The 144,179-nt window shown below is 35.0% G+C and overlaps 1 protein-coding gene and 1 long non-coding RNA gene across 3 annotated transcripts; one reads left to right on the top strand and one right to left on the bottom strand.

Annotated features, from left to right (window-relative positions):
• The first annotated feature begins 26,777 nt into the window (after positions 1-26,777).
• LOC143257930 (uncharacterized) lies at positions 26,778-29,098 on the top strand. The gene is made up of 3 exons (XR_013032031.1): positions 26,778-26,851; positions 26,996-27,112; positions 28,769-29,098. It is a non-coding gene; the product is annotated as an uncharacterized LOC143257930 (long non-coding RNA).
• Positions 29,099-62,005: 32,907 nt separating this feature from the next.
• LOC143255009 (uncharacterized) lies at positions 62,006-140,391 on the bottom strand. Of its 2 annotated transcripts, none has more exons than XR_013030409.1 (2): positions 107,072-107,575; positions 62,006-71,061 (listed from the first exon to the last, which is right to left on the bottom strand). XR_013030409.1 is itself a non-coding variant. In XM_076509995.1 (2 exons), exons 1-2 carry the CDS (start codon positions 140,066-140,068, stop codon positions 70,952-70,954), a joined length of 927 nt encoding a protein of 308 aa, XP_076366110.1. In that variant the 5' UTR covers positions 140,069-140,391; the 3' UTR covers positions 62,006-70,951. The 2 variants fall into 2 exon arrangements, 1 of the variants encoding a protein (XP_076366110.1); XM_076509995.1 differs by lacking the exon at positions 107,072-107,575 and adding an exon at positions 139,252-140,391.
• Between the last annotated feature and the right edge of the window lie 3,788 nt (positions 140,392-144,179).

Genomic DNA, 144,179 nt, shown 5'->3' with positions numbered 1-144,179 from the left:
AAATATAAAACAGAAAGTACACGTTGACAACAAAAAGAGATGAATAAACCAACTGAATCAAAAGCCCTGTCCCAATTGGTGAAGGCTGAAAAGAGAAATATCACAAACAGAATAGTTGCCAATGGAAAAAGAGAGAGGAACAAGCACTACAGATTGCAGTTGTATGAGTAATGAAACATTGAAGATGACATACAGGACACAGTCTTTATGGATCAGACATATTATAAAGATGACTAATGGAAAGAAGGTATATGAGTTATTCTCAGTAGAACACCTGTTGAGGTGTGGATCCTGACCAATGACTGAAGACCCTGAAAAAGATTCTATGCAAGAGCCCACTAATTGTAAAAAGCCCATTGATGAGCTCACATATGATCCTGAATAAAGGGGATTGTGGCAACCACAAAAACACACAGCCCCAAAAGCGATAGCATGTCAGGAGTTCCAATATGATTAACCAGCCCATCTGAGTTATTTCCTGGAGTAGCTGAAATGTACAATGGGTAGACTCCTGTTCACAATGAGATAACAGTTACAAGTCATCCATATCATAATGAAAATCATCCAAAGAGTTTGGCAATAATGAGAAAAATCTCAAAATATTCAAATAAAATAATAAACATTGGGCCCAAACTAAGCTTCAACGGGAGTTTTTAAAACTCATAACTTATCCATTGTTGGACAAAACCAAAGATGTGGTGATATCTTCAGAGCTATTGGAATATGTAAGAAAGCATTCATGACATCCATTTTGATCATCCACATACCTTGAATAAAAATCCACTTGAGGGTGAGAAACAGTTCCATGATGAGACAAGGGAGAATGAGAAATTGAGTGAGGTGAAATAAATACATAACAGGTTGCCAGTCTTCAGTTTTCTTAGGGACAACAAACAGCTTAGAATAAAAACTGAGAAGTTCAATGGCCTGTCAATGATGGGATCCTGTGGCCGAAAGAAGAAAATGGGTTCTGTGACAAAGGAAGTGGAGAAAGAGATTGTATTAAAAGTTATTCTGATAGAATTAAGAAAACCCACTCATCTGTAGCAAAAAACACTAAAGAGGAACAAATTCTCACAATCAAGATCCTACAAAACCAGAATTCACTAGGTAGTCACCAACACTGTTGGCATTGTGCCAATTTACATGAAAGAAAATGAAATACAGAACTCCTGTATGAAAGAACAGGTAAGCACTGAGGAATACTAAAAAGGAAGTAGGTGCTTTGAGGTTTTATCTGTTACAAACAATTTACCAAGGAAGAAATGGTAGAGGATTCCTCACGTGATTTGAGTGCATCAGGAGCATGGTTGATACCTACCACTAAAGAGAGGGGGCAACGTAATTTTCTGAGATAAGTGGGAGGCAAAATAACCTAGGAGAAGGCGATACTGAGATCCACAAGATTCTGACAACAAAAAAATGTGTGTAAGTAAGTCAAGAAATGATGATAAACCTTCAAGATTATGGTGCATAGCCTGGGATAGATGATGTATTGTAGATAAACACCACAGAATGAAATGAGGTTTAGACAAATGTGTGGAAACTGGGTATGGGTAAAACATTGCAGGAAGTCATAGTGTGCCCCTAAATTGACTAAATAAACTACAGCTGCTAAGAACAAGTTTTGATGATATATCAAAGCAAACTGATTGGCAGCCTGCGAGAGAAAAAGAGATACTGGGACTCTCAACCAGTTGGGAAGTAAGATGCTCCATAAGATATCTGATATCCAGAAAAGATGGGAAGACTAAATAAGAACTATCATGCAAAAAGAAAGACAAGGTTCTATGAAATCAAGTAAATGAATGACACATCACAAACATGAAAAATTATGTCTAAACAAGTTTTTAAGGCCGAGCTAATTCTACAGATGGAACACATGAAACACAGCACAATCTGAATTAAGTGAAAAGCTATCAAAATCTTAGTTAAACTAAACAGAGTTAACATGTTCTCGGGGAATTAAGGAAAGTTCAGGAGTATGTGCCTGACCTATATTGTAACCAATATCTTAGCAAATTATCACAGATAAACCCAACCACAATTGATCCAACGTGTCACCAACGAAAAAGTGTTTTGTGAGAGGTATGATACTCAAAGATGTAAAATTAACCTTAAAATTTGTAGAAAATAATATATAGAACACATTGTTTGATAGATGAATACAAACATGTGAGAAAATAAAATGCATTAAAACAATAAAGATTGGATAGAGGATTTAAAGACATAAGCTGCTTAATCCAAAATGATTAATACAAAAGACCACTTCAGAAGAATAACTATTTAAATTATAATTAGGAACCATGCTAAAGAAAAATTTCAAACTTAATAAACCATGCTGAAATAGAAATGACAGCAGTAGAACTGAATATTAATCATATGTGGAATGTAACAAAATGTGTGTCATTTTCATTGGTGGAAGGTTTTCATGTGGTAATTTTTATCTCTACTATGTTACCACTGAGTACAAATTTACCTTTAAATGATGTTATCATTCTTTTGAAAAAAGCTCTTGAGGTACATGTTACTTTTAAACTTACATTTTACCAATTTGTTTTATCATGGTATATTTTTCTTAGGGATCCCCCCATTGAAACAATACTTAACTTTTTCATAATTTCCTCACATCATTTTCTTTCTCTATGATGAAGTTTTATAAAACAACAATTAGTACACCACACAAACTTGTGTTTGTCAACAAAGATTACTTGTTACGATTGCTGTATATAACATTCAACATTGCACTATTATATTTATGAAAAAAGTTAAATCTCTTACTTGGCCAAAGGATCAATTTCTCATGTTTTTATTATAAATAACATATCTTGTATTATTCTTTGTTGTTGGTACAACATAAATCCATTTAATAACTATAAAAATTAAAAACGTCTACACAAATAACTGACATTCCAATCATCAACAAATAATTCTACAGAAAATCAATGTAAGTGGGTTCAAATGAAAGTGTTTTTGTTTTTTTATGCTCTATTGTTTAATTGCCTAAGGTATTCTCAATACAAGTACTACATATCGCTAATAATTCCTGAAAGAGTAACTGACATAACACAAGAACTATCGATACTATAAATACTGCATAGTAGAAGATAAGGTTGCTTAAGTTACGTAAATATGTCTCTCCTTCAGGGCAACCTTGGTTGCACCTTTTTTTCTGACAACAGAAAGCAGATTGAAAGATGTTAAGTAATCAGATCTGTAATTTTCATGAAATGGTGAATAAATCATGTCTCATACACATACCAATGATAAAGATACACTTTGCAAAAATATGTAGAACAAACAACTGAATTGAATCAATGTAAATATCCAGTAACTGTGAAAATCAACACAAGAGATTGCTTCATTAATTACAATTCCACATCATGTTTAAAGTGATATTATAGCTGTCTGCACAAATATAAGAAGCTGATGTTTGGAGTAGCATGATTTGGTTAGTCTGAAATACATTACAGTTAACATTACCGCCATGCCACATATAAAAAGTAGATATAACCTTGAGTGGTAATGTGTTTCCCATCCACTGAGAATGAATAAAAATAATCTGGCTTATATCATAAATGTTATAACAAAGTGCAGCAACAACCTAAATGACTACTAACAAGTACATACTGTTCTTAACAAAAAAAAATTGAAGAGGTTGGTTGGTTGATTTAGTGTTTTATGGCATAAAGCAGCTGGGCTATTTGTGCCAAACATCTGGTAAAAAGGTAAAAATAAATGAATTGTAGTAAAATACAAAAAAGCAAATGAAGGTAAAACAAAACAGCATTGAAAAACAGAAAAAGCATAAAACCAATGTTGACACCAAGTCTACAATGTTAAAAGAGAAAGCAGAGTAAGAGAAGTTGTAAAGGACTTTCTCTAGCATAATGGTAATGATCATAACCCGTCAGGAACACTAACAGGAAAGTACAAGAACCACCATCAGTCACCTAAAGTTGGCCTTTCCAGTCCTGGTCCCGAGTTATATGTCATTATGACCAGTATCAAAAAGTAAAGTAATAAAAGTGTTAAAACACAAGCAGCAAAACTGTAATAACAACCGCCAGGACAACTAACGGATAGTTCAAACAGCAGCGTTAGTCACCTGAAGTTGGCCTTTCCAGTCCTGGTGTGGAGTTATTTAATGTTATGGCCATTTTCCAATTTCAAATTGAACTAGAGAGATTGACTCTTAAAGGGAGCCACAATTAAAAAGGTGTAATGAATAAATATCGAACACTTAAATGACACAATAAAGATTAATGGCCATTAAAAAACTAAAAACTTTATCAAGGTGGACAGAGTCACCGTCATCAATAACACTGTCTAATGTAACAGACAAACCTTGGGACAGAACATGTTTAAAATAGTGCCATCGTTGAGAGTCATAAAGAAAGTAAAATGTGGTGTATTATAGTGATTTGAGTGTTACACAAACTACACACTGGTGAAACAGTTTTAGATAAAAGAAAACAATGAGTTAATAAACTGTGACCAATGCATAGTCAAGTTACAACAACTTCTTCCTTCTGAACCTTACAGAAGTTAGACAGCCAAAGTCCAATATCGGGTTTTATTTAGAAAATCTTGTTGTCATGTTGCTTACTCCAAGTTGACTACAAGCTGGCACGGAGACAAGGCTTGAATACAAGGCCATAGTCCATGTACGCAATAGGCACAGTGGTGATAGTGCCAGAGCAGATAGATTTAGTTGCCGTGTCTGCAAGCTAATTCCTGCAAATACCAACGTGGCCTGGTATCCAGAAAAACTGGATAGAATTCAATGAGAAATGGGCCAGTCAGTTTTGAATATCAGCAAAAACAGGGTGTGAGCCAACGTGAAGCAATTCCAGGGCCAGGAGAGAACTAATAGAGTCAATATAAATAGTGCAGTTGGAGTACTGCTTAGCTTCAATATGATCTAGGGCAAGAGATATGGCATACAGTTCAGCAGTGAACACAGAAGCTGTAGAGGGGATTCTGCACGCATCCACCGAACCGCAACAAACCATGGCAGAGCCCACAGAGTTACCTGATTTGGAACCATCTGTATAAATTGGAATTGGAAGATTGTTCGAAAGATGTTCACTAAATAAAAGAAGGTACTTCCAATCGGGAGTATCTGCCTTTCTCAGATAACTTAAATAATGATCAAACTTGAGGTCTGTAATAAGCCATGGTGGGATGGGCTGACCAGTGGATTCTGCACTGTTATCCAAGAACAGACCCAATTCATCCAATTGTGCTTGGATGCGAAGGCCAAAAGGAGCAATGGCAGATTGTCTGTTCAGAAAAGTATGGCCCACTGAGGAAGCAAAACACATCCCCAGGTGGGATGCTTTGGTAAGGAACAAAGTTTTGAAGAAAAGAGTAAAAAACAGTTGCAAACGGCAAAGATGCAGAGAAGGTTCATGACATTCTAAGTATAAGCTTTAAACTGGGGAGGTGCAGAAAGCCCCAATGCATAGTCGAAGTCCTTGATGATGAATGGAGTCCAGCATTTTTAAGGCCAAGGGTCTGGCAGATCCATAGACCATTGATCCATAGTCGAGTTTCGATTGAATAAGAGCACGATATTCTTTAACATAAAACATCGGTCCGCTCCCCAACTGGTGGTAGTGAGGACATGGAGGATGTTCAGTGCTCTTGTGCAATTAACCCATATTTGATTTAAGTGTGGTATAAAGGTCAGCTCACAGTAATAGATAAGCCCCAAAAACTTGGTCTCAGGTTCCACTGGCAGCAAAACTTCACCAATACGGAGTTCAGAATCAGGGTGAATATCCCGTTGGTGGCAAAAGTGCATGCAAACGGTTTCAGAGAGAGTGAAATTAAAGCCGTTTGTAGTGGTACACTTCAGTACATGATTGAGGGCAGTTTGTAGTTGCCACTCAATATATCTCATGCTCAACGACTGACACAAGATGTGAAAGTCGTCAACATGGAGCCTGTTTGCAACAGTGAGAGGAAGTTGTTCAGTGATGACATTAATCTTTAAACTGAAAAGTGTGACACTCAAAACACAGCCCTGAAAGACTCCAAGTTCCTGTACAAAAGAACGGGAGAGTGTCAAACCCACACAACTTGGAATCTTCTGTCCACGAAAAATTTTTTAATAAACATTGGTAAATAGCCACGTAACCCATATGTATGGAGGTCTCGCAAAACGCCATGCCTCCATGTTGTGTCATAAGCCTTCTCAATGTCAAAGAATATTGATACAATATGTTGGCGTTTGAGAAAGGCTTCTCTGATGATGTTTCAAGATGAATTAGGTGGTCTGTGGTGAAGTGCTGTCGTTGGAACCCACATGGGATTGGCGAGAGGAGGTTGTTTGATTCGAGGAACTAAACAAGATGAGCATTAACCATCCTCTCTAAGGTCTTACAAAGACAGCTCGTCAAAGCAATTAGATGGTAGTTTGAAGGAATCTTGTGATTTTTTCCCAGGCTTAGAGAAAGGTAAGATAATAGCCTGGCACCAGGCATTAGAAAAAACATTCTCCTGCCAGATCTGGTTGAAAACAATTGGAAGAATATCAAGAGAAGCAGAAGAGACATAGCGCAGCATGTTATTGTGTACATCATCAGGTCCAACAGATGTACTGCCAGACTGATGAAGGGCCATTTTCAGTTCTACCAGTGTAAAGGGACATTTATAGTCAAAGAGACAGTCAGTTCGAAGGAAAGAGGTGAAAGCTCTGCCCGAGTCTTCATGGCCAAGAAGGTGGAGGAACAAGCAGAAGTGCTAGATACCTGGCAAAAACTTTCACCTGGAGTATCAGTAATGCTCCAGACATCAACTACCTCTTGGCCATCAGAGAGTAAGATCAAGAGGGGGACAAAATTGTAGTGCCCACTGACCTTTCGAGCCCTGTCCCATATGACCTTGGAACTGGTTGTAGAAGATATGCTAGTTGTGAACTTAATCCAAGATTCCTTCTGGTTTTGACGTCTCACCCACCTTGCATGTGCACAGGACCGTTGGAAAGCGATGCAGTTGGAAAGTGTGGGATATCTACGAAAAGTATCCCAGGCCCATTTTTAAGCCTTCTGTGCCATGTGGTTGGCAGGATTCCACCACGGATGAGGACATGGAGGAAAACATGTCAAGGTTTTAGGAATACACTGAGCAGCTACTTGTATAATACAGTCAGTTACTGCTGCCACACAGTCGTCTATTGATGGCTGACTGACAATGGCAGGATCAAGTTCTGCGAGAGCAGTGAAAGTGGATCAGTCTGCCTGATCCAGCTTCCACCGGGGCACACGGGTAGGGTTGCATCGACCATGGCCACTCTCTCTAAAAAGTATAGGAAAATGACACTGCCAAGTGGATTATTATCAACCATCCATGAAAAATGGGAGAATAATGAAGAGATGCAAACCAAGAGATCAATAGCGGTAAAGGACTGACTAGGTGCGTGAAAATAAGTGGAAGAACTAGTATTGAAAAGAAAAAGACTGTGATCAGAGAGCATATACTCTACAGAGCAACCCCTCCTATCAGTAACAGCACTTCCCTAGAGTGGATGGTGTCCAGTAAAGTCCTCCAGGATTAGAAAGGGAAACAGCAACTGTTCAAGGAGAGCATCAAGGTCTGACTGATCATATGTCTCTCCAGGGAACAAGTAGAGAGAACAAACAGTGATGGTATGACACAAGGAAACACGGATGGCTATAGCCTCCAATGGTGTGTTGAGTGACAAAGACAGGGTGGGGAATTGAAGAGGAATCCTTTTGAAAAATTAAAACATTTTCATCAAATATCACTTTGCACTACATTTAATTTGTTGTAGCATTTAATGATGATTAGAGTTAACTGTTCTAGTTTCTAAAGCTTTACACTTGGCAAAAACTACGTGACATTTTGACAATATGAGGTAGTTAATTGCTGTGGTGAGGAAGACAATTGTTTTGATAGAAGTTCATAAAAATTGACCTTTACACCTCAGATAAATAACAAGGAATATATTTTTATTTTCATCAACATATCACCTTCATGGATTCACCAGAGTTAATATATACAATTATTTTGACATTAGAATATTTATTAAATTATAAAAGTGCTTGTAATGCTCTATTTCTCCAATCTGTCATAATGTGTCTCACAATGTATAACTTATTATTTATGTTTCCTTATTGTAACAATATTATAGTTGGTTTAAAACTGTAGAAAATTATGTGTGGTAGCTGTTAAAGGAGATAAAAGGAAATGTTGAAGATAGAACTACCAAAAAGTTAACTTCAGACATGTATATACTTTAATATATGTACTTTTGTTGCTACAGTATTTCAGGCAATGACCTTTTTCATTTATCGCTTCCTAAATAATAAATTGGTACACAATAACACAAAATCAAATGCTATTTGACAATATAATGAATAAATGTGTATAACAAAGCTTACTAACATCTGTAACAAGAGGAAATTGTGTATGCATATATGTAAACACACACACACACACACACACCGCCCCCTGTATTAATATATACGCATGTAAACACACACACCACTCTCTGCATTCATGTGCATGTTAACATACACACTGCTACCTGTATTTATATATAAGTAAACACACACAACAATTCCTGTATTTATACATTTGTAAACACACACACTGCTCCCTGTATTTATATATTTGTAAACACACACACTGCTCCCTGTATTTATATATTTGTGAACACACACACACTGCTCCCTGTATTTACATATTTGTGAACACACACACACTGCTCCCTGTATTTACATATTTGTGAACACACACACACTGCTCCCTGTATTTACATATTTGTGAACACACACACTGCTCCCTGTATTTATATATATGAAACACACACACCAATTCCTGTATTTATATATATGTAAACACACACACTGCTACCAGTGTTTATATGTATGTAAACACACACACTGCTACCAGTGTTTATACATTTGTAAACACACACACTGCTCCCTGTATTTATATATTTGTAAACACACACACTGCTCCCAGTATTTATACATTTGTGAACACACACACCACTCTCTGCATTCATGTGCATGTTAACATACACACTGCTACCTGTATTTATATATAAGTAAACACACACAACAATTCCTGTATTTATATGCATGTAAACACACACAACAATTCCTGTATTTATACATTTGTAAACACACACACTGCTCCCTGTATTTATATATTTGTAAACACACACACTGCTCCCTGTATTTATATATTTGTGAACACACACACACTGCTCCCTGTATTTACATATTTGTGAACACACACACACTGCTCCCTGTATTTACATATTTGTGAACACACACACTGCTCCCTGTATTTATATATATGAAACACACACACCAATTCCTGTATTTATATATATGTAAACACACACACTGCTACCAGTGTTTATATGTATGTAAACACACACACTGCTACCAGTGTTTATACATTTGTAAACACACACACTGCTCCCTGTATTTATATATTTGTAAACACACACACTGCTCCCTGTATTTATATATTTGTAAACACACACACTGCTCCCAGTATTTATACATTTGTGAACACACACACTGCTCCGTGTATTTATACATTTGTAAACACACACACTGCTCCCTGTATTTATATATTTGTAAACACACACACTGCTCCCTGTATTTATATATTTGTAAACACACACACTGCTCCCTGTATTTATATATTTGTAAACACACACACTGCTCCCTGTATTTATATATTTGTAAACACACACACTGCTCCCTGTATTTATACATTTGTAAACACACACACTGCTCCCTGTATTTATACATTTGTAAATACACACACTGCTCCCTGTATTTATATTTATGCATTGATAATTTTTTTTAAATTTCACTTCCCTAAGTCTTACTACAAACTGCTATTTGAGATTTGTTGTAACTTCAAACATTTTGGTAGGAAATTGGGGAATACATGGGTACAAGTGATCACTGCTGTATTAAGTTTGATGTTTTTCCTACATATTGAAATCATAAATTACAATATTTTGATTCTAAATTTTAAAAACCAAATTCTTAAGGGAAGCAACAAGAATTATCTGTTGTGAATTGGGCAGCTGTGTTTTGCTGAGACACAAAGCAAATGTGGAAAATCTTTAAAGAAAAAATTTTCAATATTCAAGGGAAACATTTTTCTTACAGAAAGAATTGGGTAACAGCAAAGAAAACAATGTTGGCTCACAAACAGTATTGGAAATAAAATTAATGAGAAACATAATAAATTGAAAATTAGCTAATGTAACTCCTCTTTTCAACAGGGCTGATGAAAATTGTCCCAATACTTATAGACCCATTAGCCTTACATCAGTTGTGGAACATATTTTGAAGAGTCTGATAACAAAAAAACTTTGAAAAGATATTAAACCAAGTTTAGAATTTTATTAGATAACTGTCATGGTTTCACTGATGGAAAACCTTGCCTTATGAAATCTTTTGACATTCTTTCAAAAGGTTACTATTCATGTTAATGAGAGCAAGAGTAGATCTGGAAGAAAGGATTGTCACAAATGCAGTTCAACCAAACTAGATTAATGTCACAAATGAGGTACCTCAGGGTTCAAGTCTTAGAACCTTTGCTCTTTTATTTGCATCCATGACACAGATGAAGGAATGGTCAATAAATTACTTAAATGTGCAGATTACATTAAGACATAGAGTGTTACTACCTGTGAAGAGAATGCTACTGATTTACAGAAAGATTTATATCATTCAGTGAATTGGATAAATAAATGGCAGATGGGATTTAATTATAATAAATGCAAAATAATGCCACTGGGTTATCATAATCTGAATAATAATTTGGATGGGAATAATCAAAACAGTATCATGAAAAATAGGGATCTTGAAGTAATAGCTGATCAGTCTCATAAGCTATCCAAGCATTGTGCTATTGCTGGTGGTTGGGCAAATACATTTTAGGTTATATCCAAAGGGATTTTCAATACGAGTCTAAAGCAGTTATAATTTCATTGTGTGATTCATTGGTTATGTCACATTTAGAGTATTGTGTTTAGTCTTGGTATCCTTACCTTTAGAAGGGCTTTGAATTGTTTGAAGGTGTTCAAAGTTGGGATACTAGAATGGTGTGTGGGATGGAGGAGTTGTCACATGAGGAGTGGCTGAAATCTCTCATACTGCTTTCTCTTGAGAAAAGAAGAATTGAAGGAAGGGTGTGATATGATTGAGGTGTTGAAGATTGTAAAGGGAATTGATGATGTTGATGCATCATCGTCCATACTTAGCGGTGAGAATAGTAGGGCTAAGGGACTCGAGTATAAACACTGGCAGAGTAGAAGTCACCTTCAGCTAAGATAACTTTATTTTTCTAACAAGACAGTTGGCCTTTGGAGTGAGTGGTATTTGGATGTTGTGCAGTAGAAAATTTAAACTAGTCTAACAGAAAGCTTGATAAGTATATGAATGATAAATATTGGCTTTAAGATTTAAAAAAAATTATTAATATTTATAGTTTAAATTAGAGGATGAACCAATAGATCCCATACTGTTCCAAAACGTTATATATTATGTCCAGTGCTTCAGACTGCAGTCTAATTCCAGAAGATTTAATGCGTTTCTTATGCAACAATAACACTTTTGCAATAATGTAGCTTCTAACTCACCTTTATTGTTAGTATTACATGCTTCACTACGGTACTGAGAGTATGACCATACAACATAGAAGAATATGGTATTGGGAAAACTAACTTCTAAAAAGTTGTATTCTAATACCTAACTTTGTTTTTGTTTCGATGGTCCCGGTTTGATTCTATTTCGGTTCATCTCTCCATTTGATTACACACATATCTTTATACTGATGTTTATGCGTTAATGGTCGACGTTGTGTTTATTTCTGCAATATACTAGACTATGACCAACAAGGTATAGCAAAAATATAATTTATCTTTCTAAGAGTAACTTCATCCTGAATTAAGTTGTTGAGTTGGCTACATCACTCGGCAAATTAGAGTTTTGTCTCTTGCAAGGAAAAATTCTAAACGACCAAGAAAGTTTGGCAACAATAAAGTAAAACATTTAAACTCACCATTTACACTAAAGTTATTTGGTTTATGACAACCTAAAGCTGTAAATCTCCTTCCGAACATCCTAAACTTTCGACGTCAATCAGAATACTATGGACTACGAAAACTTCTGCACCACATAGTGGTTAGATTTTGTAAAACGCTATATTTACATGTTTTTAAATTATAAATAAGCATCAATAAAAGATTATGAAAAATAACAAAACTCTTTATTGTTTTGTTTGTTGGTAAGTACGGAACAACACAATAGCCTATCTGTGTACTGCCTACCACGAGTATCAAAACCGATTTTGAAAGTTATAAGCTCCCAGAATTTCCTCTTAGCCGCTGGGAAAATAACTTTTGAACGACGATTGTGTGCAGCAATGGTAAGAAATGAGCTTTAATGAAGGTTCCTGAAATAAATTAGAGCCATGTTTGTGATTTCAGTAAAATACTAACAAGCAAATAAACAAGCAAAACCTTTAATTTTATTTATGTACAGTTTTATAAATTATTATGGAAAAGTGAGTAAAACACAAGTGGCAAGTGACTGACTACTCTCCTTTCAATGTGTGGAAATGTCCCACACCAGAGCACAGTCATGGGTTGATAGTTTGCACTGTTGTTGACTATCATTTAACAGTCATAAACTTCGGTACTGGTGGCCCAACTACTTCTACATCTAGTGTATTGTATACACACAATATTCCCGTGCTTCACTTCTGAAAACCACTTCATATGATAGTTTGAGACAAATTTTCATGTTTTTGTATGAACTGTATGGAAACTCCGAACAAAGTAAGTGAAAGTTATGCTGTTAAAAACAGAATAATTCAAGATAGAAAGAATAAACTCTTCAAAAGAATAACTACAGACATGGTCTTTACATGAAATACGACAATCCAGGTAGAATTTTGTTAATGATTCAACTGTTTCTTTGTTGTTTTTTCAATTTCGCGCAAAGCTACTCGAGGGCTATCTGTGCTCAGTGTCAAAGTTGGCTTCAACAACAACCCCACTGATCAACAACAGTTCATGGCTACATACAGGGTGGCCCGTAAGTCCCTACCCATCCATATGTTATTATGTTATATTCAATTCCGCATGTGTAACAAATTTGTTGTTTTTTTTTCAGAGAAATATAGCCGATGTAAGCCCATGTTGAGGAAAATGCCTCACAGAACATGGCGTCGCCAATATTATGCAGCGAGAATGAGGGCCAAAACATAGATACACTGGATACATAAGATATATGGATGGGTAGGGACTTACGGGCCACCCTGTACAAAAGACTACTTTTGCATTACAGTATAATAGCAGACTTGGATAATTATACCCTCAACAACATAAACAATTTTACTGTGTTACTTGATGTTGATGTTGAAGCTGATGCTCTCACTGTCACTGCATCTTCAGATATTCCAGTCATCAAAAAATATGACCTACTTTATTAAAAGTCAGTCATAAATGGGCATGATTACGCTTAAGTACCAAATTTAATAAACTGTATTTTTACAAGGAGATATCAGTGTCCTATATTGCAGAGTATGTATGGTCAAAGTTTGTATGGTCAGCAAAAAAACTTGAAAGTTTGTGTTGTGTGTACACATTGTCTAATGAAGAAAGAAAAGCTTTTGTACTTATAAAGGACAGAGAGGCTTGAAAAAGGTATCTTCAAGTGTTGTAAATATATGTAAGGAAACTGAAGAACATGTTCATCATTTATTAAAGTCTGCATGTGATAACCTTTCATAACCAAATTGTATTTTGTCTCGGATTTCATCTGGTGTACTCACCAATCATTCAAATGTGAATCTGTTTCTAACACTTAATGACTGCATGTTTGATACTGTTGTTATCAACAACCATTCATATCTCTGGTAAAAGTTATTTCTGAATTCTTTGTTAAGATTATATTACACTCTTTATGGAAAGTTCAATGATAAACTAACAGGACGAAACATAATTTGAGAATTGTCAGAATTTATTCTGTTTGAGCACCAGTAACAATACTTTTAATCTTGAGATACATACTGTAAGGGTTTGCATTAATAAAAGTCATTTTTAGACCCATACTATATGTGTTTAAAATCAATACAGTTAATCTTAAGCCAAGTGATGAAGACCAACTGATCATTATTAAATATTTCAATTTGTTAACAATTTCTGTCTTCTTATAAAACACATTTGTATTACTATCTTATAATAATAATTTAAATTTTAACTTATGGACATGGATCTTTTCAAAGATTATAATAGAAACAAAAGCACTGTCTCATTATCAAATCATTTCCCACATTCATTAAGCTAAAGTAAATTAACGTTTATACACGAATTCAGAACACAAATATGCACCCTGTTACAGCCCCAAAACAAGTAAAAAATGCTTGCTTTCATTCGTGCCCGGCATGGCCGAGCGCGTAAGGCGTGCGACTCGTAATCCGAGGGTCGCGGGTTCGCGCCCGCGTCGCGCTAAACATGCTCGCCCTCCCAGCCGTGGGGGTGTATAATGTGACGGTCAATCCCACTATTCGTTGGTAAAAGAGTAGCCCAAGAGTTGGCGGTGGGTGGTGATGACTAGCTGCCTTCCCTCTAGTCTTACACTGCTAAATTAGGGACGGCTAGCACAGATAGCCCTCGAGTAGCTTTGTGCGAAATTCCAAAACAAACAAACAAGCTTTCATTCGTGCCGATAGTGATATGTTCTGTGGACTTTTACTGCTGGAAACTGGATTTTGATAGACAGAGTGAGCAAAGTACAGTTTGTGTAGCTATGTACATAATGACTAAGCAACAACTTTCTTTCACAAATAGACCCGGCATGGCCTAGCGCGTAAGGCGTGCGACTCGTAATCCGAGGGTCGCGGGTTCGCGCCCGCTTCGCGCTAAATATGCTCGCCCTCCCAGCCGTGGGGGTGTATAATGTGACGGTCAATCCCACTATTCGTTGGTAAAGAGTAGCCCCAGAGTTGGCGGTGGGTGGTGATGACTAGTTGCTTTCCCTCTAGTCTTACACTGCTAAATTAGGGACGGCTAGCACAGATAGCCCTCGAGTAGCTTTGTGCGAAATTCCCAAACAAACAAAAATATTTCACAAAGTGAACATTTATCTTAGTTAAGACCCACTTCATTATATCATAAAAAACAAACTTTATTCACCTAACTTGTAAAATTTGGTGTTTTAAACTAAAAGGTCACCAAATTATTATTAACGACCATTGAAGTTTGTATAAAAGTTGAATTACACATTTAATTTAGAAATAAACACATGCACACACAAAATTTCAATGATTCATTTGTAATACTAAATTATTTATTATGGTAATGAACACTCTTTCAGTTGATTTAGGCTTCGATAAGATATAATTAAAACTGTTTCCATACAAAATAAATCTACAGTGTTCATACACTAAAGTAATGTTAAATTTCAACAACAATAAAAAGAACAATGTAGTAAAAACAAAATATGATGCATTATTCTGTAGCATTTTGTTTTATGATGATGGCATATTTTCTCCAACTGATGGTATGCAGCAGGCAATCCATATATATAGATAAGTGGCACATGAGCACATGAAAATATCAGCAAGAAGCAGATATAAGCTCATAATCCACCTGATTAAGTTGTATTTAACTCCACGTTTAGAACAACCACACACCTCATACTTTAGGAATATTTAAAGTTCTCAACTCCAGAACTACAGATTATGAACACATTATTTTTGAAAAAGCCTCTCCATTTTTAATGGTTTCTAAACATTAAATAATACAAACTCCTCCATGTTTTAATTAATATAATGAATTCCAGGTTTTCAGTGTTTTACTTTATTTTACTTGAAATGGGTGGTAATGTTAAATTAAGTAAGTTTTGAGACACATGCCTTTGTACACATGTGTAGTTCCAAATGTTTACAAGAATATTTCCTTTTAGCAAATATTAATTTATAATACGACAATGCATCAATATTCAAATAGATGGTGATGTAAAATTATGTAAGTTTTGAGACATTTTTCAACATGATCTGAATATTTTAGTTTGCTTGTGATAAAGTTTCCTTTTAATATAGATTCATTGACAACACATTACCCTTGTAGTTTCATGAAAACAAGGATGTGTTGGTATTTGTTAGTTTAAACTAGTGTTAAAGTGATAGTCTATTTTTCAAAAAACCAACAAGTAAGGAACTTGTAATTGTTTCTAGGTATTATAAGTTATAACACACAAATGGCAAACACCAAATAAATATAGAAATTGTTCTATATTTTCTTTCTACCTAAACTTTAAATTTTGAAACTTTGGTTATTAGGAAAACAAGTTAACTATGGATGTTTCTTATTTTTCACATTCCCCTTTCATCTATTGTGACTGAAAATTAAGAGGTGTGTAAGAAACAAAATTACAATCTAGGTATATCTTTTACACACCTCAGATTTTAAGCCACAAGGAACAAAATGTTTAATATAAATGTTTAACTTACAATATTTCAGTGGCCTACAAAATTTAAATTACTGAATTACATATGTATATAATCTTTCATCAAAACTTTGACTCTCATCAGTTTGACTGGAATATACATCCATGCTTTTCTTTTATTTATTTAAATAGTTGCTGTTATATTTTTATTTTATGCTGTTGTTCTTTATGTCTTCATTTTTACTTCAATATTAAATATTCAAATTTTTAAATATTAATAAAAAGTAAGCTCTTTTTCATTTGTGTAAATCATTGAGTATTGTTTAATCTTGAATTGATTATTTTGTGGTAAACTTATGATATGCAATGAAGTAAAACCAATTGCATCACATAGCTATGTATTGTACTGTTATAACTTGACAAAGAAACCAGGTTTTATGTATGCTTATTAGCAAAACTACAATCATATGCCAAATGACCTGCCAGTACACTTTGTTGAAATAAATTATTATAGATCATTTGAAGGTGTATAAACAAGAATTATTTCTGGTTGAAATGTATAATCAATACGAGGAAGAAAGGAAGTTTCACGGCAAAAAGAAAATAATGTCACTCTCAAACTGTATTTATGACTGTTGGCTTTAGATATTTGGAAATTATAAAATAAATTGTGTATTGCGGTGAATTTTACATTTTTTAACACCAGTAACTTGAAAAAACATTTTATTAGAAACTATTAATATTGGAACTAAGCATCAAATGTATATAAAATGAACAGATTTGTAGCAATGAAAATTCTCTCAGAGTAGGTGTTGCCAACCAGTATCACAGCCAAAGAATAAGAGTAAACAAAAGTTCAACCTTTTCATTATTTGAATGTCTCCACTTTTCTTTTTTTGTAAATGTTTAGGTTTTAAAATTTATAAAATAGTTGAATTAGAAACAAGATCATAGAATCTGGAGAAAAAATAAAACAAAATTGATTAATAAATCTAATGGAATCTTCCTGTGGATAAAATTTCAGCAACTTCAAGATATTTATTTGCCTTGCTTTATAAACAAAAATGGTTCTACATTAATATTGCTCATAAACGTTATCATTGTTTGACAATACCCAGACTCTTAAAAGCTATTTTTTTACTTGAATACACAGTTGTATGCTTCACCTAAAATGTTTTCCAGCAACTATAGGGTAAAGCTGTAATAAAGATAAAAACAAGGCTTTGAATAATATTCATACATATAGATGTATTGAAAATATTGATGAACAATGGCAGCAAAAATCAATATTTGACCAGTGTGTTTATAGCAACAAATAATAGTGTAATATATTAGGTATAGAAGTTTATCAAGTTCAAAATTTTATAAATGAACCCACAACTTTAAATAATAACATAGCTTTGCTACAACTACATATGGTCTTAAATTGTTACAATGCATTATCCTATCATTTCTGTTTGCTTTTATAAACTGACTCCATCTGTTTTGTCTGTAACTAAATTTTTCTTAAATGTTTGAGTTTTATAAATTTTTATGTCTAATATTTTACCATCTTCAATATAGCTTGCTGAGAAATGATTAGCTATGTTACAGTGTTTACTACATTCAGCTTTTTATACACACATGAATTTGTTCATCATTACAAGGAATTGAGAACAAAGCTTGTAAGGCTTCTTTATTTTGTCACAAATGAGTTTCTCCGACCTTATTTTGAGCATTGTTTGTTTAAATTTGCTGTAAGTTCACAGTTCTTGCTGTAGATTATGGGATTAATTATTTTTGCAATGGAATTTGGAACAATTTAGACATTATTTGTGTGGGCTTCCCAAATGTTTGTACATACTGATATCATGGTTATCAAGGGTCAGGAATCCAGTGACAGTACATGAAGTAGACAGTTTGTGTATTTTGTACATAAGGTATGTTACCTCTGTAAAGGTAATGAAAGTGACAGTATTGGTTAAATTGTTTAATACTTATGTATTTTTTATATTATCAGAATTATTTAGTCACCAATTTACACTTCTTATTCAGGCATTGTATCATACTGTAACAAATGGAAAGCCAGACATTAAAGAAAAACAATAATATGTTTACAGTCTTCCAAGATTTCCAAGACAAGTGTTTAGAAGTGATGTAGATAAATAATACACAGCCTCTGAACTGTGAAAGATATGGTATAAATTATTATTTTGCTAGGCTATTTTGTTTTACTTTTAATCTATTATCCTAATGAAACACAACAAAAATAATATCAGTAAATATAAAAATTCACTGTTATGCATCGCTGTTCATCTGATGTGTAAGTTTTAACAATTCTGGTAATTTTACAGCTACCACAAATGTATCTGCATACGACTCATGAGCGCATTCAGATGGATAGGGTGTCTATGGGTTTGAACACGCTTTTAATTTTAAATGCTGACTTAAATCCTAAATGTAGTGTAATTTGTGGGTAACATATCTTGATTGTATCCATATTTGGGTTTGAAACTTTCTTTGCTCATAAAAAAGCGATAAATATTAGCATATATATCGATACGTGTTATTTTTCTATAGGTTGTATTTTACTTGCTCAAAATTTTGGGCCCCCTAGCGGTACAGCGGTATGTCTGCTCATTTACAACGCTACAAATATATTTTCAATACAGCTGGTATGGGTGTTAAAACTTCAGTTAAAATAAACTACAGGACAACGTTTCGACCTTCGTAGTTCATCTTCAGGTTAATTCTTTAACACTTTTTTACTTCAAGTGGGTTTATCGTCATCATGAACGCTGCAAACCAGGTTTCGTAATCGTGGTGGGCAAAGCACAGATAACCCATTGTGTAGTTTTGTGCTTAACTTCAAACAAACAAACAAAACTGTTTGTGTGATTTGGAAATTTATTCTCACGAGTGCTTTAACACAAGTTTGCAACTTTCAAAACTTATGTTTCTGCTTTCAACTATAATTTGTAAAGACCCGGCATAAACAGGTGGTAAAGGCACTCGACCCCTAATCCGAGGGTCACAGGTACGAATCCCCATCACACCAAACGTGCTCGCCCTCCCAGCCGTGGGGGCGTTATAATGTGACGATCAATCCTACTATTCGTTGGTAAAAGAGTGGCCCAAGAATTGGCGGTGGGTGGTGATGACTAGCTGCCTTCCCTCTAGTCTTACACTGCTAAATGAGGAACGACTAGCGCAAATAGCTCTCGTGTAGCTTGGCGCGAATTTCAAAACAAACCAATACTTTGCAAATTAAATAAAAAGGTAATGTTTCGTTCTCGCGAGCTTCGTCAGATCGTACAGTTTTTAACAAAGGCGCATGTGTATAATTTTAAGAACTGCATGCATAGTGTGTGAAATGTCGGCGATTGTTCATCTTTCGTTTAATATATTTTGGTCGGCTTTAACTATATGCCTTTAAACTATTCTTTCGTAACAGCTTCGTTTTGAATTAAATTTTCGAAGTTGTAAATTGTAATATATTGTCACAACTTCAGTGTGGAGCTATATATTGTTGTTATTGCCATTAAAATAGAAAAATAGAACTGTCTTTCTTCAAACAACAATTATCTATCTGATATTGTAGGCACGCCATGTTACTGAGGGTAAAGCCTTAGAAACTAAAAAATTAGCTATAATCATCGATGTAGAATATAAACGGTGCGTTAAAAAGTTTATTAGGTAATCTGTTTTAAGAAAATGTTTTCGCTTTTGATAAGATCTGACAAGTTTTTCATCAAGATCAATGTTGATGGTTGCTATAGGAATTGGTGGTGGTGTTGTTTGTCATATTTCCAACATTAACAAGTTTGTGTAAGTGATGAGTTTCATTTTAAACCATTGGTTTGGTTAGTTCATGTAAAAAGTATTTGATTGCGAAAAAATGTGAAATTAAAGCAACAAAGATTATATTGTCTCTCTTTATTGAATTTAATCCGTAATTCGGAAGTAATATCTTTAAATTTGTTTTGCAATAAATAATTATTGAGACATACCTTTGGTGTTAATTTGCATAATTCGCAATTACTCATTTACGGTTTCCTTACACTAATGTTATTGCAGTTGGTCCTACGGATGTTTGTAAAGATATGCATGTCTATTGTTGGTATGTATACTAAAATAATAAGTTATTCAACTTGTTACGAACACATTACAAATCTGACATCCTTGAATCGTTTTATTTTGTCAGTTATCCTGAGAGCTGCAAAATCAATGCTTGGTCGTGGACACCCTTTCCGAGTTCTCAAGACACATTAAGATCATCACTGGGGCGTTCATGACATTCATATGTCTTGATTTATTTGTTTTCATACTTGAGGAATTAAAGGTGAGATTTTATTTCAAATCGCCTAATGTAGGAATTTTACTGATAATCCTTTAGTCAATTGAAGAAAACTTTGATTTTAACATGATTACATGATTTGTTTATTGGTGGTTATCGCATAAATTAAATGTCAGGGTAACCTGTTTAAAATTTATATATTTATAGTGATTAAGTTAATTTATGCTTGCCAAGCATTTTTTTTGTCTAGAAGTACACAGTAATGCAGTGAAATATATAGGTGTGCTGGACAAAGTATCTAATTTGTTAGTGGTAGTAAATTTAGCAATAAATGAACAGTACGCTTATGTCAAAATAGTGTATAGTTTTATGTACAAAAATAATTTAAACTGTACATCATGGTTGTATTTTAAATCCTACACTGTAGAGTTCTCTTTTTGTTGTCAAGAAACAACTTTAGAATCTAGGTGAAAAGCTCAACTATCTTTCATTATTTTTAATTTAAACAATAACAGTGTATAACTCTTATTTGGTTTACCTTTATGGTTCCTTTTATCATAACAGTATCTTAACTTTTGATACACGTCTTTTGTTTTTGCGAAAGGCAGGTTCAGCGGTCATAGAAAACAATTTGACGATACAAGTTATTATCTCAAAATGGAAGAAAATTGTTAATCTCCCTTTAACATATAAACCGTTTGGCCATTCGTTCCTACGACGTTTAACTTTACTTTTTCTAACCTTTCTCTGAACGAAATTATCTTTCAGTTTACTAACTTTTACTTTTTGCTCTCTTCCCGTTCACTCGCTTGGTTGCAGCCTTTTTATAACTCTCTCTCACTAGGCCGTTAACATTTAGATCAGTAACTCACAAACAATTTCCAATGATCGCCTGCTTTTAATTCTGATTATGAAAAAAAAATCGCACAAAATAAATAAATGAATACTACTTATACCAAACTGCCTTTTATATCTGAAAATGATGCAAGAACAAACCAACAGCACAGAACAATACAGGAATTATTATTTATGTTAAAAAAAATGAAAGATGGATTTTTTGGCCTAACTAGGAGATTTAATGTTATTCACATCATTTATGGTGTAATTTGGAACGTTTTATATAGCAGTCGAAACATATAATTAGGCCCAGCATGGTCAAATGGTTAGGGCACTCATCTCGTAATATAATGAAAGTCGCGGTTTCCAATCCCCGTCACACCAAACATTCTTTCCCTTTCAACTGCAGGTGCGTTACAATGTGACGGTCAATCCCACTATTCGTTGGTAAAGGAGTGGACCAAGAGTAAATGGTGGATTGTGATGATTAGTTGCTTTCCCTCTGGTCTTGCACTGCTAAATTAGGGACGGCTAGCGCAGATGACCTGGGTGTAACGTTGCACGAAACTCAAAAAACAAATAATATAATTTATCTTTGTTGACAAACACTTTTTTTTATATTTGTTTTTTATATTCACTGTTCTTCTATAGGGTCCGGCATGGCCAAGCGCGTTAAGGCGTGCGACTCGTAATCTAAGGGTCGCGGGTTCGCATCCGCGTCGCGCCAAACATGCTCGCCCTCCCAGCCGTGGGGGCGTTATAATATGACGGTTAATCCCACTATTCGTTGGTAAAAGAGTAGCCCAAGAGTTGGCGGTGGGTGGTGATGACTAGCTGCCTTCCCTCTAGTCTTACACTGCTAAATTAGGGACGGCTAGCACAGATAGCCCTCGAGTAGCTTTGTGCGAAGTTCAAAACAAACAAACCCTTTGAGCCCTCTATATGCGAACGTTTTTATAACGCTTGCCACAATAATTCCGCACCACCCCCTATTGAAATCAAAGTTTCCAATATGTCTTTCGTGCATCATCTCTCCACCAATAGCACATCTGAGTAGAAAAATAATCGCAAACAGATAAATAACAAAATTAAATCCCACAGAAGAAAAGTTGGTAAATGAGGATGATGTCATGGTGTACAACTGTAACCAACATCCACGTGTGGGTAGGTTGAGGATCAAATGTTAATGATGTATCTACATTTTAAGCCATGAAATCAGTGTGGAAATGACTGCTTCTAGAGCATGACACAGGAGTGGCATTGACCCATAGATCTGGGATTATGTCATCTGATATCCAAGGGAAGCCCAATCCATCGCATGAAATCAACTCCTGCGACCACGAGAGTGGTACAAAACATTTAAAGGTTAGAAATACCACCATCACAAGAGAAAACAAGATAATGTCCAGAACAGAGGTAGAAACAATTCCCATGTACCCTCTGTTACCCACAGCACAGAAAAAAGAATTGTGGGAGAACGCTGGACAACTAGAAACCAGTATGAGGACTTACGTTGATTGTTTTACTTTAAAACGAGTTCACAATGTACTGACATTTGTGCAAGGGCAGGGTAATGGTATCCAATTGAAAGAGCTATCTGTACTGAGACATCTCACTCTGTTGTATGTGTCTAACGGTAGAGGATGGTTCACCTTCTAGACCAGCAGAAAACCACCAGCCTATTCTGAAATGAATGGTTTTAGTCATCTATGCGGAACCCATCCAGCAGGACACCCTCATGGTTAAACACTTCAGTGGCTTGAAAGAGGAAGAGGAGGTAGAGGTCATTAGTGTGTGTGTATGGATTGCAAACCTCGAGATATTTTAATGGGTGATCATGAGACCCTATTTTCAAAAGCAGACTATTCACTTTTATTCAATCATGGTATAGCAGGTATTGGCAGCCATCCCCTTCTGCTTAACACAGGCTGTTCATAGGTGATACGGTCCTGGATTGGCCTATTTATAAAGGATATATCACGAAGTCATAGACCCTGTAGTAATCTTATGAAACATCCCATATAAAAGGTTAGCGTGCGAAGCCATGAATATAGCATGTGAATTAACATGGCATACAATGTGGATTTGTGTATAAGAATACTTGCTCAGGCATCACTTGTTATGGAGTGGGATTCAATAGAAGTAATTTGAATCAAAGGCCCCAGAAAGAAAAGAAAGCAATAATAAAAACCTAATTAGTGTAATACCCACACTGATGTCTAAAGTACAGACACTGGTGGCAGGTGATACTCCAAGGATGCAGAAACCACGACGTGATAGACATGAGAGATGAATGTACAACTCTGCTAAATGTCAAATGATATGAAAAGCAAAGGGAAAGGAAACGTGACATTATTGGAAAGAAGAAACACAGGACAACGTACATTTGACAGGGGAACAGAGGAATAAGGTAACTGGATTTAACAATGAACCAAATTTGTAAGGGTAAAGGAAGAAAGATCTTTAAAAGAAGGGAATTGCCAAAAGATAAATAGATAGGTATTGAAACTCGTGAACATGCCATGCAGGCAATAACAATAAAGACAACATATCACACAGAGACGTCTGCCTGGATCAGGAGACAGTAGAGATGAAGTTGGTTAGTTGGCTATCTGCATCACACAGCTGGTGAAAAATTAAAAATAAAAGTTACTAAAATATAAAAGGAATCATCTTGGAAAAAAACATATGCCAATTTTCGAATTAAAAACTTAAATGGAATTAAAATGGCAAATGACCCGTAAAGATTTTAAAAAACAACTGAGACGGACAGTGTCACTATCGCTAATAACGTTGTCCAACGTAAAGGATGAACCCATAGTAAAAATGTTTAAAATGATGTTGTAATTCACAGTCGTAATGACGGCATGACACTAAAATGTGAGCTACATGTGACTTGAATGTCACACAGATCACATTTTGGTGTATCAGTCCCAGATAAAAGAAAACGATTGGATAAAAACCGTGACCAATGTGTCGACTAGCCAGGCAACCTCCTCCTTTCAATACACATGGAAGCAAGAACAGAAGGTTTGATCTGGAAATGTTTGTTATCATGTTGCTTATTCCAAGTCGACTGTAAATCGTGGCATAATTGAACCTTGAATACAGGACCATATTTCATGTATAAGTCAGGCATGACTGATATCACCAGATCAGATAGACTTAGCTGTGATGCCAACGAGTTCATTCCCGTAGATATAGATGTGGCCTGGTATTCAGAAAAACTGGATAGAAGTAGATGATGGTGAGTATGATTAGCCAACTCTTGCTTGGAATGAGTGCAAAAATGGCAGTCGCCAAGAAACAAATGAAAACACACAACTCCAATGTATAAGATACAGAGAGAGGGCTTCTAACATGCAACGAAAGATGTATGGTGCAAAAGCCAAACCCAAAGGTAGAGTGTGAAACTGTATATTACCCTACGATAGAAAAATAAAAATATGGGTTATAACACTCTGATGTAGGATTTTAAAGAAAAACCTTAGAGGTGCCCAACTTAATCATCCAAATCTGAAGAGAGAAATCTCACTAAAATTTCAGCTAAGATTCCATGATGAAGCATGAACATGTTTTTAACACTAGACAAGCCCATGGTCATTTTGAAGGCCACAAACTAGCGGGAGAAGACGCCTTAAACATCACGAGAAAGATGCAATAACCTCGTGTGCAAAAAGATCATTGCACCACCTCTGAAAGACGTTAGCATAGAATGAGATCCTGAGGAGAACAAAAGGAAGCAGGTACAATGAATAGGGATGAGGAGTAAGAAAGGGATGTTGAAACCTTCAGACAATACCCTGACAAACTTCTACTTGATCTGAACTCATCAGGTGAGCATTAGAACTGTTTGTTGACTAATCATGCGACTTCATGACAAACGATAAGTATGGCACCAGAGGAAGAAGGAACAGACCAAGACTAGGAAGGGGATGGTTGGAGGACAGGAATCGGTGCTATTTTTGGCTCTGTCTCAAAGAAATGGGTCACCAAATGATAAACGATGCATTATTGTTGGACTGAAGCAACCTTCATCTCCAAAGACTCAAAAATTATGTCACACATGCAAGATCTTACAAACTGTGCCACATGAAGGTCTCATAGATAAGAAGTATGCAGATGGATCCACAAGCATGATCCAAGTGATCCTAACAACAAAGACACCACGTTTGCAGGGCCAGAGCCGAACACAACAGGCAGGCCAATGTGGAAATAAGGAATGAGAGAACTTTTCCAAAAAACTCCTTCATATTCCAGTGAAGACTTCAGACAAGAGATAGATCATTGAGATGTATTGCAACAAAGTCATCACAGTATGAGAAAGACAGGAGTAGTGAATACCTGGTAGATAAATGGGAGATTTGTGATTTACCACTCCAACCCCTGAACAGGCAGAAGTAAACGTAACAATTTTTTGGTCCAGATGTAAACAATCTATCCAACCTTAAGGGAGAGAGAAGGAAATGATCTATCGCGCGTAAGGGATGAGACATGTTAATGCCATCACCGAACTGAAATGAGAAATACTCAACACAAACCCGATTATGGGTGAAAAGTAAATGAGGTAAGGTGGCAAAACTGTATAAAAGGTAAAGACTGGGACCATAAGAGATAGAATGAAGAGACAAGACATCACATGAGAAATAAATTCCAAGAAACAGATGAAAGTTGATCAGAAATCTCTGGAAGTGTGTGAGAAGGCATGGGAAACTCGGTTGGGGTGAGGAGAAATGATCAAAATCCCTTTCAGACAAATGTTGTCCCATATAATGCTCAATTTTCCTATGAATGAATGCAAGTAAATAGCCTGCTGGGTCACTTGCACCTGTGGCCTGAAGTAAGGCATCATTTGAATGAGAAGTATCTGAAGTAGTAACGTTAACTGAGAAATTCAGGCTTGAGATCGAACAAACAAGTGAAATATTAAAACAGGAGTAAATAACTTCTTTCAAACTCAAAGTGGAAATTTCTTGAAATAAATTGTAAGTTACACTGGTGTAAACCACTCCAACCAAAACTTGAAGAAAAATAAAAATGTCTAAACCTCAGCATCACAAAAAAGTGACTTTTCGGTAGAGACACATAAGAGGGAGCTAGATTCGTCACGTGACGATGGTGTATTCCTATTGGTGAAAAGATGACGCTTTATGATTTGCATGGAAGATATGTTGAAATCTTTGATTCCAATAGGTGGGTGCAAAATGGTTGTGGCATACGTTATTAAAAAATCGCATATAGAGGGTAGCACAAAATGGGAAAACTTAATCTTGTAAGGAAAGTTCCTTATTACAACACTGGAATAAGTTTGAGATTTATAGGGAGTGTTTTACAGTATTTTCTCTATTGAACAACGTGATATTAATGTTTATGGAAGATAAAAACTTTTATTTAAACAGTGTGTGCTTTCTTATAGGAAAGCCACTGTGGGATGTATGCTGATTCTGCCGAGGAAGATCGAACTGCGGATTTTAATGCTACAGAATCAAAAACCTACATTTTTTTCGTCAGGAATGATTTAGTTATAAACATCGTAAGAAATATCCAGTCTGTTTTCTTGTGATATCAATAATGTTACAAAAGTATTAATATTCACTTTGTCTCTTTCACCTGTGTAGCGCAAAGGCATATTTTGTAATGATTTATGTTTCAAGTTAAAATGTGTAACCCCAAGATGATTCATAACTTTAATGGTGTAATTTAGAGGATTGAATACAAGTTTTTGTTTATTTTTCACAGTTTTGTGGTTATATAATTGATAAGCTTCTCTTTGTTTTCAACACTGGTGTCTGAGCATTGAATTTACTCACAGTTGCTCTTTTAATATATATCATTGAGCTAGAATTATTACTTCATAGTTGTAATATTAATGACTGCATTTCTTTACCATTGTGCAAAAAATATTGTAAAAGATGTTTATGTGAAAGATCCTAAGCACAAACATACCAAGAAAAAAAATTCGTTATGTGGAAGTTTAAAAATAATATGTACCTCAGCAGCTTTATTTCGTTTAAACTTAAAGAAAAGTATGGTAAATTGAATAGGGTAATTACACTTATTAATATTTGAATTCAGGTTTGAAGCTCTGTATTTGTGTTGGACAGAAGTGTGAGTCCAAGGTATGAACCCTTGAAATTTTGTAGAAGGTTGCAAAAGAATGATATTGTAATTTAAAGCTAAATTTGTACTCAGTAATAAAATATTCGTAATAAAACTGTATTTTTGGAACACAGTACTAATCTATAATTAATTAGCAGGTATTATTTTACCTTAACTATATCACTTCATAAATCAGTTACTTATTTTTCTAAACCTATGTGTTGACATGTTTTTAAAATTCTTCTTGTTGGTTCATTAATTTTTAAAACTTTTCTGTTGAATGATTACATGACGTTAAGTTGATTATTTTGTAAATTTCACATTACAAATCCTTACTATCTTCTTCAAATTACTTTATTTAGCAAGACACAAAGTTCTGTATCATTATCCTGCTAAAATTCAAAGCAATGGTTTATTAATGTCAGGCTACTCAAGTATGGCAAATTCTTCATAATTCTCCCAACTTTGACAATATTTCACTTTTGTCTTCTGTATAAGAATAAAAAAAAACTCTAGGGATGTAAACATGTTAATATGCATAAGAAATATAAAGGTCCAAACTGAATGTTATGAGTGGATTTATTTTCTTATTATAATGACTTAATTATTAAAAACTGCAAATGTATATATATCATTTTTCACTGCAATTACTTTTTTCATAACATTATTACACTATATGTGATGCAATGTATAAATACGATTTAACTTTGAAAATATTCAATTGTTTAACATTAGAAACACCTTGCTATTTTCTGATATATCAAGGAAAAATTAGTTACAAATGGGTATTGTAATTCATCTCATCCAAATACAGCTAGTACATTTTATATCAACAAAACTTTGCATTAAAAAAATAACTAGCCCCAATAAAAATAGTAGCATAGTTCAGAAAGTGTTATAAATTGTTGGATATTTCGATATAAAAGGGTAAATTGGGAAACTCCGTAAAAAGTCATCATTACCATGTGAACTTTTAATGTTATATACATATATTTCATTATATATACATATTTTTTTTAGTATCAGAATTATTTTAAGCAGTTACGTTAAGTGATTGAATTATTAATTAAGTTACATCCTTTTTTTTCAGATATATCTCCTCATTACAACAAATGGGAAACCAGAGATCAAAATTCGTTTGTCTCCGCTCTTTAGAGACTTTCTGGAAGTAAATGCAGATAAACAATACACTGCTCCTTAACTTTTAAGGTATGTTATAGATTACTATTATTTTACTGAGATATTTTCTTCTTCATTGAACCTAACATCCTTATGAAACACAATAAAAAACAATAGCAGTAATTGTGAAGTTCATTGTTATGTTTGTCTGTTCATTTAACAGTATGAGAACTTTAATTTAAGATATCGCCTCATAATTAACTATTGTTTATTTTGTAATATCCATAAATTCCATTCAGTATCAGCTTTTACTAGTGAAAAAATAGAATAATATTTGTCTTCGTGGCCAATGTAATTATTTTCACTTGTAAAATGTTTAGCTAAATTTAAATCCATTCATTCCAATTTACTTTAGTTGATTTGTGACTGGGAGAAGTGTTTCAACTGAATAGTAATGTTCCTATGATAAAATTTCTGACATTATAGAACTCGGTTTTGTTGGAGATCGTTTTTAGATACTTTAAATTTTGATGCATTCACTTTTTGATAGAAACACTTGTTTTTACTATAATTTGTACAGTTTATCTAAGAGGTAGTTCTCTCTATATGTTAAGAAAAAAAAAGATTCCAGTGAAAAATAATATTAATAACTTTTTGTATTTACATGTATAACTTTAATGAGATGTAATTTATTGTATAATAATAAGAGTTACTTTTCTGTTTGTTGTATTTGCATAACTTTTTGCAATAGCAAAGGGGCCTGGCATGGCCTAGCGCGTAAGGCGTGCGACTTGTAATCCGAGGGTCGCGGGTTCGTGCCCGCGTCGCGCCAAACATGCTCGCCCTCTCAGCTGTGGGGGCGTTATAATGTTACGGTCAATCCCACTATTCGTTGGTAAAAGAGTAGCCCAAGAGTTGGCGGTGAGTGGTGATGACTAGCTGTCTTCCCTCTAGTCTTACACTGCTAAATTAGGGACGGCTAGCACAGATAGCCCTCGAGTAGCTTTGTGCGAAATTTCAAAACAAACAATAGCAAATGCTTTCAATTCAAAAATAAATAAATGACATTTTTATGCTTTGTAAATAAAAATAATAATAATAAAAACTGTGTTAGTGGGTTATGTAAATCCTTATAAAAGAAATCATTTATGCATATCTGTACACATTTTAACATGATAAAGAATATAACATAATTCCACATTTTTGAGTACTTTCTCAGATGCATGAGTGAGAGAAAAATAAACAAATCTACTAAAAATGTGAAACAAATATTTATTTTTCAAAATGTAAATAAAAAATTAAATATTTTTTAAATAATTCATGGAGAAATTTATTTCTTTAATGGTTTGAGAAAAGGAATTAGAAGAACCTTGTTGATTTTGTTTTTCTTCTTTTGTGTGATCTTTATACCTGCTTAGAGTTCAACTTATATTCCAAAGTAAGGAAAATACTATGGTATATTGTAAATATTTATACAACTGGGAATGGTTCAAGAAGTTATAGAAAGAATTGTGGCACTGCTGATATGTAATGAATTTTATTTTATTTTTATGATAAAGTGTATGTAACATTTTTATCAGTAGAAAGAAAATTCAAAGCTGAAGACATCTGCTTATAGAGAAATGGTTGAAAATAAATTTTTATAGATTCTTACACAGTTCTTGTTGGATTTACAAACTTATAAAACTTAAACTGTTTCTTCTATCACGTGTTAAAAATGTCATCAATGTTCAGAATGGTTTAATCGTATTTTAGCCTAACTTGTTGCCCTTTTTTATGGAAATCGTGTTGGTAAAAATTTGTAGTTTAACATATGGAATTATTTACTCTTAATTTGTCAGCATGTCATTAGAGTGCTCTACACTGTAAGAATACATTAAACTTATAATATACAGACACTAATTTAATAAAATGAGTATAATGTAGAAAAAGCATATTTTCTGAACAAATATCAGAAAAAACATATCTATGTTTCTATGTGTTTAATGTATATATATATATATATGTTTTGCAAATGTCCCACCTGTTATGTATATTTGTAGATTCTGTAATATAAGTATCAAAATTGTGTGAATTGTGTATATAATAAATTTGTATTGAAAAAGACAATTGTGTGTATCGGTTTTGTTGGTAAATATAAATTTGATACACATTGATACTCAATTAACTCCAAATTCAAATAACAATTTCTGACTATTTGAAACCGTGATACATAACATAATAAATCGGAGAGTCGTCTGTGATAAAGTGTAATACGCAGTATAATAAAACACATAATCAAAACTCGTTACTATGTTAAAAATTAAATATACTCATACACATGTTCAAATGACTTGCAAGAAGCAGTTTACAAAGCCAGCATCGCTCTAGCAAAAGTAGGTTAACAGAGTGTGTTCACCAGATTTCTCCATGAGCAGCAACATACTATAAGCCAACAAAGGAAAATAAAACATGTCATTAAAGAATAATACCACGAACAAAGTGAAACAAGTTAAGAAATATTTTATATTTCACTGAATATTTGTAACATTTATGAAGTTCAAGCACACAGCAATTTTCCATAATTCAGCTATGCAGGATTTGAAAATAATACTGATGTATTTCTGTCATATAAGGAGATTTGTGAATCGGACAGAAAAGAAAAAAAACGTACTTAGATCAAATTATTATTTCGTTCAACACAATGAACATTTTTTTTTGTAATTACGTTTGTACCCAAAAATACAAAAAATCTAAAGAAAAGGGTCAAAATTGGTGTAAAATATGCATCATCATTTGTTATGATTTTTTAATGAAATTATATCTTTTAGTCTCATGAACTGTATTGTTATTGTTCTTGTATGTATTGTATTTTAAACATCTCATTCCAACGACCAGTAGTAATCGGCCATCATGATGATCTTCCACCTTCCCCGACAACTATTCTCTACTTCTTAATGTCTTAATGAAGCAGTCAAATTGCATTTCCATTGCCTTAGTCACTCTGATCTGGCTCTCCCAGCGAGCGTCAAAGTAAATATTTAGCTCAATTGATTTGTCAGCCGGATATGTCTTTTTGGTATTTGATTCACTTGGCAGGTACATATGAACTACTGAGAAAGACATAGCTCGTTTCCAATGCTGAGTAAAAATCAGCTACAGGAATGACTGATTTCACTTCATCCACAATGACCAAGTTCATCTTACGGGAAAGATAACGTTCGTATAGAGCCTGAGACATGATCTCTTTTATTCTTTGCTAAACACCACTTCACTTACCCTGAGCTGTAAAATTTCGTGCATCAATTACACTTTATATTAGCTTCTGCTGGATATATGCATATGAACTTTCGGCTGTCTTGAAACCAATAGCTTCTGTCAAGATATTTCAATGCCAAATCCTTTCCGTCTCACAAATCAGGCAAGTATACTCTGCACACTGAGCTGAAGGTTTAATCAGCTATAAAGCACCGATGAGGTTTTCTTTTTTAAATCTTGAACTACCTTTTATTTTCTACCAAAATCACTAGTCATCATTAACAGTTTAATCGAACTTTAACTTTCTCTAGACCTTTAATCTAATAACTTCGGTTGACCTCGCTGTGTATCTAGAATTTCGACTGGTTTGCCGAGATTTATCACTCGCTGGAAGAGCGGTAAGTCTATAGATTTGCATATATAAAATCAAAGGTTTGATTCCCCTTGGTGTACAAGAGCAGCTAGTTTAGCTATAAGAAAAACACTCACTCTGCCAAGATTCTGTTACAACAGAAAGCGATCGAATGATTAACGCAAGACATCCTATCAACATATCACTACCAGATTTCGCTTTATAATTCAAAAAGAAAGATTTGTAATGAATTTTCAACCGTGGAGCTTTCAACCAACAAAATATTCCAACAATGTAATAATCGACCGGTTACAACATGACATTCTGGAGACATTTTACTGCATACCGCCTCTTCAAAGCTCAGAAAACAAAAAATGCCACTAACTTTCACTTTTTGATTTTTTAATTAAATGATTATTTGAACTGCTGATCTATTAGTTTATCCTACTCATAATAATTAGGAACTTGGCAAATAGAACCTTGACCGATCATCAAAATTGGCAGACTTTTCTTCATCGGTCTTTCCTTGTCTGCCTCCCTAAAAAAAAAAAAAAAAAAGTGTGTGCTTTCTTATAGCAAAGCCACATCGGGCTATCTGCTGAGTCCAGCGAGGGGAATCGAATCCCTGATTTTAGCGTTGTAAATCCGTAGACTTACTGCTGTGCCAGCAGGGAATTCAGTGAAGAAGATTATATGTTACAGTACTAATATGATTTGAGACAACCACCTTATTTGTCTCTGATACCTCGAATAACTAGTTGTACAGAAGCCTATTGCTGATATAGATTTTAAGTTTTTTGATATGTTCAAGGAAACTAATAATTCACTTCATCAGTATGGTGATAGACAAAATAAAGTTTATCCCATGTTAAAGGGGCGGACTTGCTGAAAAAGAATAAGAACCATAGCGTCTGAGGAACCACCAGTAAAGCAACCATGAGAGGCTTTCCAGAAGAGACCTAGTATAGAACTCTTTTCCAAGTCACCTATGGTTACCACAAACTGGTCTACATTGAAGCAGACTCAATTTATCAAGTGTCATTACAAATAAAAATGACAGTCAAATTGACACAGGTCTAGAAACATTAAAACCAGGTAAACATAGGTTGATGAAAATACCTTCCGTCAGTTATAAGGATAGACCTGATGTTCACAGGACAGGTAGCTGAAGCTAAAAACTTGGTGAAGGCCCAAGCAGATCTCATGGCATCCAGCCACCGATTAATATGGCATACTCAATGAAATATGTATCTCTGCTTCATGAGTAAAATACAGTAATAAAAAGTGAGTTTAGAGAGGATCCGAACAATACATTGCAGATTATATTGGTTTAGGCACGTGATGTCGCTGTAGCCAATACAATTTGTCATAAAAAGGAAGAAAATTTGAAGACATACAGAAATGAAAATGTAAGGAGTCAAACAGATTATTTGTTAATTAGGAGAGAGGAAGTGACTAGATGGGAAGTTGCAGATTACTAAGCAATATTAAGCAAAGCCTTAAACTACACTATCGGGTTTTAGTGATAAATTACGAAATGAAAGGGAAAGGCAGAATAGTGGTTTAAACAGTGTACCATCAAAATAAGATGGAGAAGTTTAAAGAAAGAAATGCATCAAAGGAGTTCTTAGAAAGGATGGTGATGGAGTGCAGGCATATTTAATGGGATAAAAATGTGAATGATATATGGGAAGAGGTTGTTAAAATATATGTTATACTTGGTGATCAAAGAGAGAAACTATTTCCAGAGTGGTGGAATAAGTACGTGCAGACTAATGTAAAAGAGAAGAAAAAATTTAAGAGACGGCAGTGAACCAGTGCAATCTGGATTGATACGTAGTATTGAAAAAAAGAAATATATAAGGCTATATTACCAAACAGAGAACATATGTAAAGCTTTATGAGAAATTTGAAGGGAAGAATAGAGGAAGAAGAAAATTATGTGCAGATTAGCCAAAACAAGTGAAGGGAAACGAGGGATATGTATGGTGCGAATTTATTAAGGATAATAATGTCATTGTTATTGTAAAGATGATACATACCAAAATTAAATGGGGATTATACTTCAAACACTTATTAAATGAAGAGTGTAAATCGGAAAAATATGAACGCTGGAGTCTATGACACATATGAGGAAATAGTTAAAGAGTTAGAGAAAAAGGGAAAGCAATCAGCTCAGACAACATACATATATATATATATATACTCATTGGAGCATTTAAGAAGCAACGAAAGCTAAACAGTTAGATGATGTGTAGACTTTTCAGTATTGTATTTATAGAATGGAAAGGCAACAAAGGAATGTCTGCAGCAACTATCGATGTACAGTATTTTGTGTCACACAATGAAGATATAGGAGAGGATTACAGATCAGAGACTGAGAAAAGACAGAAAAATTTAGTTTTATGTTTGTTAGATTAACAATAGATGTTATATTTCTATTGAGAAGATTGATAAAGGAGTATGTGGAGGAAAGAAAAGACTTGTACATGATATTCATCGACCTGGAAAAGGTTAATGACAGAGGGCCAAGAGAGATGATACTGCAGTGCGCAAGAAAAAGGAATGTCCCACGAATGTCCCATAACGTATGGGAAGTAACAGAAGCATTTGGAAAAAACTTTGATTGGAGACAGAGAAATTTCCACTGAAAGTTAGAGTCTATCAGGGATCAGAATCACACTTCTCACTTTCATAACAGTGCTTGACAAAACATACAAAGACAAATGCAATGATATATATTATTTGCAGTACATTTTGTGCTTTGTGGAGAAAACAAAAGTGAGTAAAATGGAAATAGAATGGTGAATATGATGTTTATAGAAATATAGTCCGAATGTAAGTAGCAGATAACAAAATCCAAAGAGAGGAGAAGATAGAGAGAATGGCAAGGTACTTCACTATGGCGAAGAATTAAAGAAAGGGAGGGCGTTTAAATATTTCAGAACAAATGTGCAACATATGGAATACTGAGTAAAGAAGTCAAGGAAAGTATACATAAAGCATGGATGACATGGGGAGAAGTCGTTAGAGCGACAGTGGGGTATTTAAGTAGGGGCTAGAGGGGGCTCAGCCCCAGCACCCATTGATAATTTTATTCTATGTAAAATTACATGGGTTGTAGGGTCCACAAGAATTATTCGCTTATGGGCCCACACAATATTAAATCTGCCACTAAGAGTGATGTCTTACAGTCACATGTGAATAGAGACGGAAAAAAAATTATAAGGCGATTAATGTTGGAGTTTAAGAAATGAGGAGCAGATGGTGAGGTGGGTAACAGGGGTATCAAAGAAAGACGACACAAAACTTAAAGAAAAAGGTTGAAGGTAACTACATTTTACAAAGAAGACAAGAATACGAAATGATACGAGAGTATGCCAAATCAATTTAGCTCTGAAACAGAACAGGAACCAGTAGATGGCAAGGATAAAAGTTCCATGTAATTAGGAAAACTACTAAATGGGAGAAAAATGTATTTGGATCAGAATTAGTTATCTATATATTCTTACGCGAACAATTTTCCGTTTGAACATCTTTTGTAAAGTTAGACGTTAGAATAATTTACAATTTAAGACATCTTATAGAAACGTTACAGAAGAAACAAACGAATTTATCATAATGTAGATTGAACTTTTTTTCACTATCTTATTTAAAAGAATCTACAGAACAAAAGAATAAAGTTATAGAACTATATTTTGTGAATTTGGCGCGTCATTTTGTGATCGTGCAGAGTGTGTGAAAGCAAAATTTTCTCTTGAATTTTCCGCAAAGCTACACGAAGGCTATCTGTGTTAGTTGTCCCTAATTTTGCAGTGTAAGACTAGAGGGAAGGCAGCTAGTCATCACAACCCACATGAATCAGAATAAGTCTTTATTAAAGGCTTTTATGCTATTGTAGTAAGTTGTAAATCACTAATACTTTTGTTTTGAGCTTCTTTGCTGATTAATTCGTTACGAATTTTTAAACCTTACAACCTTAACAGTAAGGAAGAATATTTTTGAAACAAGCACAACGTTTCGATCACTGGTGCTATAGTTTTTGTATACTTGAGAATTATTTCACCAGTGTGTGTGTTTTTCATATAGTAAAACCACATAGAGCTAGTTGCTCTCTCAACCGAGGGGAATCGAGCCCCTGAGTTGAGCGTTGTAAATTCGAAGACTTACCGCTATTCCAGCGGGAAACCATTTCACCAGTGATCGAAACATTGTGCCTGTTTTAAAAATATTCTTTCTTACTGTAAAAGCTGTAACTTTTATTATTATAATTTTCGATCGTTGTTAAAATGATTGTTTCGTTCGTGTGTTGTTGTTTTGAATTAAGCACAAAGCTACACAATGGGCTATCTGTGCTCTGCCCACCACGGGTATTGAAACCCGGTTTTTAGCGTTGTAATTCCGCAGACATACCGCTGAGCCACTGGGGGTCCCGTTCGTGTGATATACCAGTATTGTATGGAATAAATTAAATTTTAACGTTCTCCTTGGTTCTGTCGCAAGTTTAGAAGTTATTAATTTTAAAACGCACATCACGAGCCAGGAAAATGGTGTTATTTATTTTTTTGGTGACGAAAAAAACTAACAACACTCCATTGCGGCATTTGTTGAACTGTTTTGAAAATGTATTAAAGTTTTGACTGGTCATGAAGGATGCGTTTGGCATATTATTTAGAGCGGCGACAAATCTCTATCGCTCAGATAAAAGCACTAAAGTATCGATATAAAGTGTTAGTTATGGGAAAACTTGTAAATGCAAGCGTTCTAAATGAGCTTCGTGTATAAAATGCAGTCTTTGTAGATGATTTGGTGCTTTTTAATAATCAAAATACAGAGTTACACTGTAAACGTGGGGAAAAGCAACCAATTGTAAGTGAAACACACATTGAACAAGGAAAAAACAATGATTTTGATGAGAATGAATTGAATTTCAAGATTGTAATGATGCTAATTAATACAAGAATGATACTGATGATGTGATTGAATCTCCTATTCTGAATGATGTTGAGATGTTCAGGACGACCTTGATGTAAATACCACTCCTGTTTCTCGGAAATGTCATATAAACCATACACGGAAGGTTCCAATCGAAACCATTGACGCTATTGGTATTCGCTATTATTTTGGTTCAGTTTCCAACTCAAATTATAACCTACCTGGCAAAGAAGTATGCCGATAGTGTGGACCTTCCATCGGAGTCTGAAATTTACCAAAGTGTCATTCTTTTAATGGCGTAGTACAAGAAGCATAGGTCAAGTGTTACCGTTCACAAGGGCTTTTGGAATCTCTTTATAAATACTTTGGTAAATAAAGTTGGTAATAAGATTTCACAATTATTTCTATGGTAGCTTCGGCCAAGTTCAACATCATTCATAAGGACGACAAGGAAATTGCTACTCATCCAACTAATCCTAAGGTTAAGTCGTTTGTCTCTCAGTTGAAGAGTAGACATGAAAAAACATTACAATATGAGAATGTAAAGATTCAATCAAGATGAAACTATTAGTTAAGTATTTTAGTTTTGTTTAGTACCAGGTTTTACTGTGTTGTTGGACATCCAATCGCTTGTAGTTTTGTCATTTATTTTAAAACCATAAAAACAATAATAACAAATGCACAGATTTATTTTTTAACTAGATAAACCCTAAACACGACCCTTTGGACATTTCCACATCGATACTTTTCAGGTTAGTACTTTATAATGTTGGCCGGACGTGTAAGGAATGTGTTAAACCTAAATTTATCTAGCAGAAACTCTACCCTACGGACGGGTGTTTGTAGTAGTATTTACAAACCGCAGTACTCCTATCTACTTTAAGAACTAATTAATAGTTAACGAGTTTCAAATTTTTTCTTAGAAATTGAAGGAATCAGACTGACTTTCAACAATGTATAAAGACGTCCATCATGTGCTAAGTTTCGTTTTCAAAAGGCAGATAGTTTTGAGATATATAAAAATATCGTATTTAAGAGAACAGTCATGATAAGAATAATACCAAACTGTTATTAAAGATATAATGTGTGCCCACCAGCATATCTACTTAAGTGCAAACTTTTCAAGCTTTTACGGAAGTGAATTTTTCAATGAGATCACCAAAATCCAAATCTCCGGCAATGACGTTTCTGTTAGATAATACAACCAAGTTGTTTAGACACTTATGAGTCATTGCTCTTCTTATGTAGGTCTCTATAAGTTTTAGCTTGGAAAATCATTAATTACTTGATGCAACAGTTACTGAGATAGTGAGAAGAAACCGAAGAGCAATCCTAAAATTGGGAAATATGTTGATTTGTCTTGAGGGAAAGAAAATGCATCATTTTTATGGCGTTTTTCTTGAGTAACGCAGAAAAATATTTTTTTTTTTCTTTTCAGTAATCTTGTAGTCACCAACGTCACAATTTCTATAATTTATGATCAGTTCTTGTATTTCAGTTGTACATTTGTTTACCTCTAACTTCGCTAACTATTGAAATTCATACATAAAACTAAATATATTATGGTGTGTTTCAGCTATTCAATTCTATCGTAAGTAGCTGCGTCCATTACCCTATTGAATCAGTTTATATGGTAAACCCGATGTACATCTGTGACAGATTAATCATCAGTAAACATATTCCTTCTTCGTATTTCAGTGTCCTTGAAAACTGCATCTTTCTGCAGGTCATTTATCTTGCATCAGTCCCTTTTGAAGCTACTTTCTAAGTATCATTTTAACTTCATGCATGTGCTCTCTAAAATTTAGAGTACACTTGGTATGTCCACGGTGTCAGTTGATAATGCTTCAAGCTAGCTAGCCATCAAGAGAAGTGTACGTTTCTATCAACACAGAATTAAATCGCTCTTCGTGAACATTGATAAAAGATTCAGTTCCAGACGAAATAGAAGACTCAATATAGTTTTTAACTTCATAAAACTCTCTACACAAACCATTATTTGTAATAACCTTTGTTATAAATTGTGTTGTTGTTTGTACATCAAATATATTTATGTTAAAAATAAAATTTTATGTATCAATCTTATTAACAAATATCATAAATTTATTACAATTAATTTCTAGATTAAAATTTAACTTTCTACCTATTTGAAATTATAATACATAACATAATAAATCGGAGACTCGTCAAAGATAAATTATATGTAGCATAATAACACACATAGTTAAATTTCAATGATATATAATAAATTAAATATTTTCATATACATGTTTAAATAGTTTGCAAGAATCAGTTTACAAAGCCAGCTCAAGCAAAGGTAGAATAACAAAGTGTTTTTACCGGATTTCCCCAAGAGTAGCAGTATATTGTGTACACAATAACCCAACAAAGGAAAAAATAAATAATTCATCAAGAAATTATCTCACAAACAAAGTAAAACTGATTGACAAATATTTTCTATTTTGCTGAATAATTGCAATATCTATGAAGTGCAAGTACACAAGAGTTTCCCCTTTACGCATGTAAAATATACAATAATTTTCCATAATTCACTGAGCAGAATTTGAAAATAATATTTTATTTCTATCATGTAGGTATTTTTTTTATAAATCAGAAGAAAAGGAAAACTTACTTAGATAAGATTATTATTTCGTTTACCACACTGAACATTTTTAACTTCGAAGTAGATTCCTATTCGTGGTAAGGGGACCTCCCAGAGAAGGTTCTGTACTATCAGTCCACCTTCTCTGGGATATAAACATCCTCCCACATGTTTGTCGTGCATGACGATCCGTAAAAGAGAGGAGATGTTCCTGGTGGTTGAGGGATCCAACCCTAACATACCACTTTGGTCTTGGATTTTGTAGACAGGCGGCCTTGGGATTGCCTCCAAGTTTGAATTGGCTGGTCCACTTGTGCTTGGGTCAACCAAGTATCAGTGTTGGACGTTCTCATCATGTGTTATGGACATTTTGCCTGATGCTGGTGTTTGGGTATAGTGTTCACAAAAACATGGCATTTCTGCAATGTCCTCATTCAGCATTGCAATGCGTCCGTTTATAGAGCTACATTGTGGGTGGGTAGGCACTGAAATGTTCTTTCTTTATTATGAATCCCAGAAATCTAAATAAAAATAAAATAATAATAAACTAATCAGAGGTAAATGACCATGTCTTGAAGATTCCGAATAGCAATCTTTAACTTCTTTATATGAACCTGATTTTCTGATATCACATTCTTTATCAGACAACTTCAAGGTAAATGTTCTTTTTTATTCAGAAGGGAGTAGAGGGGCTTGCAGTTGAAAATTACGCTCTGGGAACATCGTGGTAGAAATAACCACTCCAAAATACTGTGAACTCTGTTTGTATTTAAAGGTCATTGGGGATGTACCAATTGCGGTTACTTCCTATACTCCTTTGAATTCGTCACGTGGAGTTATTGTTCACAGGGATTGAAGAACATCACGAGTCAGAGATCCTCACTGTTTTCTCCCCCTCCCCCAAAGAATTTCTGCAGTGAGACATATCTGAACTTTCAAAGACATTTTTTTAACCCATCGTTTTCTTTTATCTGGGACAAATGCACCAATCTGTAGTCTGTGTGACACTCAAGTCACAATAGCTCATAATTTACTGAAACTCCGTTGTTATGATCGTAAGTGACGGCACTGTTTAAGGTATGTTTTATCATGATTTCACCCCCTGACGTTAGATAGTATCATTGGCGATTGTGAAATTGTCCACCTCAGCTGTGACTTAAATTTTAATGGCTATTGGCTTTTTAAATTTTATTTAAGTTTTAACATATTTTAATTATTTTTTGTCACGTTTATATTTATTTTTTACTGGTTGCGTGGCACAGATTACCCAGTTACTTTCTGCAAATAAACGCCAGAGAACCAGCTAATCAACCTGAACATTTTTTTTATAATTATGTTCATATACTATAATTCAAGCATACTAATCAAAATGGTAAAAATTGATGTGATATGAAGATCCATTGTAATTTACCATGATTTTGTAATGAAATTTCACATTTTAATTCCATAAACCATGTTTTGTGGTCTTAACTTAATATATATTAAATTTTGAATATCACATTTCCATAACCAGCAGTAATTAGCCGCCATCTTCTCTAATACCTCAACACCATTTCCCTGATTTCTTGATGAACTTATTTCCCTTGTTCTTTACTGAAGGTACCAAGTTTTTCAGGAAAGTAGTCAATATGTGAGTGTAAAAATGAACTTTCAGGCTCATAATGCAACCCAGCTATTTGAATTTATCAAGCATGTAACTGACGTAATTTGGGGTCCTGTTGTTTCCTTAAAAATTGTCAATAATATTTTTATAGGTAAAACATGTCTCTTTTTCATCACAACAGGACGACAACTGGAACAATCTGTGCAAATCAACACAGATAGCCCTCGAGTAGCTTTGTGCGAAATTTAAAACAAACAAACTGTGCAACTCATGCATAATTTTGGCGCAAATCCAGTAGTAGCTTATCCAAAATCAAATGCAATAACGCCATAACAACTATTGACAGGAAACAAGCCCAATTATTTACCGATTACATAAAGAACACTTTTGTCACACCAAATATCTCATTATTCGACTCAACACACTTCACCCTCGTTAACCAATTGATAAACATCAACCAGGACCTCCCACTGCACGGTTCCATGTTGAAAACAATTAAACCGCTTACTCTTCAAGACATACACACGCCCAATGTTTTCAACAGAAGTTAAATTCCTGGTGAAGAAAGTACAACGTACCACACCTGGTGGAGGTGGCATTTGTAGTATTGCACAAAGAAGTATCTCTTACCCTAACCTAAATAATTTAGTATTGATATATAATCTCTCCTTTTCATCTGGATACTACCCAAAAGTTTGAGAATCAGCTACTATTAAGATGATATCCAAGACAGAAAACGACCTCAGTAACCCTAGTAATTATAAATTGATTAGTCTACTCAACACCCTAGGCAAACTTATGTAAAAAGTGATAACAGGATTAATTTTCACCTGGAACCCAATAAAATTCTAAGTAACAACCAAAACGCTGGTAGAAGAAACAAGCAAACAATAGACCACCCTATTAGGCTTACAGAATCTGTTTACTGTGGCTTCAATCTCAAACAATCCCCAGCAACCACTTTTCTTGACTTTCAGAAAGCCTTTGATTCAGTTTGACACAACGGCCTCAGGTTTAAAACGTACACTATTTGTTTACCACCCCAGCTAGTCTAATTAATATTGTTATCACCGACCATTCATCTGAGGTCAAAGTTCACGAATCAGAGTCCAACCCTTTCAACTTAACTGCTGGAGTACCCCACGAATCAGTACATAGCCCAGTCCTCTACAACATCTACGTCAATGATATGACCTTTCTCCCTCAGCTACATGTTTATACCACAATATGCTGACGATACAGCCACATCGAACACCTCACACGTTGCCACAGCCAGAGTCCAAACGACGCTCAACACTGCATCACTTTGGTGTAACAAATGGAGTATTGCCCTGAATCCTACTGAAACAAAAGCTATTGTATTCTGTCGAAAAAGTAAACAAAGTTAGGAAAAAATTTAAGGACATTAAACTATGTCTCAACAATACCAACATCAACTTTACCAATACCGTTAAATATTTAGATCTAACATTTTCGCAGAACATATCGTGGAAGAAATACTTTTATAACATTATCAATAAAACCAGTACTGGAATCAACTTCCTGAAACGCATCAGTGTACCAAACAAATGCTGCTGCTTATAACATGATTGATCATTTTGATTCAAGACTATAGAATCTCCAGAACCAAGTTATCAAAATCGCATTTGGACTACCAAGTTACAATCCACAGATCTATCTTGACGCAGTAACCGAACTGTACAGGACTGCTTCATTAAACTTTTATCCAGGACATATTGAGAGTCAAATAACATGTTTAGCTAAAACCCATTCTCCTGGGCTAAATATATCTTCCTTTTCAATATGATAAACAACCCTACCTAAAGGAATATAACCACACAACCATTATTGTATGCTAATAATCATTCTGTTTTCAGTTTTGGGCACCGGGCAGGTAGAATATTAGGCACCTGCCCAGTGAAAGTGTCTTTGGGGCACTCTGATTTCCCCCACAACCAATTTCTTTGCCATTGTACTTATAGATCCCCGGCACTGTAACCATGTAAGGACATCTTTTCCTTTCTACTCTGTTACTCAGTCACTATTATTATTATTTCACTTATTTTTATTTTCATACATCCTTTCTCTCTCTTTTTCTCTATACATCCTACTTGCTTTCTGTATCTCTTTTTCGTGTATTCTGAATTTCGTCCCACACATCAATAGACTCGCTCAAACCTACATCTCTTTGCTCAACCTTCGACCGAAGAGTTAGCTTCCCGTTAATCAATCTGGCTCTTCCACGGCTTCCAACATGGCTTCTCTCGACGCCCACAGCTCATACTTCACTTTCCAAGCGACGAACTGCTAAGCTGAGACCTAATCCTACGTCGTTAACACTTAACCTTAACATCACGGGCGGGGCTGAAGAGAAACAAATATTTTTGAGTGCACCTAGATGCCTCACAAGCTCCTTTTGGGTTTGGGAGATAATAAACCAAAACGACTGCTAAATAGGGCATAGTGATTGCTGAACAGATAGGTAGAAAGAACAGTGAGGAGACTCGTCCCGCTATCACACTTTATATATAACTCTATCAAAGTTTGGTTGACATGTAGAAAGTCTTATTACTTCCTATTCACTTATAACTGGGTTTGAATAAACAGTTTCTGAAGGCCTGAGATAAAGGTGGACAATCCCCAGCTCTTTCAGAAGGCAAACTTTAAGAAGGGATTTTTTATGTGCTGCAGAGTTGTAAATTAATTTCTGATAAACGATTCAAAAAGACAGTGAGAAAAGATTAAAAAGAAGCAGGGATTGTCTTTAAGGATGTTATTGAATAATTGTAAAGAAACAACAAGGGCCAAGATTTTGAAAATATTCATAATAAGACGCTCGACAACTTTAAAGACAGTATTATGGCCTTTACAGCTAGTTTCTTACACTCACGTATTCTGGCCAAAAAGTTGTAAATAATAATAAAGTTTTTGTTACAGACGTGTGTTTTACCAATTTTTAACACATTTTTCATTATTTTCCACCTGTTGCAGTCTTTTCTACCGTATGTTTTAATTACTGTAACAATGTGCTGACAGAGGCACTGATGTAAGGCTGAGGTGTCATAAATAGTGAATTCCGAAGAATTCTCTTGTTACTTCCCAATCACAATAAAATACCAGCTATTGAAGGTAAATTGAAATTAACAAAAAGACTTTCACTCTCTTTACTCATACTTAGAGACGAGCACCCCAACAGCTTTCAGATTACTAAATGTTCTTATATACTATTCCAATTGATGGGTTCCACACGGCCACTATAAGTCTAAACAAAGGAAATTACAATTTTTATAAATTTTACATCAGTTAAGAGATTCGTGTCTTACCTTCATATCTGTTATAAAGCTTTGCCTTACAAGTTGATGCAAAATAGCAGACAAATTTACAATGTGCACACATTTCTTTTTATATGGCCTGGCGGGTAGGGCGATCGACTTGCACTTAAGAATCATCAGTTTGAACTGTCGTCACCAAATATGCTCGTCCGGTGTGGCTGCCAACTCAACCAGCCACTTTTATCTAAAAAGTCATGACTTACAAAATTACTGACCGATCCCAAACTAGTTCGGATTATGGTTACCTCGAAAAAGAAGGTGGTGTCTTTATTTGTTGATCTGTAATCCTGATGGATTATAGTTCAATACTTAACTCCAAAGCTTCCTTTAAAAATTACACCTACCTTGTTTCAACCTACTTCTCATATTCTCGTCTATTATGGTGTCTATAATTTGATCATATACTAACTTATTCATTGCTTCAGAAACCATGTCAAAATGAGATAATTGGACAAACCTCTCCACATCTTTTGGAAATTCATCCAAAGTGTCTTCTTCCTCTGTACCATATTTTGGAACTTTGCTCTGGATATTTCTTTACTGCGTGACTTTTCAAACCTGTTAAACAAAGTTACAAGCACAATATCTGTTACAGTTCTCATCTGGAAGATTACTTAATGCTGTCAAAAAGGGATAATTTATATTACTAGAAAGATAGAGTTTTTTGTTCAATATTCTACTCCATTTACCCTGGATATGGTTTGACCAGTACTTGGTATGACTCGTTAAAATCTCTTGGTTTCACAATTGGTCAACGTTGTGGTGATAAACTAAATTCCATAGTTAAACATCTCAGTATTATGACTGAAGTAGTCAAAAAAGATTCTCAGTAACAAATGGCACAGCAATAGTGGTAATAATTGTAAATAAGATAAGTCTCCTATTCCATATTATGGAATATGTAATAGTAATAGATAGTATATTTCATTGGAACTATTGAGTTTTACAGATGTTTCATTCTGTCACTAATGTCTTTTCATCCTATTTTTTCTCCGACAATTTCAAATACTTCATGAGGGAGCCCAAGACTGTACACATTACTCTAAAGAAGGCCTTACAAGTGATCTATACAGTGAAACAATAGTATCACTTGCCTTGTATTTAATATTTTTATAGGTGCTACTCAAAATAATGTTAGCCCTCTTGCTAAACACTGTTTAGATGAGTTAAATGGTTTCAAGGATCTAAATCTCCCATCCTAGAGTTTCACACAGGAAGAAAGTAGGAACTTAAAGTATTGTTTATTTCTGTTATTTTATTAGTAACAAGAAACGAACGTCCACTTGTAATTCCTAAAAATGTTTATTTCTTTTTAGATGAGTTAAATGGTTTCAAGGATTCATCCTAGAGTTTCCAAGAACAAAATGCCACATATAGCAGAACAAAATGCCACATTATCTCAAGACTATGAAAGACTAATACTGACCATCGATTAGCCTTTGACTATTGGTAAGTGTAAATTTTATTTTGGGTTTTCTGGAGTTTTATTGCAGTAAATATACAACACTCGAAGGTGAAGTATGTTATGCAGCAGTGACCCAGTCTGGGGTATGACATTTTTTAAAAACGTATTTCATAAGCTGGTAAGATAAGAACAAAGGCGAATGTCAGTTTTAAAAGTACAAATTCAAAAACATACCATCCGCTGACACTATAGCTACTTCTCAATATCCACTTCTCAATAAGCACTTTATCCCGACAATTTCATCACTTTTTATCAACAAAGCGTTTGTCATGGTTTCTCTCAACAGGAATGTCATGATTATTCACTATTTACATTGTAATTTTGAACATAGTTGACATTTCTACAGTTATATTTTCATTTATGTTTATACATTACTTGATCACAAAATAAAAACTTACAAATGTGTATGAATTCTCCAGTTAATGTTTCTACTACACAGGTCAACCAGACCCCTTCTCTTCCACCTCTACTATGTAGTGCTTGTAAACAGCCAAAAGAGGGATAACTTTCAGCCAGAGATGTCCGTGATATGGTCTGTTGCGAGATGAAGACATGTGTGCAGAACAAGTTTTTCTTTAGGGTTCTGAAGCGACTTTTGCAGATGATCCAGTAATGACTGGCGAGAATTTTAATTAGCTCTTTCCTTTAGTAGGTCAGCCTGAACAGATCATTTTGAACAGCCACCTCCAGACCCTTTTCTTCTGTTGGTTACTCAAGTGTGTCAGATTTGGGGAGTCTCTTTTATTCCTTTTCTCTCTTCTCCATCTTTGTTAACAGAAAAGATGATCAGTGACTGCTTTGTTTTTCTTCTTTTGCTGATAATGATGTTCATGCTGGGTGAAGTACACTTCTTATTGGTTCATTATAGAAATATTTCTTTTGGAGTATGGAAAGCTGTATCATGATTGGGATAGCTCGTTTCAATGCTATTTCTTGTAGAAGATAAATTTAACAAAGTTCAAAGAACGGATGTATTTAACTTCATTTATTTGTATATCATATGGCACTAACACTGACTTACTCTTCCTTTGACTAAAACTGATTACGCGTAGTGCTAATACATAAAAAATAAATGTAAAAACGAAATGACAGATACTTAACAAAATCAAAGGCTTCATTTGATTCTTTCTCTCGTACTGATACTGTTGTTTCGTTTGCGATATCACTCCACATAACCTATAAATGTAGTTTGTGTTAATGTAAAGTTTCCAGTGGTAAGTTATTGCTTGAAAATAGAGATGAAAGTTGTATCATTTTCTGTGTAACTTTTTCAAACATTTGTAATGCCTGATATCCTTGGTGGTGTAATAAAAATATGTTGTTCATATCAGTGTTTGTAAATTCTGCTATATCTGTTGCTTGGTGGAATGTAGTAATAATAAGTTATTAACTATATAGTCATGAAAATATGTATCAATATACAAAAAGTTGAAAGGTACATGACCTTTGACCTGCAAAACACGTTTATGACAGTGAAAGCTAGTCTATTGAAAACAAAAGTGTTAAAGTTCGAAATAAGAGTATTAACAATAATATTCAGTAGGAAATGAAACCTGGTATCACAGAGACCTGTGTGAGACGACATCATTCTATTGAATAGATAGCATTGAATAAATCGGTATTTCCAGTAACTTTAGGTTGGAAGCTACTCAAAGCAATTCAGCAGATAGCCCGATGTAGCTTTGCTAAAAGAAAACACATACACACTCAAAACAATATCCTTTACCTCTTCTCTCAACACAAAGTACATATTTACAGAAGTTTAATCTGTTTCTCAAAATAATTTTGGGAATTTACCTTTTTCCCTATAAAATAAAAAATATTTTATTCCTTAAAATAAACTACAACTAGAAATGTGCTAGAAATTCATATTTAATTAATTTCTTTTTTACTTTCTACACTGTAAAAACTAATTACTTTTATTGATATAAAGTATTTTAGACAATATTTCTTAAGTTTGAGGGTTAATGCATTTACATCATTTCATATATCATTCCATTCATTGAAAAATTAGTAAAAACATAGTATTCAATAACAATATTCTTCAATTGTTTTATTTACTTAGAAAACTGGAAGCTTAACAAAATGGTATCTCATAGCTGTATTTTCATTTTTATGGAATATACCAGGTACCAAAAGATTAAAACAGTGATCACATCTACCAGCTCATTTTGGACCCAGAGATTTTGATAAGTTTTCTGTGAAATCACTGAAGAAATAATTTGTTAATAAAAAGAATATGTTTCAGAACTTGCTGTGTCTGTGGAGTGTTAACTAAGCTATTATGGTTAACACATGCTGTTAGAATTTATTAGAAAACACTTGACTACTTGCCCTAAGAAACATTGGTGATATTTCTTGCCTTACAAGAAGACAAACAGTTGAAATAAGATAAGGCAGTTTCTAACATCATCTATTCAACCAAGTCAATCAAGAATGATCCTAACTATAATCAGTGATGTCGAGCAAACTCACTTGTAGAGAAATATATATGCAAAAACGGCTTCTATGTAAAATATTTTCTCAACCCAAACTAGCCGTTTTTGCATATATATGATCCTGACTATAACTATGAAGTGAGGGTATTAAAGGTTTTCATATGTAAATGTCAGTGTGCCTTACTTGAAATACTATTGATTGGTTCATCAGAACTGGACAATACTAGATTATAATCAGTTAGTAATATTTTCTTTTTTTATCAATTAGTTGAAATTCAAACTTTGTGAAGTACATGTATTTGTTTTAAATTTTTCTCTCTGTACAGGATAAATACACAGAATAAAGTATGCAAGTTTATGCCCAAATAACTTGTTAAAATTATTAGCTTTTATCTTGTATAATTTTCAAACGATAAACTCATCCCTGTTTTATTTCAGATATCATACATTTTGAGAACTGTTTTACACCTTCAGTTATTGAGAAAATCCTCAGTTTGATGGCTCAACCAAGGGGAATACACATTTTAAGTGTCTTCATAAGTATCTGGCTTAACTGAGACAAGGCTGAGAAATAAAAATGTAACAAATATAAAACCTAACCCCATCCAGAAAAAACAGTGTAATCAAATACTTGGTTGTTTGACACTTAATGACCAATGTTCAGTTATTTTGATTAAATAATGACACCAATATTTGTTTCCATTAGATGGAATTGTTTGTTATTTTGAAAAGCTGTATATGTTAATAATATTAAACAGTAACAGTTGAAAATAAGTAGCCTAACGTTTGAAACCTGATAATGCAACACAAAATTACAATAAGCTTTTAGCATTCTGTCCTCAAATCAGGTGATGGAAGTATGTTCTCAGTTTATTTATTACTTGATAACATTATGTTTCACTTATTGGACAGTTGATGGTAACAACTGATTACATTATGTTCTACTTACCAGATGGTTGATTTTAACAGCAAACAAAGGTTTGAGGTGTTTTCTCCAATAATCTGTACCTAACATGAAGTAAACAAACCGCCAATTAATTTTTCAAACAACTAAAACGTTTTCTTAGAGATTAAGAAAAACTTCACTATTTTCAGATGAGGGATAGACAGAGACCTTGCTTCCCAGTAAGTTGCTTTACCTGATTATCAGTTTACTGATACAGAAGTTGATATTTAATCCCTTTCTGTAATATGCAAACTTGTTTTTATACAATGATTGATTTCACTGAAATTGTGTCTAGTCTCCAATTCTGAAGAGAATAATGCAACTGATTCTTTGTTGCTGTAGGCCCGGCATGGTCAAGCGTGTTAAGGCGTGCGACTCGTAATCTGAGGGTCGCGGGTTTGCATCCCGGTCGCGCCAAACATGCTCGCCCTCCCAGCCGTGGGGGCTTTACAATGTTACGATCAATCCCACTATTCGTTGGTAAAAAAGTAGCCCAAGAGTTGGCGGTGGGTGGTGATGGCTAGCTGCCTTCCCTCTAGTCTTACACTGCAAAATTAGGGACGGATAGTACATATAGCCTTCGAGTAGCTTTGTGCGAAATTACAAAACAACCAAACAAAAATCTTTGTTGCGACAAATTGACACAAGAGATCATTCTTTTTAAATTAAAATTATTATTTTATTATACATACAAATTATTAGTTAACATAATATTAAAACTAAACACAAATATGTACTTCTATTAATAACCATTCTTAAACTATACAAAAACACTATCTTTCTTAAGGCAGAGAACCCTTCTTAATCGTAAATACGAAGAGCATGTTCACCACTCAGAACTTTCTTGGTATCCCAGTTCTAGCTACACTGAATACATACAGTGGTACTAGTTCTGTTACAAATAGTGGCACTCAATACATACAGTGGTACTAATTCTGTAATCACATACTAGTAGTCTTTATCTGTGTTTCAATTATTGGGCTTTATTTAATCACGTACACTCTGCTCAGATCTCTAAGTTTTTTTTTTATATTGTTTATTAATTTTACGTGAGGTTTCCATTGATGTCTGGGGTTGTTTATTGTTTGTTTAGGTATTATATGAGACAGTTATTGTTTGGCAGTAAGCGTCTAATTACGACGGTTGTTGTACTTCAGTGAGAACACTTTTCAGTAATTATTGATCTATAATTTTTACATAGTGGGTCCAATTCGCTTCTTTTGTAACTATATTTTCGTTGATGTATTCCACAGTTTTTGTGGGAGTAAAAATCGAAGACACTTCATATGGACAAATGGTCGCGATATACATCATGTCCAACATTAAATTATTTACATTTTTGTCTTAAAGTCTGGTGACCTTAGGAAAAGATCTAGAATATCATTAGAATTATTGCTCGTGCTGTGTCGATGTGCCATCGTTCAGTAGTATACAATATATATCATCCATAACATTAGCTAAACTACGACCACCTATATTTGTATATGCACAGTTCATGTGTTTACTGTTTAGGTCCCCTGTAATTAGGTGCTCCTTATTACTCTGACATATAGTTTCCAACATGTTGGTATCTAATATTTTAGTGAATGAACAACAGACACCTGCTAATATTACAGAAATATTTAGATTTATGTAAAGGTTTAATATAAGACATTCATTTTGTGAGTTTACAGTCATTTTTCGAACTGATAGATCCGACAAGTGTAACACAGCAATTCTGCCTAAATAATTGCTCTCGGTTGTGTCTTTTATAATAACAGTATTTCCCTGCATTTTAAGTCTATCATTTTTTAAAATCATATTGTTTCTATTAACTATATAATATCAGCTATTGAAATTGTAACGTCTTCTTTGACATGCCTGTTGGAAGCTAGCACACTTTGGATATTGATATATAATGTAAGGAATCATTGCATGAATTAGTCACTTATTTTTGACAACCTATGGTATTATCGGTTTTATATGCTTCTGAATGGTATTAATGTATTACGTCTTGGTTCGTGTCAGATTCCTGTATTGAGCTATGAAGTCTACAAATATTGTTTCTATTGTATCTACAATAATATTTTCATTTTATTTTTTGTTTACTATAATGTGTGTTTCGTATTGTATTGTGTGGTTTTGGTTGTACTTTATAAGGCCTTAATGTGTATGTGAATGTGATTCTCGTGTTTCCGCTAGTTTTTAGGTGTTAGATATTTGAATGTTTTAAGTTTCGTAGTTCTAACGATTGTATTTGTGGATTTTGTTTGCTTTTTCGTTATTGTTGTGTATTTTACTACATCTCGCGTTACACGGTATTCTGACACGATTGTCTTTTAATTTAGCCTGTTCATAATGTATTTGTATGTTGTACACCCTTCATAGTTAGCTGTATGTTCTTTTCCATATTTACAACATTTCGGCCATGACTTATTCTGCTTACAGTTTGCTATATGACGTTCATTCCCGCAGCCAACATATCTTCGGGTGGTTTTACGCGTCTAAAGCGTTGGCAGTGAAAGCATAGCATTACCATGACTGCTGGGGTTTTTGTTTCTTATACACTGAATATTTGGTACCGTTGGTAGGTTATTATGTTATGGCTGAAACTATCTGATCCACTTTTAAGTGTATAACGTTTATTTCAGTCAAGGCACACTTGGTCTGGTCCACATCTATTATGTAGTGCACGCCTAGAATAACTATCGCCTTGGCTTGTAGTTGTTACCGGTAGATGTAAACGCGTCCCCAGACCAGTCCTGTTTAAATCTACATTTTCTTTTCTCTTAATTAACCCATTTTGATAAGCATTTGATATTAATATTATTGACATTTGGTTTACAGGCTTTCACTTCAGCAGCTAGCTGACATTCTCTGTACGTTCCTGGTATGCCCTCTTGTTCTGCTTTACTAGGATGAAGTATACTAAAAGAGTTCGAAGGGAGAGTAAGCCTGTGTGTAAGGGTACTGACTTAACAATTTGGTGTGCTCTTGAAGAGAAGTAAGATTTTTACACTTACTCTAGCCAGTCAACGAACCAAGTATCTTCTCATCCCCTGACAAACCAGTTAAAGTTTAGCATCAGTATTTACATCTAGAAAACAAGGAGAGTCAGGTCGAACGTAGAACTCTTCCTCTATTCTGTACTTGTGTTGTAAGATGTTTTATACTTTGATTTTATAATCTGTTTTGGATGTTTCGGATTGCCTCTTTTGGGTCCAGGATCGCTTATGTTACCGGGATATGTCTCTTTATGAGCTTACATTTACAGTATGGTTGTGTTTTGTGGTGTTATAACGAGTTGTTGTATTACCTGAGGTAGTAATTGTGTAAGGTGATCAATGGTTATTTTGATTATTAGTGTGATACTGTTTTATTCATTTCTGTATTGTGTCAGAAATTCATAGACGTTTTCTTCTGCTTCTGTTAACATAATCCTGTGTTTATGTGTTGTTCGTTCTTCTTTTGTTTAGGTGTTTTGTGAAGTTGAGTGAGTGTTTTTGTTTCTTGTGTGTAAGAATGTGTTCTAAGTTGTTGTTTCGTGATGGTTTCTTTATATGTTGGTGTGGGAAACAGAGACGTTCTTTGTGTTTTGTCAGTTTCCTGATTTTTTGTAGGTTATTCTTTTGTGTTTGTGTTATTCAGTGTGTTTATGATGTATGTTTTATGTTCTTGTATTTTTGGCAATCCTCGCCATACCGTGTGTTGCTGTTGGCTGTTACAGCAGTGTGGTTGTGTGTTAACCCTGGACACTTTATTTCTATGTTCTCCCCCACACCCTCCACAGCGTGGTAGAGCTTTGCATGCGGCTGTTACATTTCGGTACCGTCGGCAGTCTTGGAATTAAATTTGACTGACAAGTGTATTATAACTAATAACGCCTTTCTTCGATAGCTTCACAATCATACGAGTTAAACTTCTTTCGGCGAGGGAGATATTTAATGTCCTCGTAAATAATAACGTCCGAAGTAATTCACTGAAGTTGAACGGTTGATAATTTTCGAAATCTATAATGTTTCTGGTCAAATTCTGTAGTTTTCCAATTAAATGTAGACGTTAATCACAGTTATGGCTTTCTACACCTATAGCACACTGACTGTAGCTGTCCAATAATAATATTCTCTCTGGGCTCTTCGTTGGCTGCTTTTTATATAAATCACGCGAGTTTTTCGAAAGTCTACTTGACAACAATGATCCACCTGTTAACTGTGATGAATATATGTCACACACAAATAGATTGGTTTGGTTTGTTTTGAATTTTGTGCAAAGCTACACGACGGGTATCAGCGCTAGCCGTCCCTAATTTAATAGTGTAAAACTAGAGGGAGAAGCCCAAAAGTTGGCGGTGGGTGGTGATGATTAGCTGATCTCCCTCTAGCCTTACACTGCTAAATTAGGGACGGCTAGCGCATACAGCCCTTATGTAGCTTTGCGCGAAATAAAAAAAACAACACATGAAAACAAACACATCGGGAATCGTAGAATTACTACCAGAATAAATATCAGAAAAAAAGCAAAATATAGTTCCTCTTTAACTATTTAATATATTTTCTTTAGAACTTCTCAAATGTTTAAAACATTCGTTAGGACACATCAAATGCCAAGAAACTAGTCAACACATCTAACTAGACGCCAGTGTAAAACCATGAAACAAACAAGTAAGTGTATCTGTCTTTGAAACTATATGTGTAAAAACGGCTGGTATCAGTTGAGAAAATTCTACATAGAGGAGCGAACACCGTTTCGACCTTCTTTGGTCATCGTCAGGTTCACAAGGAAAGAAAGAGGTAACTGACCAATAGGTGACCGCATGTTTGAAGGAGGTTGTGTAATTGAGTGTGGGAATGTAGAGGGCGTGCTTAGATGTTTGATGATATTTATTAATATAGGTATAAAGGTGTTCATTTATATTGGTTTATTTTGGGCTAGAGGTGTTGTATAAGTAAGGCTTCTTTAATTTTGCGTTTGTTTATGTTTGTTTCTTTATTTAATATATGGGTGTTTTTCATGTTTATGTTGTGTTTATTTGATTTACAGTGTTTGAAAACGTGTGAAGGTGACTTTTTAAGTTCTTTGAATCTAGGTTCCATTTTTCTACTTGTTTCTCCAATATAAAAGTCGTGGCAGTTATCACATTGTATTTTATAAATAATGTTGGTGTTGTGTTTGTCAGTGTAGTTTTTACATACTATAGACCTTAGTTTCGTGACTGGTTTTGAATAAATTTGGTATTAACTGGAATGTCATATTTTGTTACTCGTTTTTGCCAAATGTTGGTTATTTTTCTGCTGATAGTCGACTGCATAGCAGCAGTAATGGATGATATTGTCTAAGCAACTGTTTAATCTATTCATAACACCTTGATACGTTTTCCATGGCATTATTGTCCATGATGGAGCTCTACCTGCTTGGAGGCACAGAAGGTTCAAAAACGGGTCTAGGACACCTTTTGCAGATATTCCACTCTTTCAGACTGCACTGCTTTTCGGCATAATCGAGAACTTAATTCAAAGCTAAAAGCAATCTTGGATTAAGTTCATGACTATGATCTTTTCTACCCCCAATTTCACTATCATATGAGACAAAATTCTAAAGTTACATGGGAGGAATGCCTTCCATCACTCCTCCATCTCGCTTTTCAATGACTAGGAAGTTGCTGATGTATAGAATATTGTCAATATTCTTGGTGAGAGCTTTTCTCTTATAACAAGCACTTTTGTTTCTTCCCCTGTCTTCATGGTCATGAAATTTCTGGCAGAGGACTCTCTTCTTTCTTTTAGGGTCAATAGTCTATAAGCCTCTTTACGCTGATGAAATTTAAACTTCTTCATCAGTCTGGCAGTTCAATGATCAGACCTTATGATGATCACTGTAAGATGGTGAACCATTTTTCTACTGCTTCTTTTCCTATTTTTTTGCTTGTTTTTAATCAGATCTGGAAGTGAAATATTATTCTTGACTCTTGGCACTAAGCAACTGTGCTCCCTTTTTCTAAGCCTGGAAATCATCCCAAGATACCTTCTAATTATCGTCCAATTGCTTTGACTAGCTGTTTCTGTACTGTCCTAGAGAGGATGGTTAGTACTTGCTTTGTTTCCATTTTCAAAGTGTTCCTAGAGTTAAATTTGTTTGAGCCGACGGTAAGTACAAATTGTAAACAATAAAACCCTTAACACTTGATGGACTAATAATGTTACACACACATAGCCCCAAGGGAAGGGGGTACCATAGAGTTTTTCCCCTTAGTTATAATGCCCTTACCTCTTTCACTACCACACTTAACTTTGGTTGATTTTTTTTTAATTGCTCTTACCTACCGTGCTTGACTTTACTCTGCGTTGTTAAAATTTTTTCTTTGGCTCGGTTAGTGACTAAAGTTTCGAGAATCTACTAAACTATATATCTGAAGTAAAAAGTAATTGATTTGCGAAAGATTACTGTAAAGAGTGGTTCAAAATGTTGATACAACTTCAGGTAAAAGATGATCATATGTTATGAGGTCTAACCTTGCAGATGAAATATTTTTCTCAATCATTCCTTCTGCTGTGGCTATATATAAGAAATTTTCGGCAGTGGAACTGTTTTGTTTTATCTTTTACTGCTTTATTGAGTCACATCTACAGAAACAAAAGAGAATAATACCACAGAAATATAAGTCAAACGAAATGGTAACATGTGTACAGAGACGTGGCTAGTTTAATGTTTTTTTCGGCTTTGTTTTCGTGCCTTATATTTGGGTTATTGTCTTGTTTGTTTTAGTTTTATTTGCGTTAGTATTGCTTTATTTGTGTGTTTTGTAATATTTTTTATAAGTGTGTTTTTCACTGAAGTTTTCTGAGCCGTTACGTTTTTGGCTTCAAATAGCTTGCTGTTAAAAAACCTTTGTTTGTGAGTACATGGTTTGCAATTTATCATACCAAGAAAAATTTTAGAAAGGAATGCTTCTGTAGCAATGCCACCGTTCATATATTACATGTAACCTATAAGAGCATTTGGGCATGTATGCATACCCTTGTAATTATGTAATAATATAAGCAGATCTGAAGCTGAGATTTACTAAGGAGATAAGTACAAGGGTGTGACTTAAGATTGGGTACCTTTGTTTTTATCTCCCTTCATAAATAGCCAACAAAATTTTGTCAAATGTGCCATTTTTAGACCCAAAAATGGAAATCACAATTATGTTCTCCTTACCTCTTCCTTGATCATATCCTGACATCATAATTCCTAGGCCCCACCCTCTGGTGATATGTTTCAGGAGCCGAATGAATAATCCGAGACAGAAACACAGAGACAACGACGACACACTTTTTGGTGTAATTCAACTATTTTGCGACTATAAATTCAGATCAGTATGTGTTGTATTACATTTCTGATAGGCTGGGATACAAGTGACTGATCGGAGCAGTCTGAAGGCGATAATTGGACCTTTTAGATCAAATTGCGTAAGATTTTGACATGTACGACTGCATGATTCTTAATGTTGTTATGTATACACTATACCAGTAGTAGTAGTACAATACTGTGGCACCGTGGTCACACCGAGATAATGTAAAAAACCGACAAATCAACAAAATCAATTTAGGATTGTCTAAAATAGCGCATGAATTAAACAAGTCCATGTGACCAAGGTTAGTACTAAATGTGGTTTAAAAATAAGTAACAAGAAAATTTTAACTGATATTTTCCGTTTACAATGTAGTTCAATTATACATTTCACAGAGTAAAGAAAGAGCCCCCAAATAATAAAAAAATAGCTGTTACTTTGGTTTGGATTTACGCTTAAACATTTGTATTGGCTGTTGAGTATTTCAAATAAATATAATACAATTGTAACGTAAATTGATTCATTATAATGTAGGTGGGATTATTTTACGTACGTAATTAATAGATTAGTATCAAATTCTTCATCTCCCATTTGCGTCAAATATTAGAGACATTACAGTCATAATTGCACTTAGTGTTCAAGTAAATATACAAAAATATGACATAATTGTTAACGTTTGTGAAAACAAACATTGGTAAGAGTGAAATGCAATATTTTATTTTTACACTAGTACATTGCTAACAATCAAACAATACAGATTTTAAAGATACGCCTAAATCAGTTTTTCTAATTGTGTTTTACATAATATATTTTAATCATTTTTCTAAAGAAAATAATCTCTCATAGGGCATGCTTTTTCTGAAACCATAGATACTTGTATTGTAGAAATAAAATAAAATAATTAGTCAGTAAGTTGAATTTAACAGTTAAAATTATAATGACAGATCATTTCCTTTATTGAATGTAATTTTGAGTTCAGGCACTAGATGGCTGTAATTTCTTTGTGATCAAATGAGCCTTTTGGGGCATAAATAAAAATATTCGTAATTACATTATATTGAATAACGCAAAAAAAGTTTTAAAATAAGATGCTTTTCTTATGAAACAGACCAATTCTCTTGACAAATAATAGCTTTATGAACTAGGAATATGTGTATGAATGTATTTAAAGCTTCATTTTTTGTTTTAAACCAAATCTCGTATTAATATGTTCCTGGTTGCAACGCCTTCGTTTCAGGTACCTCCTGATATTTAAACCTCCCACTTCTCCTTTGCACATACAAAAAAAGCCTACATACAACCTTGTCTTACCTATGGTCATACTGCCTGGGCTTCTCCACTGTTCTCCCTTCTTATCATTCACAGAATTTGAGCGTCATGCTGTATGTCTGGTTTATCATGTCCAACTGCCTCATCCTGCTCGAGAAATTTATGCTTCCATTATACCCCCCATTCTTCTTTATCTACACGATTTGTGGCTGTGTCCAGCATTGCTTCCATAAGCAGAATGTTTTCTTTCTTACTGCACTTGAGAACCCTCTCTACCGTTTTCTTTGCATCACTCCTCCTATGGAACATCTGTTAAACCTATATGCTCTGTCACTTTCACCTGATATCCTTGAACATGATGCCATCCCATTATATTTACTCTTCTGATTCACTGACTCCAGAACACTATCACTAATGAGGACTGACCTCCATTTCAGCTGTTCTGATTTGATTTCATATCATATTTTGCTATTCCTTCAAAATCACACAACCTCTTCAGAGAGGGTGTAGCCCACCAGCTTTTACTGAAATTAAATGCTCTCTTTCCTTCAAATCCTTAGTGAGACCAAGCATGGAAGTTGTGTGAACATGCATACTTCAATTCCTATGCTGTCTTCCCTATTACCTGTCGATGACCTACGTCAGTTGCTCGTCGCTAGGGGTTAGGGTGGAGGTGGAAAGTGTATGGTCTGTAAATGTCCTCTTAACAGAGGTCTACCGCTTTAGGGTACTTGTAACTTCCAGGAGGAACAATTCCATTTTCACTGGCCTGTGCCATTAATCTCAAAATATAATTATAATATAATATCTGTTTCACTCATTAGAAATAATTGTTGCAAATACAAAAATATTAACCTACATTCGGTAAAATTTTGAATTTTAGGGTTTTCACTATCTTTCAATAGATGAAGCTGCCTTCATTTCCTTCTAAGAAAAATCTATTTTTTGCTTATCAAAATGCAGAAAGTGGACTTACTTGGTCAACACCATTTTATCATTATTATAAAAATATATTTCATAAGCTGCTAATACGTGCAACGAGTAACAAATAAATTCTCTGCGAATTTCCAACTCAATCTAATGTGATATAAATGTTTCACTCCAGCTATTAATTAAAGGGAAAGCGAAATAAAGTTTTGTTAACTACATGTCTTAGAATCAATACATTATATTGTATTACAATAGGTACGAATATAATCTAGTTATAAGACATTATTTTACCACAGAAAAGAGGTACAAGTAAAACATTATGACAGACAGGAATGGTTAGCTTTCTTGAACCATTAAAACCTGCCATTTTCTTACTTTATATTCTGTTCAATGTAAATATATAATAATAAAGGTATAAGGTTGTTTGTTTTTTGAAATTCGCACAAAGCTACTCGAGGGCTAACTGTTATAGAACAGTTCTATAATTAGCAATTATAGGTTATTCCCTAATTTAGCAGTGTAAGACTAGAGGGAAGGCAGCTAGTCATCACCACCCACCGCCAACTCTTGGGCTACTCTTTTACCAACGAATAGTGGGATTGACCGTCACTTTATAACGCCCCCACGGCTGAAAGGGTGAGCATGTTTGGCGCGACGGGGGTGCGAACCTGCGACCCTCAGATTATGAGTCGCACGCCTTAACACGCTTGGCCATGCAGAGCCTACAGGTATAAGACCAGTACTAACTAGGGAATGTATTGTAATCATTCTCTCTACTTGTTTCTTCTCCTATCAATCTTATTTTCCCAATCATTATTCAAGTGTTGTAATTTTAACTGTTTCTCTGCGGTGGCTACTCTGCCATTTTAGTTACAGATCCACAGTGATGCTATTACACAGAATATCAATATTAATGTTATTCATTAATAATAATAAAAAATTACAAAAATCTCAAATTCCCTTTTGTTTCGCAGCCTGAATTGTTTAAATAAACTATCCAAAAACTATAATGATTTGCTATATGTCTATCTATAAAAATGTGACTGTAAAGACAGATAGGTAATAAAAAGTTCCAGTTAAGCATTTTGTCAGATAATGACATATTTTGAATATAAAATCTAGGTGAAGAAATTTTGTGTGGGAAAAATAGTTCTAATGGTTAAAATACAAATAGATTCATAAAGCGAATTTATGGAATATGTTACCACTACAATTCTTGATGTATCAATACTGAATTGGCCCGGCATGGCCAGGTGGTTAAGGAACTCGACTCCTAATCTGAAGGTCGCGCCTTCGAATCCCCGTCACACCAAACATGCTCGCCCTATCAGCCGTGGGGACGTTATAAAGTGTCGATCAATCCCACTATTCGTTGAAAAAGAGTAGCCCAAGAGTTGGCGATGGGTGGTGATGGCTAGCTAAATTAGGGACGACTAGCGCAGATAGCCCTCGTGTAACTTTGTGCGAAATTCAAAACAAATCAAACCAATACTGAATTATTTTCATTACCATTTTAGTATTTTTTTAGAAAATCAGCCTCCTGTATGTCTACTAGATGTTTAACATAAATATTTCTCTGACTTTAAACAGTATTTCTGTGAAATATACAAACTGGATATGTGGATCTTTTTGTTTAGATAACTTCTTTTAAAACAGTGTGATGAACATAGCTCCAGTAACTTTTTCACTTATTCTTTTATAATGTACCTTTTTACTAGTCCAATATTAAACAAATCTGTTTGTTTCTTTGTTTTGAATTTTCGCGTAAAGCTACATCAGGACTATCTGCGCTTGCCGTCTCTAATTTAGCAGTGTAAGACTAGAGGGAAAGCAGTTAGTTATAACCATCCACCGCCAACTCTTGGGATACTCTTTTACCTACAAATAGTGAGACTGATCTCACATTATAATGCCCCCCACGGCTGAAAGGATAAGCATGGTGTGAAACCGCAATCCTCGGATTACGAGTCGAGCGCCTTCATCACATGGCGATACCGGGCCACAAATCTGCTTAGTAGTTGCCAATTGTTTATGGTATAAGTTTGTTTGTTTTTATTGACACATAAGAAAATACATAATTCAGAAACAATTTAAATTTAAAATCAGATTGATGTTTTTACTAAAATATATCAACATAATAACCCGTGCGATGACAGGTACTTTCGTTAGTACATATATCTATATATCCGTTGAAGCTTTAGAGGTTAGTTTTTCTAGATTTTGATAATCTGATAACTACTGAATATTATCAAACCATGACAATCCATACTGGACATCGAATTATTTCACATCATTTCGCAGCATCTGTCAGCTGTTGAAGAAATTCTTAAAAGGAAAACGCAAAGGTACAATAATTAAAAACAATTAAAGAACGGAAGCTGATGTGTTCGTATCCTACCAAAACGTCATGTGTCGGTAACTCCAAATACAGTTTCAAAATATCTGCCAAGTTATTGTATCAATGTTAATTATAACTTAATAGTTTATATTCCAGTTTAGAATACACACAAATTTGAAAAATGAAGAATCGACTGCTCTCAAATATGAATTTTTAATGCAACAGTTTATTTCAAAACAGAATGTTTCTGTATATAATAAAAGCATTTTTGGATCTGCCAATACATTTCAGACTTATAAAATTTACTTTTGCCAGCGCAGATAGCCCTCGAGTAGCTTTGCGTGAAATTAAAAAACAAACCAAACAAACAAATACTTTTGTCATTACTTATCACTCTTTCAACTTTACTTCTAAACTTAATTTTCTAACTTTCAGAGCAAATAAAAGAATGATTTATTTTGTGTGTAATGAACACTTTTATTGCTTTATAAATACACATTAGTCAGTACATATATATTTTCTTCACCTTGTATACATTCAAAGGATATTAAAACCAACAGGAAATTTTACATCTTTTCACTGTATTACAACGTGTAATACTGAGCAGAAATTACACGCATTCGTTTAGTTTCTTACAGTAAAGCCTACAACATTATTTCCACGTAAATTATCTGCTCTGTGGCTTAAGCCTTTCGTAAAAATTCCCGTCTACTGGTTTGCGAAGTAATTACTATAATTTAACATAAAAACCGTAATGGCGGCCTACTACTACAATTTAAATAATACACGAAATTTATTTTAAAAAAGTATACATCGTTAGTCAAAATGTTCTTATATCTAAAAGGTTTCTCCATCTTAATAACAAATATCGGAGTACTCTACTTAGAGAAAGAAGAAAAAAAAAAAAGACATTGTAATGTATTTCAATATATAGTTACGAAATAACAAATTAAATTCTTGTTGATAGTAAAAGAATACTGAATACAAAAAACAAAACATATTTACAAAATGAGTGATGAATATAAGAGTCAAAAGGGTTAGAACTTACATATTTCATTAGCATATTTTTATAGTATGTTTATTTCCTTCGTGTAGTAATAAAAACAAACTCCGAAATGTTCGTAAATGATTATTATTATTTTTATAGCTGATAGACATAGACAGATCTGTTATTTCTTAAGGTATGACTGTTTTCAGTTTTCTTAAGTTTTTCACATCACGTTACAGCGAAATTTATTTTTCCAGTTCTTCTTATTTCATCATATTGAAAAACCACGCTTTCCCTGAATTGACATTAAACCTATAGTACTGTAAGGCCCCAAGTGGCACAGCGGCATGTCTACGAACTTATACTGCCAGAAAACGGGTTTTTAATACCGTAATGGGCAGAGCACAGCTAGCCCTTTGTGTAGCTTTGTGCTTAAATACAAAACAAACAAACAGTATTGTAATTATATACATTTATTCACGTGTCGTACAACAGCAAGTAGTGTGGAGCTAAGGGGGCAAATAAATGACTGGTGGTTTTATGTGGTTTCTGGGCAACGACCCACAATATTATCCTTTATTATTAGTTATACTATTATTACTAGTTACCACATGTAAAATAAGTGCGAGTCGCTTTCCCAACAATTCGATTTTAAAACTGTGAACAATATTTGTATTGTTAGTTGAACATGTATGTAATAAGGACGCGAACATCGTGAAATATTACTTACATTTTAGTCGAGCATATCACTAACAATCGAAATGTCCAATTTATGTTTCAATGTGTTCTAACTTCTTTCCAACATTAAATACTTCTAGTCAGTTTATTCAGAATCAATTTCACTAACATAAGTTTTTCTTGTTATGATCCATTTAAACTACTTCTAATCTGATGTTTTTAATGATTAATGATTACTAACTTATTGTTTTATAGCGGGAAGTCGAACCCAGGATCTTAGCCGTGGAACTTTCCACTGTCCCACCAAAAGACTAAAATTAGTTGACGATTTTAGTTTTTACAGACTGATAAATTCTTGAAGAAGGTGATTATGAGAAAATAAATTATAGTGATAAGTGATTTGAATATTTAATCTAAATATATGGTTTGTTTCTATTCAAGCACAAAACTACACAACGACCTATTACACTGTGCCCCAGGTAGGTGTAAGATAATGAATTATAGCGTTAAAAGCAATCAAACTTAATGAGCCACTAGGGGGATTAAACGTATGGACAAAAATATTGAAATATTTTACAAGTTTTTCCTATATCGAATAATGTCAAGACTAATAGGGAGTCACTTGACATATCCTGCCTAAATCCTCAAAGATTTGAGAGAGCGATTCTTTAGATTTTATTTTGCACAAAGTTACACGAGGGCCATCTGTGCTAGCCGTCCTTAATTTAGCAGTATAAGACTAGAGGGAAGGCAGCTAGTAATCACCACCCACCACCAACTCTTGGGCTACTATTTTATCAACGAATAGTGGATTGACCGACACATTATAACGCCCCCACGGCTGAAAAGGCAAGAATGTTTGGTGTGACGGGGATTCGAACCCGCGACCCTCAAATTACGAGTCGAACGCCTCAACCCACCTTGCCATGCCGGGCCGATTCTTTAGAATCTCCCATCCCAGAAATTTGGGAAAATAAACCTGTGAGAATTTAACGCCGTTATACACGTGAAAGTGTGTATTGACAACAATGACCGATAAAAACACGAACACTAAAGAAACGGAAAATTTTTCAAAAGTATGATTGAAACCAAATTTGGACAGTGTACACTTTTTTAAATGTTTTTGCTACCTTTAACCTAAGCAACACCTTATGCGACACGTGGACTCCAGTTATGGTCTCCAAGGTTTGGGTAAGTTGTTCCTAATTAACCGCTGCAGATTAGACTCTAGTAACTAGTTAAGAAGCATCCTTCGCCCGTATGGCTACGCTTAATTGAATAGCGGGATTTGCTGTCTTTTATATAACATAATAACATTTTAAAAGGTTCAACGTGCTTACAAATATGGCTTGAGGTTTTCTCTCAAAATCTTAGTAACGTTAAAAGGTCTGTACGATTTTTTGGCAATGATATTTCATAGCTTGTATCTTAACGTGTTAATAATTTGGAAAATTTTGTTATTCAGAAAACGTCCTATAACGTTACCATATAACTTTTTTTTTAAGGATTTCAACTAACTGTTATTACAAGTAAAACAAAACAATGCACGTTACTGTCACTTAATAATGTTTCCACAAAAGCAGTTTTCAGTGCTTTGAAGACATTCTTTTATCATAGCAAGAAATAATGGCAAACATCTTGAACTCGCAGTCACACAGGGCCAATAGCACAAAATATATAAGCATTTGAACTCTCATGAAAGAGAGACTGAGAAAAATGTATATTTAAATGTCAATGGAAAAATGATAACTCGAGCGCTTTAGAAGGTACAGCTTGTGTTTAAAGGTGAGTTAGGTTTCTTTTAGAAGAGAGAGGATAAGTATGTATGCATTTTTTGTATAGTGAAGCCAAATGCGGCCACCTTCTGCGTCCGCCGAGAGGAATTAAACTACTCATTAAAGCATTGTAAGTCCGAAGACTCACCGCTGTTCTCACGGGGGAAAGAAAAGAGGGGAAAGTAGAGCTTTTTAAATATGGGTTAGATTTCCTTTCCTTTGGAAGCGAGAATTCTTCTCTTTAAGAGAGGGAGGGTTTTCTTCCAGAAATGTTTGAAAAGAATAACAAATAACACAATGACAACTATATTTAACTACGTTGTATAACACAAGCGACTGATAAAGTAACCAAGAAAATACTGAAAACCCTTGGCCGCAGAGCACATCGAGCCTTCTTAACAAATGCTAGTCAGTAATTACAACAGAGCGTGTTGGGCAAATATATACGTTGTACATACTACACACAAAAAAGATACAAAAAACAGATTGATTTCTTAACGTGGTGGCAGAAAGGATCCTCAGTAGATATATAGCCAGGATTAGAGTAAATTAATACATGAAGCCTTTTTCACACTATTTTTTTTATATATCAAAATTTTTGTTTGATAACAATACCCAGTGGGAGGCGCACGAATACCACATTCAATTTTATTACTCATCAGGATCTCTACCAGCCTATCCTCAAATTGAAATTATTGGACGCAAGATTAAAATAATTTAATCTACGAGATCTTCGAAAGGATTTTACTTCTCCAGTCCAAAATTATAATTAAATTTCAAATCGGTCAAGAGATACAATAACTATGAGCTAAACGTTTGGGGTTGGAAAAAAACAACTACAAAGCACATTCGGAGCCACTTTGCCGCGACTAAAACAGTTTCAACTACGTTTAATAGGTTATTTTACTGCCTCTTAACAGATTGTAAACTTCTTGCATATCTAAGCATACGGACATTTCTAACAAACATTAATCCTACTTTCTTGACTATCAACTTTATTGATTGTATGTAGGTATATAAAATAAACACTTCATAAAATGTAAGGTGAAATATGCGAAAGTTTAGGTGCACGGTTAAACAACGTTACAGACAAAGGCAGAAAGGTGTCTTCTACACCATTTCATATAATTAATCTGCAAGAAGTACATAGTCCGTCCGACAAAACCTAATGAAATCTATAGTTGAAGAATATTCATGTACGATTTTCACTGTATTCTAAAGATCATAATGTATTCACAGCCATACGACCCGAAAACTGGAAGTATGAGGTAAATCTAGTTGAAAATGACAGTTGTTTATAAATAGCATTAACAGAAAAGTGCCCTCTTGGTTTGCTTTTGATAATATCACTTCGGAGTGTGTGGATACAGTCTACAAACTCAAAATATATGTATTACTCTTGTACAACCACCTTTATTTAGAACTCGACCATCAAATTACACGTAACGTGTTAATGAAGGTGTTGGGCGTGGCCGAATTGTTAACGTGCTTGAGATGTGAATCTGAAAGTTCATGGTTCTTGACCATAAACTAAATTGATTCTTGGATGTGCTATAAGTTTTATACATTTGACACAGGTAGTCATAGAGTAGCTTTGCACAAATCTTCCTTAATCTTGAAGCGATAGCCTAGTGGGAAAGAAACAGTTGGGTTACTCTTCACCAACTAATAGTGGGACTGACTGTCACATTATAACGACCTCACGACCGAAATTTAGAAAGGGCGGGAATTTTCGGTGATAGATTTTGACCCGGAGACCCAGAGATTGCAAGTCTTGTGCCATGACAGTCTGAGATGCTCGATAAAAATGACAGCCCAATTACGTTATTACGTCATACAAAAGTGGCCCACAAATTAGTTGTAAATATCGTTGCCTGACTGATTTTACTTTCGCCTATAATTTCAAAATGAGAAATGTCTGCGCAGATAGGTTATTTTATGCTCTCTGGCTCGGCCTAGTCAGCTGGTTAAGACACTCGACACGTAATCCAAGGGTCGTGGGTCCGAATCCTCGTTACACCAAACATGTTCGCTCTTTCAGTCGTGGGGGCGTTATAACGCGCGATCAATCCCACTATTCGTTAGTAAAAGAGTAGTCCAAGAATTGGCGGTGGGTGTTGATGACTAGCTAGCTGTCTTCCCTTTGGTCATATACTGCTAAGTTAGGGACTGCTAGCGCGAAATTAAAAAGCAAAACAAACAAACTTTTATACTACTCTGCGAAGATTTGTCCATATTATGACATCATGAAATAAAATCTTACAAACATGAACTAAACGGGTAATGTTTGTTGTAGTTTATCCATTACTTTCAGCGTTAAATTACATGACTTATCTCTTCGTACCCTCATTTCACGTGATAATTTCGCCAAGATCAAGGTCAGGTTTAAAATACTTGCTGTATTTGTAGATTACGAAATTAAAAGCATGAAAAATGTTTTCTGTCCTAGCTAGTAAAAACAACTTTTGGATTGTATCATTAGTTTGAGTGTTCTAAAAGTTATCTGTTTTTATTTAAACACCTTGTACACGTATTATTTATAGCTTATTGTTTACTACTGCAAACATTTTTTTCCATTACGACAAGATTAGAAAACGCGTTTCTTTCTCATCAAACGAACTACGAAGAAAATTGTTTGTTTGTCACACAGTCCTAGTTATTTACATTTTTATACATCTGTTTGTTAATGATTACCTATTTAATTAGGCCTAACGGTTTGGATACTTCTTCGAATAGAATTTTGCCTGTAAAGTAGTAGATATTATTAAACATTATCTTCTAGATAGTTTAAGTTAGTATATAACTACGTCAGAAACGGCTTTTCCGAAACGTTAATTCACCACTTTCCTTTTGTCACAGATGCTGCACATGGATTTCAAGATGCGCGTGTCGTGGCGATTCTGGACTTACAAGTGTTTAGGCCCGGCATGGCCAAGCATGTTAAGGCGTGCGACTCGTAATCTGAGGGTCGCGGGTTCGCATCCCCATCGCATATACTATATTCACATATATGTACACACACACACACACACACACACACACACATACATACACCACACCTACCTTCTAGACAATTTTGTTTTTCAGGCAAACTATGAAATATTTATTATTAATTATATCAGACTATTTTTGGTAACACGGTTACCATCACACTATGTTACCAAATCTAGTCAGCTACAAGTAATAATAAATAATTTACCACTAACCGTACCACAGAAACTTAGGTTTTTAATTCCCTAATATCGTGCCACTTTATGTTTCTCGTAAATCTAACGTGATAAACACACTCCTGTGTATTACATGCAAATTGGAGTTGCACAGATTACTGCGTAGCCATTTCAAACACCTTTAAGAAAAATAAAAATTGTCCATTTTCTTGTCACATTTATTTGGTGTATTCGCTAACTAGTGTCCCTAATTGGAGATAAGTAGTAACGGTTTCAAACTAAGCGAATATTTAATAAAACTTGTATCCAAAGTACATAATACATACAACGTTTTTTGTTTTTTTTTAAGAACTCTATGCAAAGCTACACAAAGACTATGTTGTGCATACCGTTTCCAAATTTCAAAGAATAGACTAGAGGGAATGGAGTTAGTCAAAAGAGTCCACATCCAACTCTTAAGCTACTCTTGCCTGCCCCAAAAAAAAAGAGAGTTTGATTTCGCCGTTACATTACAGCACACGCATGGTCCCAAAGTGAGCTCTTACGACAAGGGGACGCGAACCAGGAATCCTCAATTCACATTCCGAGCACGTTAAGACCAAGAAACACCCGAACTTGTGTTTTCAGGCTTTTGCAGTTGACAATCAACAGATTTCCAAAACTCATCTGCTTTATAAAAAAAAAAAAACTCTTTAGTAAAGTATTTAATTACTAAGTTTTATAATTACATTATTTTGTCGTAACATATTCGAAATCTAAAAGCCTATAGTGTATTTTCTTAGTGGCTATGGTCAGCATTTCATCGCACACAAAACGAACGTCTCAATTTCCGAGCTCGGAATTGATTTGCATATTGACGCGATCCTAAAGCAGTGCCTAAATACATTTTTTTTTAAATGTTATTAATGCCTTGTTCGAAAGTTGTTTGTGATTGAAGTGTCCGATCTATCCACTTAAATAAAATGTAAGAGAAAACAAACATGAAATAAATATATTTGTTCCAGCCCGACTTAGTCTGAATTTTTCTTTAATATTGATTAAAATCAATAGTTTTTAGCCCTCTAACGTAATGCCATATACGAATTACAGTACATTAATCATGTAATAATTTCACTCGCTCTCATTACACAGCGACATAAATATAACTACACATTTTGACTTACAAGCTTCTAACTGAGTTGTTAAAAGCCGATTTTTTTTTTTTTTTATAGGAACTTAAGTTTTATTTTTAGTTCTCAACTCCACAAATTTAAGGAAAATTTAGTGTAGAAAAATCTTTCAAACTTTCTGGAAAAATCAATCGAGTAAAGAAAAAAAATATATACACACGTGTAACTAGAGCTACAGCAAAATGTAAATACACAAAAAATTATATAGAATGAAACACTGAACTCGGATTTGAATACGAGGTCTGTTCAAAAAATAAGCGGACTGTTTGAATTGCGCGGCTCCAGTTGGTTCCAGGGGAATCCGCTTGATGTCGCTAGGTTCGCACAGATCAGCTGATTACGACGCCATTTCCCGATTGCAGATATCTTCATTTGTGTATTAGCTACGCGGTTTTAAGTGAAGTGCGTTTTTTCTCGTTTGGCAGATTTCAGAATGAATGACCTGAAGGAGCAACGACTTGCTGTGAAATTTGTGTTAAACTTGGAAAATCTGCGACTGAAACTTTTGCTATGCTTAACACCGCTTACGGTGATTTTGCTATGAAGCGTACGGCATGTTTCAAGTGGCTTGAACGTTTTAAGGATGGTCGACAGTCCATTGAAGATGATGAGCGTCCTGGACGTCCTTCCACGTCAACTGACGACCAACACGTCGACAAAATCAACACCCTGGTGCAGGTAAATCGACGTCTGACTGTCAGGGAGCTTGCTGAAGAGTGTGGGATATCAATTGGATCTTGTTACGAGATTTTGACCGAAAAATTGAAGATGCACTGCGTTGCTGCGAAATTTGTGCCTCAGAACTCGCGATTTTTTGGCCAAACACTTGATCACTGTTCTTCCCCATCCCCCCTACTCACCTGACCTTGCTCCTTGCGATTTTTTCTTGTTCCCCAAACTCAAAAGACCCTTGAAAGGAAGAAGATTTGAGAAGATTCCCGAGATTAAGGCAAATGCGACGAAGGAGCTGGAGAACATCACAAAAGAAGCGTACCAGGACTGTTTCAACAAGTGGAAACACCGTTGGGATAAGTGTGTGCGTTGGGGAGGAGAGTACTTTGATGGGGGCCCAGACGTGTAACTTCTAAACAAAGTACATTTTGTTTTATGACGTCAGTCCGCGTATTTTTTGAACAGCCATCGTACAGAGGGAAAACCAACAAGCAGTTAGTTGCACTTGTGTACAAAAAATCGTGATATCGAGGAATGAAAACTATAATAAAAACTTAAGAAAAAGAGTAACAAATAATATTTTGTAATGAGGTGATGTCTAAACGAAAAAGTAAATAATTTTGTTTTTCATTGCATTTTGTTTCCATATAGACAATAACATCTTTATATAAATATTGATATAGCAAGCTTCCAAAAGTAAGCGGATTCGATTTCTAGAAGGGGTTCGTTACAAGTTATAATCTTTATATCGATACATAATTGTTTATATGTAAAGTAATATTATGGTAATTTTAACATTGTTCATCACAGATTTCTTCTTTACAAGAAGTTCAGAAGAAAATGTATCAAGTTTTTCCCTTGTTGTGCCTGCTGTTACTAAGGGTTACGTTGTTATCTGCCCGAATTGCCTCAAAGTTCGCGATAGTAAACACCAGAACACGGAAACTGATCACCCTGGTTGACCTGTGACGTTGAACGTTTTGTTAACAGTGGCGCCACTTACAGCTGGTGACAACGTGGAAGAAGTAGTCCTGATGATCCCTTCGTTTTCTTTTCGTACTGGAAAAAGGAAACAAACGCGATTGATTAAAATATATCACACACAACGTTGTTCACTTTACAAAAGTTTTGAACGTTTTGTTTTCATTACAAAAATAATCAAAGATTTAAACAAAATTCTTTCATTTCCCAGAACCTTCCAGTGGCACAGCGGTATGTATGTAAACTCGTACCGCTATGATAGAATAGTTTCGATACCCGTGGCAAGCAGAACACAGATATTCCTTTGTGTAGATTTGTTCATAATAACAAACAAACAAACCTTCCCCAGATCGTAACCATAAATTCAACGCTTGAATTTTGTCCCAAATCTTAAAGAACTGTTGTTGTGCATTTTGTACATACACTTCCATTTGACTTGGATATTTTTAAGCTTTCGGAAAGACAAGACATAATTGGAAGCAGATTCAATAAACAGTACTGATCATGGAAACGCTATCATCTCAACAAGTCATCATAACTTTATAATACTATACAGTGTTTCCTTCTATAACAATATCTATGCAATGACTGGATCACCAGTTCTCGAAATGTCTGTAAATATCGTACCAAATCTTTGAATTTCTTGTTTTTATTTTTTATATTACGTGATATCTCAAAAACTAAAACAATGGTGTCAACCAACTTCAGAGGTGATATAGCTTCAAACAGAGTTTCAGCTTTTGTAAGTGTTGTTAATAATTAGTAGTGATTTTTAAAAAGACAGTTCTAGTATAAACCATGTTGTCATTATCCCCTCAGAGTTGGCTTTCTTATAAAATTGTGTTTTTTTTAAAAGGTTTAAGTACAGACTGAAACAAGAATTACCAGTCAGAATTACCAGAAGAATAAATATTACAGTTGGTAACTCATTGTATTTAGAATTTGGTTGTAAATACAACTTTCTGTGTCTACTGAAACACTATTAAAAACACCTAAACAAAAACTTCGAAAAAAATAAAAGGTAAGGATTCATACATTGTTTTTGAATTGATATTGGCCATCCATACATTTACTTCCTGTTTCTTGGCAAAAGTTTTTTTTCTTTCCTTGTAAATATTTTATTTCACATGAACTTTTATATTCGTCTCGGCTCAAACGCACGTGCAACTTTAATTCGGATATTACATAAACTTCTCTACATTGTAAAAAATATCCAATTTCAGTTTTCTTACAAAATCAAATATATCTTACATACTCATAAATGTGGTTTATATTCATGAAATAAGTAATAAAAAAGTGGTGGATCTTTTTATTAAATGTGACCTGGTATTCGAGGAGTCACAAACGGGCTTGCATTATACAAGAATGCGACACACACACACAGAGTTTATTATCTAAGATAATATAGTTTCCGTTAAAAAATTTACTGTAAATTAGATATTTATCACATTTTGACTGCTATACTCTGAAGATAATTTTACTGGATTTTTGTTTCAGAATTTGGTACAAAGTTGTCCATACATAGCTGTTTCTAATTTCAACTGAAGAACGAGAGGATAGACAGTTACTCAAAACACCCACATCTAACACCTGAGTCATCTATGTCTGTTCGAATATTGGGATTTGACCTTCACACTTATGGTGCATCTAGACCCCAAAGTACAGAGTGCATTTTTTTGGAACCACGACTTTCAGTCTGGACAAGCTAAATCTAAGCCACGCCCTACCCTAGACTATGTGAAAGATAGATAATGAATGGCACCCATCCTCAGTTCTTGGGCCACTCTTTCCTGATCTATCAATGAAATTTGTCAGTGAGTCACTCTTATAAACACATCTACATCCCCAATATGGCGCACGTAGTGAAACATTAAAAGTACCATTAGAAAACTAACATGTTTATGTAGCGAAGGAAAAGAAGTCAACATCGCATACACGAATCAACAATTTTTCACTTGTTCTGAAGAGGAAGATCGTTTACATTACCAACTTTTAAATGTATTTACTTCGTGAAAAACCACTGGGAAAGAGTACGCAAAAATAATAGGGGGGGGAGGTTAAATGTGACTTACCCAATTACTTACAAGTGATTAACACGTTTCAATTACACAACACAAGGCACACCTACTATGGATTAATCTCTACTTTGAGAGGTGTTCAACTGTCTCTTTCAGAGAGGTTTTTACCACTTAGATATTAATCGATTCTGTTTGAATTCGTTTATGTAAAGTTGCTTGGTAGAATGGTAGTAATCACCACAGTTCTTTCTCTCTGTGTATTGAAAACCCAGATCACTGACACCCACAAGTACTACAACTAAGAGAAGACATCTTAAATCCTGCTGGTTTAATTAATTGTTTTCTTCCTACTTAAGTACCTTTATCCAGCACATTCAGGCGTTTATTATTTTAATCTTAAACCAGTTGTGGGAAAACGTTTGGAAAGTCTGATAAAAGATACTTTACAGTCATTTAACAAAGTTTAAATTTTATTGGGTAGTCAACATGGTTTTACTAAGGGGAAATCTTGCCTTACAAATCTTTTGAAAATGTGACTGTACATAGATATAAAATGATACCTGAAATGGAGGGATTGTCATTTGAGGAGAGATTAAGATTTTTAAATTGTTTTCTCTTGAAAAAAGAAAAATTAGAGGGGATCTGATTGAAGTGTTTAAAATTGTAAAAGGAATTGATGCATCAACATCTTTTATATTTAACAGCGAGAATAAGAGGTTATAAATATACATTTGGGTATGGAAGAAGCCGTATTCAGCTAAGACAATTTTATTTTCAAATAGTGTGGTTGGCCTATGAAATAGGTTGACTTTGGATGTTGCGGAGGCAGTAAATTTGAGTACGTTTAAAATAAAGCTTCCTAGATATATGAATGAGAAGTGCTGACTTTAATTTGTTTTAATTAGGCTTAGAGGATGGAACAGCTGAGATGGACCAAAAAGTTCTTTGCTCTCCCTAAACATTAAATTTAAGTATCGTGTTTAACTAAACCTTTAAAAGTTATTTACTGCACCTTATCACTAATTGGGCCATGCGTAGCCCAAAGGATAATGCGCCCGGACTGCGATACCAAGGATTCCGAGTTTGAGACTTATTCTCATAGAAAATTTTTTGGATCGTGGACACACCATAAGAGTGTCGTTCATATTTTACTCTTCGGTTAGACAAATTATCTCAAAAGTTGGCAGGGTTGGAGAGTACTGGTGACTTGCTGTCTTCCCCTATGGCGGTGTTTCCCAAAGTAGAAGCCACGTCCCACTTGAGGCCTTAAAGCTTTTTCAAGGAGACAGCCAAAAATGGTCCCAAAACAAAGACGCTAAATTGATTTTAAATCTAAATGAGCAATAAGCCCATAAAAAGTATGGTTAATAAATTAAATGATATAGTGTTTTGCAAGTAAACGTTATTGTTTTTTTTTTTACTATGCCAGTGTGTTTCAAACACATTAAAGTTATAGGCCGGGGTCCTCAAATGTTTTGTTTTTTAATTCACATGAAAGGACTACAAGAGTTTGGAGATTATCACCCTACGACCTATCAGAGAAAGCTGTTTCGCATTCTTATGATAATCAAGGACTATTTGCGATTCTAACGTACCACAAAGTTACGTTTCTTTAGTTTTTCACATAACCGCGACAACGTTGCTCAGAAAAACGTACCGAGTTTTTTAGTGTGTTTTTTTGCTAGTACAAACTTTTAGCGCATAGTTCCGCACCTCTTGACCGATTTAAAATCTAATTACAGTTGTGGGCTCAAGATGTCAAACCTTTTCGATTGATGTATTTGATCACGCCCTAGGTCTCACAGATTAACGTACTCTACTTCTGCCTGTAAGCATTTCAGTTTGAGGGTAGGCTGGTAGATATCCGATGAGTAATAAAGTGGAATGGTGTATGTCCGCGCGTGCACAGAAATATAGCTAATAAAAAGGAAGAACAAAAATAAATTATAGTAGATTAATTTACTCTAATCTTGCCTAAAAGAATTAAGTGCCCCGGCTATTGAGGATTCCCTGTTGTTAATACTTAAGCTTGAAAGATGTAGTCGAATAAATATTCTTAACGTAGTTCAATATACTGTTATGTTTATAAACACTCTTGTCCTTCGTGGCAGAACAGTTTAAATTTTCATCTACTCGCTCCAAGTAAACCTGTATTTATATAGATATGTGTTAAGAATATTCAGTATTAAAGCTACTGCTTTATTTCCACAAAACACTCTAGAACAGGGGTGTGCAACAGGCGGCCCGCGGGCCACAACCCGGCCCGCCAAGCCATTTAGTGTGGCCCGAGTTGTTGTAATCTAACCATGTGGCCTGATCTGTAATCCAACGCAAATGGAATATTTTTTAAAAGCATCGATCCTACGGGATTCCCAGGCTTCGACTCGACAAACTTCTAAAATTATCTTTGCTAGAGAGGAGCAGGCCGAATTCGATTGGTCGGCCTCCTTAGGGCATGAATAGGTGACGTGCACTAGCACTATTGTCTACGACTCAACGTCATGTCCTGAACCTCGCCTTCGCCCGCTGGCGACAATTTTCCCTAACCTCTGCTGTCCGTCATTCATTATTGGTGAAAATTTTATTACCTTTTACAGTTACTACAAGAGATTGAAGGTAAATTGATTATTATTTAGCATATTGTTGTGACTTTACTGAATTTATTAAAATTTTTACTTTCAGATGCATCTGATTCTATGTACAGTGTGACCTCGTTATTCGCGGGGGTTACGTTCTTTACCCTCCCGCGAATAGCGAAAAACCGCGAATATTGGACGCAGTTTTAAAACGTATATGTATGCGATTATATACTATATGAAATGCTTCCCAAACACTAATGATACTTATACTCATTGATGCAGTAATAATGTAGCAATATTGCATACTGTTATGTATTTCACTAAATTGTACCGTGCGTTACCGGGCTGTGCTTTGCCGTTTGCGTTGTTGGGGAAGCTGAGGCAGTCAACCAATAGCAGTCCAATCTTGTTTGGTGAAGATGACAATTGATAAAAACGGCTTGATTGAGTAAATACAAGAGAAATCTCCTCGAAAAGCCCTTTCAGTCTCTGTGACCTACAAAAAACACAGTTCGCGCATAACCCGCGAATGGCGAACCGCGAATAGGCGATGTCACACTGTATTTTGCTATTCTCAATTAATTTAAGTACCGGAAGGCTATGATCGGGATGCCAATTTAGAAACATGTGTTTCTGTCCATAAGAGGTTCCATGTGTAAATAAATTCTATGTTTTTTTTCTACTTTGCTATTTTCGTTAGAATAATTTTGTTTTGATTTCAGGGCTAGTAAAATGTCAGCAGTTAAGAAACGAAAAATTGATGATGAGGGAAGGTTATTCAACAGTGAATGGTGCACAAAATATCTTGTTGTCCCACATAATCAAGGTGTTGTCTGCCTCGTCTGTCAAACTACAATTGCAGTCATGAAAGAGTACAATATTAAGCGACATTACGCAACTAAGCACTCCTCCCAGTTTGATGAAATTGTTGGTCAGGCACGAAAGGACAAAATTGAACATTTAAAACATCCATTGAAAAGCAACAAGGTGTTTTACCACTTTCAAGAAAAATTCAGAACTGGTGACAAAACTGAGTTTTAAGCTTTGTGAATGTATGGCAGAAAAGGAAAGCGTTTCAGTGATGGAGAATTTATTAAAATTGTTTAACAATATTCACAGAATATGCATGTCCAGAGAAAAAATATTTGGTGGAGCAAACTAGCCTTTCCCGCTTTACTGTCTCACGCAGGACAAAAGATCTTTCAGAGGACATCAAAGAAACTTTGAAAGAGAGATTGAATTCGTGTGAAGCTTTCAGTCTGGCTTTGGATGAAAGCACTGATATCAATGACACATCCCAACTTGTCATTTTCATCAGAGCTGTTACTGCAGGCTTTGATGTTTTCAAAGAGTTTTTAGATATGGCAAGCCTTTCCTCCACAATCACAGGACAGGATATTTGTGAACAAGTGCTTAAGGTTGTAGAAAAGTTTGAACTGAATCCTTATAAATTATGTGGTGTTACAACAGATGGTGCTCCTTCCATGACAGGTAGGACAAATGGATTCACCAAGAAATTTCTAACTGCAATTGGAGCACAAGACGTAGTTGTAAGCCATTGCATTATTCACCAAGAGAGCTTGTGCACCAAAGTTCTGGATTTTGCAGAAGTCATGAAAAATGTCGTCCAATGCGTAAATTATATTCGAACACGAGGATTAAATCATCGACAATTTAAAACTTTTTTAGATGAGCTGGACAGTGAGTATTCAGATGTTTTGTACTTCTCTGCTGTACGTTGGCTTAGTAGAGCTGCTACTTTGAAGAGATTCTGGAATCTGCGAGAGGAGATTAAGTTCTTCATGGAGAGCAAACGTCAGAATGTGGACTTCTTGAGCAATGAGAACTGGCTGAATGACTTAGCATTCCTCACAGACATTACACAGCATTTGTCTGATTTAAACTTAAAACTACAAGGTAAAAGTCAACTTGTGAATAAGTTGTTTGAGCATATTTGTGCTTTTGAGAAGAAATTGGAACTTTTCCAGGTTCAGTTGAGAAGAGCCATATTGACCCATTTTACATGTCTTGCAACCAGGAAACTGGAATTTCCTAATCTGGATTGCACCAAATATGGAACCAGTGTACAAAAGCTGCGTGATGAGTTTGCAAACAGATTTCCAGATTTCAGACAAACTGAAATTAGATTGAAATTGTTCGCTCAACCTTTTGATTTGGCAGTGGAAGACAGTCCTGATGATTGCCAAATGGAACTCATTGAACTGCAGGCTGACATGGACACTAAAAGGAAATTCTCTGAAAACAGTTTGCTAGACTTTTACAAACTCTGTGTACGTGAAAAGTTTCCCAATTTGTCCCGTCATGCACAAAGAATTGCCTCCCTTTTTGGTAGCACCTACTGCTGTGAGCAATTTTTCTCCAAAATGAAGCTCATCAAAACCAAATGTAGAACATTTGACCAGTCAGTTAAGAGTGGCAACCACTTCTGTCAAAGCTGATATTGACAAGCTCTGCAAGGACTCTAAATTTCAAGTGTCGCACTAAAATGATCACTCATGCAAAAATATAAAATATTATTGCTTGCATTTTGAGAATTTTTTTTAATTTATTGTGCATGTACACGAATAAGCTTGTTTTTTAAGTGGCCCCGCTTGATTGATGAAGTTGGTTATATGGCCCACCGACGAAAAATGTTGCACACCCCTGCTCTAGAACGTTACTTCTTCAATCTAATTCACAATGTTTACCTCAGAAAACAGCTTCACTCTGGCCTTTAGTTGAGACCGAGAAGCGTTGTTGATTCCTGTCAAACAGTACACGTTGTTGCAGTAAGCGCGTAAGGTATTTAGGGTAAAATAATAAATGAATTATTCCTCTTAAAATACGTGAATACGTAAACCACAGTTTTAGTATTTTTATATAAGTGATGAAAGCAATCGAATGAATGACTGTAGTTGCGGCAATAATTTCAATTTTACATCGTGAAGCCATGGTACACTTACCAACTTCCCGGGTTCAGGTCAACATGGTGAATAGTGACACGAACGTCGCGCCTCACCATCGAGTCACGCTAATAAAGTAAATGCCGAGAGATACTAGCACGTATAAACAAGTACGTGGTTGAAAATTTGTTTGGAATTAAAACACAAAGCTATATAACAGGCTATCTGTGCTTTGCCTACCACGGGTATCGAAACCCAGTTTTTAGCAGTGTTAGTATGCAGATATGCCACTGTGTCACTGGGAGGCGTGGTTAAAGATACACTAAAATCTTTGAGGTTGCATGTTTCACTGAATATATATCCTACTATACCGAAGTACTTTATGCCACCCCATTAATCATAACGTAAGAACTTATCTCTAACATAGTCCCGATACATCCATCAAAATTTTAAATAATGAAAAGAAGAGCGGCGAAGCTAAAAAAGTTTGGAGCATTAAGTACTTACGTGTAATCTTTATCATCTTTGTGTGGTTAAAGTTCTGTCCATTTTCATCTCAATTTAATTATACTATAGCAGTTCTTGTATAACTGTTAACATGTTAACTGCTGACGTTATTCAGGTTTGTAAAGTGAAAGAGGTATATTAATTTGTAAGTGTGTAGTTGTTCCAGGACTGAAAAAAAAAAAAAAAAACGTTCCTTTCACCTTTGAGTAACACTGCAGAATATACCTTGATCATTTCATTCATCGGAGGTGTTCAGTGCCCTACAGAGTCATGACCCTGCCAGATGTTGTTGTTTCTAAAAGAGCCAAAAGCTATTAAAAGCAACATCATGTTCATCTTACGCAACATGAATCTTACCAGCCTGTCATATGTGAGGGAGCGACAGATGTAAACCAAATAAACAGTAAAACTTTATTATGTCTAATCACTGAAACAAGGTAAGCCTTTATAACGAGAGTTAGATTCTCCATAAACCAAGAAAATGTTACTTTCGCCAAGGAAACTTGTACAGTTTGTCATATTCAAATAAACCGAATCTTCAAAGATTACTGGCACTGTGATTCTTCTTCCTAAAACAGTGAGCCAGGCGCAGTATAGTAGTTAGCATGTGACCCTAAGGCCCAAGGTTAAAGGTGTAATGCAGCTAAACTCACACCATCAGCTATCAGATTTATTTTTGATTAAAAAATTACTAGGCGGAGGAGTGTCACACCTCAAAACCTTATGAATATTGAAACATTTATTTTTCGTAATAGTTTTTTTCGTGGGACAAGTTTTCCATTTTTTCGTAGTGAATATAAATGCATATGTAAAAATAGTCTAAAAACAATTATTTTTAGAAAGTAAACTCTCACGTATTTATGTCTCACAGAAAATAACAAAAGCATCCTGAAAGTAATAAATGAAGAGCTTTATTGGTGTTAAAGCACTCCAAACACTTACAGGAATGGTTAACACGAAAAGAAACAAATTCCAAATTTCTATTACATCATTTCAGAAAGTCCTTCTTTATCAAGTTTCTCTTATAAGTCCAGCATATGTCAGCGATTCTTAAAAGGCAGTTGTTTCATTTTCTTCAGCCAACTGGCCAAGTTCTACCAAATTGGAAACAAAGATTTTCCGCAGCTCATATCAAGTCGATTTATTGTTCTTCTGCAACCCCCCTCTCCGTGTAAAGAGTGACCTAACATGTGGCTAGGGCGCTCAACTCGCAATCTGCGGGTCGCGGGTTCGAATCCCGTCACCGAAAATACTTGCACTTTCAACCACGACGGAGCGTTATAATGTTTGGTCAATCCCACTATTCGTTGGTAAAAGAGTAGCCCAAGAGTTGGCGGCGAGTCGCGATGACTAGCTGCTTCCCCTCTCGTCTCTCAGTGCTAAATTGGGAAAACTAGCGCAGATAACTCTCCAGTAGCTTTGCGCTAAATTCCAAAGGAAAATAAACTTTGTAAAGCAAATACCATCAGATATATCTAGCTAGGAGAAAATGGTTTGTTTTGGCATACTAAAATGTTATCATAACTATGTGATTGAACTACTGTTTCAGAGATCGTTCGTGTGGTTGTGTGAAGTAACCACGCAGACTTCGCCCAGTTTGTCAGGTTGTGCTTTTACACTCCAGATGAAATAAATCACTGGTTGAGTATGGCGAGGTTCTTAGCGTGTACATCTGTCGAATCCCAAACACGCCCACACACTGAAGCTAGAAAAATACTTACTGTAACAGATGGGATTTCAGTGTATAGAATAATATTTAAGTCCTGTACTGTGTTTACAGTTGCAGAGAATTAATCATTACCCTCCAATGTCGACACGAAATTTTCTTTAATTTTACAATTACAGGTGGTCATGTACCCCACTGGCTTTGTTACACCGGTTGCAGGGTATCCAATATTACACGATTCACAGGAAAATAAGTGTATGAAAAACGTTACAAACATTGTTTTTACTGTTATTAATTATTTTTGTGCTCTCCTTTGGATTTTACATAAGAAAACTGGTGATTTCCCCAAATTCAGTTTCGTTTTTTTTAAATTACATAAAATTTTTCAACATGACGCAATATACGGTCTGCAGCATAAGCGCCCTTAGAAAGGAGAACTTGTTTGTTTGTAGTTAAGCGCAAAGCTACACAATAAAATATCTGTACTCGTGGTAGGTAGAGCATCGAAACACGGATTGGAGCGTTGTAAATCCGCAGACATACCGCTATACCACTGAGGGGCAAAGAAGCATTTGTACCCCTTTACATTTGGAAAAAAAAAAAGATTACTGCACTTATTACGACGTAAAGGTAACATCGTAGTTTAACTGAACGTTTAATAATTTTTAAAATTAACACTGTAAATTTACGTTTAAGCACAAATTCTTTTCGTCTGTTGGCTTAAATTGTTAAAATTAATCCCCTACAGACATGTTTCCCCCTCTCCCGTTAAAAACGCCCATGATCTGCAGTGAACGGAGTGCAGAGTCCAGAGAAAATACCAATTATATGTAGATTCTACAAGTAATCTGAAGGTAAAAATATTTTAATCTTGCTGAAGGCTAAAAATGGACAATTAGGATTAAAGTTTTGATTTTTTTTCATTATTTCATCTAAAAACAAATATTAATAAAACATTAATGGAAAGAACATTTAAATTCTTGGCATTTCAGTTATTGTTTGGTTTTGGAGACAATATGTGGAGATATGCCACGTGAACGTTTTAAAAAGTTGATATTCTGATATCGTACTTTTTTCACGGTACGCGATCACGCAAGGGACATTCGATAACTGGTTATGATGTTTGATGGATTAACAATTTTCACACTCAACTCGTCAGAAAATGTATGCAGTTTTTCGTTTAGCTGCCCCCCCCCACACCACTTTTATAGTCTTTACAGCATTGGTGGACACTTTTTGTAAACAAAATAAATCTTTGATACTATAGGAAATGTGTCCAGTATTTTGTCATATAGATGGAAATATAGCAATTAAAAACAAGAATGATTACATGCAACTTAACTGTCACAGTCCATAGCTACTGTTTGAAACGTTTCAGCTTCTTCTCGTCAACTGAAAAATCAATTACTTACGTTCATTATCTCCTGAAGGAGTTACCAGTAGCATAATAGCTACCAGCAAGACGCTCGAGATTAATATGCCTAAAGCAGTCAGTACGACAACATACGCAATTCGACGTCGTCGTAGTTCCTTCGGTGGCTCACTTAAGACGACATCTTGTCTTCCATTGACAGTCTTCGAACAAGGCATGGTCTCCTTGCAGCTGGAAAACTGTATCTTACGATTGTTTATGGACAGGGTTGAAGAGGGCTCGCAGTTTCCAGCCTCTGCTTCCGATAAACATCTGTTTCGTTGGTTGCTTCTTCGTGAGAAACGTCGCTGATGACGATGGTATAGGTCGACTCTCTCTTCGTGGTTATTAGAAGCACTTCGTTTCTCGCGTGTCCAGTTTCTTTTCTTGGATGATGTTACGTAACAGTAACGACCTTTGTTACGGTTCCTAAAGCGTCGGTGGGGAGTGGTACCGAAACGAGGGGAAATTCTACAGTCACATTCACCCAGGGTATTTAGACTTGTGTTGGTGTACCGGTTTCTTCTGGTCCTATGCTGTCTTTGGCGATTACTTTGACCAGAAAGTGACGATGACGCTGTCGAAGAAGATGACATCTCTTTTATGACAATGGGTACAAAAAGACGGTGACCTGTAGACTCCCGTGATAACGTGGCTCAGATCTCATATCCTGCTTGCCAGGCAGCTTGAATAATTTGTAACTACAAGTGCTGCAGGTCTGCGAAACTGTTTGTTTTCACAGATCAACACGTATTTCCAGAACATCGCAGCTTGAGTTTATCTCGTGTCAAGTATGGCAGAATGAGCGCGAACCTATTTCGGATTTGCAGTGTACGTTTTGTTACAAATGTTTTTTTGTCTTCACATATCACATTCTTGTTTTTCAAATCGACAAAGTAGATTTCAGTCGAGTTTATTTAAAAAGAGTTCTAAGACCACGTGGCTTCTAATTAAGGAATCGACGAACTACGTTATAAACAGGGTTCAAGAAACGTTCTTGTTAGGGTTCAATCAAGGTCTCGTTTTGTCACACAAAATGGAACTATAAATATTTTTGAAAGCTAGCTGGGAAAACAAATGATGTTAAAACCCGTTTAACGTGTCAACAAATCTATTCGCTATGTCGTGTAATTAAACAAATTTCTTAAATCTATGACATTCTGTTAGCAAGAGCTTTCACTATCTTTTAAAAATAAAAGAAAATCAGCAATTTCTTGTTCACGATAAACAATGTGTGTGTGTGTGTGTGTGTGTGTGGAATCTTCTGTATAAATCAACTTTTATTGATGAAAAATACTTGTATATAAAATAAAACGTTTCAAACTTAAAACGATGAATTAAGACCCAAGCATCCGTCCAATACAAAAAACATCTTATTATGTGTTTTTTTTTTCAAAATGGGTAAAGCGACCAGCAACGCCCGTCTGATACAAATACTGTGGTATTGTATAGATGTTTAAGAAACGAGAACTGAAACCTAAACATTCGTCTGTTACAGATAATACGTTGCTATAAAAATTAACAGACAGAAAAAAATCTGGTAAGCTTCACTAACAACAGAGGAAATGTCTTGAGTGTCATACCGCTTCCACAAGAAGTAAACAAACAGAATAAGCAATACGATAAGAGAAATAACACTGAACACATGGAATCAAATCATTAATGATTCGAGCACTGAAAGAGTAACCTTACAAAAATGACTGCCGCATTGTTTACCCCCTGCCATATGTCGATTCCATTCGCCCATGGGGTATTTAATAGTTTTGTTTAATAAATTGTTTAAAACTATTCAATAAGTTGATGACACGAAGTGATCGCACATCCAGTGAAAAAAACATTGTACATTAACTGAGACATCTGATTAAAATAAAAGAATGCCCTGACTTCATGATATCCATTTGTCTACTCCTACTCAACAAACGCCCTCACATTATTTTGAGAGATGTTTCTGAAAACGACTGTGAAAATAAACTGCCTATACTTCTCTGTAAGGGTAAAAAGTAGAATTAATTACCCTAGACAACTAACACTCCATGGGAATATATGAAGTATGCAGTGTATTACTCACCAGAAGGGTAAACAGTTGAATTAATTATTCTAGACAAAAAACACTTCATAGGAATAGTTAGTGAAATCTAGTGTAAAACTCGCCAGTGATGTGTCTGTTTTAAAACACAAATAAGGTGTAAATGAAATAGGTTTCAGTAGGTTTATATATATAAACTTCGTACAGTTGTGGGAAGGCTACTCTTCTCCCAAGTTAAAATAAAGAAAAATATAAACATAACAAGATGTGAAATAAAATGAAATGTGAAAAATAATTAAAAAATAAGTAGAAAAAATACAAATTAATTAATTACTAATAATTAAGTTTGAGAAAAACCACACGGTGAGTATAAGTCGTGCAACATCAGTTCAGGCGTGCACACACACGAGACGTTGTGGGCTTAAACACCCACTTCTAGCTCTCCTAATTTCTAATCCCACGATGGAGCTCGTACCCCAGAATCTTTTTAAAAATATGTAGCGTATTTTGTTTGATCTTATTAAACAGTTTATGGTTATAATTTTATACATTTTCACACACACACACACACTTTCAGCCTATTCCTCCATGAATTAACGAAATTCGTTTCTGAATACGCATTGTATACTTTATTACGAATACATATTTTGTTTGTAATTAAATGTAAAGCTATACAATGGGCTATCTCTTCTCTGCCCAATACGGGGATCGAAACCCGGTTTGTAGCGTTGCAAGTCCGCAGGCATAGCACGGTGCCACTGGAGGGGGGGTATGTACCTAATTGTACACATAGGCGAGTTTTCGATTAAGTTACCCATTTTACTCAATCTTCAACTCTACCTTGGTTTATATGATCTTGGTGCACCGACGTGTAATATAATTAAGTTTATTGTCATGTTTATTTTTAAATTAAAAACAAACAAACCAGCTCGATGAAAGTTATATTATTATAAACAGAAAGACAATAGAATCTCCTTAAAGGTCTGTTCTCTCATACAGAGAGAGTCTCTTACTCGGGTGGCAGCTATATCTTGTCTTTTGCTGCTAGCTTGGATAAACAAACACCATGAAAATGTGTTGAATCAATTTCACGAGTCCTGTGACTAAATATAACAGCCTGCATATCGCTCATCAGGAGAAAGCACACGGTTTACACAATGACGTAATACACTACGCAGTTAATCAGTATTCTTCCAATTGTGTCAAACTACTAGGTAAACAAACTTGTATAACACGCGCTTTTAATACACCTTACAACTGTAGATATTCAGTTTAAAAAATTAGCATGCGGTTCAATCGTAATAATACAAAGTTATTTTAATCCTCGATAATAACGTAGGCAAATTAAACCGATGCCAGTTATCGTGATAGTTGTCACTTTCAAACAAAGAAGCGAATAAAGGTAGTTCTAGGAACAGAGCACAAGGAAAAAACTAAAGAATACAGTTCACGGCCTAAGACTAATGAACGAAACCAACAACACTCTTCATAGTTAAGACTTATGATGGTTGATTAGTTGTTTTGAATTTTCGTGAAAACTACACGAGGGCTACCTGCGCTAGCCGTCCCTAATTTAGCAAAGTGAGAGACGAGAGGGAAGGCAGTTAGCTAATCATCACCAGCCACCTACAGCTCTTTTACCAACGAATAGCGAGATTGACCGTAATATAATATCGCCTCCATAGCTGGAAGGGCGAGCATGTTTGATAGGACGGGGATTCGAACCCGCAACCCTCAGATAGCAAGTCGCGCGCATCCTAACAACCTGATCCTGTTGAGCTCAAGACACGAAGAGCGAAGTTTTTAATTCTAACGCAAACCCATTAGATACTTCAGGTTATGCGAATGCCCGAATTTTATACACATGCGAGTAGCTTTGAAACATTTTCTGGTTTAATCATTCACGGGGTTTACTTTCGTTTCCACGAGGTAAAGAACACGTGAAACTGCCTCTTGTAACACTAACTGTGAACATACAAGGGACTCGTGATGACGAGAAACCCACTTGAAGTAAAAATGCATGTCAGAACGACTGGCATGGGTATTTACTTTGTTAACCTGAAGATGACCTAAGAAGGTTGAAACGTTGTTCTCTGCTTTATTAGTAAAAGTGTTAAAACCCACACCAGCCGTCCCGAGATATATTTTTACATACAAGGCACTGATGTTGGGTGATCTGTACGACAGGTGTTACCCAGCATATGATTAGATGCTTCTACCTACCCCCCCCAAAAAAAAAAAAAAAAACGTTGGAAATCCTTTCATAATACGCATCCCCTTATACTGAGCTTTTGTTATTAAGCAAAATCTCTACAAAGGGCTATTTGCACTCTGTATACCACAGATATCGAAACATTTCTAGCAGTACAAGTCTACAGACATACAACAGTATCATTGAAGAGCGGCTGCGTTTTTTTTTCTTTTATCTGTTGTTACGTAATGATATGCAACAAAACAACATAACCATGGTTACGAATAACAAGGGACCCATTTTTCTATTTCGCCCGTTTCATTCTCTAAGCCAAACTAAAACTATTAAATAATAATAAAAATACGTTAAAACGAGTCCTTATCATTCATACATCAAGATTTCTTTTAAACTCACTCAACTTTACTATCTCTACAACACTCGAAGTCAACCCATTCCGTAGGCCAACCACCCTATTTAAAAGAAAAAAAATTGTTTTAGCTGGAGACGGTTACTACCTTGCCTAAACCTCTATATTTGTGCCCCCTAGTTCTATAATTCGACATTAGCATTATCAATTTATTTTACAATTTTAAACACTTCAATAAAATGCCCTTTATTTCTTGTTTGGTCAAAAGAAAAAAAAAAAAGATCTCAATCTCTCCTCATACGACAACACCTCCATCCAAACACCATTTTAGTAACCTTTCTCTGAACCCTTTCCAACAAGTCAATGTTTTTTCTAAGATGAGGAACATAATAATCCAAACGTGGTATAACCTGTGAAGCCCGGGATGGTTAAGGCACTCGAATTGTAATCCGAGGGTCGCGGGTTCGAATCCTCATCACACCAAACATGCTCGCCCCTTCAGTTGGTAAAAGAGTAGCCCAATAGTTGGTGGTGGGTGGCGATGACTAGCTGCCTTCATTCCAGTAATATACTGCTAAATTACGGACGGCTAGAGCAGATAGCCCTCGCGTAGCTTTGCGCGAAATTTAAAACAAAACAAACCTAACCAGTGATAATGAAATTTAATTTGTTTAGCCTCGTATTCAGTATTTCTGTAGATGCGACCTTATATTCTATTTGCTCTACCATTAATAACACTACATTGCTCAGATGGCTTAAGAGACTGTTCAACCATTACACAAAGATTCTTTTTTTTTTTTCATGACACTCTTAAGGTTATTTCCATCTAAGTTATATTTATAATTCAAATTATGATGAGCCACATTCAATATCTTGCGTTTACTATAATTAAAACCCATCTGTCGTTTAATTCCCCAACTCACTAAATGATCTATATCCTTATATAAATCAGTGGTATTCTGTTCACAGCCAACAACACCAAAGACCTTAATATCATCATCAAATTTATGCAATTTATTGACCATTCTTACATCTAGGTCATTGATGCGAATATAAAAGAGCAATGGTCCTAGGAGTGAGCCCTGATGTACACCACTTGCAACATTAGTTCAGTTCGAATGAACTCTGTTTATAACAACTTTCTGCTTTCTTAGGTGAAACACCATACTGACTATTCACTAAAATATTAGGAAATGACTTTGTAAAGTACCTTTTTATAAGACTTTCCAAAACTTTTCCCACAACAGACGTAAGACAAGAATAATAAGCCTATAATTACTGGCATAATTTTTATTACCTCCCTTGAAAACAGGAGCAACATTAGCGAATTTCCAATCTGTTAGTACTTGTCCACTATTTAAGGACTTGCAAAACATGTTAGTAACTGGTTCACATATATCCAATCCTTAACCTCCTTTAAAACCTTCAGGAAATATCTTGCCCAGGAAATGCATCATTCTTTAAACTTCACAAATTTATTTTAACAAGCTCAAAATTTATGCAGTTGTCTTCTTCAACTTTGTGTTCATCTATTAGTCGCTCATGATGAGGAATACTGCTTAAATCTTTATTAGTAAAGACTGAAAAAAATTGAATTTAATAACTCAGCCCTTTCTCAATCATCAGATAAAACCTTCCTTTATCGTTTCTCACATCCTAACGTTTTGTTTACCCATAATGAACTTAAATCGTTACTGTCAATTTAGGTTTTCAACCAACTATTTTTTTTATACATCCTTTTAGATGTCCTAATTTCATGTTTCACCAACTTCTCAATCTTCTATAATAGTTTGTAATACCAGTCATTTTTACATTTATTAAATTCGTAACGTTTTTCTTTAATTTTATCGTGTACCCTTTGCAAGCCAATCTGGATTTTCACTCGCACCTACCCTTTTCTTTCAGTAAAGACTGGATTTCTGAAAAACGAAACATGTATTTCTTTAAAAGTTTTTCACAGTTTCTCAGTGTCTCCAAATAACTCATCTGCCCAATTAACAACAGATAATTCTTGTTGCAACTCTTCAAAGTTGTTTTTTTTTTTTCTATTTTGAATAAGAAGATAAATTATTCCCGATTTTCATGTGAAGCAAATCACTAAACCTAATACAGCAATAATCGATCACAATTACTTGGTTGTTCCCAAATTTCCACCCTCTTAATCGTTTCTACATTTGAAGATAACAATAAATGTAAAATAGTATTGTTTCTAGTAGGTTCCTTGACCAGTTGAAGTAATTTATCTTGAACAGTTTCCAGAAAACCTTTCTCCAGTTCATTGCTCGACTAGCATTTCTCAATCTGTCAGAAATTAAAATCACCCATAACTATGACTTCATTAAAAGTTGAAATCTTAATCTCATTTTAAAGTTTCTCACTACTTTTATTAGTTTCATACAGAGGGCTGTAACATATTCCTTCTAAAAGCTTTCTCCTTTGATATCCACTAACAGAAACCCAAACGGATCCAATAACTTTGCTATTATCTTTAATATCCTCAACTTCAACAGGATGCAACTCACACTTTATATGTAAAACCACTTCTTTATCTATTAAATAACTTATAATCACGTATTTCCAAAAATAATCTATCATCAAAATTATTAACAAGAAAGGTAACTCAAAAGCAAGAATTCATGATGAATCATCAATTCACAAATGCTGGCTGCTGGAGTACAGTGGTGACTCATCAAGACTTTTTTTTAAATCTGCGAAAAGCTACACGAGGGGCATCTGTGCTACCCGTCTCTAATTTAGAAGTGTAAAACTGGAGGGAAAGCAGCTAGTCATCACAATCCACCACTAACTCTTGAGCTACTCTTTTACCAATGAACGATAGAACTGACCAACACATTATAATATCTCCATGGCTGAAAGAATGAGCAAGTTATGGTGGTATGGAGGTTCTAACCTGCAACCCTCATATTACGAGTCGAATATTAGGATTGACTGTAACATTATAATGTCCCCACAGCATGTTTGGTATGACGCAGATTAGATCCCGCAACACTCAGATTGTGAATCGAAAGCACTATCTGGCCATGCTGGGGTCTACCAAAACGCCCTTTAAATTTAAGGCGCGTGTGTCTCGCTTTCTTTTGAAAGGTTCTCAGGTGAACCTAAGGGTACGCCTACCACAGGTTGAAAAACGTTAAACAATGACACTTGAAGATTTTGTTTTCTCTGAATAATAATACTTTTTGGTTAATCTTATTTTCACACGACTTGAACATATTAAAAAAGACTTGTCACGTGTCACTGCTGGATAACACTATACTTCAGTTGATCTCTAAAGGTTAAAATTACTTCATACTTTGACATTTTCTTCTATAGCTCTTGATAGAATACACAAACCTGCCTTCCCTCCCCGAGGGTTTCTCTTCGTTGTAATAATATATATTTAGTATGTCTGCATACAAAGTTGTTATTTTCAACAATGATGTTACATCGACTCACGCAGTCTTGGAAATTATATAATATTTAGAGAAATGAAACACTTGGTTTTGGTTATGATCATCTCGCAGCAATCTCACTTCTCATCCTGCTTCTGAAATGTCAGATCCCCTGGGTGAGACTACAACCATTTCATCTCAGAGCCACTGAGTTAAAGCTAACGCGTTTCATTGCATTATCGCCTCGAAGAAAGTCACGTTCGTGGAATCAAACGAAAACATCACCGTAACGTCGACTCTTCAGATCTCTTATTATACTTCTTCAAAGCCATCTTGTCTTAAGATTACATACACTCAAATTCAGCTTTATCCACGGACACTTTGAGATAATTAGATTTTTTATACTGCAACGTATGATCGATACCAGCCACGTCTTGAGTGTTTAGTTGTTTGTTGGATTTCTCGCAAAGCTACGTAAGTGTTATGTACGTTAACTGTACATAACTTTGAAGTAAGACACTAAATATAAGTAAATATCACCAACCGTCAACTCTTGTGCTACTCTAATTAAAAACTATCCCCAAGTATTAAGTGCTTTATACACACACACAAAATAAAGCGCGAACTACGGGCCCTTAAACTTTTCAGTCCGGCACTTGAAAAAAAAAAAAGTCCGACAGTTATATTCAATATTGTGTTACCTAAACAAATTTAAAGATATTCAAATTGGTGCCATTTTGAAAATTAATCTAGTTATTTATGTTAAGTACATATACTTCTATGAGAGATAAAACGCTTGCTATAAAACAAACTTTAACCGATAGATGGCAGCATAAACTTCTTACATTGAAATTTTGACATTAAACGGTGCCTCTAGTGTACATACAACGTCAGATGCTCCTACATTTCAAGTGTAGAATATGCTCATTTTAAATACCTGTCTAGGAAGAAGGCAATTGGCAACGAGTGTCAAAGTGTGGCATAACGGAGTCTGTTAATGCTAAGCACTGCGCTACATTTTGAAACAGTCATTGAACTGAAGAGTTTTGCATAGCTGACATCTATCTGATAAAATCTTCAATAACATTTATGTTCATGTTTTCAGATGGGAAGAGGGGAAAAAAAATCACGAAAAAATGTGCGTTTAGTGTGCTAGAGAAAATGATAAAACAGTGGACTACCATCAGTTCCCCAGATGAAAGCATCATAGAGAGCATTAGCGATATTTCCTTCAGCGGAAAACAACAATAAAAATACCAATTTCAACCATGCATTGATAACATCTTACTATAATAGGCGTAGCATGTATATATGTATAAATCTATCTATGTATATGTCCGAAATCATAAATAATTGTAGTGCTATTTGTGAATGTACCATAGACAAATTTAACACTGTGGATATTCAAGATTCAGGCAATCAGAAATAAATAAATGCGGTATACGCAACAACCATTTCTTTATCACAGAACATAATTTGAAATAAAAGTAGTCACCTCACAACAAGAACATGATTATTACTATTACTGTAGGTGAGGGTTTGCTTATATCTTCATTGGCGTAATTTCTAAATGTAGTGCTAAAAATGGAGGTCTTCATTTATTTCTTTACTTTTTTCAATAGAGAATGCCACATTTAATATATAAAAAACATTACAGCTTAAACCAGCACAATGTGAACACTTTTCCCGTGCAGTACTTTCCAGAAAAATCATTTTTAGAAAATGTTCATTTTTTGTTTTCTAAAGTTTTATCAATGAAGTATGACTACTACGATTATTAATTACTATTACAAACAGCCGCCCGGAGCGTGGCGCTTCCGCTAGTGTGATTAAACAAATACAACAGGTAACATTTTAAACCGCTGTGTAGGTCTTTCCCGTCCCCCCCCCCCTAAGTCGGGCGTGGATGTTGGTGTGCTATGCGAATGACAGTCAAATCCCAGCGTTCGAGCAGCTAAGAACAGGCCTAAAAGGGCCTGGCATGGCCAGGTAGTTAGGGAGCTTGATTTACACCCAGCTGTTTACCAATCCAAAATTCATGATTAGAGCTGAAGGAATTCAAAAGTGCATACAAACCGTGTTTATACGCCATTGTAATGAACCAGGATTTAATTGAATATTGAATATTTAATTCAATTAAATCGTACATGATTTAAAACTATTCCTAACGTCTTTTTCTCGTCAATGGCAGTTCACAAAAAGTAGGTAGAAATTTACACATAATCAGTTAACCATAGAAATCCTCGAATTTCACATCGTTAAGTACTGGCGAGTTTAAATATTGCATACTCTTAAGTAACTTATGTTTTTATCGGTTATATTTGTAAATAATACACGATTGCCCCCGCCCCCCAGTGACACAGCGGTATGTCTGCGGACTCACACCGCTAAAAACAGGGTTTCGTACCCGTGATGGGCAGAGCACACAAAACCCATTGTGTAGCTTTGTGCTTATTTCTGAACAAGGCTCGGCATGGCCAGGTAGTTAGGAAGCTTGAACTTACAGTGTGAGGGTCGCGGAATAGAATCCACATTACACCAAAATGCTCGTCCCTTTCAGCCGTGGAGGCGTTATAATGGTAGGTTCAATCACACTATTCGTTGATAAGAGAGTATCCCAAGAGTTGGCGTTGGGTGGTGATGACTAGCTGCCTTCTCTCTAGTCATACACTGTTAAATTAAGAACGGCTAACGCAAAGATAGTCCTCGTGTAGCTTTGCGTGAAATTCAAAACAAAAACATTTTCTTAACGAACAAGGGTTAAATAAATTTCCAAATAAAATACACAGGATACACATGACTAGTAGATAGTATAAATTACAATATTGACGATATTTTTGTTCATCTGCATATAATTATTATGTTATCAGGTGTTATGGCAAAGAAACGTGATGCACAGATAGTTTAGAAACAGGATGTGTTTTAGAAAGCCTGAAGGTTCGTATCTCACCAGTAATTTTAGGGTTAACTTTGATACATACAAATTTGTAATTTCACATTTTGTATTTTGCAGTTATTGTGTTTGCGTTTTCTTATAGCAAAGCCGCAGCTAACAACGTTTGTGCAATAATTTGAACTAATGCCTGTGTGAGAAACGTTGCTCCGTGTCGTCGAAGTTCATGGAAGAGCAGTCACCTTCCCAAATTTTCTGTAAGCAGTGAAGGGTGATATAGATGTGGGACGTTGTGGACTTGAGCAGCCACATGTCGCTCTCCTAATTTCTAATCTCTATAATTTCTATGCGAGACTAGCGAATTAGAGATTAAGACTGACAGACGGTGTATCCCCAACGCAATGTGGGTTCTACTTCCTCAGTCACCTCCAAAACCTAGGATACATTTTATAATCCTACGTTGTAGCTCGTACCCTAGGATCTTTTTAAAGAAATGCAGAGGTTGGGATTCACTGTTTTTAACACAGTCCTTCCTCATGATTTTGTTTACTTATTGAACTTCATTTGAATGCATTTATTTAATTTCACTAAAATAAATAATATATATATATATATATTAGTTTACAACTCACGTGTGATGAACTTGTTTCTTGTCCAGTGACCTTCTTATAATTAAACAATTAAATACCACTAAAGGTGACTATCATACAGAATATACATTGTCCTGCCTGAATGTATTAAAGTTGATTTTATTTATAAAACTTTGTTATAATACGGGGAGAAAATTATTCAATGAATATTTAATTTTTTTATTATCTATAGATCCTGTCGGAAGCATGTAGTTTGACAGCTAAAATAGTTTGTTTTGTTTTGAAATCGTAAACATAACCAAACATGTATTTGTGTGTGTATTCTTCCGAGAGAGTAATTAAACCTAAATTATATGGTCGCGATGAAATAATCCCTATTCGGAACTTGACAGAACATTTACACACATTTATCGATAAGTTAACTTCACAGTTGTGGTCAGAATGTTAAAATAATACGATTATTACCACCAAGATATGGTGGGTATTCTTGCACAGGACCCAAGTTCAGAAGGGGCCCTTTTCCTGACCACTGGAAGAAAACTATTTCAACGAAATTCCAGAAATAGGTTTATTTGACAATTGTAAATGAACTAAATTAACAATACATAAATATTATTCACTTATTTATGTTTTAAAATGACCACATTGCTTTCTTAATCTACCCAGTGCTTGAACTGTACATTTGACAATATTTATACTATTACTGATACTAATGCGTTTTGTATTCAGAAATATATATGCCTTATTGTTAAAAACTTAGCGTTTTGACGTTTACAGACTATCTATATCATGCTCCGTCTAACTAAAGGAAAGAGGTGCAAATCTCGCATATTGCATAGGGCCACACAATTCTGACATCTTTCTTACAAAAAGTATATAAGCACAAAATAAAGCATTATTAGAAAATAACTTTTAAGAAAAATTATTTCATTAAAACAAAATCACAGCAATTAAAAACTTATGATGAAAACATTAACTTTTTGTCGATTAAATACGTCCGTTTATATTATGCAACTCTGTTTCCATGTCTAAAAATTTGTGTAAGAAAATTTTCTAGTACTATTTTGAGGATTTTACAATTACACCTCTGCTACACTTCGAATCAGTCTGAACCCCTAAACAAAATAAAACTTTTACTCACTTGGACAAGGACAACTCTATAATAACAAAAGGGTGTGTATGTGCATGGGACCGCCTTAGCTCCAAGAGGAAAAAGCCAAGAAACCCAAATTTTGCGTTCGTACTAAATGGACTGATGGTATGCACCTAGGCATTAGTACTTTTGTTATTCATGTGCGTGGGTACATGTGCATTTTTAAAAGAGACAGGCTAGTGAGAAACCACAGAAAATAAACGGTTCCTTATATCACAAAACACTAAACAGACCCTGAGGGTGTGCACCTAAGTATTATTAGGTATCTAAATACTTGCTCACATCTTTTTAACGAGACAAGTTAGCAAGAAACCATATAGAAAATAAGCATTTCCTTACATTAAACATATTAAGAGAACCCGGAGGGTGTACACCTGGATATTATATTACTTATCCATGTGCATGCACATCTGTCATTTGGGCAAGTGAGCAAAAACCCACATAGAATTGTTTTTATATTTGTGGGAAATAAAAATGTTTAAAACATTTTTGACTGTTCTACGCTAAAGTAGGTTCAGAATACACACACAAATATAACTATCTAGAATACATCAACCTATCAACCAGAGCGAAGCTACTTACAAAAATAATTGTACTTCGAATACTGAGAAAGCGGATTTATTGGAAGTTACGCGCTAATTAAATGTTTAGTTAACAGAAAAAGGACAAGACAAATCATACTTGTAATTATTCTTTGGGTGATATAAAAGTGGGTTACAGTGGAGGAATAAGACAAGTCACACTTCAGAGACTATTAACATGAATATTCCATGGACAAAGTTATAATAGTAGAAATGAAATGTTTGTCACTTTAAAAAACGAATAAAAGTTAATTAGGGGTTCGTAATTTGGTTGAGAAGAGAATAAAGCTATTTTAAAATCAACCACAATTTGTTTAACTGGAGAATTAAAATACAAACATATTCAGAATGCTCTGAAACCTAGTTTATCCTGCAAGAACATTTCGGTGAAGGATAATGAAGTAAAAACAGCTTAATAACATTTGCTGAACATGATAAATGCTTTTTAAAAATGTGTATTCAGTACGAGAAGTTTGTCAGTTTTGTTATTGCCGTTTATGGAAATACTGATAATGACGAATATTTGTTTTAATCCTTACTTCATTCTTTGTTTTTTGCTTGTTAAGTTTCGCGCAAAGTTAATCGAGGTGTTAGCCGTAACTAATTCTGAAATAGTAGAAGTAAAAGTGGCTAGCCAACATTACCCACCACCGAGGAGTAGTTGGATTGACCGTAAAAATTGGGTATTACCCCATAGCTGTAAAGATGAACTAGTTTAGTAGTGGGATTTGAACCCGTAACCCGTGAATTCTAATCGAATGTTCTAACCGCCAGCCCTGTTTTGATCATAAAAAGGACGGCAATGTTCACGATGAAAATACAACAATCTTATGTGACCTAAATATAATAATACTGTATATAAACATCCTTAGAAAAAAAAAAGTTATCTTTAAATACGAAGTCCATGAACTCACAACGCTTAAATCAGGAGATTCGGTTCCCTGCACCCCACAGATGGAGCTTTCTAGCTTTGCTGTAAAGTGTAAAGAAAGCAACTGCTGTACAAATACTTTCATTCATCTTATTCAATTACTAATATGACGTTTCGGCCTTAATCTTTCATCAGACATATAACGTGGACCCTGAAATAAGTGGCCTAGCATGGGAGGCCCGGCATGGCCAGGGAAGTTAAGGCGTTCGATTCGTAATCCGAGGGTCGCGGGTTCGTATCCCCGTCGCACTAAACATGCTAACTCTTTCAGCCGTGGGGGGAATTATAATGTGACGGTCAATCCCACTATTCGTTTGTAAAAGAGTAGCCAAAGAGTTGGTAGTGGATGGTTATGACTAGCTGCTTTGCATTTAGCCTTACATTGCTAAATTAGGGACGGCTAGCGCAGATAGCCTTCGAGTAGCTTTGCGCGAAATTCAAAACAAACAAACTTGGCATGGGCTGGTCACTCGACCTCTATAACTTCAAAATTAGTGACGGCTAGCGCCTCGAGTAATTTGGCCCGAAATATAATAAGGGAAAAAGTCAAGAATGAAGTAAAAGTTGGAGGAAGAGGGTTTCTAAAATCCAACATACCCAAATACCCATAAAGAAGAAGCGAGGCGAAGTAAAAAACCAAATTTTAAATCATTGTCAATACTTACATAAACAGTAATAACAGACAATTTTCTTACGACCAAAACGTAACATTTATTAATTCAACAAGCTTGTTTGTGATGAAAAAAAGCATTTATGTGGCATAAATTGTTTTCCTCATAAAATAATATTTTCTCCTACCCTTATATTCTGCATCTAATAAGCTCCCAATATTAAGTACATGCAATTTCAATATACCGCGGAATTATTGTAAATACATTAATATTAGATCCGATAGACCTGTGCGCATAGATAAGAAATACCGGTAAGTCAGATTAATTATAAATACACGTCGTGTTTGCATACATTTATGCCTTAAGTAGTCAGAGTAGCTTATGTGAGGAGCAGTTTACTTTCTGGTTACCACTTGCTGTTAATCAGATCACGCTTTCCCAAGAAGCAAGTTGAAGAAAGTCCAAACTAAACCTTTCACAACCGGCTGTGGCTTAATTTCATATTTGTGTGGCTATAACAACCGTACATGCTTTAGGTTTATACTCACTCGTGTATCTCTCACATGCGGCTGGGTCTAAGGGTGAATTACGTAGCTTTATGCAAGATTCGGTTCTTACTTATTGTCATCTTTTGCTGTTGTTCCATGAATTATACATATACAGAGATGCCAACTATTTCAAATGACTAAGCGTAATGATTGTAGACAGAGCCTGTTATCATTTGCGGCTACTAGGCCTGACCGATGTCTCTAAGCTGTTTATTATTATTATTATTATTATTATAACTATTATTATTTATTACTGTTATAGATTGCTCATTTATGACTGTGTTTTGTGTATTTAATAACGAGGCCTCTTTTTTTTCCCCATCTTGTGAACGATCGCTTTGGTGTTTTTATGCCGCTTAGAAAACGAGAAATACCCACCTACGAGAGCGCTGATTGGCTGACAAGTACTGATAACGTAACTATGGATTCCCCGACGTTCCCAGTATGGAGAAGTACTGCACTCAAACTATTGGTAGACGTCGGAGATACAATTTATTTTTAATTATTTCAAGCACAAATATAGTTATCGCAAGTAGTCATTTGGACTATATCTTTTATTTATTATCAAAAGATATTTGTATCTCATTAGAAATTTTCTTTTCATCTCTTTCAAGCCCTAGGGGAACAATTTATCACTTTATTGTATAGGCCTATATAATAATTTGGGTGTTGCAACAAGTCGTAATATTTGTGTGTATGAGCGTATAATCGTAATGTATACACCAAAATCATAATGATTACGCTCAAATTGTAATGGTTGGCATCTCTTCATCTGTGTTGAGGAACTACTTTTGTGTACAGCGCCACTTGCGATTTTCTTTAACAGGTGTAGGAAAGTTGTAATTCTAGTATGCAAATTATCGAACTTGGCTTACTGTATTATAACAAATTATCGTTTGCAAGTTAAATATAGTGCATCTTAACAGGTGAACATTCGGTTTCTGACTACCCCAGGTACGTTTATATATTTTCAGAGATCCCCCAGAGCGTTCGCAAGTTAATTAAAAAGTGCCAGTGTTGTACAAAGCTCAGATACTGTGTATGAAATGGTTCTAGAATCTAGATCGATAACAAGTTCGTTAATTTTTGACTGGTCTGAAGTTCTAATTTAATTTAACATATTCACTGTTCGCCAAATGTTGTAAATATTCTACATGTAACAAAAAATGTTAATACGTTTCATGTTATCGTTATCCATTTAATTTGTCATTGGACGTACCGTTTGTTCATTCCGTATCTTGTCAAACGGAAATTTCAAATGCAAGCAATATGTCAAAGTGCGAAATACTTACACAAGTGTTCAAATAAACTTAGGCCTAACTGTCAGCGGTATTTTAAACTTAACGATCTCAGTATATACGAAATGATCTTTTATGGCAGAAGAATCAACAATAATTTTAATTAATTGCATACCAATTGAGAATTCTTTATATAACCTTAATATCAGGGCATTTAAATGTAAAAAAATGCACCTTAACTTTTTTTTATACAGTAAGAATTAAACCAATCTTATTAACCTTTAATTTAACTGTAAACCTAATCTATATTAATATTTCAACGGTATTGGATACTGAGGCAAAAGACTATGGAGTTACCACATTTTTTCGCAAGAATAGGCGGAAGACTTTCGAAACGTCGTCCTCTACACTTGTGTCTCTACAACAGGCAGTTGCCGTCCATTCTACAAAGTTTCATCCTGAATACTTTACCCAAACAATCTATCAAAGTTTTGGTAATGTTTTAGTACCCTCATCACAGTCTCAAGAAAGATAATAAGATTGTTAAAACTCACTCAATTCGTCGACCAAGGGATTTAGTCCTAAGGTAAAAATAACGAGTAGAAAGGCTATACCAATGATGGTGACAGCCATCACACCGATAGCCCAAGTAATTCTAATATTCCTGTCTGTGTCCTGGAGACTAGTTAAGTTTTCTTCTGCTGCTTCGTTTGACATCTTCTCGACTTGTTTTTTTATTAATTAATACAGTTTCCTTTTTCTAACACATTAAGTCAACTAACCAACGTTTCCTTAGAACATGTACTTGTAAAAAGAGCACATACCCAATTTCTTACAAAAGTAACACGAACATAAAAACAACACGTAATATTTTGAAAAGGGTGACACGATTAAGACTAGAAATAATTACAGCACAGCATTCGTCCTAATCATTGGGGATATAATATGCGATTATTTTAATAAATGTGGGAAACGCCCCTAATAAATAGAATGAGCTCACATGGACACCATAACGCAATACATGTGCAAAAAAGGGGGGATGACCACATTAAGAGAGTCGAAGTAAGGAAATAACGAGACATTTATTTTTAAGGGGGGAGCAAATAACCACACTAAAATCAATTCGAACTAATCAGGGAGGGAATATGGGACATTGGTTTTGAAAAGAAGTGATAGAAATAGAACTGATCTAACTGTGAAGAGTTTCATAACCTCTCTTACAGAATGAGTGAAGTCAGCAGAGCCTCGGGCCTTCCTCCAGTTTTTATGTTTTCATATGAGTTAAGTGGTAAACAGTAGCTAACAATAATGGATAAGAGCCTTGTATATAGTAGCTCCGCTGGTTCTATGAGGCCTATTTATGTCACTATGAATAATAGGACAATTTATATATAAAAACGAGGACAAGAATAGTATATTACAGGAATTTTGCCCCATTTTGTAAAATCATTGGGTAAGTGAACATACAATGATCTTAAAGTTCAACTCCATTAATTATCTAATTTAAGAAGATCATCGTAATATTATTGTTATATTACGTATAAATTAATAAGCTGAAAACTTCGATTGCACAATATTTACTGATATAAAAAATATGACATGTAGAGATGCATTTACAGACTTGTTTTAAATATATAATTCAGTTGTTTAAGCGCGAAGCTACCCAACAAGCTACCTGTGTTCTGTCCACCATGTGGAATCGAATACCGGATATTAGCAATGTAAGTCCGTGAAGTTAATGCTGGCCCTTCCCTCTCAGACAACAATAAACTTTTTAAAGTCCTCTATCAAGACATGAACGCATTATTTCGAAATGCTACTAAAGAGTGTAAGCATTTTTGTATTAAAAAAAATCTCGTAAAGTGATAAAAACATCCGTTTTTAATAGTTTCAGCTGGAATCCCATATGTCATAGTAATTAATATGTAGAATCGGTTACTTATGTGGCACAGTAATTAACGTTATAACGTTTCGTTTTGAATTTACTTACTGAAAAAGTACATTTCATTACAATTTACAGCTTTTGCAATAAGTAACATTAGATTTTAAAACAGGTTTCGATCACTTTAAATTGTAATAAGATGAATCTATAATATGTTCTTTCGTTGGGCGGGTCCTTTCAAATTCTTAAAGTATTTAAAAATCGATTCCACGAAATAACAAATTAGTTTAATCCTTCTGTAAATTTTGTAGGCCTTACTTCAGGTACAACGTTTTCACTTTCGATAGAAATATACTCGCTTATGATATCACTATTAACGTACAAATAATCTTACCAGTACATTTCATAAGTATTCGATCAAGTGATCTGAATACTTCACTTGCTACACGATCTCCAAAATCACTGAGGTTCTTGTTTATAAAGTATTCTTGTTTCTAGGTATTTCTCAAAACCTCTCTATCATTAACATTGACGAACATGATACGTATTCTAGAACTATTTTTATAAATTTTCTATAGTTAGTATCATACTCGTGCAAGGAGTGCTTTCTAAGAAACAACTAAATTAAAACATTGGAAATAGGTTACATCATTAATAGGTAGAACATCTAAACCATACTACATAATCATTGTTATGTAAAAATACCCAATGACCAGGAGGTTAAGGCACTCAGCTCATAATCTGAGGGTCGCGAGTTCGAATCCCTGTCACATCAAACATGCTCGCCCTTTCAGCTATCGGGGTGTTATAATATGACAGTCAATCCCACTATTCGTGGGTGAAAGAGCAGCACAAGAGTTTGGCAGTGGGTGGTGATGACTAGCTGCTTTCCCTCTGGTCTCACACTGCTGAATTAGGGACGGTTAGCGCAGATACCCCTCGTGTAGCTTTTCGAAAAATTCGAAACAAAACAAAACACTCAATCATGTGACATAATAATTAATACGTAGAATCACTCAATTACATGACAATAACCAATATCTAAACTACAGATTAATATAATAATAACCGCATGTAGAACCGTTCAATTTGTCACTGATCCATATTACTTTGTATGGAAATTCATCTTCTTCATAAAACAGTTTCATGTTACCGCTAGATAGAGTATATAAGCTGTATATAACCGCGGGAAATCGAACACCGAATTTTAGTGTTGTAAGGCCGTAGACTGACCTCTGTTCTATCGAGAGACAGATTAGGTTAGCTGCACAATTGAATATCTGTGCTCTGTTCAATGCGGGGAATTGAGTCTTGGACTTCAGTGTTATAAGTCCGTGAACTTACCGCCGTCAGGTTACATGGCAGCTGTCATACAGTTTTGTTGTTATTTCTTTCCTATCGTTAAAATACGGTGTTACTTTTGATGAACCTTTTTACCACACTTTTCATTACATCGGATGCCATTTTTACACATATAAAAACAAACATATACACTAACGATAAATCATGTATACCTATCTTTCGTCATTGTATTAATGTACCTCTGATGTGTGAAAAAAACAACAAAACAAAAACGTAAAGATTATTTCTAACTGTTACAAACGCCGCATCAAAATATATCTAGACTTTTTATAACTGTGACGTGATGAAAATCTTTGGGAACGTAACTTACCCATGTTTGTTATCAAATATGCGGGTTGTTAATAATTGTAACATGATTCATAACCGTTTTTGTTATCAGATGTGTTAACACGCACAGCAGTTGCAGCAGTTTTTTGTATTATGAAAATCGTGTTCCTAATAGCGCTAAAGGTAATGGGAACAGCATTTCCAGACTGTTAATTAGAAGGTTTTGATTCTCGTCTCATTGCCCTCAAAATGCGCTCCGCATTTTTGGGTCTTGTTTGATAAGATGAAAGTAACTCGAGCGTAGGTGGTAAACGCTGTTCGCTAGTTCTTTACCTTTTAACTTATCAGATCAAAATTAGGGATGGCTATGTGCTGGTAGCCCTATAAGTTTTGCGCGAAACTTACAAAACAAAATAGGTGGTTACAGCGCTCGACTCGTAATGTGAGGGTCACGGGTTCGATTCCGCATCACACCAAACATGCTCGCCCTTTCAGCTGTGGAGAAGCTATAATGTGACGGTCCATCCTACTATTCGTTGGTAAAAGAGAAGCCCAAGAGTTGGTGGTTATGACAAGCTGTCATATCTCTAGTCTTACATCAGAGACGACTGGCACAGATACTCCTCGTGTAGCTTAGAGCGCAAAAAACGTACAACCTGAAAAAACAAAACTAGATACAGAAATGTATATCTATAAATATATAATATTATAATGTTGCAAAAAAATTAATTATAACCAACATTTCTTCGCACGCCTTTACAAGATTCGCGTTCGAAACACACAACGGAAGAATGCGTTGTTGCATTTGTTATATAATTTTCTATACTAAAAATATCATTCCTGCGTATTGTTTTATTCTTTATTCTAGGACTTTCTGTGAAAACAGCAGATGTGTTGAATTAATAGAAAACAACAGAATTAGTCTGCGTTAATAGCAGCAGCTAAAGTAACTTGTTTTCTTTTTTTTTTTGTATATATTTTCTCGGAATTCTTTAACTTTACTGGTTTCTTCACGCAAGCATAATATTTAGTATTAGCAGATGTTCCCTCAACTCTAACGCGCCATTCTTGAAGAAAATCCAAGTTTGTGCTGCAGCTGAAAACTATTTTAATTTCTTGCATGTATCCCCGAAACCGAAGTCAAATATCCGTCTTATAACAGTACCAGTCTTAAGCACAATCGACTGTGTTGGAGCCTCGTGTTATTTTGAACAAATAAGTGTTTTTTTTTTTTTTGGTATAATTATTTAGCTATGCTATCGAAATTGTTTATGCCCTTAAAAAATTAGGCCTTGATGTATAAAACAAAACAAAAAACATTCTATCGTTGGAAGTAAGGGAGGGATTTCGTTATCGAGAACACCATCTTTGATTTTATTTATTAATAGCGTTCATTCATAAAAACAAACCGATGCATTTTGTTTCATAGGTATTTATATAAAAGTAAGATTAAAATTTGAGTTTTATATTTTGTTTGTATCGAGGTAGAGTTTCAGAAATTCTGTCTTCTCTGACACCAAAACTTTCCCATTTTTGCCAGTCTTATGTATATCTAACACTTTAGGTTGTGTGTTGGAGTGTTAATCTGGGAATTCTTGGTTCACATTCTGTTGCTACAACAGAAAATGCGCTCCACACTTTGGGAAAGCGAATGCGCTATCAGACTGACGGACAAAAAAATCTTATTGTTTCGGAATTTTCTCGTAGATTTTTTATTTAGAGTTACACAAAAGAGCTATCTGCTCGAAGCTGTCACCATTTTTAAAATGACAGGTCAGAAGAAATGCAGCTAGTTAATAGTTCCAACCGTCGAGCCTTAGATTACTTTTATCTGGTTAATCAAAATTTCAATAATTTTATATAGGAAAGTCGAGTTTTCAATGTATACTTTTCTTAACATTAACATATTTCAAGGCATGTATACACATTTTCTTGCTTAGAAATCTGGCTAACAATGTGGCTTTAATGGCGTTTCGTTCAAGTTTACTGGATAAGGTGTCTCTTTAAGTTTATTTTATTACTAACACTAATAATTCAATCACTGTATTCTGCTTATTTCTCTATAGATAGCACAGTAAAAACTGTAACAAACTTAGTCCGTTTCTTTGCTTAAAGTTAAGCGCAAAGCTACACGACGGGTAAGCTGTGCTCCGCCAATCGCTGGTATAGAAATCCGCTTTTTAGCGGTGTGACACTGCAGACATATCGCTGGCCATTAGGTTGGGTTATTTCTGAAAACTCCTCAAATCTGACCAGATACTCTCAATGCATTGTCGGCGTAATCGTGGGAAAATAAATGTGAATTCCGTCTTCCCATGAGTAAGGCTGTGAAAATATCATTTTTGTATCATACAAAGTTAGCAGTCATTGTCTGCTTCTCTTTCAAAACAAACTTTGTTTTATTTTTATAACCTGAACACCTTCGTCACTGCCCATTTTGGTAAACAATTACCGGAAGTATACACCGGATATTTTGACTGCGCATAATCCACAATTCTATTGTTACATATTACAATATACCATGGACGAGCCTCCGATTTAATATGTTACGTATTATGATTTCACATAGTTGGAAACTTTAATTTTAATTTAAAAGTTAGTTTAATGTAGATATGTATCAAATTTATTATATTTGCCAGTAGGAGTGATACACACAGCTTTCGTTCTAAACACAAATGTATTTTAATATACAAACAACAATACAATTTGTAATAACGGTTATGGACCGGCCATGCCAGGTGGGTTAAGGTGTCCGAGGACGCGGGTTCGAATCCCGGTCGCACCAAACATGCTTGTCCTTTCAGCCGTGGGGGCGTTTTGATATGACAATCAATCCCACTATTCGTTGGTAAAAGAGTAGCCCAAGAGTCGGCGGTGGGTAGTGGTGACTAGCTGCTTTCCTTTTAGTCTTACACTGCTAAATTAAGGACGGCTATCGCAGATAGCTCTCGAGTAGCTTTGTGCGAAATTAAAAAAAAACAAAACATAACAAATAACAGTTATTACATATAATGGTGTATATACAAAAGTCTTACAAACGATATTGGATCTTCTATCTGATCTGGAACTAAATACTTTATCGACAGTCCACGATGAGTGAATTAATTCTGAATTGATATTGTTACACTTCGCTTAATGGCTAGCCTCACGCTATTTACAAGCTGACTTTTCTTCGAGTAAGGTTGTACCCCGCTGGTACAACGCTAAATCTACGGATTTGCAATCCCCCATCGCGTCCAAAGTAGAAGTGGAATCGCCTGTTTTAATTAATCAAGTTCCTAACGTACAATCGTTCGTTGAGAACACGAGACTAGAAAAACCGTTGGAAATTGTTCCCGCCACTGTTACAGAATCAGAAGTTGTAATTTCTTCCGAAAGTGGAAAAGAAGATAATGTTATGGACTACACGAATGTAACACGAATAAAGCTATCGATTGATGAAAATAAACCACAAGAACATGCAAAAGTAAAGCAGGTTCGTCTCACGAAAAATAGCAGGAAACATAATCAGAAAGATATTATTAATACAATGTAACATTCAAGTTAAAAGTATGCGTGGTTAATGTTAACGGTTTATTTAATATGTTTAAAATAGACAAAGTTTTAACTTTCCCTTTAATATGTTGTCATTTTATAAGGGTAAGATAAGAAAGAAAATAAGTTTTGATTATTCCAGGTATGTTATTCGAAATGATGTTGTTTTTTTTAATTCTAAACTTGTTTGTCCTTGTTCACAACGTTACATTATTGTGTGTCATTTGATATGAGAAATTACATATAGTATTCGGTGCATTCAATTGTATATAACTGTGTATTTGATTGTTGTACTTGTTTTGTATGTAATTTATGTGATTATGAGGCCTCTTCAAGAGGTTTATAAATTAAAAAAACAACAAACGGATTTGCAACGCTAAAATCATGAATTCGTTTCCCCACGGTGGACTCAGCAGATAGCCCGATGTTGCTTTGTTATAAGAAAACACACGCACACCCCGATGAAGATATCTAATGTCATCGTAGAAATACTAAAGTCCGAAGTTAATTCACTGAAATTAAACGATTTTTAATATTTGAAATCAATAAATGTTCCTGGTCAAATATCTGCAGTTTCTCGATTAAAAAGAGTTTATCACAGTTATAGTTTCTGAGGTTTTTAGTATACTAACTGTAACAAACAGCTATATTCTGAAAATTGTGTCTTGACCCGTCGATTTATAAACTTTAGACAACGTTCTCGAAAGTTCAGTTGTCAACAATATAAAACATGCACTGTTGATTCTCACCCTTGAGAATCTTCTATAAATTTAGAGAATAGGCGGGACTTTCACAATACATATTTAACAAAAAGGTAGATACATTTCTCAATATATATTAAACTGAAACAAACACAGATATTAAAATAAATATATTGAATCCTTTACACTATTGTTTACATTGGTCATCTGTAACAGTGGGAATTTGATACGTTTTCTTCATTAGACGTATTAAAGCCATCGTAAATCAATCGTAGTGAGATAAAGAGCGCTGAATTATTCAAATTACATCACTACATGGTCAGTAAAACCTCGCGTGGATCTCTTGTCATTGTGGCAAATGGAAAATTATTAAAGCTGCAGCTGTTGGTCAACAACCTTTTGTATTTGTTGCCCTTTTTTCTTTCATATTGAAAGATTGTTTTCGACTCATATAATTTAAGGAGGCGTACAATTTGCTCACTTCGTCCACTTTAATAAGAAAACAAATAGAAAAAAATATATATTGATTTTAAACTAATTTTAGCCAAAGAAGTCGAATTCTCAAACTGTCTGATCGAGTTTGCATTGGTAGGTAACGCACATTTGAAGGGTTTGTGGAGATTTTCCAGAAACAAAATAATGTACCTGGTTTTTCTGTCTAAGACACTTTCTTATTTAGTGTAAGTTGAAATAATTTAAAAGCCTTAAAGAATAAAATCAAGAAAGACAATAATGACCTTGAGTGTGACCTGGTAGTTAGAGCAATCGACTTGAAAGCAGTGGATCACGGGTTCGAATCCTATCACCAAATATCCCTGAACTTAGTTGGAGCGTTATAATGTAACAGACAGTTAATCCTAGCCTCTGTTGGAAAAAGAGGTAGCCCACGAGTTGAGAGTTGATAGTGTCGACTAGATGCGTTTTCTTTAGTCCGTTACTTCCGGCCCGGCATGGCCAGGTGGTAAAGGCACTCGACTCGTAATCCGAGGGTCGCGGGTTCGAATCCCCGTCACGCCAAACATGCTCGCCCTTTCAGCCGTAGGGGCGTTATAATTCGATGGCCAATCCCACTATTCGTTGGTAAAAGAGTTGGCGGTGGGTGGTGATGACTAGCTGCTTTCTCTCTAATCTTACACTGCTAAATTAGGGATGGCTAGCACAGCTATCCCTCGTGTAGCATTGCGCGAAATTTAAAACAAACCAAACTGTCGCTTCTAAATTAGGGACGACTAGCACGGATAGTTTCCTCGTAACTTTGTGCAAAACTCCAAAAACAAACTGCGTGAATATTCTGAAAATAAAAAAACAAGAACCAGAAGAATAGCCTTGAGTGATTCCTGAAGAATTTCACAAAACCCTAAGCTCGTTGCCAAAAGTTAAAGGTTTCTACTTGTGCCTTTTGACATAAATAGATGATAAAAATCCGCGAAAAAACAAAGACGTTGACTATTGTAAAAGGTTTTCGTTTAATTACCTTAGTTTAGCATAATTTAGCTCAACAAATGATTGGAGATGACAGTTGTGAACTAGAAATTGATGAACTCAGGGAAACCAGCCAATCAACAGCCGGTAGTACCCACAACAAACGCTAAGAAATAAACTGTTACGCTTATAACGCACGCACACACACACCTTATAATTGCGAGAAATATTTTGTGGCGGTCGCATGGATTCCAAACAGGGTTACCGGTACTGAAATTAAGAGGGCCGCCTCGCGCCCATACAGTCGTAAAATGTTACTTGTTCGTACAGTACCTTTCTTTTTAGGGTTAAAAAGAGCCAAACAAAAACATATTATATTGTATAGCTTCTCTTCTATGAGAATAGTTTTCGGTACAAAATACGGTCCTTTGTCATCATAAGTTGAAAAACTACTACACGATAACCGTGATTCAACATCTCGTTCTCTGCTTCATCATATTCCATGTGATTAAACGAGATCCTTGTTTATATATACTCAACAACTTTACAACGTCAAAGCAGTAGATACTGTTTCCATGACAACCAGTGGCGGATGATATCAAAAAATGTTGTCGAGTTACACCACTCAGCAGAGAAGGAGTGGTAATCTAACGTTCTAACCACTAGATGACAGTTATAATATTTCATTACAATCAGTTTATTCACTTACGAAAGCTGTGACAGACTTAACGTTTCAAAAGTACCGATGTTGCAAAAGATAGGCTTTTGATGAATTATCAAGATATTTTTAACTGCATGTATAGAAGAAGCTTTATATCACTTTCACTTAATGCGATAATCGCGATGGTTAGAAAGTTTAGAGGTTTTTTATTAGTTTCTTCAAGCAGTACAATTCAAGATGTCAGCGACCATTTATCACAAGTTACAGAAATTACTTGCTGTTAATTCAGGAATAATAGATAGTGAGTTGTTTGTTTGTTTTATGAATTTCACGCAAAGCTACAGGAGGGCTACATGCGATAACCGTCTCTAATTTAACAGTGTAAGACTAGAGAGAGGGCAGCTAGTCATCACCACCCACTGCCAACTCTTTTACCAATGAATAGTGGGATTAGCCGTCACATTATACCGCCCACACGGCTGAAAGGGCGAGCATGTTTCGTGTGACGGAGAGAGTGAGCTGGTATTTACAAAGAATATTTACAATTCTCCACCAGGATGTATTTGGTTTTTGGGTATCGAAACTTGATTTGTAGCGTCATAAGCACGCATACTTTTCGCCGAGCCAACTAGGAGCCACTAGAATAGATTTACAATGTTTGTTTAGTAATTTATCTCAGCAACTTTTAAGCAAAAGAAAAATGCCTTTAAATGTGGTTCTTTGTGTCGTTGTTCATGGATTTCTTGTAATTATTTTCGGTAGAAATATTCATATTATGTTTCGACTATATGTTAAAAGTAAAATTTTAATATATAAAATCCTACTTACCATAAAAGTATTGTATTTCTTTTAAATATAAACGTCTTTAGTACCATAAATACGATAACCACCGACCCCACAGGATTATCCAGTGTGTTCGATTGATAAAAGATTTCTCGTTTTTTTTTATTTTAAGAAAACTAGTAATTTATTTTTAACTAAAATAATTTATATTTACCACATTACATCGATTGTATTTTGAATAAAAGGTCTTTAAAATTGTTACCAAAATCAAGTCACATAACAGCACATAAAACGAATTTGTTCCACATGAATCTTAACCTAACGTCAGATTTGCTTGAACTTATTCTTATCTCGGAGGATCAACAATTATTTGCAAACATTCGGGGTGCTATCCTCACAATCGACAGAACTCAGTTTGTTTGCGCTAAGACAATAGCAACAGTTGAATATGTTAGTTTTTTACTTTTCACGTATTTTACAAAGAAAAATGAAAGTTTTCTCTATGCTTGTTGAAGTCCTTTTTGACCTTTTAAAGCTCCCTTCCCATTTCAAAGAGCTAAGTGCCAAACTATGTTTCAGACTCCCTAGCTACTTCTATAAACGTTCTTTAATGTTCCCATCGATGTCTTTTCTACATCATTTTAACTACCTTGTGTCAGGAATAAGAAACTTTCTGAACCAGTCATGACTTCTATGTGGGCCACAGTCATTAAGAGGAATGACTTATCGGTTTTGTAAGGGAATACTGCCAACCATAATAAATTATTCTTACTTTCCTTGTCTTTCTAATCGCCGATTGAGCTCAGATCCTGCCAAGTCTGTATTTGACGAGGTCAGCATTTTGCATCATTATATCGATCTCATTTAATCCCTACTTACGACTGAAATAACATGATGAACTACAACGAGGTCAAAGATTTTATATAACCTAAAGTTCTAAGCAAAATAAGCAACGTGGAGAATATAAAAAAAGGCTTTTCGCTGTCTCACCAGCTTGCATATTTACGTATTTAGTTCAGACCTCCTTGTATGTAAAATAAATAATATATTTGAGATTCTCTGGTGAACCTAAAAAAAAAAAATGGAGAAAGAATCACATAAACCCCTCAATGTTTTACGACTGTATTATATGGAGTTTCGAATTATCAGCTATAACTTAATTTGGAAAAGTAACGAAAAGAAAGACGATAAAGTATCCATTATTTTATTTTAAATAAAACGCAAAAATTACAAAAATAACTTGTCGTGAGAAGAGGAAACCATAAAATCCACTTTAAATACAAGTTCAGAGCTCTTGAATGGATTATTTATTTTCAACTTCATTACAACGTTTCGACCACTAGTGCGACCATTATCAGGGTATTATAGTTCATTGTATAAAATATATTCCAGCAAATATAAAGATGAACTTTTTATTTTACCGTATAAGACTATAGGGAAGACAGCCAGTCAACACCATCCATCGCCAACTCTTGGACTACTCTTTTAGCAACGAATAGTGGGATTGATCGTAAGATTATAACGCCCTCGTGGTTGAAAGGGCGAGCATGTTTGGTGTAACGGGGATTCGAACCTGCGACCCTCGGTTGCGAGTCGAGTGCTCCTATATAATTTGGCCATGTCAGGCCAAAACATACATCTCGGCTATTAAATTAACTATCAGTGTAAGGTGCTGACACTCTATGAGAGACAAACATGTTTATCCCATGCACACTTTGTGACACATACACTGATTATTTATTTTACTACTTCAATGTAATTTATAGTAATTGGAGGACACAAGGAAATATATTGTTTATATATATATATATATATATATATATGTATGATTTACTGATAAATGGGACAACACAAATTTTATTTGTTAATTATTAATCAGTAATTAATTTTTAAATTAATTAAATTTTGTATTATCTTACAAATAGTAGCCTATATTATCTACTTGTTCAGAAAAAACAACAACATTAACAACATGTGTCAACATTAAACGTTGTACTTTCACTTAAATTATGGTTCATGTGCTTTTGTCTCTCTTTTTTTTTTCTCCGAAAACAACAACACAAATTTAATATTTATGTAACAATATCAAATGTTGTAACATTTCAACTGGATAACTGAATAATTTTACCTTCAAAATAATTAAATGTTTTGTCACCCAGGGATACAGGAGTAAGTCTACGGATTTACAACGTTAAAATAAGGGGTGCGACGCCCTTCGGTGAATACAGCAGATAGCTCAATGTAGCTTTGCTATAAGAAACACAAACATAATTTGTTTTACCATTTCACAAATCTTTGTCCATATTATCTTTTTGTTCAGAAATAAACAATAGTTAATTTGATGTGTCAACATTAAACGTTGTACCTTTTCACAAATTATGACCTTTGCTGTTGTTTCTGCCTATATACATACAAAAGAAAAGATTGTACTCACGTTGCTCGTCAATTTGTGGGGTCAAAGACATCGTGACGATAATAAGAACAATCGCAATAAGAAACAGCACTCCACTCACTATTCCAACTACTATGGACACTCCCCTGGTGTCTGAGTCCTCTCTGTATGCATGGTCAACTTCTTGCGTGTCATCGTCAGGTTCCGACGATACAACTCGAGAAGATGCATTCTTACCCTTTGACATTTCTTTGGTTAGGGTCAACAGAACCCCCTCGGGACTGTGTTTTTAATGGGGAAAAAAGATGAAGAATGAGAAATAGTACGTTTTAAGTGCGTCTGAGTGTGACAGTTGTTGTTACAAAGTGGGGACAAAATCGGTTGGACAAACTTCAACGTTATTTTTATCTGCGCCTATTTTCGTATGTGCTGCCTCTGAGAATCCACTGCTTTAACAAAGCATCGAATGTTCTCTTTCTAATCTATCGTTCTATACGTTGCTGTCTTCCCTCTCGTATTTTTCTTTCCTAGCACAATTGTATATTAAATTAAAGTTACAAAACGTCTTGACGTTTGGAAACAGTCGCTAGAGTTTTTCTTCTTTTATCAACATGCTGCAATACGAAACGTTGCCGTTTCGCATGAAAATGTAATCTTTAAAACCTATTCGCTTCCTTTTACGCATCAACGCATGCTATAGTGCCTACCTGCGTACACCTGTTTTCGAACATCATGTCTTCCATGCATGAATACCGCGCATGCGCAAAACCGACAACATAAAATCAATATTATATCCTTCCGAAGAAAAGCAAATATAAAGCAGAAAGGATACAAAGACGTGCGTACAACCTTCTAAACTTTAAGGAACAAGTGGGTTTCAAAATTGTTACTGTGTTAAGCTCTGACGATTCATGCTTTAACGATGTAAATCTAATGCTGGTTTTCATCCACGAAGATTTGACCTCAGTAAGGACGTTATTTATACATTTACAAAAACACAAATCCCTTACTTATCACTAAAATGTGGTTTCGATCAGGAGATTATCCATTGATTTACGGAAACACAAATCCCTTACCAGAAAAATTTGGTCTCAGTGAGGAAATGATCTGTACACTTGTGGGAATCCAAAAATCCGGTATCGTCTACTTAGACGACACTGCAAATTAAAATAAAAGGCAAATTATTCCCCTGAAGAAAACACAGGTTTTCTGTATAACTTCTACCCCACACTATGTTAAATGGTTAAGTATAGGAACAGCACTAAAGACAGGTTTTGATGTAGGGGAGGGTTGGCCCTAGCTACTCCAAAGTATGCCTTAACCATCTCAATCAGCGTTTTGGACATGCAGGTGATTTTAAAATATTGATGGCAAAGCCACGCCATCGATATTCTGTCTGACTCACCTCATCCCCCCCCCTCAGCCTTGAAAAGGCTGGTGGCGAACCTGATAAGTAAAACTAGCAATACTAACTTTAACATCTGCCACACATGCCAGCTCGGCATCTTGATGTGAATATCAGAAAAATGAGTAATTCTGGAATGATTTCGGTTATTTTGAATAGACAAAACGAACACATTTGGCACTATTTTTGAAGTCTTTGTAGTTGAATCCCTGACTTGATCTAATACCACGAGAACCAGCATGACGAGGATAACGTAAAGTAAAATGACGTAACAATGAAGTTTACTTACAGTGTTCTAGATGCAGCTGTAAATGTGTGAGTTTAAGTGTAGCATTAAGCTAAACCACTGATTCGAAGATATCCCAGTCGATTGAATATACCAACTGAATCCCACATGGACAGCAGAACGTAATAAAACTGTCACAATAGTATTGTTATCTTCAAAAAGGAAGATTGAAATGATGTATAAAAAATGATTAGTTTCGATGTATTGTGAAATTAAAGCCACAATAAAGCTGAAAGATGCAGTGTTGAAGTTGAATTCAACTTCAACATATACTTAAACTAAACATATCACTTCTGTAAATACAAAAAGAATGGTATAATGTCCAGTATCGTATCACCATAGAGTAATCTATATATATATTACCAGTACCGTGTCACGATAGTATAATCTATATATATATTACCAGTACCGTGTCACGATAGTATAATCTATATATATTTCACCATTTCATTAATATTTAGTGTTTTTGTCGTTGTTTTAGAAGTTATGTCAACCTTTATTCATTGAGATCTATTGAAATCATCCTAAGTCACTTGTTTCCTAAACGACTTCCCTGTTGATCAACCTAGACTTACTACTCAAAGATGCAATATGGTTCGTGTGAGAAGCGTTGAAACAAAAAAAAAAAGCACACAGAAAATTCGTTAAGATAAGGATTACCAAATAAAATAAATCGTTATGATTTAACAAAACTGTCTCTTGTAACAAATCTTGCATTGAGTAATTTTGTCAAACTCCTCACGTGATAGCTCCTGTTGGACACACCCTCGTATATTTCATTTGGTAAAGAGAGTTATCATGTCACGTGTTATCTTCGTATAAGATATATTACCACCATTTCAATGCTACTTCATGAGATAAACCATTATTATGCCTTGTCTTTCTCATCCAGTTACTGTAGCATATTACTTTGTATGTAAATTACTAACAACATTCATTTAAACTGGCTATTATTATTATTCTTTTTCAATGGGAGTGTCCAGACAATTGAAACTTCACTATAAATTTAACATTAGGAGAAACGTGCTGGTTTTTTAAACTTTAAATACACATTTACATTGAAGGGATCGCTACTTAAACTATAAAGGAACATCGTGTTTAAATTACGAAGTTAAAACTGGTTTTCTGAAGGTCATGTCAGGCAACGTCTTCCACTCGAAAGAAAAACGAACTTGTGATCTGTCTTCAGGTTTATAGTGTATAAAAATGAAGATCATGTTTTGAGCAAGAACTCTGAGATGTTGTTTCGCTATTCTGTTAATATCAGATGTGCAGTGTAGAAAACTATCACTTGGGAGACGGTAATTCCAGACTTGAGGAAGAAGGTTATATGTCACCAACAACTTAAATATGTCGAACTTCGTCATACAGTTCCTGTCATCTAAGAAATCGTAGCATATTCTTGAAAAAGATTGTGTTGATATATTCCTTGAAAGTGTTTTTTGGTTGTTTTTTTTAATTTCGTGCAAAGCTTTTATTAACGAATAGTGGGATTGACCGTCATATTATAACGCCCCTACGGATGAAAGGTCGAGCGTGTTTGGTGTGACGGGAATTCGAATCCGCGGCTTTCAGATTGCGAGTCCAATGCCTTAATCACCTGGCCATGTCGAGATCCCTTGTACAGGCATCTTTGAATTGATGTAGAGAGTATAACAAATTCTAAAAAGAGAGTGTGTATTGGTATGTTCCATGTTGCCTTGAGAGTGTATACACTGTGTAGACATATTTGGATTGATGTTAAAATTATAAATTCTAGAGAGAGTGTGTGTATATTGGTAATGTTCCATGGTGCTTTGAGAGTGTATACACTGTGTAGACATATTTGGATTCATGTAAAAATTATAAATTCTAGAGAGTGTATATGTATATTGATATGTTCCATGATGTCTTAAGAGTGTATATATAAGTTTGATTTAATGTTTCAGGTATTAAGTAAGTGATATATTTGTGCGGTGAAAACAAGTATATACGCCATACTTCAAGAAACTCGTTAAACCTCTTACTTCTGACGAAAGAAGTTTCAGCTCCCAAGTGTATTCGGATTATTGATTTTCTTGAACTGTATTTAAAGAGTCTTATAGTAAATGATTATTGAGTCAGAAATATACAAAGCAGCTTTAACTAAATCATTTAAAATTGTATAAAAGTATCAAAATAACTTTAACATAACTATTTTTGTTTCTGTAAATACGCTTTAAACAATACAATTACTTGCCTATACACCGGTGACGTCTTCTAGAGTATGTAGTAGATATAATTAATTTATTATACCTTAGCCTTTAATAAATAAATGTAATTTTTTGTTCTAAATATAATTGTAAATATGTCCTTGTTGTTTTTTAATGCATATAATTCACGGTGCTGAAATTCAGCATGCGGTTAAAAAAGGTTTTAACGTATTAACAGAGACTGACTTTACACGAACGACAAGGATTTTCTACAATAAGAACTATTATTGATATAGGAATGAATGACCGCTTTTCGATGGTCAACAAACTGGAACGAAACGTCCAACACTAAAACCAAACGGTACGTTATGAGTAACACTATAATTGACAAAGTCGACGAAATAAAACATTTTCATGCTTGGAACTTTATGTTTTACAGTAGATGGCGCGCAGAAAACTTAACAAAGTTCAGTTTGTTTCTTTGAAGTAAAGCACAAAACTGCACAGTTGGCTATTTGTGCTCTGCCCACAACGGGTATCGAAACCAGGTTTCAAGTGTTTCAAGTACAGACATGCCGCTGTGCCTCTGGGGGGAAGGTTCAGTCTTGTCAAACGAATGCAAAAGATAATTTGCGATTTGTTGTTTTGTGTGGTTTTTTTTTACTTGCTGAAAATTGTTTTTTAGCGGAGAACTACACAACAGGCTGTCTGCGCTCTGTTCACTACATGAAATCAAACTCTGGATTTTACCGTTTTGAAATTACGTTGGCTCACTGGGGGGAATTTATTGGTAAGATAAAAAATGTTGTATTAATTTGTAATACTTCTCTACCAAGTACATGCTTCAGATGTGTTGAGAAGATTGTGTAGGAACGTGGCTCGTGTTAATTATTTAGTATTAACGTATGGTTATTGAGTATATCTGTATCCAGTGAGCTTTTCATAAAGGAGACCGTATTTGGCCAAGTGGCTAGCCTGCCCAGACTATAGATCTAAGTATTCATTATTAAAAAAAATTGCGCTCGTACTTTGGAATTGGGAATGTGCTTTAAGAATGACAGTTAAATCTCACGATTCAGTTAGACACTAGTATTCCAGGTGGTGGGTGCTGGTGACTTGGTGCTGGTGAGTAGTTCTCTAGTAGCTATCACCTCAGAATTAGGGACGGTTATCCGAAGAAACCCTTTAAAACATTTTCGCGAAATTTTCAGACAAATAACTGTATTAAGCTACATAAAGGCTACTTTAAATAATTCCAAGGAAGGTTATTTAAATTATTGAGACTGAACATTCGGGAATATATATATATATATATACACACATATAAAGAGCAGAGCTGTCCGTCCGTCTGTGTGTGTTTTATCTTAACGTTATAAGTTTATTAGCCTATTTGAACGAAATTTCTTGTAGGAGCTCAAGTAGATTTTTAAAATATTAAGTTTAAATAGGTATCAACCGGACAAATGGTTTGAGTTTAGTATAGATTTCAATTTTTCACTGAGCCAATGAAAAATGAGAGCGAAATTTAATGTACTTAGTGAGGATAAAAAGTGCTGTTTCTTAGTATTCAATGAACCGCCACCTGAAAAGCTACTTTTTTTTCACATCTCTGATTTTGAATCCGAAACGGACGAACTGAGAGGAATGCGTGGGGAAGAAAACATCTGCAGTGTACGTGATTTTTATCACAATTTTCAGGCCTATCGGCATTTAGAACAGTAACTGATAATTGTAACGTCCTAATATAAAAAAAAAGTGTTAGAAGTTGTTCAGCGGAAAAATAGAAATAATTAATGTATATTTTTGAATGTCAAAGTAACTTAGTATTATAAATAAGTACAAGATGATTCAAAAACCCTGACGATATTAAAATCAAGAGTTCTTGTTAAACTATTAGATTTGTATGCTTAAGAACCAAAGTAATATTATTACATCAGTGCAAATTAGAATATGTAGCTACTACCATTGCTCACCACATGTTGCGACTATAATTATGATTAATAAAATATGAATACTATAATAACAATACACTATGAATGATTCAGTACTTCAAAAAATCTGGAGATTATGTTTCAAGTGACATTGGAAATTCCAAAAACAAATTGTACTACTGAAATATAGTTTGCATAGGTGAAGAATTGTGGTAACTAATGCATAAATTCGTAATCTGAGGGTCGCGGGTTCGCATCCTCGTCGCACCAAACATGTTCGCCTTTTCAGCCGTGGGGGCGTTATAATGTGACAGTCAATCCTACTATTCGTTGGTAGAGGAGTAGTCCAAGAGTTGGCGGTGGGTGGTGATGACTAGCTGCCTACCCTCTAGTCTTACACTGCTAAATTAGGGACGGCTAGCGTAGATAGTCCTCGAGGAGCTTTGCGCGAAATTCAAAAACAAACTAACAAATAATGCATAAATGCAAGATGGCTGATACTTAAATGACATTAGGATCAACAGCGGGAAAGTAAATCTACTTTCAATCCTATATAATAGGAACGTTTATTCTCTAACAAGGAAATTCCTAATCATTTCGGCAAATAGGGCTCAATGAATGTTTATGATAGATAATAAAAAATATACCACTATACAAAGGCAGTTAGGATACGTTAGAAAGCTAGGACATGTTTTAGACACTAGTAGGTTCTAAGATAAATCATTACACACTATCATAAGGTCTTATTTCAAGAGTAACAAGATGGAAAAAAAACCTTTTATTGTAAGTTTGTTTATACATTCTGCTAGTTAATAAAAGTTATAAATAATACTTGTAAAAACATTATCTTTATAAGAACAGCCACGTGAAACTATTGGTTACTTCCAGAGGTCTTCCCTGTGTGTTTGTTTGAATTTCGCGCAAAGCTATACGAGGGCTATCTGCGCTAACCGTTCATAATTTATCAGTGTAAGACTAGAGGGAAGGCAGCTAGCTAGTCACCACCACCTACCGTCAACTCTTAGGCTACTATTTTACCAAAGAATAGGGGGATTGACCGTCACATATAACTCCTCCATGGCTGAAAGGGCGAGCATATTTGGTATGATGGAGGATTTATATTTTATTGTAAATAATAAAATATAAATCGTATAATAACAATACACTATTTTTGAATATATATATTTTTTTCTTTTTTCTTTATTTTATGTTCTCATCGCTAATAAGTTCAGTGTATTAAATTGTGTGGTATTTTCTTTAAAACAGGGGTAAGGCAGAGGGGAGAGGCGATAATTTATATTTCACCCAGAACCCACCAGTGCTTTAACGCGTTACTGGCTACTGCAATACCAAGCGTTCAGTGAAGCGAAACTCCTCTGAGATTTGTTAATATTACCTTTAAAAAAAAGGTGGTATTTCATCAAGTTTAGGTGAAGTGTGACACCTCCTTATAATCCAAGCGAGTTATTATTTCAAGTGACTTATCACGTACGTTTACATAAATCATAAAGTTTGTATTTTTCCTTTTATTGTCAGTGGATTCCAGTTGAAAGCTTGGTACATAACATACAAATTCTCAGCATATGTTTCGTAAATCAACCTGAAAACCTCATATTGAGAACGACCACATTAAAACATGTTTTAATTTTCTTAAGCCAGAAAGGAATGAATGAGGACAAGACTTATTATTAAGTCTGCTTTCTTTTCTTAACGATTTACTTTGAAACAAATTGCTTCGCCTATAAAATCATTGGCGTAACTAGGCAATTGTTTGTTTAATTTCGCGTGAAGCTACTCGAAGTCTGCCTCCGCTGGGCGTCTCTCATTTAGAAGTAAGATTACAAAGAAGACACTCAGTCAACGCCACCCACTTCTGTCACTTGGGCTATTCGTTTACTAATGAAAAGTGGAATTGAATTGCACATCACATCTCCTTTAAAGGTGAAATTCGAACCCCCAATTCACAGATTACCAGTCAAGCCCCATAACCACCAGGTGGCTTCTTTGTTTCTAATGAAATACAAAGCTACATAACAGGATATCTGTGTTCTGCACACAAGGGGTATCGAAACTCGTGTTTTTAGCGTTGTTAGTCCGTAAACATACTGCTGTACCACTGGAGAAGGGGTAACCAAGAATTAGGTACACACTTGAATTACGCTCGTGAGGATGAGCGAAAACGTTTCTCCCCTTCCTGCTACATTAAACTTTATGCAGCCTCTCTGGTTAATTTTATATGGATTATATAGGCAAAAACTGTCACAAAATGTGCAGTTTCAGGTTTAAATTTCAATCATTGTATTATTATTTTTTTCTGAATTTTGTTGGAAGAAAAACAATAAGCGTTAATATCAGAAATCTTTTGTAACGGCATAAAATGAACAAATGTAATTTTTTAATGTAATAAAAACACGAAAAATGATACTTTTTCATGAACTCATTACGTCATTACTGCCAATTAACGAGGTATTTTAAATTACCCCTTTTAGAGTAACTTATTTATGTGATACTGCGTCGTACATACACACTGCGTGTTCATTTGTTGAAAAATACCATTCTACACATATAGTGCCCTAATTTAAAAAAGAATAATGAAATCTGTCACACACAGAAGAGTTCATAACCCCTGTACTTAAGATTTTATAACCAAGAAAGTAGGTATCTTGAATTTTCAATGTTACCCACGGGCGTACGTTTATCTATGCCCTTGTGTATTGTAATAGTACTGTTTTATTTTTTAAAGGAATACTTTTAATCTAAGGTGAGCCACATGTAGATGGCATTAAATGTGTAAGGACTCATCAACAGTAAAAGGCAGTTCAACAACTGTAGGGCAAACATTTTTTGAGGGAGTATGTATGTGTGTGTGTGTGTTTTCTTATAGCGAAGCCACATCGGGTTGTCTGCTGATTCCACCGAGGAGAATCGAACCCCTGCTTTTAGCATTGTAAATCCGTAGACTTACCGCTATACCAGCAGGGGACGTTTTGAGAGAAAGGAAGTGAGTTTTAAAGGAGACTATAGGGGCTTTTGGTTGACTTTGGGAAACACAGGGTGAAAAGCCACAAGTAATCATAACAGGGAATCACTAAGTATTAACAGTTAATAACACATCACGATTATTTTATTTTTACTGTAAAAATACTACAGTTTTCCGTGTGCCATTCATTTTAAAGTCGAGACGTTATTATTTTAATGATTTGCAGTAAGAAAGATGTAGAATCAAGCGTGTCTTTTTGTAACAACGAATAATTTTCTGTGAGTGAGAAAAAAGGCACTTTTAGAGCACAAGAGAAGTAAGGCGGGGACTCGAACTCACCCAACTACCTCTCCTGTGCACGTCACTGCCTAAGTTACTTTCCAGGAAAAAAAAAACTGTACACAATTCCCTTACTGAATAGGAAATTAATCTCTCCAGGTAGTTAGCTTGCTGGGCTGAAGGTTCAAAGGCTCAAGGCTCGAGCCATGATATTTCGCTGAACGCATCACGAGTAGCTACGTAGCTGCAAGTGCTTTTAACTGTTTTACTTTCCTTTTTGTTAGAATTTCTATGTTAGGAATGATGATTTGTTTGCTTGTTTCTTTGTTTTGAAATTTCGCACAAAGCTACTCGAGGGTTATCTGTGTTAGCCGTCCCTAATTTAGCAGTGTAAGACGAGAGGGAAGGCAGGTAGTCATCACCACCCACCGCCCACTCTTGGGCTACTCTTTTACCAACGAATAGTGGGATTGACCGTCACATTATAACGCCCCCACGGCTGAAAGGGCGAGCATGTTTGGCGCAAACGGGATGCGAACCCGCGACCCTCAGATGAGGAGTCGCACGCCTTAACACGTTTGGCCATGCCGGGCTAGGAATGATAAATTTATTAAGCCATGTGTTTGTTGATCTGTACGTTTATCCCATAATCGCGTTAAGTTGCTGTTCAGGTCAAAAATATCAAAACACAATTATAACTACGCAAGTAACTTATAACAAATTCACAATTTTATAGTGACTTACATATTTTATCAGGATATTTTTGAAAACAGAGGCTATTTCTATGTCTGAAGAAATTTGTGCATGGGTAAAGATTGTAACTACTCAAGATAAGATAAGAACACAAATAAGGACGGGCATGGCCAGGTGATAAAGGCCCTTTACTCGTAATCCGATGATCACGGGTTCGAATCCCCGTCACACCAAATATGCTCGCCGTTTCAGCCGTGGAGGCGTTATATATGACTGTCAATCCCCCTATTCGTTGGTAAAATAGTAGACCAAGAGTTGACGGTAGGTGGTGACTAACAAGCTGCCTTCCCTCTAGTCTTACACTGCTAAATTATGAACGGTTAGCGCAGATAGCCCTCGTATAACTTTGCGCGAAATTCAAACAAACACACAGGGAGGACCTCTGGAAGTAACCAATAGTTTCACGTGACTGTTCTTATAAAGATAATGTTTTTACAAGTATTATTTATAACATTTATTAACTTGCAGAATGTATAAACAAACTTACAAAAAAAGGCTTTTTTCCCATCTTGTTACTCTTGAAATAAGACCTTATGACAGTGTGTAATGATTTATCTTAGAACCTATTAGTATCTAAAACATGTCCCAGCTTTCTAACGTATCCTAACTGCCTTTCTATAGTGGTATATTTTTTATTATCTATCATAAACATTCATTAAGCCCTATTTGCCGAAATAATTAGGAATTTCCTTGTTAGAGAATAAACGTTCCTATTATATAGGATTGAAAGTAGATTTACTTTCCCACTATTAATCCTAATGTCATTTAAGTATCAGCTATCTTGCATTTATGCATTATTTGTTAGTTTGTTTTTGAATTTCGCGCAAAGCTACTCGAGGACTATCTACGCTAGCAGTCCCTAATTTAGCAGTGTAATACTAGAGGGTAGGCAGCTAGTCATCAATGTCATTTAAGTATCAGCCATCTTGCATTTACGCATTAGTTACCACAATTCTTCACCCATGCAAACTATATTTTAGTAGCACAATTTGTTTTTGGAATTTCTAATATCACTTAAAACATAATCTCCAGATTTTTCTGAAGTACTGGAGTCATTTATAGTATAATTCAAGACGTTAAGGTTCTTAGTTTTGTTTGATTTCTAAAGTACAGACTTGTAGAATGTCGTACAGTTGATACTTAGTGAATCTTAACGCTTGATCGAACGCGTAAAAAAACAAAACAAAACGTTTCCAACATTCACGAGCTGCCTTTTCTCCGCGAGATGGCAGCACAAAACCAGTTTACGTTCGATGTACTTGGCTTGTTATAGTGTCTTTCCTCACTCAAACTAGTTAAAATTGGTCGCGAATACATTAACATCGACTTCCGACGCTCATTGTACACAAACACATGTATTGAAAATACACATTTTCCATGTAAAAGAATAATAAATACAGTAGATTTTTAGAACTTTTTCTTAGACATATAAATAAGATAAAAACTTTGAAAACAATTATATATATAATGTGCGATAAATTTCAACATTAGAAAATTAAAACTATACCTCAAAAAACGTACAACATTGTGAGCACTGTATCCATTCTTGTCACTGACATACTGCAGTGCCACCTGGTATGTTTTTATGTAAACAAAAGTTAAAATAAATAGGTTCTTTTTTTAGCGTACGTTCACGTCGTAAGATTGAAGTTTTTTCACTGTTTCTAGTGATATTTTCATAATTAGCTATATTTATCAATAATAAAACGACAAAATCGCTCTTCCTTTATCGATAGCTCAAGACCTGAGTTATGATGTCGTTACTAACTTCTAATAAAATCAACCTCCTACAAAGACAAGAACCGACAGTTAATTCTCTGATCTAATACAAAAAAGTTAATATAGGGGCCTAACTAGGAACATGAAATGTCATAAACTAAGAACTTATAATGATTAGAATGCATTAATGCCTCAGTTGAGTATGGATATTTTTTCGGTCATAATCTCAATATCTCACGAGGGTCGATGATGTTTGTTTTGAATTTCGCACAAAGCTACACGAGGACTATCTGTGCTAGCTGTCCCTAATTTAGTAGTGTAAGACTAGAGGGAAGACAGCTAGTCATTACCATTCACCACCAACTCTTGAGCTACTTTTTTACCAACGAATCGTGGGATTGACCGTCGCATCATAACGTCCTCATATCTGAAAGAGCTCGCATGTTTGGTGTGATGGGAATTCGAACCCAGGATCCTCAGATTAGGAGTCGAGTGCCTTAACCACCTGGCCATGCTGAGCCATGGTCGATGAATTGTGGACTTTCGACTAGCTATAAATTCATACAAGGAGCTTACCATGTTAAATAACTTCATGATAAAAGACTAATAACAATAATAAAAATGATAGTAATGTATGTATTAAATAATTTAACCTATTTTGTCAATGGAACTAACACTAAAAAAGAAATACAATTTACAAAACATAATGTATTAACCCTCATACACACGGTGGGGGTCAAAAATGGGCCCACTTGTGTTTAAGTTGTTATAGAAATATTAAAGGTGTGACTTTCGGGCCTAAAAATGTACCTAATTTAATCTATACTAATAACATACTATACTAATACGTTTAACATGCATTTTATGCAAATGGGGTATTACACCCCTTATTTAATATCGAAATTCACGTTTTCCACATTGGGGGTCATTTTTGACCCCCGTTTAAAAAACTCAATTACATGTCTGGTAAACAATCAAATACTATATTGATATGAAATTTTGTGTTCTAGAACATTCTAGAACACTCTATAAATGTTCTCGAGCATTCTAGAATATTCTTATCTACGTTGCATAGAGAGCCCTCAATCGATGATGAATCAGGAAAACCTGAAATAATATCATACTATAACTCCACCAAAGGAGGAGTCGATACACAAGAAAGACCAGAAGGTGGCCAATGGCACTATTTTATAACATTCTTGATGCTGCCGCATACAATGCTTACCTTCTCTATCGCCAGTGCCATCCAGAATTCGCATCAAAGTACCAAAAAAGAGCAAGACGTGAATTTCTGAAGTTGCTTACTGATGAATTACTGCCTGAAGAAGATACAAATGAAGTGATCCCTCCAAAAAAGACAAAAAGTTGCTGAAGAGAACGTTAGGAAATGGTGTCAAATATGCGCACGTGATTCAAGGAAAAAAACTTCTTCAAAGTGTATCAAATGTAGTAAAATGGCTTGCAATGACCATGAAGTTACCCAGAGTGTATGCATAACTTGTATAGAATAAATATTTTGTCCAAATTTATACTTTGCTTATATGAAAATAAATTTTTTGTTAATATTTTTGGTGGGGGTCAAAAATGACCCCCCAGTGTGGGCAACGTAATTTTTTTGAGTGTGTGTACTAGGGTTAAGCAAACTACATTTTATCACAGATTACCTGTTCTTTATTTTATTTCCTATACAAGAGTATAAGATATTGTACTGTAGGGTACTTAGCTTTCAGTCATGAGCGTTTATAACATATGGTATCGTTTGTTTCTTAAACTTGAGCCACTAATATTTATAATGCATTGTATCAATTTCTGTTTAACATTCAATCATCAGTATTCGTAACATATTATATCTTTAGTTGCTTATATTTCAGCCACTTCTGTTTATAATGTAGTGTAGCATTAGCTGTTTAACGTTCAACCACTAATCCATATAACGTATTGTTTCATACACTGCTTGAGTTTCAGCACATAACTTTTTCAATTCATTGTATCACTCGCTGTTTAATTTTTATCAGTAATTTATATTGGCAATAAATGTTACTTTTTATTTATTCAAAATTCGATCACAGCTTGTAGAGTACTTATTAATTCCATAAACAAATCAGAATGTTTATCATTGTGATTAATAGAGTATCTGTGATTTAAAAACCTGTTTCTGTTTTACAGAAATGTTTACACTACAAAACAAAGATAATTGCACTATTTTTTTACAGTGTGTTGACATGTACATCATACGTCTCCCAGGAAAACAAATTAGTACAGCCCAGAACCTTTCTTCAAAACAAATCTTGATCATCTTTCGTACAAACGTTCAGTATTTTTAAACACTTTTGGACATGCACGCAGCGGAATTTTTGTTTGCGTTTTTCATCTGTAACTTAAATGGTTTGCTACATACACATATAACACAGACCTGTGATGGTCTCATTGTCTTTAAATGTTTACATGTTCTACAGCAATTTTCTACGCTGAATCTGAAAATGACGCCCATTTTTCACAGAACGTCCTAATGCAATATATATAAGAAAGATCACAACACGTAGTTTGAAACTAAAAGATGTAGATTTCACACACACACGCACAAAATCAAATGAATGAATGGATGCACCAGTGTTCTTTCTTTCGTTTTCTTTAGTTTGTTTTCATTTTTTAAACAAACATAATGATAAAAAATGTTCATTATGATAAATGAAACAATAATTTTATGTAATAAAGCTTTTATTCCCGATTTATAAAAAAAAATCTTTACGTGATAGAAAACGAAGAATATTATTTCCTAAATCTGCGTAGCTGAATTACATGATTGTTTTTGAATTTCGCGCAAACTTCCTCGAGGGCTATCTGCGCCAGCAGTCCCTAATTTAGCAGTGTAAGACAAAAGGGAAGGCAGTTAGTCATCATCATTCACCGCCAACTATTGGGCTACTGTTTTATCAATTAATTATAGGATTAACCGTCACATTATAACGCCCTACAGCTGAAAAGGCGAGCATGTTTAGTGGACGGAAATTCGAACCCATGACCGTTAGATTACGAATCAAGTTCCCTAACCATCTGGTCATGCCGGGCTTCTGAATTACGGAATATATCCCTTATTAAAACCAAAATAACTTTTATGAAAGTTTTAACTCACAGGCATGTGTAATTTGTCTTGAAGATTAAATAATCTCTTTGTAAATGGAAGAAAAAGTTATTTATTTGCATCTGGTTTGTGTCGAATATTCCCAAGGACTAACTGCACTAACCGCTCTTAATTTTAATCTAATATACTAGAGGGAAAGGAATTAGTCCAAAAAAATCACCGCAAAAATGTTGGGCTACTGTTATTGAATAGTGGGATTTGGTAGTCGATCTTATAACGTGCTCGGGTCTCAAAATTGGGTAAAAGGTCACGAACCATGAACCCTACACACTAACCGCTAGGACACGACCTACTCAAGTATTAACAATTAACCAATATTAAAAATTGCAGTCAGTGAAAAGTTCAAAATGCGTCAATATTTATCAAGATAATTACAATAGCTTCGTAACTTACATTGCACTGATTTCTATGCCTGTCAACAAGGGCCTGGCATGGCCAAGCGCGTAAGGCGTGCGACTCGTGATCCGAGGGTCGCGGGTTCGCGCCCGCGTCGCGCTAAACATGCTCGCCCTCCCAGCCGTGGGGGCGTATAATGTGACGGTCAATCCCACTATTCGTTGGTAAAAGAGTAGCCCAAGAGTTGGCGGTGGGTGGTGATGACTAGCTGCCTTCCCTCTAGTCTTACACTGCTAAATTAGGGACGGCTAGCATAGATAGCCCTCGAGTAGCTTTGTGCGAAATTCCAAAAACAAACAAACAATGCCTGTCTACAATACACTGCTGGCCAAAGTCGTAAGGCCTATGAACGTAAAGAAAAAATATGCATTTTGCGTTGTAGGCCTAGCATGGCCCAGCGCGTTAAGGCGTGCGCTTCGTAATCTGAGGGTCGCGGGTTCGCGCCCGAGTCGCGCTAAACATGCTCGCCCTCCCAGCCGTGGGGGCGTTATAATGTGACGGTCAATCCCACTTTTCGTTGGTAAAAGAGTAGCCCAAGAGTTGGCGGTGGGTGGTGATGACTAGCTGCCTTCCCTCTAGTCTTACACTGCTAAATTAGGGACGGCTAGCACAGATAGCCCTCGAGTGGCTTTGTGCGAAATTCCAAAACAAACAAACAAACAAACAAACAATTTTGCGTTGTTAGGCTCAACCACTTATTCGAGTAGAGCTTCGAAAGATGAAAATAAGAAAAGGGAAAATAAAAATAAAAAAACTTTTCAGCATTTAATGAGGAAAATGTGAACACTATGAAATTAGCTTAAATACGAGCTGGTCAAAAGTGTAAGACCATACTGAAACGAAGCGTTAATAGGTAAACACGTAACGAAATTTAGACATTTGTGTTCAAGCATTAGCGTTGTCAACATCTCCCACTGACATCTCCTGTGTTTCATTGGGTAAAAACATGGTAAAGGCTGAAAAGTTGCCAGAGTTTGAACGTGGCAGAATTGTCGATCTGCAAAAGCAAGGTCTCTCTCAACGTGCCATCGCCGGTGAGATTGGGCTCAGTAAAACTGCTGTTGCAAATATCTTAAAAGACCCTGAAAGATACGGAACGAGAATTTCTAGTGGTCGGCCCAAGAAAATTTCGCCGGCGTTAAGCAGGATGATTCGACGGGTTGTCCGGCAAGTCACCAGCCTATCGTCGAACCAGATTAAGGCCATTACGAACGCATAATGCAGCTCAAGAACAATAAAACGGCACCTACGAGAGAAAGGCTTTAAAAACCGTAAACGTCTTCAAAGACTACGCCTTCTTCCACACCACGAAACAGCTCGGTTAAACTTTGTTTAGAAGCACCAAACATGGAACGTAGAAAAGTGGAAGAAGAAGGTTTTGTTCTCTGATGAGAAAAATTTAATCTGGTTGGTCCAGATGGCTTCCAACGTTGCTGGCACGATAAGGATATTCCACCGGAGACATTTTCTACACGACACAGAGGAGGATGTTCCATCATGATCTGGGGTGCTTTCTCCTTCCATGGACAATGGAGCTTCAGGTTATACAGGGGCATCAAACAGCAGCTGGCTACATTGGCATGTTGGAGAGAGCATCCTTATCGACTGAAGGCCCTCGCTTGTATGAAAATGACTGAATCTTCAGCAGGACAATGCTGCAATCCACAATGCCCGCAGGACAAAGGAGTTTTTCATGGCGAATAACATGATTCTTTTGGACCATCCAGCGTGCTCACCCGAACTGAACCACATTGAAAATGCTTGGGGGTGGATGGCAAGGGAAGTCTATAGAAATGGACGTCAATTCCAAACATTGCATGATCTTTGTGAAGCCATCTTCGCCACTTGGAATAACATTCCAGCCAGCCTTCTGCAAACGCTTATATCGATCATGCCAAAGCAAATGTTTGAAGTTATTCGCAATGACGACCATGCAACTCATTACTGAGACTTCGTGTTGAGCATTTTCTACCCTGTTTAGGACTTATTTTTGGTATGATCTTAAACTTTTGACCAGCTAGTATTTACGCTAATTTCATGGTGTTCACGTTTTCCCTATTAAATGCTAAAAAAGTTTTTTATTTTTGTTTTCCCTTTTCTTATTTTCATCTTTCGAAGCTCTACTCAAATAAGTGGTTCAGTCTAACAATTCAAAATCCATATTTTTTTCTTTATGTTCATTGGTCTTAAGATTTTAGCCAGCAGTATACATTCTTCAGTTTCTTTCAGTTAAAAACACTATGGTGGAGCTGTAACGGGCCCGGCATGAACAAGCGGTTAAGGTGCTTGACTCGTAATGTAAGGGTCGCAGGTCCCTGTCACACCAAACATGTTCGTCCTTTCAACTGGAGGGACGTTATAATGTTATGGTTAATCTCACAATTCGTTATTAAAAGAGTATCCCAAGAGTTGGCGATGGACGGTGATGATTAGCTGCGTTCCCTCTAGTCTAACAATGCTCGATTACGGACGGCTAGCGTATATATCCTTCGTGTAGTTTTGCACGAAATTCCAAAGAAATAAAGAAAACTGGTGAAAGGCAAATATTTCTCTTATATAAGTCACATGACTCTTCGAATAAGTACCTCAAGCTACTTTAAATAATACCCCTGTAATAAAGCTTTATGTTACGTATTATATCACAAACTTGGACGTTATTTTTTAATGCCCCACGTTGAGCCAACGATAACTATTTGGACTTTATAACACCAAAATCCGTGATTGGATTCGTTGAGATAGCATAGATAGCTCTTGAGTAACTTTGCTCGAAATTCGACGAAACAGGACAACTTTTCTCACACAGGCATTATCCCAAATTATTGCGCAAACGTTGTGCTTGTCTCCTGGCTTTAGTATTTGTAAGCTATTCTCTACTAGCTGGAGTACCCATCCCCTGGGGTTATGTAAAAGTTATGTAAAATTCATGATTAATGAAAGGTTATCTTAGGACATGAAACATTAGGCATGGTCAAGCGTGTTAAGGCGTTCGACTCGTAATCCAAGGACGCGGGTTCGAAACCCGGTCGCACCAAACATGCTCATTCTTTCACCCGTGGGGACGTTATAATGTGACGGTCAATCCCACTATTCGTTGGTAAAAGAGTAGCTCAAGAGTTGGCGGTGGGTGGTGATGACTAGCTGACTTTCCTCTCGTCTTACACTGCTAAATTATGGACGGCTAACGCAGATAGTCCTCGAATAGCTTTGCGCGAAATTCAAAACAAACAAACAAACAAGACATGAAAGCAATATTTACGTCCATAATAAATGCGAAACACAAAATATGAAAACCCGTCACACCCAACATGTTCGTTCTTTCAGCCGTGGGAGCGTTATAATGTGACGGTCAATCCTACTATTCGTTGGTAAAAGAGAAACCCAAGAGTTAGTGGAGGATGGTGATGACAAGCTGCTTTCCATATGGTCATACTCTGCTAAATTAAAACAAAACAACGCAAACAAACAAGGTAGTGTTCTTGAATATTCAAAAAGAGAGCACAACCAATATATTCATTGATTGGGGTTTATATGATAAGAAACACGAGATTAAAACTAACAAAAGGATTGAGAATTAAGTAAGTCATTTCGGTGACTCGATAAAAAAAAAACTCGTTTTTTTCAAACACGCTTTTGGGAAGCAATAAAGACCTGGACAAGCTATAAGTGAAAGTTCTATTTAAAATGATAAAACTAATAAGTACCTACTATTTATGAAGTTTAGGCCTAACATAAATATGAAGTATCTTAACATCTCTTGATAAGCAGTAAATAAAATGTTTAATTAACCTTGTTCCTTCAAGTCCAGTAAAAAGAATAATCCAAATTTATTTCCCTTCCTCTAATAAGGTTATTACTCAAATGGTTATAGTGTTCATGAGCAGTCATTAATTCACTGATTATTAATAACAATAATAATTAACCACAATAATCTGCCATTACCGAAACATCGTCTTTGTCAACATTCATGATGAATATATCTGTCATCTCTAGTTGTGTTAATGAATATATCTCTGTCATCTCTTAGTTGTGTTAATGAATATATCTCTGTCATCTCTTAGTTGTTTTAAAGAATATATCTCTGTCATCTCTTGTTGTTTTAAAGAATATATCTCTGTCATCTCTTGTTGTTTTAAAGCGTTAATTTCATCTTTTGTCAAACTAGTGTTTAAGAATCTTGATTAATTCATCAGTCTATTTGCTTTATTCGGAAAATTTTATAAAACATTTGATTAAAAACAGCTTCCTTTTTTAACTCGTTGCAAATAAATATAATATTTCCTTTAATATAACAATTTATTTATCCATGTCTCCGAAATAATTTCTTTTCTTTTTCATTTCCTTATTATTAATTGAATAACTATTTTACTGGTAGGAATTATTTTGGGATTAATTTCTTTAACAACCAAGATTGATTAGGTGTTAACCCAGTTGATGGTAAACTGTGAACAGTAGATATGGTCGTATTTACACTGTCAATTATAGCATTGAATTTCGAAAACGCATGGAGAAAAAGAATTATTTCCATGCTAATTTTGTAAAAACGTTTAATTAACGGAAAAAGTTTACGGAACAAGTGAAAAGAAAACGGATTCCGAGACCTTAGTTTACTGTTCTACTTCATTTGTACCAAGTCTATCTGGATAATATGAGTTACTGTTGTACTTCATTTGTACCAAGTGTATGTGGATAACTTGGTTTACTGTTGTACTTCACCAAGTCTATATAGTTATACAAAGTCCTGTTTGCTATGAAACTAAAGATAAACGTATTTTAACTAATTACTGTCGTTTATTTGGTGTGTCCAAAAATCTGTCCATTAGGTTAGCGAATTTTGAAAGTCTTACTTCGCTCATTTTAATTTTTAATTAAAATTCAGTGTAATTTTATTTCCTGTGAACTGAGGAACTAAGGTTACGGGATCACTACCATTTCTACTTGGAAGAAAATCTATTACCATAATACAATCATGAATTCATAAAAGTTTATATAAGCTGTTTTCACATTGGAGAGAATCAGATTTCGTTTTCCAACTTAAATGGTATCTTTCTCGTTTAAAAGAGGCAACAAACCCCTATGATTCAGGTATAGACTGTCTCATTTTAACCCCTATGATTCAGGAAAAGACTCTCTCATTTTAACCCCCATGATTCAGGTATAGACTCTCTCATTTTAACCCCTATGATTCAGGTATAGACTCTCTCATTTTAACCCCCATGATTCAGGAAAAGACTCTCTCATTTTAACCCCCATGATTCAGGTATAGACTCTCTCATTTTAACCCCTATGATTCATGTATAGACTCTCTCATTTTAACCCCCATGATTCAGGTATAGACTCTCTCATTTTAACCCCTATGATTCAGGTATAGACTCCTTAATTTTTAAACTACTGCTCAGGAAAATAATCAGATAGCAGAACTGGCAGACATGAAAGGCTATGTAAGACTCTTTGAATCAAATGACAGGATTCACTGTCATAGTTTAACATACTTACAATGGCATCACGTATAGAACCTTGAACCTTTGGATTCGCAGCCCGGAACTCTTAACAACACAACTAAACCTGACTCTGAAGTTTTAATATTCCCTGCTTTATTTTATTTTTTTGACGTATAAAGGAAGTAAGTCACCACATAAGATGTTTATTATATTCGTTTTCTTTCCTTCTGTTCTTAAGCCTAACGTTCCATCTAGCTTGCAGCGTGAATGTAACTGATTTTTTTATTTAGACGAAAATAATCCCTCAGTAAATTTTCTGATGTGTTGAACCATTTATTATGTCATTACACTTTAAAGAGAGTAAGAACTACGAGATAAAGATAATTATTCTTTGACAAAGATTATTCCAGTGTCATAAAAGTAATAATATAAAATTTGGATAGTTTTAAATTATCAAATTATTTTAAAAAATATATCCTAGTAAAATAAAAACTGATAAAACATCGGAGATGGAAAGGTATAGAAAAGTAATTGTCGGTGGTATGGAATGGGGTGATAATATTTAAGGTCAATAAAGGTCATGATCTTCGCAACTTATCAATATGTATCATACATTAAACAATTTTCACTCTATTTGTCAATCCATGTGCAGAATGATTTTTTTATGTGCACTAGTATCAAGCCAATGTGCAGATATGCACTACTCGTTTTGTTTTTATTTATTTAGAAAGGGGGAGTATTTTTAGATCATCACCCCTGTTGGATCTTTAAGGCGCTTTGCAATGCTACTAGTTTTTTATTTGGTCTTTAGGCCTGTCGACTGCCAGAGTTATTAAGGCCGTCAACGTATTAAGACTCCTCAAACATCAAATACTTTATTTAGAAGGGTGCACATAGTAACAAATTGAGCCTTTTAAGTAAAAGTTATCGAAATTTGCTCATCAAAAATAAGTTATAAATAAGCATAAATGTGTATTTTTTATACATATGGAGTTGTATCATCGAAGACAGAAAGTTAACCATATCAAAGGTTGTTATACTTAGATTTGAGGTGCAAAGTCAAACGTTTGCTTAAGCAGGTTATAGTCATCAAAACCTGTTCTTTTCTGTTATTCATGAAAAGACCACTAGATGTATTTCCGTAGGCTTCCCTGAAATTTTTCTGTCTCAAGAGTAAATAAAACCCATATTTAAAAGTTATACATATATTTGTTTCTTGATTTTAAAGTTCATATGTCATGCTCTGTTGCAGCCTATAGATTGAATAATTCTTCTCGTGATTCATGGCATGCGCACGTTTTACTGACGTCACGACGGTACAAGTTGCTACATTAAGCGTCCCTTATGCGATGTAATTTTGGTATTTACGTCCTTACTGACAGACAACACATTAATGAATAGTGCTACGAATGGTTTAAAGAAATAACTTCTCTAGGCAGCCTTTGGCTCCCTTTCGGAAAAATTATAGTTTCTTTATTGAGAGTGCAAGAAAAAGAACAAGTTACCATGTATATTAAACAACGCTTGTAGCAAATTATCACTTTAATAAGTCTTGACCACTGAGTGTGTAAGTTTTTTATTTTTTATTTTACTTCGGTAATACCCGTAGAAAGAACTTTAACATTATAGAGAACACTTTGGTGACACTTTGTACAAATAAAAGAAAGAAGTAGCAATGGGTAATGAGAAGCAGCCACATCTGCCTTAATATTCATACATACACTAGAAACCAAATTGTTATATGCGTCTGACCAACACAAAGCCACTCCAGCAGAGCATTTCCGATAGAAACATGGAACCCCAAACACAAAAAAAACTTTTTTAACAATTTCTATCTCACAAAAAACCCAAGATTTAAAAAATATAAAATATATGGGCGTTATACTCATTAACAAAAACAACCCAAAGTTTAACAGAGACAATGGGTGATACATGTAACTAAACCACCATTCATAAAACAACACGTTGTACCAATGTATTTTAAACTGTTATTTTCAGTTTATCACATGCACGCTCTAGTCTATCACAGTATAATTAATTTGTTTAATACTGTTTGTTAGCTTTGGATCATTCCTCTTTTTATCGTTTCTTTGCAGCTTCTATTTTCTGTTTGTAGTTCATCGTTAAACATACTATAGTTCTGCATATATATTTTATTTCAGTAATATGTCATATATTTGTATAGCTATATAATTAATATTATAATTATAATATAATAATAACAATAATGAAACAATAATATTACACATTGTTAGCCGTACGTTACGGTAGACTAGAGAAATAGAGCACTACAAGCAATTTTACAGTGTTGTCGACTTAACGTGTTTTTAGCCACGTTTATCAAAGAAATGCACTGATAGGGAAGACATACAAAAGTTCCTAATGAATATTCTAAACAGTAATGTATGTTAACCCTGAAGAAACCGTGAAGACGAAACGTTTGTTTAGATATAATTATATTATTTTATGTTTAACTCAAGAGTAAAGGTTTTTTTTCTTAACTTTTATAATTATAGAATGTTTTTATGTGTTTCAGAGTTTTTGCGTAAAACTATTGAATTGACATCTGCACATATCCTTCTCTTATTTTGAACTAATATACTTAAAAGAAGGTAGCTAATCAATAGCACCCACCGTCAACTCCTGGCTTATTTTTGTCTGGCCGAATATCAGAATTTAACCTTCATTCCTAAAGAAAGAAACGCATTTTTGCGGTAACGGGAATTGAACAGCGAACCGTAGGATTTACAGTACAGGCATCTAACCATAAGGTACGGCTGGTCCAACAAGTCAAGTCATTCAAGTTATAATTATAATGCACAATGGTGAAGAGTACCCGGAAAAAAGTACACTTAACTTCTATACACAAGTAATATAGAACATTCCAGACAAAACAGCTCAATTTGTATTGAACCAAATTATACATTATCACACAGCACGAAAAATTAATTACGGTGACTAGCAATGATTTGTTTGTTTGTTGTGAAGTATCGAAACAGACATATCCATGAGAAGGGAAGGATATACTTCTTACTGAATTATCCAAATTAGCAAGCAGCTGGCGATATTATAATGGGCTTGGCATGGCCAGGTGGTTAAGGCACTCGACTCGTAATCCGAGGGTCGCAGGTTCGACTTCTCGTCACACCAAACATGCTCGCCTTCTCAGCTTAGGGACGTTATAATGTGACAGTCAATCCCACCATTCGTTGGTAAAAGAAAAGCCCAAGAGCTTGCGGTGGGTGGTGATGACTAGCTGCCTTCCATTTAGTCTTACACTGTTAAATTAGGGACAGCTAACGCGGATAGCCCTCGTATAGCTTTGCACAAAATTCAAAAACAAAGCAAACATATTATAACGCATATATTAACAGGACAATATTACAGCAAACGAAAACAAAACTGAAATAAATTTTGTACGTTTGAATATTTTACTGACTAATTTATTTTGTTTTAGAATTTGCGCTATTTGACAAAAGATAATTTTTTGGTTCGTTATACGAGCAAACAGATCCATACTTTTAACAGTCACAAACTTTGTAGCTTCATGCTAAAGTAAGCCGACAGTGTTGTCGACTTAACGTGTTTTTGCAACGTTTATTAAAGAAATGCACTGATAGGGAAGACATAAAAAAGCTACTAACTATGTTGGCATTTCAATGTTGTTTCCTTTTTGGCACATGTAATTAAATAGGCTCTTTTTTTACCCACCGACCCACCCCTCACCTTTATCAAACAGTTTTAAAATGTCTAAATCTGACAGTTGTGAAAGGTTTCTTTGTGACAGTTTCTTTTGTTTAAATGTTCTTTGCGTTGACTCTCGTGCTTGGTAGTGTGTGTCGCGGAAAAGCACATCACGTGATAGTATTGTCTTACATGCGCTGTTTTTTATTTATTTTCTGTCTTTGAAATTTTGTTTTCGTCACGAACATTTTGTTCGTGTATGTACACACACACATTGTTGCATTTAAGTTATGTGTGTTTGTACTAATTAAGGTTTGCTGACGTTATAACTAGGTTCAATAACTCCTATCAACCCCAAAATTATTGTTGTTGTTTTTTTAATGGTAGGTGCTGTACAGTGAAAGATGTTCTACAGGGGGAGCATTCTTGCATTCAAAACTTGCAGAAATTTTCAATTGGAATGTGGTTATATATAAAACAAAATAAATGCAAAAAAAAATACCACTAGTACGTGTGTTAATGACAATACTTTTAATCTAAAACATAAAATTAAAATTGATTTTGTTTCAACACTTTTCTTTAAAGCATTAAACAAACATGCTACCGTTAACACGATATTTACTTATCTTTTAATTACATGGTGCTTTGTTTAAGTGACAGAGGAGGAAGAGCTAATCCCTCTCGTCTGGCCGTCGGCTGTTCGACATTTCTCGTTCACTAATTAAGGTGTCACATGCAGTGTTTCAAAGAATATTTCTAATCTGCCGTTTCATGTTTAAACTATCGCGAAAATTACCACACTGTTCACGTACATTATCAATCGAAGGAATAGACCAGCTTTAGAGATGTTTTCTTTTAAAGCGCACTGATCTCAGTTGGTAATGAGAGGGGACTTGGAACATCATGTTGCTCTACAATAGGACCCCCCCCCCACACCCACACAAATAATTTTGTAAATTTATTTAAAGTTAAAAATTCTTTGTTTTAACTTTTTTTATTCGCTTAGTTACGAAACTGAATAAAATTTGTACTTTTTTTTTACAAACTGAGTTAAGAAGATATATCAAAATTGTTCATAATTTTAAGAGCCCAAATTACATATAATTATGGTTTACTCACAGACATGAAACGTTCACAGTGACTCAGCAGTACGTCCGCGGACTCACACTGTCAAAAACCGGATTACGATATTCGTGATGGGCACAACAAAGATAGCCTTTTATGTCACTTAGTGTTTGACGGTTTAAACTGTCTAACTAAGGGGTTTTGTCGAAACGTTGCAAATAAACACAAAGTTTCTGTCATATACATGTGTTTAACTAATTCTGAACATTTTTTCATTATTCTTCCTCGTTTTTAAGGAGTCTAGTTTCAATATACAGTTTCTTAGTTGCGTCAAAACGTGTTCAAAAACATTTTTTCGTTTTATTATCCAGCTGCTGAACTACCAAAAGAAAAGTGAAACAACTCCCCCCTTCCGTTAAATATTATCTATCTCCTAAAGTTACCATGCAATGTTAGAAGTTCAAAAAGGAGAAACGTTTCTTACTTAGTAATAAGTTATTAATAACTATAATGTAAAAAAATCTTAAAAACAACTCAGGACGTTTGTTTATTTAGAATTAAGCACAAAGCTCAATTCAGAACGTTTGCCAAAAAAGAAAGGCTTATAAACTTTGATGTTACTTCCTTGGAAAGCTCGTACACCAGCTGGCGCTGCTATTCAGTTAATTAATTAACTAATTAGAAATTCTTAAAAACAGTTCAGAATATTTGCTTGTTTATAATTAAGCATAAAGCTATACTCTGGACTATCTGTGTTCAGTTCAGAACGTTTTGCCAAAAAGAAAGGCTCATAAACTTCGATGTTACTTCCTTGAAAAGCACGTACACCAGCTGGTGTTGCTATTCAGTTAATTAAAATAAGTTTATGATCGAGTGTGTGTGTGTGTTTTCTTATAGCAAAGCCACATTGGGCTATCTGCTGAGCCCACCGAGGGGAATCGAACCCCTGATTTTAGCGTCATAAGTCCGTAAAAATACCGCTGTACTAGATCATTCTAAAGATCAGAACTAGTGCGAGGGTGCGTTATAAGAGTGAAGGTCAACTCACCAAAATACGGTCTGACAAGAATAGTCTAGGAGTTGGCGATATGTAGCACTAACTAGTGAATTCCAAATACGAAATTGAATGAAACAATATCTTGGATACTCTGAATTTCATGCAAGTTTTTCGTTTTTAGAAGAAATATACAATTACTTATGACACAAACCGTGTTTTATTTAAGGGAAAATCGTGATATTGGGTAAAGAAAAGTTTACATCAATTGAACAAAGTAATTCTTAAAGTTAAGAGGAGGTTAAACATTTATATTTTATTTTGTTTTTTCCTTACGGTAAATAGATATATTTGTGTGTATACCAGGTAACTTCTACTTATTATAAGGAATTGGAATGATTTCGTTAGATAAGGAAATACAAGAGACTTTCATAAGCTTTTTAAAAGAACTCCATGTCATTTAAGCATGAGTACAGACAGGTGCATTAATTTACTGTTACGTCGAATGTCTCATGTAAGGAAAAACTAAGTGTTATTAAAGTTTTTGAAAACTTTAAAAAATAAAAGAGGACACGAAAACGAAAATTGAGAAAGACAACCCCAGAGTGCACATGTTGTATATCGCTACGTACAAATCGTGTAAGTAGATTTGGCAGTATTATATTTTACATTGTAGCTCTTATCAAAATGGGCCTGGCATGGCCTAGCGCGTTAAGGCGTGCGCTTCGTAATCTGAGGGTCGCGGGTTCGCGCCCGAGTCGCGCCAAACATGCTCGCCCTCCCAGCCGTGGGGGCGTTATAATGTGACGGTCAATCCCACTATTCGTTGGTAAAAGAGTAGCCCAAGAGTTGGCGGTGGGTGGTGATGACTAGCTGCCTTCCCTCTAGTCTTACACTGCAAAATTATGGACGGCTAGCATAGATAGCCCTCGAGTAGCTTTGTGCGAAATTCCAAAACAAACAATGTAACGTACTCGACTTCCTCACACATTGTAATGATTCAGATTCATAACAGTATAATAACCTTCTAACAATACACCAGCATGGCTTGTTTACGAAAACAAGTTAACCCCATGAATGAAGTGTATTAGAACAATGTAATTATTGGAATACACTGTTGCCCTCTGAACAATAATTATATTGTAGTTTGATACAATGAACTTTTTGTTAATTTTTTCGATGATACAACATTAGTTATTCATTAAAAGTATGGTTTTTGAAAGTAATCAAATTCATATTTTAGTATGACAAACTGGTATATCGATATTGTAAAATATTACCTCGGTTTATGGTTTATAGTGTTATATCTACTTTATTACAATATATAATAAGCTGCAACTAGCATTGAAAGTGTTAGTTTTGACTATAGAAAGGATACAAAACCTGTCATTGGATAGATGTAATGTTTTATCTTACCTAGCTTGTCAATAGTCGGAGAAAGGGACAAAGTGACCGCTACAAGGATCACACTGGTCAGCAGAATGAAGATAGACACAGAACAAATGAGAATTATGACCAACCGTCTTCGTAGTATTCCATTTTCCTGTCCTACGTCTTCTTTGTAATGTTCTTCCTCCGTCTTCTTGGTTGACCTTCGCGTTACTTGAGAGGACCGGCGCGCTTGTCCCTCACTCCGAGAGATTCTACAGCTAGGTCCGTAACTAATGTCGATGGATCTTCGGTCAACACGACGAACCTCATTTTCGGGATAAGAACCCTTCCTCGTCTTTTTAACTGCAGTTTGGTGGCTGGATGTTTCCATGGAATGTCGACGACCATGACACCTACTGTCATCTGGAGGAGTAAGGAACTGTTGACTTCTGATGCGGGACTTGTGGCCACTATTTTCCTGTTCTTCTCCAACGTACGATTTGCGACGACTTGTATGATTCTGTCGACGATGAGGCGTTTCACCGTGGCTGTTATGTGACGACGCCACCGACAGAACCGAGGGCGAACGAGAAGGATTCGTTTGAAGCTCACTCTTTCCTTCCTTCCATTCAATACTGCTAGCCACCCGCACGACCACTCCTTCGTCCAGGCCACTGGTGGAGTGCTCGTAAGAAGACCATCTAAGTAAGTTTAGCGATGGACGTTCACTCAGATTTTCAGAATTTGTTTCTGCATGCTCGGTAACATGAATAGCAATCAAATCAGTGTTCAGTGGTTTGGGGTATTCGGACTCCCCTAGACGGGGACACAGTTTGGCTATCTCACTATCTTGCGCTGCCATCCTGTATTAAGTCCAAATAGACAATTTCTCCAGGACATTTAAATATAATTCTAAAATTACGAAGAGCAACATGGAGAAAGCTGGGAACTGTTTATGAACACTACCAGTTTTCTTTATCATTCTACAACACCTCTGAGATAAACTGAAGTGAGACGAACGTGAAAGTAAATTAGTCCCGCAAGTTGGCTTCTCGCAGCGTCGCGAACAGATGGGCTTTGAAGAGACATTGGACAGCAAATAAGTGAAATATTCATCTCCACTACGCATGCTCAGGAGAAGACGAAGTACGGGTCATTCCAGCAGGCGAGATGACAAGCATCCCTATACTTGATATGGATCAGCGGTAGAAAAAAATTGAATTGATTCTCCAATCAACTAGGAATGTTTTGTGGTTAAGTCTGTTTGGAACACAAGTAGAACAAATCAGACATTAAACTCATTTTTTATCTTTTCTTTTAGCAATTACACTATTTGACGAAAGTGTTCCTCTTAAGAAATTACCAACTGAATAAATTCGAGTTGAATTAAATTAATATGTTAACTAATCGAAAGTAACTAGGAAAACATTTCACATGCAGGTTCTATTACTAGTAACACTAAAAAAAACATCACTTTTATTTTTTAGAAATTTATTTCACAGGAAAGGGACAAATAAACGTAATAAAACGACTGCATTTCCCTCAGTTCCAAGTATTTATTTACGTATTTACGTGCACGTATTTTACTTCTGTCTTTCCATTATAGCCAGATACCTACTTAGATTAAAACTAAAAATCAATCCAGTGATGGATATAAGTTAACTCAATATATTTTAATAACTTATAAGGATTAGAATGCATTGTTTCCTCAACGATATAGACAGCTGTTGTTAGTGCTATATTGCATGACATGGTACGTTACGTCTACCTTACTTAAACTTTCAAATTTCCTTTGTATTTTCACTAGTGAGTCTGAGTCATAAAGCCAGTTCAAACTACCAAGATTAATAATGAAATATATGACAACATAAACCTAATAGTTTTAAGCTAATTTTCTTGTTAGTAATAATTATGTATGATAACGAGTAGATTAGAATTGTTCTCGCATATTTTTACATATATTATGCTACTTTATAAATACGTTTTACTCTAGCTTTTCATGGCAATGCACATTCGTATGCAGAAATTATTGCATATATTGTCACGCATCAGAAATATACTTTGGAATTACAAACTTATTTAGTCAAACATATAAGCACTGTTTATTTCGGTGATAATTTTATATTTTCTTACTGAAACGTATATTAAAACCCAAAACAAAATGTTTACCTTGTCCGTGATCTAAGTAATTCAGTTGTGAATAGATTACGATTTGTTGTGTTTTTATACTTCCAGTTACTAACAACTCGTTTGAATTTTTTTTCATAGTTTTAACAATAATCTCGTTCACGTGAAAAACGAAATATTTATTATCTAAATTTTATGGAAGCTACACAATAAAAGATAAATAACAAAACACCAATAAATACAATTTCAAATTTGTTCAACAAAAGTACTATTTCTGAAATGACGAAGCGACTATAATTAAGCATTTCGCACGAAATACAGACAGTAAATACAGCATTCACACAATGTACACGACTTTCTAATGGGCCCTCCTCGTGCAGGTTCAGTGGCAAGTTTACCTTCTTACAACGCTCAAATCTGGGGGCCAATTCTTCACTATGGACAGAGTGCAAAGTGCTTGTTGCATAGCTCTGGTCGTCAGGAAAACAACAACAAATATGTGACAATTTACTGAGGTATAATGAATTTATTGAACTCGGAAATAATGGAGGCTTTGAATTCAGGTATTATGAAGGTCGACTCGATAATTTGGTTTGTTTTGAATTTCGCGCAGCTAGTCATCACCACCCACCGCCAACTCTTGGGCTACTCTTTTACCAACGAATAGTGGGATTGACCGAAACATTATAACGCCCCCACGGCTGAAAGGGCGAGCATGTTTAGCGCGACGGGGATGCGAACCCGCGACCCTTAGATTACGAGTCGCACGCCTTAACACGCTTGGCCATGCCGGGCCCCATTTAGCCCACGTATATACAAGGTGGTGTTCAGGTTAAAAATTGTAACTAAATATTACGCATGTAATTAACAAGTTTCTTCGATTACACAGAATAAACAAATTTATATTACAATGTCTAGGCCAGCATTTTTGAAGCACCTTGTCAGTGATTTTAACATAATCTTCAATCAAACATTATAAAAAGTGTGTCTAAAATTAGTGCTTATTTCTAAAGACAGAACAACTCAAAAGTGATTGTAATTGTTTCTGTGTTTCAACGAATGTGTTTACCGTTAAAAATCGTTACAATATTCTACAGTACCTTCGTGTTAAGTACAAGTATTTTAATAGTTAACAATAAATTATACTCAGCATGTTGGAGTACAAAACAGTGAAGGTTAAATATCTTCCTTACAATCCAGATAAAGGATGCTGCGAAATAACCAATAGAATGACGACGACTACGCTGTTCCAGTTATCATTATTACACAAATTACCAGTGCGCTCAGATCATAACAAGAGCTTTGTATAGGTTCCTATACTAACGAAAACAGAAAATTGCTTTGACATTTCCTATTTAATTGCTTAGAAACCATTTATCCGAAAAAAAACATTAATAAAAACACACTACGTTCAGATGCCCAGCTGTGGGTGATACGTCCAGTCGCTCAGCTGCTTTGTCAAAGCTAAATATGTGGCTAATACATCAAGAGGTCCACCTGTTTCGGAGAAAAAAAAACAGTTGTTGATGATACGTCCAGATGTAACGCTGTTTCGCAGAAGCGTTAGAAATGTTACAGTCAATGCAATTTTTCGACTAAAAGTAGTCGTGTAGACAGTAAATGAAGTTCATTAGTTGCTCTTCTTCTGGTCAGAAATTCTAAGTCAGGAATGTCTCTTATTTGTCTGTTTTGTCCATGTGTTAAATAAAATCACTTTCGGAATGAAAAATGAAAATTCTTATTCTTGCATTTTTCGCACATGGAAAATTTTGGAGTTATGAAAATTATCCTTAAAAATGTGATATACATCAAACTGTATGGAATATTTTTATATCAAACTCAGAGAAAGGTTCTGGTTAACCAAGTAAAACGAAAGGTTTGAAAAGTTTAGTTCATCAAATCTCATTTTAGGTGCTATATTATGAAATATTAGAGGTTGTTAATTATATTATCTATTTATACAATTAACATTTAATTAATTCAATCAATCATAAAAACACTGAGTGCTTTCACACTCTTCTTATTACATTACAAACATAACATACAATTACAAAAACAAATATTTCCTATTACATTAGACACAGAACATACAATTACAAAACAAATATTTCCAATTACAGATACAGAACATACAATCACAAAACAAATATTTCCTATTACAGACACAGAACATACAATTACAAAACAAATATTTCCTATTACATTAGACACAGAACATACAATCACAAAACAAATATTTCCTATTACAGACACAGAACATACAATTACAAAACAAATATTTCCTATTACAGACACAGAACATACAATTACAAACCAAATATTTCCTATTACAGACACAGAACATACAATTACAAAACAAATATTTCCTATTACATTAGACACAGAACATACAATCACAAAACAAATATTTCCTATTACAGACACAGAACATACAATTACAAAACAAATATTTCCTATTACAGACACAGAACATACAATTACAAAACAAATATTTCCTATACATTAGAGGCAGAACAAACAATTATAAAACAAATATTTCCTATTACATTAGACGCAGAACATACAATTACAAAATAAATATTTTATATTATATTACACACAGAGCAGACAAATGCGGAAAGTTTATTTCCTGTTATATGATATGCAGAGGGTATAAATACGGAATATATGTGACACAGAACATGCAGATACGCAACAAACTTCTTTAAATTTCTATGTAACTTCAACTTTATTAATACTGCTTATGGAGAATGCTAGTGTGGTTGATAACGAGTCATTTAACATAACGACAATTTCGTTGGAAGTAAATTCCTAACTTCTACTCAGTTTTGTGTTTGTTTGGTTTA

This window comes from Tachypleus tridentatus, chromosome 7, assembly GCF_004210375.1.
Source record: "Tachypleus tridentatus isolate NWPU-2018 chromosome 7, ASM421037v1, whole genome shotgun sequence".
NCBI classification, from domain to species: domain Eukaryota; kingdom Metazoa; phylum Arthropoda; class Merostomata; order Xiphosura; family Limulidae; genus Tachypleus; species Tachypleus tridentatus.
The sequence above is the reverse complement of the archived record's forward strand: the minus strand, read 5'-3'. Positions and strand labels throughout refer to the sequence as shown.

Excerpts from the sequence above, each read along its gene's own strand:
- LOC143255009 (XM_076509995.1), bottom strand. The coding sequence starts at position 140,068 with ATGGCAGCGCAAGATAGTGAGATAGCCAAACTGTGTCCCCGTCTAGGG. Across the intron at positions 71,062-139,251 it reads TCCGACTATTGACAAGCTAG|TACGAAAAGAAAACGAAGGG; the intron begins GTAAGATAAAAC and ends TCCTTTTTCCAG.